Source organism: Sorghum bicolor, chromosome 1 (genome assembly GCF_000003195.3).
Source record: "Sorghum bicolor cultivar BTx623 chromosome 1, Sorghum_bicolor_NCBIv3, whole genome shotgun sequence".
Taxonomy (NCBI): domain Eukaryota; kingdom Viridiplantae; phylum Streptophyta; class Magnoliopsida; order Poales; family Poaceae; genus Sorghum; species Sorghum bicolor.
The window spans coordinates 68,531,174-68,671,191 of record NC_012870.2 but is presented as its reverse complement, the minus strand read 5'-3'; the positions used below and the strand labels follow the sequence as shown (position 1 = coordinate 68,671,191).

The 140,018-nt window shown below is 45.5% G+C and overlaps 12 protein-coding genes and 3 long non-coding RNA genes across 22 annotated transcripts; 8 read left to right on the top strand and 7 right to left on the bottom strand.

Annotated features, from left to right (window-relative positions):
- Positions 4,465 to 5,265, top strand: LOC110432461. The gene is made up of 2 exons (XM_021452935.1): positions 4,465 to 5,104; positions 5,225 to 5,265. Exons 1-2 carry the CDS (start codon positions 4,465 to 4,467, stop codon positions 5,263 to 5,265), a joined length of 681 nt encoding a protein of 226 aa, XP_021308610.1.
- LOC110432459 (paralemmin-3-like) lies at positions 7,133 to 9,633 on the bottom strand. The gene is made up of 6 exons (XM_021452931.1): positions 9,109 to 9,633; positions 8,324 to 8,940; positions 8,131 to 8,248; positions 7,780 to 7,866; positions 7,435 to 7,697; positions 7,133 to 7,199 (listed from the first exon to the last, which is right to left on the bottom strand). The coding sequence occupies exons 1-6, from the start codon at positions 9,631 to 9,633 to the stop codon at positions 7,133 to 7,135; spliced, it is 1,677 nt and encodes a 558-aa protein (XP_021308606.1).
- LOC110431710 (pathogenesis-related protein 1-like) lies at positions 25,870 to 26,761 on the top strand. The gene is made up of 2 exons (XM_021451108.1): positions 25,870 to 26,145; positions 26,245 to 26,761. The coding sequence occupies exons 1-2, from the start codon at positions 25,959 to 25,961 to the stop codon at positions 26,538 to 26,540; spliced, it is 483 nt and encodes a 160-aa protein (XP_021306783.1). The 5' UTR covers positions 25,870 to 25,958; the 3' UTR covers positions 26,541 to 26,761.
- LOC8084014 (pathogenesis-related protein 1) lies at positions 30,768 to 31,609 on the top strand. Its single transcript, XM_002467961.2, has 2 exons — positions 30,768 to 31,065; positions 31,165 to 31,609. Exons 1-2 carry the CDS (start codon positions 30,879 to 30,881, stop codon positions 31,458 to 31,460), a joined length of 483 nt encoding a protein of 160 aa, XP_002468006.1. The 5' UTR covers positions 30,768 to 30,878; the 3' UTR covers positions 31,461 to 31,609.
- On the bottom strand, positions 50,163 to 52,029 carry LOC110431713. Its single transcript, XR_002449157.1, has 3 exons — positions 51,614 to 52,029; positions 50,491 to 50,563; positions 50,163 to 50,381 (listed from the first exon to the last, which is right to left on the bottom strand). It is a non-coding gene; the product is annotated as an uncharacterized LOC110431713 (long non-coding RNA).
- Positions 54,533 to 55,449, top strand: LOC110431711 (pathogenesis-related protein 1-like). The gene is made up of 2 exons (XM_021451109.1): positions 54,533 to 54,828; positions 54,918 to 55,449. Exons 1-2 carry the CDS (start codon positions 54,645 to 54,647, stop codon positions 55,211 to 55,213), a joined length of 480 nt encoding a protein of 159 aa, XP_021306784.1. The 5' UTR covers positions 54,533 to 54,644; the 3' UTR covers positions 55,214 to 55,449.
- Positions 59,336 to 60,236, top strand: LOC110431712 (pathogenesis-related protein 1-like). Its single transcript, XM_021451110.1, has 2 exons — positions 59,336 to 59,615; positions 59,686 to 60,236. Exons 1-2 carry the CDS (start codon positions 59,432 to 59,434, stop codon positions 59,979 to 59,981), a joined length of 480 nt encoding a protein of 159 aa, XP_021306785.1. The 5' UTR covers positions 59,336 to 59,431; the 3' UTR covers positions 59,982 to 60,236.
- Positions 62,460 to 65,683, bottom strand: LOC110434171. Of its 4 annotated transcripts, none has more exons than XR_002451649.1 (5): positions 65,055 to 65,683; positions 64,880 to 64,963; positions 64,241 to 64,786; positions 63,338 to 63,731; positions 62,460 to 62,687 (listed from the first exon to the last, which is right to left on the bottom strand). It is a non-coding gene; the product is annotated as an uncharacterized LOC110434171 (long non-coding RNA). The 4 variants fall into 4 exon arrangements; XR_002451646.1 differs by having other exon boundaries at positions 62,460 to 62,678; XR_002451647.1 differs by lacking the exon at positions 62,460 to 62,687 and having other exon boundaries at positions 63,120 to 63,731; positions 65,055 to 65,119; positions 65,438 to 65,683.
- On the top strand, positions 71,450 to 92,000 carry LOC8084012 (calpain-type cysteine protease DEK1). 2 transcript variants are annotated; one of them, XM_002467960.2, is made up of 32 exons: positions 71,450 to 71,759; positions 72,918 to 73,091; positions 74,769 to 75,019; positions 76,035 to 76,217; positions 76,320 to 76,455; positions 76,878 to 77,008; positions 77,086 to 77,200; positions 77,296 to 78,325; positions 78,407 to 78,517; positions 78,892 to 78,950; positions 80,372 to 80,534; positions 80,910 to 81,183; positions 81,277 to 81,427; positions 81,508 to 81,619; positions 81,726 to 81,891; positions 82,003 to 82,073; positions 82,176 to 82,267; positions 82,411 to 82,573; positions 82,667 to 82,738; positions 83,091 to 83,468; positions 83,557 to 83,672; positions 83,772 to 84,069; positions 86,797 to 87,116; positions 87,564 to 87,915; positions 88,016 to 88,330; positions 88,408 to 88,512; positions 88,628 to 88,756; positions 89,820 to 90,200; positions 90,297 to 90,434; positions 90,615 to 90,851; positions 90,931 to 91,340; positions 91,548 to 92,000. In XM_002467960.2, the coding sequence occupies exons 2-31, from the start codon at positions 72,964 to 72,966 to the stop codon at positions 91,234 to 91,236; spliced, it is 6,483 nt and encodes a 2,160-aa protein (XP_002468005.1). In that variant the 5' UTR covers positions 71,450 to 71,759; positions 72,918 to 72,963; the 3' UTR covers positions 91,237 to 91,340; positions 91,548 to 92,000. The 2 variants fall into 2 exon arrangements, with proteins under 2 accessions (XP_002468005.1, XP_021306797.1); XM_021451122.1 differs by having other exon boundaries at positions 71,451 to 71,759; positions 90,931 to 91,346.
- LOC110431718 lies at positions 72,109 to 84,205 on the bottom strand. Its single transcript, XR_002449166.1, has 2 exons — positions 84,117 to 84,205; positions 72,109 to 72,328 (listed from the first exon to the last, which is right to left on the bottom strand). It is a non-coding gene; the product is annotated as an uncharacterized LOC110431718 (long non-coding RNA).
- LOC8084011 (probable pectinesterase/pectinesterase inhibitor 21) lies at positions 92,401 to 94,398 on the bottom strand. The gene has a single exon (XM_002465351.2). It carries the CDS (start codon positions 94,239 to 94,241, stop codon positions 92,535 to 92,537), a length of 1,707 nt encoding a protein of 568 aa, XP_002465396.1. The 5' UTR covers positions 94,242 to 94,398; the 3' UTR covers positions 92,401 to 92,534.
- LOC110430400 (chaperone protein DnaJ-like) lies at positions 97,965 to 99,609 on the bottom strand. 2 transcript variants are annotated; one of them, XM_021448141.1, is made up of 5 exons: positions 99,196 to 99,609; positions 98,963 to 99,050; positions 98,814 to 98,884; positions 98,551 to 98,607; positions 97,965 to 98,462 (listed from the first exon to the last, which is right to left on the bottom strand). In XM_021448141.1, the coding sequence occupies exons 1-5, from the start codon at positions 99,337 to 99,339 to the stop codon at positions 98,316 to 98,318; spliced, it is 507 nt and encodes a 168-aa protein (XP_021303816.1). In that variant the 5' UTR covers positions 99,340 to 99,609; the 3' UTR covers positions 97,965 to 98,315. The 2 variants fall into 2 exon arrangements, with proteins under 2 accessions (XP_021303816.1, XP_021303770.1); XM_021448095.1 differs by having other exon boundaries at positions 97,965 to 98,465; positions 99,196 to 99,604.
- On the bottom strand, positions 102,514 to 104,388 carry LOC8081104 (F-box protein CPR30). Its single transcript, XM_002465350.2, has one exon. It carries the CDS (start codon positions 104,143 to 104,145, stop codon positions 102,949 to 102,951), a length of 1,197 nt encoding a protein of 398 aa, XP_002465395.1. The 5' UTR covers positions 104,146 to 104,388; the 3' UTR covers positions 102,514 to 102,948.
- LOC8081103 (probable galacturonosyltransferase-like 7) lies at positions 114,403 to 116,766 on the top strand. Its single transcript, XM_002467959.2, has one exon. The coding sequence runs from the start codon at positions 115,308 to 115,310 to the stop codon at positions 116,421 to 116,423; it is 1,116 nt and encodes a 371-aa protein (XP_002468004.1). The 5' UTR covers positions 114,403 to 115,307; the 3' UTR covers positions 116,424 to 116,766.
- Positions 128,081 to 133,065, top strand: LOC8081102 (probable UDP-arabinose 4-epimerase 3). Of its 3 annotated transcripts, XM_021451507.1 has the most exons (13): positions 128,081 to 128,339; positions 128,427 to 128,482; positions 128,792 to 128,918; positions 129,450 to 129,553; positions 129,644 to 129,768; positions 130,413 to 130,526; positions 130,612 to 130,719; positions 130,814 to 130,905; positions 131,292 to 131,433; positions 131,655 to 131,755; positions 131,853 to 131,982; positions 132,137 to 132,281; positions 132,556 to 133,065. In XM_021451507.1, exons 4-13 carry the CDS (start codon positions 129,502 to 129,504, stop codon positions 132,780 to 132,782), a joined length of 1,236 nt encoding a protein of 411 aa, XP_021307182.1. In that variant the 5' UTR covers positions 128,081 to 128,339; positions 128,427 to 128,482; positions 128,792 to 128,918; positions 129,450 to 129,501; the 3' UTR covers positions 132,783 to 133,065. The 3 variants fall into 3 exon arrangements, with proteins under 3 accessions (XP_021307182.1, XP_021307186.1, XP_002468003.1); XM_021451511.1 differs by lacking the exon at positions 129,450 to 129,553 and having other exon boundaries at positions 128,083 to 128,339; XM_002467958.2 differs by lacking the exon at positions 129,450 to 129,553 and having other exon boundaries at positions 128,083 to 128,543.

Here is a 140,018-nt window from a genome sequence, read left to right as displayed (position 1 = left end):
TCGCCCGCTCCTCCGGCCCAACAGGCGCTAGAGGAAGGGCTCGCGGGGCGTCAAGCTCCGCTCCCAGGACCAACAAAGGGTTATCGCGGCCACCCGTCCCACCCCGTTCGAAGGGGAAGGCACGGCCCGCGCCCGTCCCCCGCCAGGGGGACAAAGGGGCCTCAATGTCCCGTCCTCCTCCACCTGCGGATGAAGTAGCAGCAGCGGCACCTCCCGAGTTACCTTTTGGGCTCAGGAATGCCGCCGCTACCTACGCCTCTTCCGTAAGCACTTCATTAAGTGCGTACGCGGAACTTCCCGGGCACCACTTGAGGTCTACACTGGACCTCGTCTCCACACCACCCGCCTCATCCTACCCAGAGGACCTTACCTCGGGCAACGACGGGTGGTCCGGCGCTGATTTCTCCGGATGTGGCGACCCGGAGACCTTAATGCGTTTCTTGGAAGCCAGTAACTATTGTCTCGGCTACTCCGACTCCGACAACGAAAGCTACGACCCGTCTCGAGAGTGCTTCAACTTAGAAGTCGGAGGCACGCCGCATAGCGCCCAGGGGGGCGCAGGGCCCTCAAGGCAAGAGGACGCAACTCCACCTCCCAATCCGACTCCCGGAACCAATCCCGGAGCCCGTGGGGTAGCATCTGCCCCCGCTGGGGGACACCATCCTGACCTCACACAGCTCGATGAGCTGGAGGCCAGGCTCGAAGAAGAGCGCACGCGCCTCCGCCAACTCCGCGAGGCCCTGGTCCGAGAGCCGTCCGGCCGCGGAGACGGGGGTGAAGCTAGGCGTCGCGCCCGTGACGTCAACCGTCGCATTGTTGCGGACCAAGGGGAAGACGCCCCAGTCTTCAGCACGGCCAGCCAGAATGTGATGGCTGCCGCACTCCTCCTCAGGGCAATGCCCGAGCCCTCGACTCCTGAGGGAAGGAGAGTGCGCCAGGGGCTACGTGGCCTCCTAGAGCAGGCTGTGGTGCAGAACGCGGAAAGTTCTGCTTCACAATCCCATAGCACGAGACGTCATGGGGAACGCCCCCTCCTAACAAGGCACCAACAATACAGGGCCTGCCACCCCCTAACCCACAAGGGGCAACAGGGCCCCGTCAGTCCACGAGCGCGTCGGAGCCGACGCGGACGTACGGGCCACCCTCGAGGCCAGGCGACGTGACAGGGACGAGGCCGAGTCCCGACGTTACCGACCACGCCGAGGCGGGAGGTACGACCCTGTTCACGACCGAAGCACATCACCAGAGCCTCCGGGTCCCCGCGTCTTCAGCGAGGCCATACGCAGGGCCAAGTTCCCGGCGCGGTTCCGACAGCCCGCCAACCTCGCCAAGTACTCAGGGGAAACGAACCCTGAGCTCTGGCTGGCGGATTACCGCCTGGCATGCCAGCTAGGCGGGGCGGATGACGACCTGCTTATCATCCGTAACCTCCCACTGCATCTGGCCGACACGGCCAGGGCGTGGCTTGAGCACCTCCCTGAGCGCATGATCCATGACTGGGCTGACCTGGTCAGAATCTTTGTCGGGAACTTCCAGGGCACGTACGTGCGCCCTGGGAACTCCTGGGACCTCAGGAGTTGCCGGCAGAAACCTGACGAGTCCCTCCGAGACTTCATCAGGCGATTCTCCAAACAATGCACCGAGCTCCCCAACATCACGGACTCCGACGTGATCGGAGCCTTCATTTCCGGTACCACCTGCAAGGAGTTGGTACACGAGCTCGGACGCAAGACCCCCACAAGCACGAGCCAGCTACTCGACATCGCCACCAACTTTGCCTCAGGCGAAGAAGCAGTTGGCGCCATTTTCTCCGACAGCACAGCCAAGGGGAAACAAAAAGCCGAGGCTACCGAGGCCTCGAGCTCGCGCGACCCAAAGAAGAAGAAGAAGGGTCGCAAGGGGAAGCAGGGACAGCCAGACGACAACCTGGTCGCTGCGGTAGATCGCAAGAACCCCAAGCGGGCTCCGGCTGGCCCCGGTCTCTTCGACGAAATGTTGAAGAAGCCATGCCCCTATCACAGGGGGCCAACCAAACACACCCTAGAGGAGTGCACCGTCCTCCGTCGGTACTACACCGACATCCTCACCAAAGAGAGTGCCGAAGAGCCTCCTAGGGACGACGACCTCCAGGGGGAGGATTTCCCAAAGGTCAAGAACTGCCTTCTGATCTTTGGGGGACGAGCGGCTCGCCTCACTGCGAGTCAGAGGAAGCGCGAACTCCGAGAAGTTTGCGCAATCAGCACGGCCGCGCCCTCGTACCTCAAATGGTCCGAAAGCGCGATCACGTTCGACAGACAGGATCACCCGGATCGGATCCCCAATCCCGGGAGCTACCCTCTGATCGTCGACCCCATCATCGCCGAGACCCGTCTCACTAAGGTGCTGATGGACGGAGGCAGCGGCCTCAACATTCTCTACGCCGAGACTTTGGCCCTCATGGGGGTCAGCAGGTCTCGGCTGAGGAACGACACTGCACCATTCCACGGAGTGGTGCCCGGGCATCGTGCCCACCCCCTCGGACAGATCGACCTGTCCGTCTGCTTCGGGACCCCTGACAATTTCAGACGAGAGTTCCTCACTTTCGATGTGGTCGGGTTCCCAGGAACCTACCATGCGATCCTGGGACGACCATGCTACGCCAAGTTCATGGCCGTCCTCAACTACACTTACCTCAAGCTCAAGATGCCAGGGCCAAAGGGCATCATCACCATCAGCACGACCAGCCAGCACGCCTACCAGTGCGACGTCGAGTGCGTCGAGCAGGCCGAGGCCTTGGCAGAATCTCTAGCCATCCTTACTGGCCTCGGCGACTGCGACCAAGACGTCCCCGACCCCAAACGTCACGCCGGAAGCTTCGAGCCGGCGGAGCAGACCAAGCAAGTTTTCCTCGACCCCGGGACCTCTGAAGGCAAGGCGTTGAGGATCAGCTCCAGCCTCGACCCCAAATAGGAGGTGGTGCTCGTCGACTTTCTCCGCGCGAACGCTGACATATTTGCGTGGGGTCCCTCGGACATGCCTGGCATACCGAGGGAGGTCGCCGAGCACTCCTTGGACATCCGAGCCGGTTCCAAACCCGTGAAGCAACGCCTACGCCGATTCGATGAGGAGAAGCGCCGGGCCATCGGGGAGGAGATCCACAAGCTGCTGGCGGCCGGATTCATCAAGGAAGTATTCCATCCCGAGTGGTTAGCCAACCCCGTGCTAGTTAAAAAGAAAAATGGGAAGTGGAGGATGTGTGTAGACTACACTAGTTTAAATAAAGCATGTCCAAAGAATCCCTTTCCATTGCCCCGTATTGATCAGATAGTTGACTCCACCGCGGGATGTGAAATTTTATCTTTCCTTGATGCTTACTCCGGCTACCACCAAATCAAGATGAAAGAGTCCGACCAGCTCGCGACTTCATTCATCACCCCTTTCGGAATGTATTGCTACGTGACCATGCCTTTTGGCCTCAAGAACGCGGGGGCTACATATCAACGATGTATGCTCCAGGTTTTTGGGAACCTTATAGGCAAAATGGTAGAGGCATACGTAGACGACATCGTCGTCAAGTCCAGGAAAGCGAGCGGCCTGGTTGTCGACCTGGAAGAAACGTTCTGATGCCTCAGGGCAAAAGGGATCAGACTCAACCCCAAAAAGTGTGTTTTCGGGGTCCCCCGAGGCATGCTCCTTGGGTTTATCGTGTCTGAGCGAGGGATCGAGGCCAATCCAGAAAAGGTCTCGGCCGTCGCGAATATGGGTCCCATCCGTAACCTAAAGGGAGTACAGAGGGTAATGGGATGTCTCGCCTCCCTAAGCCGTTTCATTTCTCGCCTCGGAGAAAAAGGGCTGCCTCTGTATAGGTTACTAAGGAAATCTGAGCAATTTTCCTGGACCCTCGAGGCCCAGGAAGCCCTCGACAAGCTCAAGTCTCTGCTCACCAACCCTCCCATCCTGGTGCCCCCCGCCGAGGGGGAACCACTTCTTCTTTACGTCACAGCCACTGATCAGGTGGCCAGCGCAGCTATCGTGGTCGAAAGGAAGGAAGAAGGACACGCCCTGCCGGTCCAAAGGCCGGTATACTTCGTCAGTGAAGTACTCTCCGACACAAAGACCCGATACCCCCAGATTCAAAAATTACTCTACGCTGTGGTGTTGGCCCGGCGCAAGCTCCGACATTACTTCGAATCTCACCCAGTCTCAGTGGTCTCATCTTTCCCTCTGGGAGAAGTGATTCAGAACCGAGAGGCCAACGGGAGGATTGCCAAATGGGCCATAGAGCTCATGGGCGATGGGATCGCCTATGAGCCTCGCAAGGCCATAAAGTCCCAGGTCCTGGCAGACTTTGTGGCAGAATGGACGGGGACTCAGCTCCCACCCCCACAAATCCAGCACGAATGCTGGACCATGTACTTCGACGGGTCTCTGATGAAAACTGGGGCCGGCGCAGGCCTTGTCTTCATCTCACCCCTCGGGGTAAGGATGCGATACGCGATCCGGCTCCACTTCCCTGCTTCAAACAATACAGCAGAGTATGAGGCCCTTGTGAACGGTCTTCACATCGCGATCGAACTTGGGATCAAGCGGCTCGACATCCGAGGCGATTCCAGACTCGTCATCGATCAAGTCATGAAAGAATCTAGCTGCCATGACCCCAAGATGGACGCATACTGCAAGGCGGTTCGACGCCTGGAAGAGAAATTCGACGGCCTCGAACTTAACCACGTGTTAAGAAAGTATAATGAAGCCGCCGACGCGCTCGCCAAGATGGCATCCGAGCGGGCCACCGTCCCCCAGGATGTTTTCGTCAGCGACATCTACAAACCTTCCGTCGACTACAAGGACGACGGGGGGTCGGATGAGCCCCAAAACAAACAGAGTGCCGACCCCAAAGACGCTGTCGCCCAAGAACAGGAGGCCATGGACATCGAGCCAGAGCCACCTGCGACTGACGACTCGCCTGACTGGCGCTACCCTTTGCTTCAACGCCTGGTCGATGGCACTCAGCCCCTGGACCAGGCTGAAGCGAGACGCGTGGCTCGTTGTGCCAAGACCTTCGTCCTCCTCGACGGGGAAATGTACAAACGCAGCCCCTCGGGCATCCTTATGCGTTGCATCCCACGTCAGGAAGGAGTCAAGCTCCTACAGGACATACACTCGGGGGCTTGTGGCCATCACGCCGCGCCTCGGACGCTGGTAGGAAATGCCTTCCGACAAGGTTTCTACTGGCCCACCGCTGTAGCCGACGCCACAGAGATCGTCAGGTCCTACAAGGGATGCTAGTTCTACGCTCGGCAGACGCATCTCCCTGCTCAGGCCCTGCAAACGATCCCCATAACTTGGCCTTTCGCTGTCTGGGGCCTTGACCTGGTCGGGCCTCTGCAGAAAGCGCCTGGGGGCTTCACCCACTTGCTTGTCGCAATCGACAAGTTCTCTAAGTGGATCGAAGTCCGACCTATTACAAGGATCAAGGCCTAGCAAGCCGTTTTATTCTTCACAGACATCATCCATCGATTTGGAGTACCGAACTCCATAATCACCGACAACGGCACACAGTTCACCGGGCGAAAGTTCTTGCAGTTCTGCGACAGACACCACATACGTGTGGACTGGGCGGCGGTGGCTCACCCCAAGACCAATGGTCAAGTGGAACGTGCCAACGGCATGATCCTCCAGGGTTTGAAGCCCAGGATTTTCAACCGACTGAACAAGTTTGGGAAAAGGTGGCTCAAGGAACTACCAGCCGTGCTCTGGAGCCTGAGAACCTCCCGAAGCCGAGCCACAGGCTTCACCCCGTTCTTCATGATCTACGGGTCGGAAGCTGTCCTCCCCACTGACTTGGAGTACGGGTCCCCAAGGGTACAAGCCTACGACGAAAATAGCGGCAAGACGTTCCAAGAAGACGCGCTGGACCAGCTGGATGAAGCCAGGGACGTAGCCCTCTTACACTTTGCCAAATACCAGCAGGCCCTCCGCCGATACCACGCACGACGAATCCGAGGCCGAGCCTTTCAAGTCGGCGACTTGGTGCTGAGGCTCAGACAGAGCAACAAGGGTCGTCACAAGCTCACACCCCCCTGGGAAGGACCTTTCGTCATCGCCGAGGTTCTCCGAGCAGGCACCTACAAGCTCGCCAATGAAGCAGGGGAGGTCTTCAAAAACGCATGGAACATAGAACAGCTACGTCGTTTTTTCCCTTAGAGCTTTGTAAAAATTTCTTTGTTCGTCCATCGCCTCCAAGGAATAAATCAAAGTTTAAGTTATCAGAGAGTCTCGGACCTGCCGAGCAGAGTCCGAACCTCCCTCGGGGGCTACATGGGGGGAACCCCCTATGTCGACTCCGAATCTTTTTCTTCTTTCACACAAGTTAAAAGAACCCAGACCCAAGGTCTTCCTCCTCCTTCCTAAAAAGATTCAAGAAACCGAGAATCCGACCCCTAAATCTTAAGGCATGAGCTCGAGGAAGGATCTGCGCTCACGGGCAAAGACCACCTCAACTCACCTTAGATTCGGGAACGAATTCGGACTTCCAAGAATCACTAAGGAAAAAGGAAAAGCACTTAGGCCTAGGAACTCCGACCTGCGCGATAACTTTAAGTAGCTCACCCGACCCCGCGCTGCCGAGGTCGGATCGGTATAAAGAGAAAGGAAACAAGATACTTAGGGAAAATACTCAAAAAGAGCAGTTATATTTACATTCGACATTAACGTTATATATATATGTTACAAGGCCCACCGGCCTCAACACCCACAAAAAGAAAAGAAAAACTAAGAATCCTATTGACCTATCTACTCAGGTCCTTGAGCCCCGAGGGGGGGAAGCTCCGCCTCATCGTCAAAAAAGGCGGCCAAGGCGTCTCCAGGGACAGCCGCGGCATCATCAAGCCTCTGCACCTCCTCCTGGGCTTCTGTTTCGTCATCAGAGAGGACGTAGCCCTCACAAACCGCCGGCAAATCAATGCCGGCATAGTGAGAGCTCACCACCACCAGGGCCTTCTTCACCCCGGTGTGGAGCGCCTCCCTCATCCTCTCCCCAGCCCGGGAGTAAAGGGCCTCGACCCGACTGCGCAGCGACGACCCCGACACCGATACCCCGAGCCCCTCACACGCCGAGGTGACCACGGCTTCAAGAGCCGAGCGGTCCGAAGCCTCAGCGTCGAGGGACTTTTTCAGGGCCTCGGCAGTAGAGGTCGCCTCGACCACCTTCACCTCCAATTCTGATCAAAAAACAGAGCAAGAAACGAGAAGTCAGGAAAAGCCAACTCAAAAGTACAAAGGCGTCTAAGGAAAAGGGCGCAAGTCCTACCCTTGGCGCGCTTCTCGTACTCGGCCGAGCTCTGATGCCAGCGGGACACCTGGCTCAGAGCCCCGGCCAGGTCGGTCTGAGCTTGGTTCAAGGCGAGGTCTTTTTCGGCGAGCAAAGCTTCAAGCCGAGCGACCTCACCCTTGTACCCCTCAGCCGCCGCCTTCTGCGCCCCGGACTCTTGCGTGAGGGCCCCGACCCTCTCCTCCAGGGGGGCGACCCTGTCTCGGGCCTCCCGAGCCTCAGTAGCCAGTGCTGAGCACTTCTGCCGAAGATCGGCGGAAATCTCGCACTCCTTCGCGAGCTCCCCCTCGGCCGCCTCCCTGGCAGCCCTCTCCTTCTCAAAGGACACCCAAGCATCCTTCTCCCGACGGAGAAACACCGATTTCTCCTGGGAGGTGGCCTTGAGCGCCTGCAAGATCAGAGGTCCCACAGGGGGTTAGTAACACAAAGGTAAGCACAAAACTACTCCATAACACGGATAAAAATCTCACCTGAGCCAAATTAAACATGTCACGACCCACGAGCTGGGTAGCTCGGTTGAGGGCCTCGACACCGGCACGCCCACACGCGTCCAGACCCTGCTAGAGGTAATTCTCTGACGGGTCATCCAGGACAAATCTGGCTCCTCCCTCGGCATCGCCGAGGTTGGGCCAGATCACGGGGCTCTTGCCCCACCCGGCTTCCTCCTCCCTTCCCGCCGCGGGGGCCTCAGGCGCCGCGCTGGACACCACGATGGCTCGCCCCTCCTCAGCGCACGTAGGACGGGCTGCGCCTCCGAGGTCAGCGTCCTCCTATCCTTGGGGTTTCGGCGCCCCCGTGTCTTGCCCCGGGTGGTGCCCTGCCTCCTCGTAGCCTGGAGGCGGCGGAGACACGGGCCTAGCTGACCCGGGAGTCGACTGAGCCCCCCTCTTTACGGCCTTCAGGGGGGCCAGCGCCACTGAGGGCGCCTTCTGCTTACGGCTGGGAGAACGACATCAAGTTAGAAGAAAGAGAAAAACAAAAAATCGGCAAAAGGATCAGGAATGCTATCTTTACCTCGCCCGGGGAGCAGATTTCTTATACGAGCCCTGGGCTCCTTGGGGGTCTCCCGCGGCGCCTGAGGCCGATGGCCGGACCCCTGCCTCGCTCGCCGACGGCGCAGGGGGCGCCATGAGGGCCTCAGCCTGCAACACCTCCACGGAGGCTCCAGCTCCCGTCCTAGACATTGGGATGGGCTCGGTCGGACCCTCCGGCGCTACCAACTGAGGGGTCTCCTCGGGCTCGGCCTCCGACGCCTTCTCCCCCTCTTGGAGGCCCACGGGGGCCGAATCTTCACGAGGGGCGCCGTCCTCGTCGTCCACAACGATGTGGGGGACGGGCTGCCCGCCCCCCGGTGTCTGGGTCCCCTCGGGGGTCCCCGACCCACCTCGGGCCTTGGACCCCTCCGGGGTCTCGATCCCTCCGGTAGGAGGGACTGTGTCGTCCTCCTCCATCAGCTCGTCGAGCCAGTCGACGTCGCCGCCCCCGCCCTCGATCTCCGAGACTGAAGTCTCAGGAGACGGAGGCGGGGCGACCCCTGCCTTCTCGGCTTCATGGCGGTTCTTGGAGGCGACCTCCCGTCTCTCCGCCCTTCGCGCCGCCTTAGCCTTCTTCCCTTCCTTGATCTTCTTTTGCTCCTCGTTCCGGGCCCGATTCTTGGCCCGGATCTCTTTGTCCTCCGGGACGGGGGGGCAGGGAGTCCTTGACGGCCCCGATCCCCTGTGGAGCAAGCAGATCAACAAGGAAATCAGGTGAAAGAAAAAACGGGAGCAGGTGATCGAAATGAAAGGACACCTTCTTACCAAGGAAATGTAGCCCTTTTCAGGGCGCATCGGCACCACCCGGGAGTTCTTCATCTCCGGGTGTGTGGTCTTCTTGACCCGGGCGGCGATGTCCGAAGCCGATATCGGCTCGGCTAACATCCTCGTCCCTGCCCAAGGGACGTCCCATGTCATTTCGAACATTGGCACCCGGCGCTGCGCTAGCGGAAGCAGGCTCCTCTTGTGGAACGCCGTTGCCACCGTGGCCGCAGTAACTCGGGCCTCTCGCAGCTTCTGAAGCCCCGCAAGAAGCGGGGCGAGCCTTTTCTGCTCCTTGGCCGGAGCGCCCCACGCCCACTTCTGGGGGGCCTCTGTCACCATCTTTCCAGAGTACTTCGGCAGAAGACCACCGTCATTCCGGAGGTAGAACCACGTGCTCTGCCACCCCCGGTTTGACGATGGCATCGTGGTCCAAATGTACAGTCCGGACCGTTGCTGGCGAAGCTGCAGCGTGCAACCGCCGGCCCGCAGGGGGATCTTCTCCTTCCCCACATAGCGGGCCGACATGTCCGCCTTGAAGAGGTGAAGCCAGAGGTTCCAATTGACAGGAACCCCCAGGAACCCCTCGCAAATCGTGGTGAAGACGGCGGCCTGCATCACCGAGTTTGGGTTCAGGTTGTGCAACTCCACCTCGTAGTAGTGGAGGATGGCCCTGATCAGGCGGCCGGCCGGAACCCCGAACCCCCGGTCTAGGAACGACAGGAAGCACACCACATAGCCCGGAGGCGGGTTTGGCTCCCTGTCGTTCGCCGAGGGAACGATCCATTCCGGGAACCCGACGTCCTTGAGAGGACGAAGAATCCCGGCCCTCACGCGCGCCTCCAGCGCGGACTTGGTCACGTTGCTAGGCGGCCACGCCTCGACGCCGGCCATGGCTCTAGGAGGAAGAAGGAGGCCTGTGCGATGGAGGTGGAAGAGACGGCGGCAGAAGAAGGGGCAGGAGGCAAAGGTTTTGTGGCGCAAGAGCGAGAGGAAAGAAACCAAAACCCCAGCGGCCGCTTTTATAGAAGGGAGCGAGCCACGACCACGCCCCTGCGAGGAAGGCCAAGAGAGAGAGAAAGAGCGCAACCGTCGCCCGCTCAGGTGAAAAACTCGAAGCGCCAACTCCCTCCGATTCCCGCGCCCGCCGCACGCACGCATTAAATTCGCAGGCGAAACGTCCCGTCCAAACCGGGGCGAGACGGCACAGCCGTTTCGAGTCCCCACGCGCCACGCCTCAAAAGGAGCGCCCTGAAAAGTTATGACAGGGCGGTTCCTTCCAAGAGACGCGGCGCCCGACCCCCCGCTGGCTAAGCATCGCATGGAGGTCTCCGTCGGGCGTCAGACTCCGTCTCGCCCGACCCCAACACGAAAGAACGGGTCTAAAGAAAACCTTTTAAGGCCCAAAATCCCCAGGCCATGGCCACCTACGTTCCAGAGGTTTCGAGACTGACCTGCGACACAGGTTCGAACAGTCGCCTCAGGATAACTGAGTGAGGGATGACTGGAGATGAGCACGATAGAGGCCAAGGTCCGAACCCTACAGGGAGTCGGCGCATCTTTGCAAGTCATATCCGAGACCCATGCGGGTGTCAGGAGAGTGGGATCCCATCGAGGGAGGCATCGAGCCCTCGGGCCCTAACGAACGGTTCCGACATCCACCGTGACTGCCCTCGGGTACCTTTTGAGATGTGCCCATAAGGCCACTAGCCGACCCCTATCGAACGGGACTCAGACATCCACTCGGATCTACCCGCCTGCAGCTCCCGGGAAGTGTCGTCACTCGCCCACCAAGGGTAGGACGGCACGACCCACCCCTCCTCCGAGCAAAAGGAAGAATGAGGGACGGAATTACAAGACGAGAAAGAACCTGATCGACCCTCCCGGGGAAAGGGCTCGGGGGCTTCCTCGCACCATGGGAACAGACACTACGTGTAAAGAACACGCAAACTATCCCATAAAACACTCCAGACTAAAGATCTCAAGGGGTAAAAGCCTTTGAAGGAATAACACCATTCCTCCAAAAGGCTCGGGGGCTACACCCGGCGGGTGCGCTCGCGCGCACCCCCCCGGCAACAGTAAAAGGCTCCGAGTCGACTACGGTCCACGGGGAAAGAACCCCTAAAGAGGTGACCTCACCTCTTCAGAGGCTCGGGGGCTACTGTTGGGTACCATAATAAGGGATACCCAAATCAGAGCAACAAAAAACGCCAGTTCCGACTCGCCCGACCCCTCAGGGCCTCGGACGCAAGTTCCGACTCGCCCGACCCCTCAGGGCCTCGGACGCAAGTTCCGACTCGCCCGACCCCTCAGGGCCTCGGACGCAAGTTCCGACTCGCCCGACCCCTCAGGGCCTCGGACGCCAGTTCCGACTCGCCCGACCCCGTCCAGGCTCGGACGCCGGACCCCACTCCACCTGGGCAACTAGACTTCCCCCAACATGACGGATGCGACGGCCCCCATAACGCAGCAGGGCAAGGCGACAACTGTTTCAACCACCCCAGTCACTGCAGCCTTACCTCTGTCACTATACATCCTTACCCCTGTTCACTGTAGCACATCACCGCACAGTAGAAAGGGAATGGGTAACGTAAATCAGCACCACTATTTGTGGTCATTTCCACTGTTGACAGGATATGCAGCAGTGCCGGCGATCCGACCCCCGCGACCCCTACAGGGTTCGGTAACCCTCTACAGGAACAGCCATGCCGTCAACCATCCCACAAGGACGAGATGGACCAGCCTCAACAGGGTCGGGCCTGTGTTTTCACCCCTCAATAAAAGAAATCTACTCATGTAAATACCTGGCCTTCCCTTGAGACTATAAAAGGGGAGCCAGGGTTCATAACTGGAGAGACAGGCCCAGAACACGCACACAACACTCTTTCACAGAGCAGCAGCCCGCACTCTGTCCACACCAAGCCGAGACCTGGGACTTAGCCCTCTCTCGCAACCAGCTTGTACCCCCTACTGCAAGCACCTTTGGGTGCAAGGTTATACAGAATCCACCACTACACTGGACGTAGGGCATTCTTAGCCCGAACCAGTATAAACCCTCTGTGTCTCACTTGCATCACCATCCAAGCTTGGTAAGTCACGCAGATTTATACTTGTTAGTGCCTAGACCTCGAGTCTAGACGCCGACAGACGCATATTTGTGTTTCTTCTCGCGTCGTACCTAAAATGGGTCTCTAAATTGGGTCCTTTGTTGGAGCATGATTTCAGTATGCAAAACACTATGTAGGACATATATTTGTATTTGGGTCTCCTTGTTGAAGACAGTCTTACCCAGTGAAATTCCTATGTTCTTTTGTTTCTCTATTTTGTCATTGGTCCTGTTTGGATCCATGGGTTAGAGTTAGATTTAGTTATTTGAGGCTCAAATTGCCGTAAAGTATCCAAACATGAGGGTTAGATTGGGGTTATTTGCATCTAACCCACCCAAAAAACTATCCCCCCAAAGAGGTGCTTATTTGCGCTATTTGGGGCTATTTGAGGTTGGGCCCATAGAGAAAGCGATCGGCTGTGTCGCACGCGATCCCCACTCGCGATGCGTCCCAGCCACGACCCCTCCCGGTTACCAACACCGTCGCCTCCCAACTCGCCTCGCCACCGCCTCTCAACCGCGCCGCCACCTCCAAGCCGTGTCGCCGCCTCCCAACCGTGTTGCCGCCTCCCAATAATTACAAAATAGCCCGCAAGGTACCATGTGGAGCAATGGCAAAATGGCCCACTGCCAGTAATGGCAAAACGGCACGCAAGGTACTATGTGACGCAATGTCATTTGTGAGCGGGAGGAGGCCACACAACAGCCGGCCACAACAAATCTGGCTGGGAAGAAGCCAAATGAATGGAAGAGTATATTTATTGTCAATCTAACTGTTGACACCGTTTTTGTGCACGTGTCTAGGATGGCAGGATAAGATGGCAGTACGATGTTTACAGGGTGAGTTGCCGATGAGGATGGTTGCCGATGAAGGAGAAGTTGAACGTGACTAAGTCTACAGGCAGTGATATGATTGTGCCGATGACTGGATAAGAAAGTCTGCCGATAACTATGGCAAAAGATCTGCCGATGATGCAAAGAGGGAGTCCGGAAGCTGCCGGTCGTTGTATGGAGGAGTTTCAGTTTGTTACGGGGGATAGTTTTGTTATTTCCTTAATTATTTACATCGTTTTGTATACGGATTCCGTGTAGTTTGGAATTCGAATTCTAATCGTGTCTGGTTGTAGCTCTTTGAGCAGAGTATAAATATAGACCCTAGGGCCTTGTAATGAGCTATCTATCAATCAATCAAACACACGTTTTTACTCATATTCCAGCATCTACTTTTTCGACGACTTCGTCATACTTTTTCCTTTTTACTACGAGTTCTTAGGAATTCGTCGACTTAAGCTCGACGTGTTCTCAAGTTCCGTGTGAGTACCTCTTAGCCGTGACATCCGGGCGCATCGCTGTTGTCAGGACTAAAGTATTCGAGTTATCACCTTTGCCGATAGTAAGGTTAAATCGGCTGGCACGCCTTAACGTTTGAATCGGGTATTAGCCCTTTGTGTTTGCAGATCAGTTTTGCATCAACACATCTTTTGGCACGCTCGGTGGGACAGGATTCAAGATCAAGATCAACATGTCGATCTCTGACCTCGATCAGGAGAACGTCATCCCCGTGACGGAGGCCAATCTCAAGGATGAGCAGAAGCAAGCTATTGCCCAAGCCATGGAAGAGTTCAAGCAGCAATGCCTGAGGTTTTTCAGCATAAACAGGAGCGGCGAAGTGGTCCAGAAAGATGCACTGCCGGCACCACGGCAGGTTACCTTCGACGCCAATCCTGGCAAGCTTCAAGATATGGTTGACAATGCTATCAACTGAGCTTTGATCAACCAAGCTGGTGTACTGTCTAATACGGTTTTCAATGCCGTGGCAAGAACTTTCAAGGAAGGACAAATCCCACCAGATTATGTGGGCCCCTCTCATCACCAGCCCACGGCACCAGAAGTCACGGCTCCATCGGCTGCTTTGACGGCTGCAAGTGCACAATCTGCCGTCCCTCCAAGTACATCGGGAGCTTCTGGTGCTCTATCTGTGCCGATGACAACTAACCCGCAGACTTCAGGTGGGCAGAATAAGCTGACTACAGATATGTTGGCATCGGCAATGTCAGGGTTGACTCTTCCTCCCAACTGGTGGGGTTATGGTATGCCTCCAGAATTGACGCCAGGTACATCGCAGATAACCGACATGAGGGGCAAGACTCCTATGACATCGGCGCCTCCCAATGTGCCATTGAACCAGAGTCCCCGGTATACCACAACCACTACTGCAAGGCCTCACACTGGAAATCCTCAAGATTCAACGTTCCAGATGCCTAATGCATCGGCAGAATCAATGCTGATGCAACAGAGGTCTATGGCACAGTCGGGGTATGTCAATTCAATGATGATACCCAATTACCAGTCATCGGCAGCGCCTATGCCGATGAACGCTAATAATGGATGGCTTGGACAACAAGTCTTTCCGCAATCGCCCCAGCAGAGTTATCAGACTACAGGGTTCCAGCAAGGACAGGTCTATCCCGGGTTCCAAGGTCAGGGGATTCCCAACCAGCCAATGAATTTCGGACAGCAACTCGGGGGACAGCAACTCGGGGGACAGCAAATCGGTGGACAGCAGTTTGGTGGTCCGCAGATTGGAGGGCAGGTGATCAATCCAATGTTCCGTGCAGATCACGTCCCGAATAGACACGTGGAGGTTCGTCACCAAGTGCCAGATCCACAGCCACACCATCGGCAGGATGCCGATGCATATTGGGCCGATAAGATTGCTGAAGTAATGAGGGAACAATTTGGGATAAAACCCAAAGTCAACACTTACTCTTATCGGACACCGTATCCTCCCGCGTATGATTTGATCCCGCTTCCACATCGGTACAAGGTACCGGATTTTACCAAGTTTTCCGGGCAGGACGATACGTCAACCATGGAGCATGTCAACAGGTTCATCATTCAATGTGGAGAGGCTGGTAACAAGGACGAATTGAGGGTTTGTCTATTTTCGTCACCATTGTCTGGATCGGCCTTTACTTGGTTCATATCATTACCTCCTAATTCAGTAATTACTTGGGCCGATCTGGAGAAACAATTCCACAAATACTTCTTTTCGGGGGTTCATGAGAAGAAGATCACCGACTTGGTCAAGTTGAGGCAACGTAATGATGAGTCAGTTGAGGGTTTTGTGCAGAGGATACGAGAGGTCAAGAATAAATGCTATAGCTTGGTTCTGGATGATCGGCAGCTAGCCGATTTGGCTTTCCAGGGTTTGTTGCCACATATCAGGGATAAGTATGCCTCTCAGGAGTTCGAAAGTTTGAGTCATTTGGTGCAGAGGATTTCTGATCAAGACATCAAGCCTTTCGAGCCCAAAAGAGCATGGATTAAGAAAGTGTCATTTGTCGATGAAGCAACAAGCTCAGATTCTGATGAAGAGCCAGTAATCGGCTTGGCAGAGTGGGTAAAAAACAAGAAGCCGATGTCTTGTCCTTTTGGGCATAAGGAACCAGAGAAGTTTGCTTTTGACACCGCTAAGGCCGATAGGATATTTGACTTTCTACTTCAGGAAGGTCAGATCAAACTGTCACCTAATCATGTGATCCCATCGGCAGAAGAGTTAAAGAGGATGAGATATTGCAAGTGGCATAATGCAACTTCCCATGATACCAACGAGTGCAAAGTATTCAGACAGCAGCTGCAATCGGCTATAGAGTCTGGGAGAATCAAGTTTGACAGTTCCAAGGCCCAGAAGCCGATGAAGATAGACCAACATCCTTTCCCGACAAACATGTTGGATGCTAAGGGGAAGGCTAAGGTCTTAACATCAGAAACAGCTGAGAAGAGTGCATCGGTAGATCCTCAGCATCAAGTTACTACTGCCGATGCAAGAAGTAAAGGCTTGGTTCAGGAAGGAACTAGCTCAGGAAGGCCTCCTCGGTCCGGTATCGTTATAACTCATAGAAGGCCTCGAGAAAATTGGCAACAACGAGAGGATCGGTATCGGCGCCAGCAAGAAGATTATCGACGGGAAGAAGAAAGACGCCGACAGGAGTGGAATCGGCACAGAGATCATTGGAATTGTCCGTTCTTCATCCATTGTTGGGAGGAATATATCAAGCTACCTACTGTCAGAGACTGCCCTGAGTGCAACGGTTATGATCGGTACGATAGGACCGATCGGCGTTATCATGATGATGATCGACGATTTGATGGGCCAATCAGAGGAAGGGCGTCAGTTCGTGATCGGCTGGGGGGCAGGCTTAGCGTGCACGATAGGCTTGGTGAACGTGTCCAGTATTTTCCCAGGAACCAGGAAGAGCTCGAAGAGATGGCTAATGCGCGGGTTCCCGATGAGTTCATATTTTGCAGAGATGCTAACACGCATCGTATGGAGTCAAGGGAGAACCGACGCCCGGCAGCAAGGCAAAAGCCGCTTCCTCCATGGTGTCCTGAAGGATTAACCAAGACACAGAAAAGGAGATTGCAACGTGAAAGGCAAGAGGAGCTAAGCAAGGGCGAGAACTCTGGAAGTCAGCAGCCATCAGACACTAAGAGGGAAGGATCATCGGCAGGAGTCAATATGGTCTTTATGTTGCCGATGGAGTTTCTTGCACCATCCGGTGATGATGAGTTGGAATTCTCTGATCAGATAGCTCAGCTGGCTCTGGATCCGATGACGGCTGACTTTGAGAAACCTGCCGATGACGAGAGACAGCATCTCAAAGCTCTGTTTGTCAAAGGAAGGGTTGATGGGCAGCCAATGACCAAGATCCTAGTTGATGGTGGAGCTGCTATTAATATTATGCCGTATGCAGTATATCGGAAGCTTGGGAAAGGGGATCATGATTTGACCAAGACCGATATGATGCTCAAAGACTTTGAAGGAAACGTGTCTCCAGTCAAGGGGGCAATATGTGTGGAGTTCACCATCGGCAGCAAAACCTTGCCAACAACTTTCTTCGTGATCAGTGGAAAAGGTGCTTACAACTTATTGTTGGGAAGAGATTGGATTCATGCCAATTGTTGTATCCCATCTACAATGCACCAATGCTTGGTTCAGTGGGTAGGTGACAAGATTGAGATTGTCCCAGGAGATTCTTCTTATGTTATCGCATCGGCAGAGGCGGATACTTACGAAAGGACCAGGTGCATTTCAGGGGAAGTTTGGGAGAAAGATTTTCTCAAAGTTGCCGATTACGAGATTCCACCGATCCAAGCAGTTGGTTCTGACGACGGTTTTTAATGGATAGATTCGCCGATGATGGAAAATTAGGCCAGGGATTCACATCGGCCGATGATTTGGTAGAAGTAGATATAGGTAGTGGTGATAAGCCTAGGCCTACTTTTATTAGTGCCAAATTAGATCCTGAGTGTAAGCAACAATTGACTAGTTTGTTAAAGGAATATAAAGATTGCTTTGCTTGGGATTATACTGGGATGCCTGGTTTAGACCGGTCAATTGTTGAGCATCGGTTACCCATCAAGTCTGGATTTCGGCCACATCAGCAACCAGCTCGCCGGTGTAATCCTAACATTCTACCTGATATTAAGGCCGAAATCACCAAACTTATTGAAGCTAAGTTTATTCGGCAGTGTTGGTATGCCGAGTGGATTTCCAATGTTGTTCCGGTTTACAAGAAGAACGGGAAGCTTCGAGTGTGCATTGATTTCAGGAATCTCAACAAAGCTACGCCGATGGATGGATACCCAATGCCTGTCGCCGATCTGCTGGTTGATGCTGCAGCTGGTCATCGGGTCATCAGCTTTATGGATGGTAATGCAGGATACAATTAAATATTCATGGCAGAGGAGGATATTCCAAAAACCGCATTCAGGTGTCCTGGTCATGTTGGGTTATTTGAATGGATAGTCATGACCTTTGGGTTGAAGAATGCTGGTGCTACTTATCAAAGGGCTATGAATTTTATATTTCATGAGTTCATCGGCAAGCTCGTGGAGATTTATATTGACGATGTGGTGGTCAAGTCTGGAGATTTCTCAAAGCATCTTGCCGATTTACAGAAAGTGTTAGAGTGCACAAGGAAGCATGGATTGAAGATGAATCCCAACAAGTGTGCATTTGGTGTATCGGCAGGGCAGTTTCTTGGTTTCATGGTACATCAAAGGGGTATTGAAATTAGTCGAAGATCCATTGATGCCATCAATAAAATAGTGGCCCCTACCAACAAGACCGAACTCCAGTCCTTGATCGGCAAGGTAAACTTTATCAGGAGATTTATATCTAATCTGTCTGGTCAGATTCGTGCTTTCAGTCCTCTTCTTAAATTGAAAGCCGATCAAGAATTTATTTGGGGAAAAGAACAGCAGTTGGCTCTGGGTGAAATAAAGAAATATCTAGTAAATCCTCCAGTTCTGGTTCCACCTCAACAAGGAAAGCCCTTCAGATTGTATTTGTCTGCCGATGGATCGGTTATCGGTTCAGCTTTAGTTCAAGAATTTGAAGGGAAAGAAAGGGTAATTTACTACTTGAGTAGGAGGTTGATTGATGCTGAAACCAGGTATTCGGCCATTGAGAAACTATGCCTATGCTTATATTTTTCATGTATCAAGCTGAGACATTACCTGTTATCGGCCGAATGCACTGTTGTTTGCAAAGATGACGTGGTCCGGTACATGCTATCTATGCCGATTATGAGTGGTAGGATCGGTAAATGGATTTTAGCGCTGTCGGAGTTCGATTTGCGTTACGAATCGGCCAAGGCAGTCAAAGGGCAGATTATGGCCGATTTTGTGACTCAGCATTGCGGTATGGTGGAAACCTTGGAAATTGTACCCTGGACACTCTTCTTTGATGGATCTACCTGTGACCGGGGGGCAGGAATCGACATTGTATTAGTTTCCCCTAAGGGGAGGAAGTATGAGTTTTCCTTGCCGATTGTTGCCACATCAACAAATAACCAGGCTGAGTATCAGGCTCTGATCAAGGGATTGGAGTTGTTAAGAGAAGTTCGTGCTGATGCTGTTGAGATCTTCGGGGATTCTATGTTGGTTATAAATCAATTGGCCGGGAGCTATGAATGCCGAAGTGAAGTTCTCATAACTTATTTCGAGAGAAGTATGCAACTGTTAAAGGAATTCAAGGATTTCCGATTAGAGCATGTTCCTCGATTGCATAATGAAGACGCCAATCGGTTAGCTCAACATGCTTCGGGATATCAGCCAATGATTAATGCAATATCGGCAATCGGTGCCGATGATTGGAGGAAAGAAATTATTGATTATCTAAAAGATCCATCCAAAAAAGTTGAAAGACAGGTTCGATTTCAAGCAAGCAAGTATGTGCTTCTTGAAGATGAATTGTATTATCGAACTATCGACGGAATTCTTCTCCAATGCTTGGGTGATGATGAAGCTAGAAGTTTGATGGGGGAAATCCATGAAGGAGTGTGTGGAGCGCATCAGTCAGCTTTTAAGATGAAGTGGATGATTCGAAGGAATGGATATTTTTGGCCGACCATACTTGAGGATTGTTTTGAATATTTCAAGGGATGTCAAGGTTGTCAAAAGTTTGGTAATATCCAGAGAGCACCCGCATCGGCTATGAATCCTATAATAAAGCCTTGGCCGTTCCGGGGATGGGCCATCGATCTGATCGGCCAGATTTATCCACCATCTAGCAAAGGGCATAAGTTTATTCTAGTTGCCACTGATTATTTCACTAAGTGGGTTGAAGCTATTCCTTTGAAGAAAGTCACATCGGCCAATATGATTGATTTTGTGAAGGAGCATATTATTTACCGATTTGGGATTCCCCAAACGATTACTACCGATCAGGGCACCATGTTCACATCGGGGGAGTTCGATGAATTCGCAGTCGGTATGGGGATTAAAGTGTTGAATTCTTCTCCTTATTATGCTCAAGCCAATGGGCAGGCCGAAGCGTCTAACAAAGGAATTATCAAGCTTATTAAACGAAAGATTGAAGAAAATCCTAAGCGGTGGCATACATTATTAAATGAAGCATTGTGGTCTTATCGGATGGCTTGTCATGGATCAACCAAGGTGTCACCCTATCAATTGGTGTATGGACATGATGCGGTGTTGCCTTGGGAAATTAAGGCTGGATCTAGGCGATTATCTTTTCAAGATCAATTAACTGCCGATGATTATGCCACTTTAATGACCGATGAATTGGATGATCTAGCAGGGCATCGGTTAAAAGCTTTAATGAGTATAGAAGAAAATAAGAAGAGAGTTGCTAGATGGTATGATAAGAAAGTGAAGGCTAAAGAGTTTGCCGATGGGGATTTGGTGTGGAAATTAATTCTACCAATTGGGACTAAAGGTTCGAAGTTTGGAAAGTGGTCTCCTAATTGGGAGGGTCCTTATCGGATAAGTCGATCGGCTCCTGGTAATGCCTACATTCTAGAAACCCTCGAAGGAGTTGAATTTCCCAGAGCATTAAACGGCAAATATTTAAAGAAGTACTACCCCAGTATATGGGTCGATGCATAGAAGTTTAAGTGCCGATAACACTCCTATCGACTGGATCCAAATGTTTGGGGACAAGACTTGGTGTTTCAAAAGTTTAGGTGCCGATAACAGTCCTATCGGCTAGACTAAAAGCTGAGGAAGCAGGAAAGCACGGATATAAATCCAATGGAAACTCTATGTATTAAGCAACGCCTGGATTGCCGATATAGCGCGTAGCCGAATTTGGTTGGCTGCTTCTATTTTCTTGATGTCATCATCGGCAGAACCTTCTATCGGCTTCAGCTTCTTCTTCAGTTGAAGTGCCTTGCGACCATGAGCGTTTCGCTCGTGCTCAAGAAGCCTGATGGTCTCTGACAATTGGCTCTCTTCCTGTTGGGCTTGGGATAGGGCGTTCTCCACTTCCTTGAGCTCCGCCAACAGGGATTCTCTTCTTGCCGACAGATCGGATATTTTCTTCTTCAGCGCGTCTCCAGAAGATCTCAGGATACCGATGTTCTTGTGCTTCTCATCGGTCAAGAGCTTCTCCTTCCTCATTTCATCGGAGAGTTGAGTCTGAGCGGCTCTATCGGCAAGACGCCGAGAAGCTCTCTGGTACTGTAGCTGGCGACTCTCCAGATGAGCGGCTTGGAATAGGATTTCTTCGACATCGGCTGGGATTTGGCCTCTGAGAGTTCTGAACAGGGTCTTGGTAGGATCGGAGTCATCAACCAATTGTGCTGTGTCCTGATGAAGGAGAGCTGACAATTCTTCCAGCCTGACCCTGATCTCTGCCGATGTAATGCCGACTGCCTGAGAAGAGCTTGCTTCTTCACCTTCTTCTTCAGAGAGATCGATGGCGAAGGAGAACAGGCTGTCGGGAGAATCTTGTTCCTGGGAGGGAAAGCAAAGTTAGCTCATATTCAGAGAATCGGCAAATAATGCTAACGGTAAACGGTGACTTACTTGCTTCAAGGCGATCTCTTGTCTTTGACTGAGAAGTGCTGACGGAGCTGCAGGCTGATCGGCCAAAGATGCCGATGGAACTACAGGTTGATCGGCTGAGGTTGCCGATGGAACGATATCAGCTGAAAGAAGATAAGAGGAGTTATGAGACTAAATGGGAATAAGTTCATCGGTAGCGGTATTGTTAAAGTATGTTACCTGGAGGTGGAACAACGGTTGTCTGAATCGGGAGAACCGCCGATGGTGTAATTGGACCCTCCGGGCCAGTTGTTTGTCCACCCACATCAGCTGATGTACCTTCTGTTTGGGATCCTTCCTGCTGGGGTTCTTCTATCTGTGGTGCTTCCTGCATAGGTTGGGGAGACGGTGCTTGCTGTGGCTGGGCTTCTGGAGAAGAAGGAGAAGACTCCACCGGAATTGGAGACACCGGAGGAGGAGGGGGAGTTGCTACCTTCTGGCGCTTTGTTCCAGTCTTAGCACCTGTGGTGCCTTTTCTCTTTGGTTGGCTAGACTGGGGGGCATCGGCACTTTCACGCCTGGCTTTCGCCGATGCGCCGGTTTGCTGCAATAACGAACAAGAGTTTATAAGCATAAATATAGCCGATATAAAGATAGTCAGCATAAAGGAAAAGATTTGACAAATTTCCTTGAAAGCCCGCGCCAGAGTGGGAGCAGCTACCGTTGGTGATGTCTGGGTTCTCCTGGTGGTGACTTTCCTGAGACGCACACCCCGATGCACGATGGAAGCCAGGATAGGAGCATTGTGGCCGATGGAGGAAATCGGGCCTGATGGAAACAAGTCGATCGGCTTGCCGCTCCTGCTAACCGATGGGGGGATGTTGTCAACCTGCGAAAGGAATACAAGGGTAAGCTATCGATGGAAATAGTATTGAGAAAATGGAACATCGGTTTGAGTTACTTACAGTGTCATCGGGAACTTCGTATTCGGAGTCGATCATGCCGCGGTATGAAAGGGCCGATCTGCAGAATAGATGCTCTTTCCACTCTGCCCACCATAACTTGTATGCCTGAGTGATAAAAGCAGCCGGAACCCATTCTGACAGATCTACATCTGTATCGGCGTTTGGTGGTAGTTGGGCTACTCGAATCCACTCAAGGAGGTTGTTGATGGTTTCTCTGGGTTTTATCACATCGGCATAAGGAAGTGCAATCGGCAACTGGCCGAAAGCTAACTGGCGAGCTAATGCCGATGGATTGTAAAATTCATAAGTCTGAGGAGAGGTTTTTGTGCTACCAAAAAAAATTCACTGGAATGATTCTGGGAGTCACAATTGCCATCATCGTCTCATTGTCCCTGTCGAGAGCTTCATCAAATGGATTGAAGGACAGAGGGAGCATGCTATCTGGGTCATCATAAGCCAACCATGGTCGTTCGTCTCTGGCCAAACCCTCATACAGAACCTGGAAGAATCGGCCGATCTGATCCGGATTACTCCCTGAACCAGGTAGAACGATGACAGCTTCGCCAAAGTTCAAGGGGGCACGCGTTGCCGATTCCTCTTCACCCAACACATGGTTTTCGGCTATATCTCTTGGGAAGTGCTGTGTGAACAAGTTGAAATCAAGGCGCTTATGCAGGTGCAGATTGAGCCACATATTAATAAACCACCAGGGGCCTCCCAGGTTGCCGATGGACTGGCCGAGCAGGAGTTTCTGGGCTACCTGATGGAGAAGGTGGTAAACAGCGCCAAGCAAGTATCGGCCGAGAGGAAATTGGCCACCGTTAGCCAGTCTCTCCGCTGCCGATAGATAAACGGAAGTTGGTCCTGCCGATCGACCACAGAATACAAACTTGTCCAGCCACATGTTCAGAAAGGTGGTTTGTTCCTTTATGGTGACGGATCCTTTCCCACGGTACTTCTGAATGTACCCTGACCAACCGCCGATAGCGCGAGTCTCCACTTTGGCACTAGGGGCAGTATCAAAAAAGTAGGTGCTATCGGCAGAAGATATATCTAGACCAGTAAGCATGGCCACATCGGCAAGGGTAGGAGAAGCAGGGCCGTGGCCAAAGGCGAAAGCATTGAGGGTGTCTGACCAAAAGTAGGATGCAGCTATCAGCATGACTCGTTCCTATGCATATCGGCAATGGACAATCTAATGCATTGGGCTAGCTTCCTTTCGCCCCACTGGACTTCATAAGAATTGCTGACTCTCAAGAACCAGTCTTTCCACCCTACGGTAGGGCTAGGCCAAGAACGGAAGGTATCTTTCCACAGATCTAAAGAAAAATTTTCAGTTCTAAAGGGGATCCTGTTGGTTTCTGCATTAATAAGGTCGGTTGGATCTGGATCTCCTAGAGGACCGAGACATTGGAGGTGTGGTTGATCAGTGGGGATGACAATTTTATTGGACAATTCCTAGTGATTTTTGGGATAAAAAGAAATACAAAGAGAAAAGAAAAGGGAGATATTCAGTAAAATGAATTGCGAGTGAACAGGGATATGAAGAAAAATACAGGAGACGGGGTGGAGATTTGACCTCAGGAACGACGAAGCCGACGGCCATCTTGCTGCGAAGGAAGTGTTTGAAGACACCGGGGTTGATGAGGAAGAATGCTTGTTGGAGGTCTTGGGAGCTTCGGATGGCGCCGCCGCTGGAAAAGTAAACTTGGGTGGTGGAATGATGTGATAGGGAAGGAGTACCCGAGAAGGAACTATTTATAGGACGAAATGGGCAAGGGCAAATCTGACTTTTCTCTTTGCCGCTTCCGAGAGATCCGAGGGTACTCAGGAAGATATGGTAACTGTTCGCACGATAATCCAGGGATTGTGCAGGTGATTTGACGGGAAGCGGTCATTATCTGAAGATATTTTACTGTGCTAGATCTCCTGGTCGGTCCATCGGCAGCATTCTATAACGGTCATATTGCCGATGGGCGGATCGAGGGGAAGTAACCATTTGTGCGAATATCCTGGTCAGAACATCGGCAAATCTTTGTAACGGTATTATTGCCGACGTACGACTGAGAAGAAATGCCCGTTTAGGAAGTTGGGGATTTCGAGGAATCTGCGGAGGAATAGGATCAGAGTTGTTCAGATTGAGGTTGTCGGTTACCAGATTAGGAGCATTAATTGCGGGAAAAGGCATCATTACTGCAGAGAATTTCGGAGCATTAATAGTTTTATACTCCGAAACTGGGGGGCATGTGTTGACACCGTTTTTGTGCACGTGTCTAGGATGGCAGGATAAGATGGCAGTACGATGTTTACAGGGTGAGTTGCCGATGAGGATGGTTGCCGATGAAGGAGAAGTTGAACGTGACTAAGTCTACAGGCAGTGATATGATTGTGCCGATGACTGGATAAGAAAGTCTGCCGATGACTATGGCAAAAGATCTGCCGATGATGCAAAGAGGGAGTCCGGAAGCTGCCGGTCGTTGTATGGAGGAGTTTCAGTTTGTCACGGGGGATAGTTTTGTTATTTCTTTAATTATTTACATCGTTTTGTATACGGATTCCGTGTAGTTTGGAATTCGAATTCTAATCGTGTCTGGTTGTAGCTCTTTGAGCAGGGTATAAATATAGACCCTAGGGCCTTGTAATGAGCTATCTATCAATCAATCAAACACACGTTTTTACTCATATTCCAGCATCTACTTTTTCGACGACTTCGTCGTACTTTTTCCTTTTTACTACGAGTTCTTAGGAATTCGTCGACTTAAGCTCGGCGTGTTCTCAAGTTCCGCGTGAGTACCTCTTAGCCGTGACATCCGGGCGCATCGCTGTTGTCAGGACTAAAGTATTCGAGTTATCACCTTTGCCGATAGTAAGGTTAAATCGGCTGGCACGCCTTAACGTTTGGATCGGGTATTAGCCCTTTGTGTTTGCAGATCAGTTTTGCATCAACACTAACCCTTGCATACAAACATCTCTTTGGCTAGAGTTACTTGAGGGCTAGTCATAAACTAGAGAATAACTCTAACCTCTAACTTAAACAGGACCATTGTATTCCTTATCTATTTCCTGTATTTTCTCTCACTTTCGTTCCAAACAGACCCGACGGTGTGCCATTCGACGACATATTCCACACCTTCTAGATGTTGAACGTTGACGGAATGGCAGCCCGTTTGGTGACGTGTGTCCGGCTGTCCGCAGCCCGGCAACATACATATTGATATCGATAAAATAATGGACTAATGGACCGATGAGTCACGCGGTGCCGTGCCAAGCCAACCCAAGTGGGAAGAGCCGACGACGACTCCGTCCCGGGCGTCTCATACACATCCTCACGGGACGCCACCAACCCCCGCCATAACGGCCTATTATTTAAAGCCCTCAGTCCGCCAGTGTCATGGCAACACAAGCAGTAGCTGCCACCCATAGAGCTGAGCACCTAACCAGCTTCAGCTAGCACAAGTTTAGTCGATCGGCCGATCACTGAAGTAATGGCCTCCGCCAGCAGCTGGACCCTGGAGATTCCATCGCCGGTGGCCGCGCCGCGCCTGTTCCGCGCCGCCGTGATGGACTGGCACACCCTGGCGCCCAAGGTCGCCTCCCACGTCGTCGCCAGCGCCCACCCCGTGGAGGGCGACGGCGGCGTTGGCAGCGTCAGGCAGTTCAACTTCACCTCATGTAAGTGTCCGCAGCATGCCCAGTCGCCCAGACCAACATGTTGTCGCCCGATCGATCGATCAAATAGCTAGCGAATGACGTGCGCGATCGTTCTTGCAGTCATGCCGTTCAGCTTCATGAAGGAGAGGCTCGATTTCCTGGACGTGGACAAGTGCGAGTGCAAGAACACGCTCGTCGAGGGCGGCGGCATCGGTGTTGCCATCGAGACCGCGGCGTCGCACATCAAGGTGGAGCCCGCGGCCGGCGGCGGCAGCGTGGTGAAGGTGGAGTCGACCTACAAGCTGCTGCCTGGCGTAGACGAGAAGGACGAGGAAGTCAAGGCCAAGGAGGCAGTCACCGCCATTTTCAAGGGTGCCGAGGCCTACCTCGTCGCCAACCCCGACGCCTACAACTAAATCAGTCGATTGGGATGCGATTCCCCTTCCTGAAGTTTGGGTTTAATTTTCTTTTTTCTTTCCTGGAGTTTTCCTCTTTTTTCATACAAAACAAAATAAAGTTGCTCTATGCAGTGTGTGGTGTACCGTGTATGGACTTGAGATTATAAGTGGTTTGTGATGCTTTGTTTGTGAGATTACTTACACCCTCATGGTTATACGAGGTCTTCTGTTTTGAAATCCTTTGCAAGTTTGACTGAATAAGGAATGTTTGCTCTTTTTTAATAGAAATTTGGAGACTTTTTATTCTGCTGAATGTGTCATTGTTGAAATTTGAATTTATTTTTCGAATAATATGAAGACTCCAGGAGTTATAGTGTTCACTAAAAAGGCGAGAGAAGTAGGCATTTGTCATAAGAGCAAGTATTATAGTGGGCTGTAAGCTGGCTAAATACTGAGGTGGAGGAGAGAGAAGAGAAGCATGTTGTAAGCTGAAAACTTTGTAAGAGAGATAAGTGAGTCATGTATTAATAATGAATAACTAACTATTGTATGGGTGGGGCTGAAAGAAGGCTGTAAGGAACCTTACAGTCAGCAAGTGGACTGTATTAATTAAACTTGCTCTAACTCCATGGGATATGTGTAGACGACGATGGAAGTTGGTCTAGAAGCAGAGGTGTTTGGGATCCAATAAAAAAGAGGAACATAATAGCTAACTAACGGGCACGCAAGTACAAGGGAATGATAGGTGGACCGATGGAACATTCATATTCTTATACATCTCCAGTTGGTCCGATGCCCAAATCATATTTCCCCAAATTTGATGGTGACAATTTATGGTTGTGGAAGGATCACTGTAAGATCTATTTTGAGATGTACTCTATCAGCGAGACATTGAAGCCTAGCTCTGTTGCATTGAGTTCTGGAGGACCGCTGCCACTTGGTTACAATTTAAAGAGTTGTGTGGTTGTTTCACATCTTGGCCTGCTCTTGTGATGCGGTTTGTAATTATTTTAATCGTGACCAATATGAGTTATGTATGAAACAATCATCTTCAGTAGACTAGTTCGGTCACAGTAATTTGAGTAGCTTGAACAGCCTGCGCATCAAATTCTATTGTACAATAGCTCCTACGATTATGTTTACTTTGTGACTAGTTTCTTGGGAGGTTTGAAAGAAGAGATTCACTCTCCAATATCTTTGCATCACACCCCCACCCCATTTCTTTGTATCTTAACTTTAGTGGCGAAGTGGGCATTTTTTTAAGAAAACATCTAATTATGTTATAAAGGGTTTATGTTTGCACCCAATCTATAGTTTGCACTGAATATTTTCTCATGTATTTGGCCACCACTATGATAGTTTTCGTATTAGCTCTTTCCATACTCATTGCCACTAGATATATTTGCGGGATGAATAAAAAGAGGTGTATTTATTTGATTATATTATAATATAATAATTATATGATGGTAAATTGAGAAAGCATTCAAATCTTTGCTTAATTCTAGAGATTAGAGAGGAAAGGAGTTAATGATAAGGCTAACAACGATAGTGCAACATCAAAAGAGTGATGCAAGTAGTTGTCAGGACACTCGCCTTGTATACGAAAGGAGGAGATCAGGACTAAGCTTTCTCACATGTTTAAGACAAAAACGCCGGGGCCAGATGGTTTTCCTGCTCATTTTTTTTAGCGGCACTAGGACTTATGTGGCGAGGATGATCCTTCTGTGATAAATAGCACATGAATAGTATTGATCACAAAAGTGGAGAAGTTGGTCGAGCGGGCTGTTTTGGCCTATCATCAGTCTATGTAACATGATATATAAGATTGCTTCTAAGACGGTGGCAAACAGACTGTGGATTATTTTTTCCCAAAGGTGATTTCGGAAGAACAGTCGGTGTTTGTGCTAGAGAGACTCATTACATACAACATACTAATGATGTATGAATGCTTGCATTCCATGAAAGAGGAAGGGTGAGAGAAAGTAGATGTTGTGTCACTACATGAAAGTTCTAGTTTAGTTTCGGATAATTGATGAGATCTAAGTCTACTAACCATTGCTTTAGGTGTATATAAGATAGGAAATAGGATTGGTACACACCAGCTAGATTATGGCATCTATAGATGATGGAGGTGGTCAAGTGTGAAGATCAAGTGCTCCAACTTGGAAAAAAAGAAAGAGAAAAATAAAAATGAGCTTAAGGCAAAGGTATGTGATAGGGCCATTCTTGTTTCGCCAATCAAGATACCATAGAGGATATAATTGGGTTTGGACTAGTCGACTAGATAGCTGTACTATAAAGAGAGGAAAATTATGGTTAAAAGCGGTTTATCAAGTGTCACTAGCTGTTGTTGATAATGCATATGCATTAGAATCTAGTGTGTTAACACCTTTGAAAATGTAGTGAGAAAATGCTAACACATAGTGTCATTTATTGGATATAGTGATATATCTTAGGTATTTTTATAGATTACATATCTCAAAGACAAATATGCCAAACTTTTCAGAAAAAAATACAAAATATTTCTTTAGATAGTAGATATTAGAGAAATACATGGCAAATTATTCACCAATTATGGTGGGACCCACCCTCACCAACTTTATCCCTTCCCTTCTGTGAGCTACCCCCGCCACGGTAGAGGCCCGACATGAAGTTGGCCACACAGAGGCGGCGGCTCCTCACCCTCGGCTAGCGGCGGGCTCTTTCCCCATGGATCTCAGGAAGCAGGTGGCTATGGTAGATGCGGCGGCCATTCCCCACCTTAAAGATGTCAATTTTTACTCGAAATCCGATGGTTAATTACTTCATTAGGGTAAAGGTATGACTATTTTTTTTATCCATAGGTAAGATAATGGGAAAAAGCTTTAGCCAGCGGGTAAAGCGAGTAAGGGTATGGGATTGGACCCGATTCAATAAGTTAGAATTATGGACCAAAATCACCATACACAGGCCAAGTCCAATAAAAATCATATATAATGCTGTCAAACTCTAGGCCCTCACCTTAGTACCTCACACATCCGCTCTCTCACCTTTCCCCTATCTCCTTGCGGCGGCCGCACAACACGGAAACTTGTAAATTTTGTCACTTGTTGTCTAGTAATGATGGATTTATCTATTAGATTACTTGATTAGGTATTCATGGAGCTTGTATATTTGATGATTTTATTAATGACTTATGATACTTTGGCTGAAATTGGGAGTCTAGAATATTTAAATATGTATTTATTTTTTACAAGTATTCTTAGAATCATGGGTAAGAAAACTCATGGATTACCCGTTACCCACGTGGGTAAGGGTATGGGAAAAAACTCTTACCCATACATGGATATGTAAATTAACGGGTAAAATATTTTCTCATCGGTAAAGGTATGGGTAGCATATACCCAGCGGGTAATTATCCATTGCCATCTTTACCCCACCCCGACCTCGACAACGGACGTGATAGCCCTCTACAACCCTGACTCTGACTCTGACGACGGCCTCTCCTTGGTGCTAATGGCGACATCAGTGGACCCCTGGTGGCTCCTTCGGTCCTTCCTCACGCTCTGCTTCCGCAGCGTTGTTGGTCTTTCTTTCATCCCACGTGATAAGAATCAAACGGCCAGGAAATCAGTTATTCACGGAGGCTAAAACAATCAACTGTGACATAGCAATTGTCTTTATATTTGCACTTAATTAATAGTTTACACTGAGTACTTTTGCACCCAATTGATAGTCTGCAATCAATATTTTCCCATACAGCTTTGGCCACCACTATGTTATTTTCCGTATGAGCTTTGTCCATGCTGTCGCCAGTAGAGGTATTTATAGGATGATTAAAAAGAGGTGGATTTACAGGATTATGTTTATTATTAGTAGTTAATAGCGACAGTGCGACACCAAAAGAGTGATGCAAGTAGTCAGGACGCTCACGTACGGTATAATTCTCGTTTCTAATGACACCAACCCACGCTTACAGTACATGCTTTTTGATCTGGAAGCTGATTTGGCTCGCCAATTCGACGATATATATTCTACACCTTCAGGGGTTGAACGCTGACGGAATGGCAGCACGTTTCCAGACGTTTGTCCGCAACCCCGGCAACATGTAGTATATTATAATGAACTACATGGACCGACGAGCGACGGTGCCGTGCCAAGCCAAAGTGGGAAGAGCCGCCGACGACGACTCCCGAGCGTCTCATCCTCACGGGACGCCACCAACCCCGCCATAACCGCCTATTTAAAGTCCTCCGTCCGCCACTCTAATGGCAACGCAAGCAAAAGCGCAATCCTAAAACCACCTGCAGCAGCACAAGCACCTAAGCAGCTTCGGCTCGCACCTAGTTTAGTTTATCTCGGCCGATCACTGAAGTAATGGCCTCCGCCAGCAGCTGGACCCTGGAGATTCCGTCGCCGGTGGCCGCGCCGCGCCTGTTCCGCGCCGCCGTGATGGACTGGCACACCCTGGCGCCCAAGGTCGCCTCCCACGTCGTCGCCAGCGCCCACCCCGTGGAGGGCGACGGCGGCGTTGGCAGCGTCAGGCAGTTCAACTTCACCTCATGTAAGTGTCCGCAGCATGCCCAGTCGCCCAGACCAACATGTTGTCGCCCGATCGATCGATCAAATAGCTAGCGAATGACGTGCGCGATCGTTCTTGCAGTCATGCCGTTCAGCTTCATGAAGGAGAGGCTCGATTTCCTGGACGTGGACAAGTGCGAGTGCAAGAACACGCTCGTCGAGGGCGGCGGCATCGGTGTTGCCATCGAGACCGCGGCGTCACACATCAAGGTGGAGCCCACGGCCGACGGCGGCAGCGTGGTGAAGGTGGAGTCGACCTACAAGTTGCTGCCGGGCATGGACGAGAAGGACGAGGAAGCCAAGGCCAAGGAGGCACTCACCGCCATTTTCAAGGGTGCCGAGGCCTACCTCGTCGCCAACCCCGACGCCTACAACTAAATCTGTGGATGGGGATGCGATTCTACTTCACGGGCAGCCTTATACATGTTTTGATATATTCGGAGAATGGTTTTCTTTCATGTCCCTTTTTCATACAAAATAAATAAAGGTTCTCTAAGCAGTGTGCCGTGTATGGACTTGAGATGTTATATATGACTATATATATGAGTGGTATGTACGATGCTGTATACTAACCGTGTACCCGTAAATCAGCCCACAGTCAACCGTGTTGGGAGAAACCGCGCAGATTCGTTTACGACGGTTCCACACCGCTCAACCTGGTCATCTTCTTCCTCCCGCGCCGATGGAGGGGGCACCAGCGCTGTTTGACAGTGTACCCCATAGGCACCAATGGAAGGCAGAATGGCAGATGCACAGCTTCAAGGTCATCTCCAACAACGGCCACTGTATCTTTAGACGCATGCCAAGCCGCGCTCGTGTGGTCAGCCACGGCACCGTGGCGACGCACGGGGAGGAGCCCCAGCACGAGAACTCCACAGCGCGGCAGGTGGAGATTTCTGGTCGAAGACGTTTTTTTTCCTTAAGGACACATGCCCTCACTCTTCTACTCATTAGATTCGTCATTAGCTTGAGGCGGGCGCGACGAGCGGATAAGTCCGTGGAGGGCAGGAAGTTAACGATGAGCGGCGTGGCGGCGTGGTGGTGTGAGCGGGCGATTGGGGAGGATCAAGAGGGAAACCGTTGGCACCCGTGGGACCCATGGGTTAGAAACTGTTGGCAGATAAACATGGTTTTCTGTTTGGGAAGGAAAAGGACTTTCTATTTTGGAATGGGTTTTTTTGAACGGTGCCATTACAATTTCAAAGTATTTGAAATATGCCATTATAATTCAGGTATCCTGAAGCGGACCATTACAATTCTTGCAAAATTTGAAATATGCCATTGGATACGGTAGAAGGACGCTTGGGCCTGCTTGCAAGCCGACGTGGCATACGGTCGACCGTATGCGCCCGTCGCCGTGAGCCATCTAAACGGCGCGGCAAAAAACGCCGTCTCCACCCCGCCCCTGACTCATTCTCGCTCTCCACCTCTCTGTCTCTCTCGAGCGTAACCCTAGGCGCGGCGGCGGCGATTCCGGTGCCACGATCCCGACGGCGGCGCTGCAGATGAAGATGGCCTCGAGCTCTTCCGCTGCTGGCAGTAGAAGGGTGCAGTGCCCCCTACTGAACTGCCCAGTGTGCAATGTTCCTTTGATCCGAATCGTGAGCAAGCAAGAGCACTCAAAGGATGTCGCATTCATCAAGTGCCCAAACAACGTAAAGGTAACTATTTGCATTGTTTATGCCCTTGAATGTGCTTCCTTTGTTTTCAATTTGACTGGTGTTGCTTGCACAGGGTGATCCAACAACTTGTGGCTGGATTCGTTCGGAGGAGCAGTACGAGGCATGGTTTATGAAGCAAAAGGAGAAAGAGATTCAGCTGCAGTTGCCCCTTCATTCAGCAGTTGGGGATCCTAATGATGATTTGAATCAACGGGACAAGGAGATGAAGCAAACTCTAGATAGAGTTGTCACTGAACTTGAGAAAATGAAGGTGCAACTTGGAGACAGAGATGTTGTTGCTGTTCCTAGTCAAGTTAGTAATCAGAGTCCAGCACTGGACTTGGGCAGGAAGGGGAAAATGCAAATTGTGTTGGATGTATCTGTTGTTGTAGGTGTCCTTGTGGGTGTACTGCTAGGTGTAGGTTTTTCTCAGATGATGAAGTGACTGTAATTATGTGTATTTGCAATGAAAGAACAAGCATTTTGTCACTGAGTTTCTTCGATGAGTATGATCAGCATTGTCCTATGCCTTTTGTCACTGAAAATAGATTAGAATTTCAGCTTCAAAATATATTAGAATTTCTGCAGCACTTTGTCTTGTTTTCTTAACATTTTAAGTAGAGTTCACATGATAATTGACACAATACAGGAGAGTACAAACTAACATAAGTAGAGTTCACATGACTGAAAATAGTTGGCAAGTTCTAATGCCTCATTACATAGTAGCAGCATCAGCCATACAAGTTCCAAGTTGGCATTCTAATGCCTCATTACATAGTAAGGTTCAGAACAAAGCCATATAAGTGGAGCATCATAGATCAGCATCCTGTGGAGAATCATAGATCAGCATCCTGTGGAGCATCATAGATCAGGTGCCTGATGCTGCTGATAACAGCCTTCCCAGGTGCAGCTGCTTCCCTCTGCAGCTTTGTTTTCTTTGGTGTCTTCTTCTTCTTCTTAGTTGTAACCTTCTTCAGAGGCTTGGTCTTCTTCACCTGGGAAGGTCCAGCATCATCCTGTGTTGGTACTTCCTGCGTTGGAGCTTCCTGTGATGACACTTGCTGAGTCGGCCTCTTTCTGCGTTGAGATGACAATAGCCGGTTAGATCTTAGTACATAGGAAAAAATAATAAAATGGTTAGACAATAGTTTTAATACCTTTTTGAAGACCCTTGTCCTCTTTCTCCATCTTCACCTAGTTCTGGCAACTTGCAGGTCTTGGAAAAATGTCCAAAGTCACCACATCTCTTGCACCTAACTTTCTTCTTCGTGGCCCTCTGCTCAAAAGTCCCTCTAATTCTTACAACCCTTGGCCTTCCTGGACCTCTGCCTAGCAATGAAGGATACACTTTAAAACCAAGGTTGACAACAGGCCATTCATCCTTGTCTGGGATAGGCTCAATCCTATCAGCATAAGCTGCCTTAAATCTAGCAACTGAATAGTACTCATGTACATAATCCTCAATTCTCATCCCTGGGATTGACAGTATCCAAGCCAAAGCATGCTTACATGGCTTTCCAGTCACTTGCCACTGCCTGCAGGAACAATTGTGGTTTCCTAGGTCCACAGTGTGCCTCCTTTGCTTCTCCCACTCCAGGATTGTAACTTCAGCAGTGTTATCATCACTGACTTTGACCTTGACTACATTGAGTTGAGTACTGATCAGGTTGAGATCCTTGTTGATGGTCCTTAAGTATCAAATTTAATTATCAAATAAATAAAGAAAAGGATCCAAATGAAATCAAGATCTAGACTTAGGGTTTTATCTGACAGAATTCCACGAGTTTTGGTGTTTGTCTATTTCTGTAGGGGGTTATCAGGAAATACGGAAGAAAGGCCCACACGTCGGGATTACATAGAGATATTAACGTGTCGCGCAATTATCTTACATCTAGAAGACTCCAGAAGCCACGAAACCGAAGCGGAGGCGAAACGGGGCGTGACCCTGGGCGCCCGCCCAGGTGATCAGGGCGCCCGCCCACCTCCTGAGTCCAATCAGGACTCTGCTTCGTGGGAGATTTCCACCGACCTAAAGGATGAATCTAAACCATACAATCTATGTCGGTTTGATCCAACGGCCCATATTCACTTGAAGGGACTATAAAACCAGACCCCCTGGCCCCTAGAGGGGGGAGCCTCTCAACCCTAATTCATTGTTCTTCAAGGGAGAAGAAGCCTCTGATCAAGATTAGAGCCACCACATCAATTAGATATCTAGATTAGCATAGCTACATAGGATTAGAACTAGAAGGAGTCAATCTTCGATTGGTTTCCGGATCTGTCAAGAGGATTCTTGGTAATTCTCTAATTGTGCTTCTAATTACTTTCTAATTATCTTTGTTCTTCAATATTATAAATATGACTTTGTTCTACTTCAATATATTGCTTATGACTTTGCTCTACTTGCTTATATTCAAGATTATATTGTTCTTAGTTTATCATAGTTATGTACTTGGCTTAGTTAGATTCGATCTATATACATGCTTAGGATCGTATAGCGTTTATCCATCGGATCCATGGGTAAATGATAGATATTGTGTAGGCGTGGTGCTTATACCATATTTATCTGCGATTGTACCCAATATGCCAGATCGTGGGGTGGTTCGTGATAGTGACAGCTTCATTGATTCTTATATAGTCCCCCTCTCGTGTATTGGGCTGGCAGAGCAACATTATTATAGGGGAGTGATTGCTATGTTTCTCATATTCCTTGCTAATATCACTATGCATGGGCGTAGTCTTGTCTCACAATGATTGCTAAGTATGCTTGCACTAACTATGATAATGCTAAACTATATAGTTGAGAATAACTTAGGGAATATTCTTATAGTTCGTTCTAATACCATGCTAATGACTTTCTAGAGTATCTAATTGAGGTGCTTATCATATTTATTATGTGGCTAGATCAGATTAGTTATCCTTGTCACTATTATTATTTCATATATCTTTTATGTGACACTTATCCCTGTATGAAGAGTTAGATAAATGTTCTCAATTATACATGCAATGATAGATGCTCAATCTCATATTCTATTCTGTAATCAATAGTGATGATTGCTAATCCCTTCCCAGTGGTAAAAATATAAATAACGATACCTAGAATACTTCCCGGTTAAAATGCTACATCGGTATTAATCTGTGCGCTTGCAGATCTCATTCATTATTTATTTAGAAGAGCAATTGCATATTTCAATACCGCGTCTCTCATGTCATGCTGGGGATGACAACTTGGCTTAAGTGGTGTGAGGGATAGGTTTGGCATTTTTGGCACCGTTACTAGATTTAGAGAACTTAGTCTACTTTTGGTAATGATGTTAAGAATACCCAACAATCCTTCATCACATTTGGGAGGATTCCATCTTCCCACTGCCTAGCAACTTTCTTCCTCAAATATCTCTTCTCCATTATAAGCTCTCTAATTCTGTCTACTGTTGACGGTCCTTAAGTATCAAATTTAATTATCAAATAAACAAAGAAAAGGATCCAAATGAAATCAACATCTAGACTTAGGGTTTTATCTGACAGAATTCCATGAGTTTTGGTGTTTGTCTATTTCTGCAGGGGGTTATCAAAAAATACGGAAGAAAGGCCCACATGTCGGGATTACATAGAGATATCAACGCACCGCGTAATTTTCTACCATCTAGAAGACTCCAGAAGCCACGGGAAGAAAGCAGAGGCCGAAAGGGGCCAGGCCCAGGGCGCCCGCCCTCTTTCCCTGGGCGCCCGCCGTGTCCTAGACTCCGTTCGGGACTCTCTTCGCACACGATGTTCCACCGACCTAATGGATCAAGGATAATGTAGTACCACATCGCCTACCGACCCAAAAACGCATAGAGGAGGAGGACTATATAAGGAGACCCCCCTGGCCCCTGGAGAAGACAAGAAGTTATCATAGAGATTGAGGGGTGCCCTCGAAGGAAAACCTCTTCTCTAAATAATATTTTTTTAGGCTTAGCAACCAATGTAAGTAGAAATAGATCTTCTAGTTTCTACTAGATTGAGAGAGATAGAGTGGAGGTGTAGATCGGAGGAAGGCCGACCTGTCGGTGTCTACTCCGAGTTGTACCTGCGGGATCAAGTCTTCTAACCCGAGGCTTGCTTCTAAGATTCTTCAGTAATTCGACTTCTAATTCTAGTAAGTTCTTGTTTTATTGTTCTTTGGTTTATGAGTTTAATTTAATCCTCTTCCGGTTGAGTATTAGAGTAATTATTGCTAGCGTAAACGTGGTGTTTAGGCTAGGTGAAAGCCCTAGTTTGGTTTTGGATAATTGATGAAACCCTAGTACTAACCTCTATACTAAGTGTGTGTAGACTTAATGAGGTTGGTACATGCCAAGTGATGGAGCAAGTGATGATCATGATGATCATGGTGATGACCACAAGATGATTAAGTGCTCAACTTGGAAAAGAAGAAAGAGAAAAACAAAACCCTATGGAGATCAAGGCAAAGGTATTGCTTAGGGTTTTGGTTTTGGTGATCAAGACACCATAGAGGGTGTGATCACATTTAGGATAGATAGCCGTACTATAAAGAGGGGAATTCTTTGGCTAAGCGGTTATCAAGTGCCACTAGGTGTCATTGTTCATGTGTATGCATTTAGAACCTAGTGAGCTAACTTAACTCCTTCTAAGAAAATGATTGTGAAAATGCTAACACACGTGCACACTTGTTGGTTTACACTTGTGGTGTTGGCACACTTTGAGAAGGAGGTGGAGTTTGAAGAGTACGTAGAGAGAGGATGGGTTCCTCTCTCCCTCCCGCCGAGCTTGCGAGGTGGGATTCGGCGCTTTTCGAGAAAATAAAATGCATATTTTCTATTGCGTCGGTAGGAAATTTGGAGTAGTCGTGGGAGTGTTTCTCGCTGAGAAAACACTCACCGGACGCTGGCTTCTGGAGCACCGGACGCTGCGTCTGAGCGTCCGGTGCAGACAGTGCCTGGCCCAGCTAGGGTAAGGCACCGGACGATAGGCACCGGACGCTGGCTTGAGCGTCCGGTGGTGCGCGTCCGGTGTGTGGGCGTTTTGCGACCCTCTCTGCGCATGGGTCCGGTGAGCACCGGACGCTTCCGGTGGTTAGCGTCCGGTGTGAGGGCGTTTTGCAACCCTCTCTGCGCATGAGTTCGGTGAGCACCGGATGCTCAGGGTGCGTCCGGTGGCTTGCGTCCGGTGACCGTGCGAGTTTGCGGAGCTCTCTGCGCATGAGTCCGGTGTGCACCGGACGCGTCCGGTGCTAACTTGCTTAGCGTCCGGTGCACTGCAGGTGACCGTTAGACTCTGACACGAGTTTTTCAAAAGGCGACACATGGCTGACGTTGGAGCACCGGACGCTGGTGTTGAGCGTCCGGTGCCCCTTTGAGAGCGTCCGGTGACCCCGCAGTTTGCCCAGTGAAAGTGCCAACGGCTCTATTTGCTTGAGGGGCTTATAAATACGTGTTTGGCCGGCTTGGGGCTCACTCTCTTGGCATTCTAACATACATAACATCCTTGTGAGCCTAAGCAAACACCTCCCACTCATCTCCTTCATAGATTAAACATCTTTGTGAGATTGGGAGTGATTCCAAGTGAATTTGCTTGAGTGATTGCATCTAGTGGCACTTGGGGATCGTTCTAGCTGCGGTTTTCTTGTTACTCTTGGTGGTTGCCGCCACCTAGACGGCTTGGAGCAACGGAGGAGGATTAGCACGAGTTGGTGATTGTTCGTGGCCATCTCCCGGTGATTGTGAGGGGTCTTGTACCTTCCCCGGCGGAGAGCCGAAAGGTAACTCTAGTGGATTGCTCGTGTCATTGAGCTACCTCACTTGTGGGTAGGTTCTTGTGGTGTCCTAGTGAGGACGAGGTTCGTGCTACACCTCTTAGCCACCGAACCACCAAGTGTTGGTCGACACAACGGGGACGTAGCGTGCCGGCAAGCACGTGAACCTCGGGAGTAAAATTGTGTGTATCCATTGTGATTGTTCATTGGATTTCTCCCGGTGATTGGACTTCATATTAGTGATTGGTTCATCCCCTCTATGCGGCGGTATAAAGTTAAAACCATCTCTTTTACATTCCCGCAAACTAGAGTAGCTTACTTACTTGTATAGAAACTTTAGGTAGCTTTCTAGTGTAAGTAGTGACATAGCTCTTGTGTGTCTAGTGATTATATCAACTAGAATTGTTGGACAGGTGGCTTGCAAACACCCCATTAGAGCTAGAGCAAAAGGCTTCGCTTTGTTATTTACTAACCTCTCGCTCTAGTGAGTTTGTAGAATTTTTAAATAGGCTATTCACCCCCCTCTAGCCATATTAGGACCTTTCACTAGGGTACTCATAGATATCCCCTGACTAGCTGGACCGTGGTAGTAGCGAGGAACGTGACATTTCCGAGTTACCTTTGTATCCCATATCTTGTTAGCAGGACGGGTAGGTTTATAGGTGCGGGTCAAACATCCTTTGTGGTGTCTAGATTCCGTAAGCTTCCCCAATAGAACAGTAGATCATCCTTACCAAGGTTAGAACGAGACTACGGTTGCAGTCTTCTCTATATATCACTCACATTGAGAAACATTCTTTGTAGCCTAAAGGGATAGTAGCAATAGATTTGGTTAGTCAGATGCACCCTTTCTCCCAGTGGTAAAAATATAAATACGATACTCTGGAAAACCTCCCGGGTGAAATGCTCACCGATATCCGTGCGCTTGCGGATTATTTCCTTATTGCGTTACCAAATATCAACATCTACCAGTTCATGTAATAATAAACCTTTGAGGTGCTTCACCTGTGCATTGAAGCTTTCTGACACATTGTTGGTCAAATAATCACACTTGCTACTTTCTGAGAACCCACACCTGTACCATATCCTGCTGTGGTAATTCTCAATATATTCTATAGCTTGAGGAGCATACTCATGTATCTGATTCATGTGCCACTGGAATTTTTCTTGAGTGTAACTTCTAGCTGTAGGATAAGGTGGTCTGTGAATACATCACTAGAATAGTGCTTCATAAAAGTTTTGGTACATATGTCTCATGCATTCCCTATTCTCAGCTGTTGGAAAAGTTTTACCCACTGCATTCTCCACGCCTTTGCATGCATCTGTACAAACTACAAGATTTGGGACAGGCCCAATTGCTCTACTAAGAAGTTGCAAGAACCATGTCCAGTTGTCTTCATTTTCTATGTCAAAAATGCCATAAGCTACATGATACAACCAATTATGTCCATCTACACTGGTTGCTGAAGCTAGCTGACCTCTATACTTTCCATTCAAACAAGATGCATCTATACCCAAAAAAGGCCTACAACCAGCCAAGAATCCATCTACATAAGGCTTTAGAGCAACAAACATTCTTTTGAATCTGTTCTTCTTACCAATTTTGTCAACCTCTACCACTACAGTGCTACCAAGAGATACCTTTTCAATTTGAGCACCCCAATTGAATAGCAGTTGAAAACTTTCCTCATATTTACCATGGATTTGATCCAATGCGCACTGCATACCTGACCAAGCCTTTGAATACTTCAGCTTGATGCCATAATCATCTTCCAACTTCTCCCTGCACTCTTTTGCACGTTTTGTTGGATGTTTTTTTATCCAATCTGCCAGCCTATCTGCACACCAAGACTGTGATGCCATCTTCTGCAGGCAGTACTTTGATCTGTGCATACGAAACATGTCAGGTAAAGAAAAAATAAAACTTGCACAAAGGAACTAGTGAATAGACAGTTACCTGTATTGTCTTTCTACCCTGCAGCCTAGATGCATGTATGCGCCAAGGACATCCCTCGGATTTGCACTTTGCAATAAATCTTGATGGGTCTGTTTTGATACCAGCTAACACATAGCCTTTAGTAACAGAGAAATGCCTGATAGCTTTCCTGAATGAAACAATATCAGGAAATAACTCCCCCTTTACAATCTTGGGATGTTCTGGGTCATGAATGATATTGATCTCTTCAGGGTCTGCATCAGTGACCTCTGCCTCAACAGGAAAAGCATCAGCATCAGCATCAGCATTTTCAGCATCATGAGAAGCATGTGGAGGTGAATTACTAGGAGGCTGTGTTGGTGGTGTTGGCATGTACATGCCCTCATCATCACAACCCACATACTCCTCATCGTTATCAAACATATCAGGTTCCCTATCAGGCTCAAGTTGAGTCTCAACTTCAGCCTCTGGTGCAACATCTGCCTCAAATGTGGGCTGGTTAACATAACTGTCAGTACTGGCTGGGTTGCCAGTGCTAGTGTCAGGAGGAAGATCTAGTTCATCAAATTGATCAATAGTGGGAACAGACTGATCAAATACCCCTACGACAATGTGGCAATGCATCTCCTCCTTATACATCTCAAACATATCATTAATCTGGAATTGATTTTCTAGCATGACATCTTGAGACAACCTTTTATCATAGAACCAAGCAACTGGACACTGAGTAGTAGAGCAATTGACAGCATTGCGCAAGCTGGCCATCAGTACATCAAATGAAAACGAGCCAATCTCCACATCCCACTTAATTACAGAGCCCTTTGTGTAAGCTTTCCTACCCAAAGAGTCTCTCCAACAGAATGCTTCCACTTTAATTTCTAAAGAAAATAGCGGAACCCTAGCATCAACCAAATCACATCAATATCTAATGCCAATCAACAGATCAAGACCTAATGCACTCGTATTCGTGCTCTGGAAGGACAAAACATTACCTTTCGTTGCTATCCCCCATCCGCGGCGCCCTGCGCTGCGCCGTGCACGGGGGCACGTCTGCCATGGACATGCGCCCCTATTCCATTGCCTCCCCCTGCGCCGCCGCCGCCACGCCGCCGCCGCCGCGCCTAGGGTTACGCTCGAGAGAGACAGAGAGATGGAGAGCGAGAATGAGTCAGGGGCGGGGTGGAGACGGCGTTTTTTGCCGCGCCGTTTAGATGGCTCACGGCGACGGGCGCATACGGTCGACCGTATGCCACGTCGGCTTGCAAGCAGGCCCAAGCGTCCTTCTACCGTATCCAATGGCATATTTCAAATTTTGCAAGAATTGTAATGGTCCGCTTCAGGATACCTGAATTATAATGGCATATTTCAAATACTTTGAAATTGTAATGGCACCGTTCAAAAAAACCCTTTTGGAATCCTACGCAAGTTTGACCAAATAAGGAATTTTGCTCATTTGGAATATATATTTACTTTTTCGTGTGAATACATTTTGAATAGATATTGGGAGGCTGTTCCAGTGAATATGTCTTGAAAACTGAAATTATTTTGGAAAATATGAAAGCTTCAAGAGGTAGAATGAATGAACGTCCGTAGAATTGGATTTGTGCTTCAAGAGCTATACCGTTCACTAGAGAGGTGGAAGAAAAGATAGCATCTCCAAGAGATCTTTTATATTATATTCCCCAAAATATCATGTTTATGAACTCCTAGATTAACATGAGGAGTAAAAAAAGAAATCATCTTCAAAAGTTTTCTATATTTTTATTCTAAAAGTTTTTCTCTCGGCACTTTTTTCTACGACCCGATCTCATATTTTGTATCAGTAACCCTGAATTTGTTTTAGTACGCGTTTAAAATTGAAATTATTTTGGAAAATATAAAAACTTCAAGAGCTATCGCGTTCACTAGAGAGGTGGGAGACACAAAGCCAAAGCCACGCGCCTAAGCTGCCATGGATGAATGGACACACATGGTGCGCTGGTGACCACGAGCCAGTTTTGATCAAGCTACAAAATAAGTTATTCGATAGCCAGCCATAAGGTAACGTGACTTTATTAGAGCTACACATTTAATTTAGTGATTAAACTTTGATCTGTATTTGATTGTGTTAAAGCTGTGTACTAATTAATGAGATGTTGATGTGTATTTATGTCGTTTCATTGAGGTATTTAGTACAGAGATATGCCGATGGTACTGTTACAATTTAATTCATACTGTAGACGCGTCTCTGGATAATGCGTCTGTGGCTTAATCCTTACTACAGACCCCTATTCCTGAAGAAGCGTCTGCAGTTAGAATTTTGTACTGACGAGCTGGACCTTAATGACGTGTGTTCTAGATAGGCGTCGCTGAAAAAGCTTTACTACTGACGTGTCTATGTGTTACTTACATACGGATGTTAGAAGTGCGTCAGTATTAAGGTCTTATTAAATATTTATCAGACTTTATATCACTGACGCACTCAGGAGCATCTGTGATATCAGTAAAGGCGCGTCTGTAATGCCATTTTTTCACACAGTGAGAAGAAGACATCTAGAGACTGTTTGGTTCGTTGCTCGGTAGAGCCTAGCTCGCACAGAGCTAGTCAGGCCAACTTTGACCAGGCTCTATGTATGCGATAGCATCTTGTTTGGTTACTTGGATCACTACAGCTAGGCCAACAGCAGCATCTGTTTGGTTCACCGTGTTCACGTATCTCTATCTCACACGTCATGCATCGTTCAGTGCTTGCTCGCATGAGGTGAGCCAGGCCCAACAAAAACGGCCGATTTCTGCGTTTCAGCAGAGCCTGGCTGCGAGAGGCTTTTTGCACGCGTGTAGCCTCGCTCGGCACATATGCCAACCAAACAAATGTCTGTTCTCGCACGCGGAGAGCCTGGCTCAGGAGGACTGGTGTAGGCAACCAAACGCCCCCCTAAGGGCTAGTTTGTTTGAGCGGTACCTTTTGTACTTCTGACATAAAAGCTGATTTTGTAGCTGTATTTTTATTATTAAATTTATTTAATATTTATTTAGCTTCCAGAACAAATCAAAAGCCACGAAATCACTTCACAGCAGCTTTTAGTTTATTTTCTGAGTTTACACAAACGTGATGCTCAACGGAAGCCTCAAACGGCAAAACCCTTATCAACCGAGCTTGCATTTTTTTAAGAAATGGCAGGAGCTTTGCTCAATCACGTAAGGAGAAGCCTGACTGTACTATATAAAAGGTAGCTCGTGTCTGTCATTTTTTTTAAAAAAAAGGGAGAAATGTAGAGTTTTGCAAATTTATGTTACGAATATAACAATGACACACAGACTTATCAGCTATGATACAATATTTTTCTCACACAATAGATTAGTGAACATTACTTTATTTTCAACTTATTTTTTTAACCGAACAAACAGCCTCGGCATAAGCCATGTTTTTCACATCCTCTTTTCGTGCAAAGCCCTTCTATATTTTATTATTTCAAGACATCTCAAGAATAGTACACTAGGATTACCATCGTCCTCTTTTACAATTCTACTCTATTTAGATACACATGGCTAGTTACTTGTCGACGAAAGCTAGTCGGCAGTCTACCTTGGGGTATACCCACGGTAGTAGTTTATCGGTAGACGGTGCGCAAACTACGAACTCGATGGTGACGCAAGACACGGACAAGCTTTTTATCCAGGTTCGGCCGCCGAGTTGGCGTAATACCTACGTCCTGCGTCTGGTTGTATTGATTTGTGTTGAGAGAATATGATGTCCTAGGGGGGTCCCTTGCCTCTCCTTATATAGTCTGGAGGGCAGGGTTACAGATCCGGAAACTAACCCTAGTCGGTTACAATTGTCATGGATAATTCGATATCAATTTCTATTCTAACCGACTAGAATCCTGCTTGATCTCCACATCTTGTTTCCTTGTGCGAAACTCCAGGCTGTAAGGACAGGTGGTGAAGTGAGGAAGGTCTTAAGCTGGTTGAATGCGGTGTCGGCTTCTTCTGTCCAAAAAAATTTTTCCGACGCTTTTAACAGTTTAAAGAAAGGGAGGCCTTTTTCTCCTAGCCTTGAGATGAAGCGACTGAGGGCGGCCATACATCCTGTTAGCTTTTGGATATCCTTTACGTTCTTCGGTGGTCGCATGTCGAGTACCGCCTTTACTTTTGAAGGGTTTGGTCGTATGCCGTCGCAACTGACAACGTTGCCGAGCAGTAGACCGGAAGGAACGCCGAAAATGCATTTCTTGGGGTTGAGCTTCCACTTGTACCTATTAAGTGCCTTGAAGGTTCGGTCTAAGTTGTCGATTAGGGTGCTCGCGTCCCTTGTTTTTACGACCACGTCGTCCACATAGGCCTCGACGAGGTCATCACGAATCTCGTCGTGGAGGCATTGCTGGATGGCCCTTTGATAAGTGGCTCCGGCGTTTTTGAGTCCGAAAGACATGGTCGTGTAGCAGTATGCGCCGAAGGGTGTGATAAAGGATGTTTTGATCTGATCTTCTTCCTTTAGCGAGATCTGGTGATAACCAGAGTAGCAGTCTAGAAAGGAGAGGAGTTCGCATCCGGCCGTTGAGTCGACCACCTCGTCGATGCGAGGGAGACCAAAAGGATCTTTAGGACAGTGTTTGTTGAGATCAGTGTAATCAACGCACATTCTCCATTCATTATTCTTTTTGCGTACAAGAACCGGATTGGCGAGCCAATCGGGGTGATACACTTCTTTTATGAATCCGGCTGCTAGAAGCCGTGTTATTTCTGTCCTAATAGCCTCCTTTTTGTCACGAGCGAACCGTCGCAGTTTTTGCTTGATTGGTCTTGCGGTCTTCGAGACATTTAAGGAGTGCTCGATCAGGTTTCGTGGGACACCGGGCATGTCTGCGGGTTTCCATGCGAAAACGCTCACGTTGTCCCTTAGAAACCTGACGAGCGCGTCTTCCTATTTTGGATCCAGGTTGGCCCCGATGAGGGCTGTCTTCTCGGGGTTGCCTTCGACCAGCTGCACTTCTTTGTACTCCTTGGATTTTGAGTTCTTCCTGGCTGTCGCCTGTTCGGGTAATCGGAGCTGGTCGGGAGGCAGCTGTGCGGCTTGGTTTGCTGTTTCCGCCATGCGGATTGAGAGGTCAATTGCCTCGGTGATCTTGAAGCTTTCTTCTTCGCAGGTGTACGCAGTGTAGACGTTGCCTCTGATGGTTAGGACACCCTTCTCCGTGGGCATCTTAAGGACTAGGTATGAGTAGTGCGGGACTGCCATGAACTTTGTCAGCGATGGGCGGCCCAGTATGGCGTGATAGGTCCCGTCGAAATCCGCGACTACGAAGTTGATGAACTCTGTCCGGAAGTGGTCGGGTGTGCCGAATTGGACAGGCAATGTTATCTGTCCGAGAGGCACGGAACTTTGACCTGGCAAAACCCCCCAGAATTGGGCGTCGTAAGGTTTTAGTTGTGCCGGGGATATCTTGAGGGCGGGCAGGCTGTTGCGGAAGAGGATGTCGATGGAGCTTCCCCCGTCCACGAGCACGCGCTCGAATCTGATGCTGTTGATGCAGGGGTCAAGAATCAGGGGGAAACGACCCGGCTCTGGGATAGCGGCCCACTGGTCCTTCCTGCTGAACGAGATCTCCCTGTGGGACCACGTGGGAAATTTCGGGTCTGCGATCAGCCCGTCCGTGCTGTCTATGTTGAGGCAGGCTCTCTTTAACAGCTTTCTTTCTCGCTTGGACTCAGTGGAGACCTTGCCCCCGAAAATGGAGTGGACCACGTCAGTGGGGCTGACGTATTGGTGTCGGGGGTCCCTATCTTGGTCCTCATCCTCATCTTCGTGGTCGTGCGCGTCGCGCTTGTTGTTTTTCTTGGCGGAGTCGTCTTGGGCGGCCCGCCGTGTATAGATACTTTTGAGGACGCGGCACTCTTCCATGGTATGATTGGACTTTGGGTGTAGTTGGCATGGTCCCCTCAACGTTTTGTTGTAGTCTTCTTGGTAGTCCCGTCGTCCATTGGGTCGTTTGACCGTATTTACTTCGTGGTCGTAGTCGCGAGGGCGCTTTCCTCTGAAGTCATCGCGGCTGTCGCGCCGCCGATCCCAACCCTCTCGATGATCGCGGTTGTCGGAGCGGCGGTGATTTCTGCTGTCGTTGCGACCACGACCATCATCTCGTCGGGGAGGCTGGTCGGGACCCCTCGCATCGTCTCGGATTAGTTTTTCTGCGTCATCGGCATCGGCGTAATTTTTGGCCGTGGCGAGGAGCTCTGCTACCGTTGTTGGACGCTTACGCAACAGCTTGTTCCTCAGCGCTTCGTGGAAACGCAGGCCCTTGATGAAGGCTGAGATGGCCTCGTCATGAGAAATCTTCGGGATTTTGAGGCGCATATCCGAGAATCGTCGGATGTAATCGCGCAGAGGTTCGTTCTTCCTGTCCCTTATCCTTTCAAGGTCATACTTGTTTCCAGGCTGCTCGCATGTGGCGATGAAGTTGTCGATGAAAGCCTGGCGTAGCTCTTCCCAAGAGTCGAAGGAGTCCTCGGGCAAGCCGAGAAGCCACTGATGACCAGCCTGGTCGAGGACTACGGGGAAGTAGTTAGCCATGACGTGCTCGTCCCCTGCCGCTGATCGGACGGCGATGTCATAGAGGGTGATCCAGTTCTCTGGATTTTCCTTGCCGTCGTACTTTTTGAGTTTTTCGAGCTTGAAATTGCGGGGCCACACGACCTGGCGGAGGTGCGAGGAGAACTGTCTTAGGCCCGGGGGACCGTGTGTTGCATCGTACTCGATGCGGCGCAGGTTTTCGTGGACTGCTCTCTCTGCAGCGCGCCTGTTGATGTGGTCCCGGGCATCTTTGGAAGGGATGTTGTGGCGGAGATCCCTGTGTTGATCTTCCTCTTGGCCGCGTACGCGGTTCTGCTTGCGGCGGCCATCGGCGTCCCGACCACCATCGTCGCGCCGTGAGTCCCCTCGACGGTTGTCGGGGGAGCGGCTGCGGTGACGCCTGCTGGGTGAGGCCCGGCTATGATTAGTCTGGTCGGAGACGGCTTCCGTATAAGAGACGTCCTAGACTCTCTTGAGCAGAGTGGCCGTCTGTCCCATTGCGGCGATCAGGTGTGCTCGGATGCTGGTCCGGACTCCCTGGCATTCGGGGGTGTCGGGAAGCCGATCCAGGTTAGCCATGGCGACAGCCACGTTGGCGCTTGGCGTTTTGTAGACTGGCTGGTCCCCGACCATGTCAAAGGCATCGTTGAGATTATTTGGTGGCATTTGTTGTTGCTCGTCCGCGCGTCGTCGGGCGCGATCGGCGTTACGCCGTTCGCGGAGTTGCCTCTGGTCATCTGTTTCTCCATCAACGACCGGTTCGTCGGCGCTGACATTGAACACAATATCCCCTCGCCGGGGGGGGAATATCGGGAATCGGTCGAAACCCGGAGGGTATGAAGGGAAATCCAGGTCATAGTCCTCGTCTTCGGTGTTTATAACCTCGGTGGGGACGGAGCCGGTGCTTGAGTTGGTGCTGGAAGCCTGGCCGTCCCGTAGTTCTCGGATTGTCACCATGTTGACGTGGTGACGATTGTTCGTTGTCGGCGACCAACCCGCCTTGCTGAAAACGGATTGGGTGTGCCGTGAGTAAACAGAGGTCGAGTTGTTCAGGCCGCAAGGATAGTCTTCCTTCTTGAGCTGGACGGATCGTCCTGAGGGGGTTGAGGTTATCGTCAGAGACGTTCCCAGCCGTTCGTGTGTGGCGACACGAGTTGGCCGGCGGGATTTGAAAAAATCCGCTGGAGCAGCTTGGTCGGGCCGACGCAGAACTCCATCTATTAGTTGGGAAACTTCGAGTAGCTTGGAGTCAGCGCGATCAAGCGCTTGGAGAAGGTCCGAGCAGTCGATCTCCTTTCCCTTGTAGAGTGGGAACGGTGGTCGGGCGCTTGGTGCCGTCATGCGTGTGGTCGGAGACGGCGTGAACTCAGATTGGATCTGGATCTCTTCCGAAACCGTGGTCGTGAAGCCGCCGCTGCACGCCGTCCACGTGATCTGGCCGACGGTGAACGTGAGGCCTTCGGGCACGGTCGCGGAAGCTGGGATCGTGACCATCTTGTTCGCCGGAAAAGTTGCACGCACACCCCCTACCTGGCGCGCCACTGTCGACGAAAGCTAGTCGGCAGTCTACCTTGGGGTATACCCACGGTAGTAGTTTATCGGTAGACGGTGCGCAAACTACGAACTCGATGGTGACGCAAGACACGGACAAGCTTTTTATCCAGGTTCGGCCGCCGAGTTGGCGTAATACCTACGTCCTGCGTCTGGTTGTATTGATTTGTGTTGAGAGAATATGATGTCCTAGGGGGGTCCCTTGCCTCTCCTTATATAGTCTGGAGGGCAGGGTTACAGATCCGGAAACTAACCCTAGTCGGTTACAATTGTCATGGATAATTCGATATCAATTTCTATTCTAACCGACTAGAATCCTGCTTGATCTCCACATCTTGTTTCCTTGCGCGAAACTCCAGGTTGTCGGATCAAGCCTTGGACTCGTCTCGTAATGGGCCAAGCCTCCTGGCCGAAGTCTAGCCGTAAGGGTATAGGGGTTTATACCCCCACATTACTGGTTGTTGACTAACGACTAGTCAAAAAAATGACTATAAAAGTAACTCACCTATTAACTCCCATGTTTAGATACACGAGCTAGTTCTTAGCTAACTAGCAGTTACGCCTTGTATCCAAAGTCCAAACAAACCTTTGATAAAGACCCCACCACTCCTTAATTGTCATAGTTGTGTCCTTATATCATAGCAACTAGTGTCTATAAGAAGCCATAGAAGTCATTTGTAAGGAGTTTTTTTATCGTTGGTAAGGTATCAAAACTATATACAACTTGAGTTTGGTACTGTAGCTATCAAAAGTATTAGTACCTAGGTACCATTTTTTTACCTCCCATGCATGTTGAGTGGTACATCATGTTACCATTTGAAGAACGGCAAAAGATCCTGCTAGAGCGAGAAGGGGTCACTCAACAAAAAGAGTTAAGCCATTTGTTTACAAGATGTTTCTTGTAAAAGATCTGTAAAAGGTGAGATAAGAAGAAAAGGGTGAAAACACCATCAGCAAGTGAGGCCTTATTTGGCACAGCTTCATCAACAACTTTATGAGTTGTTGTGAGTTTTTTTAGTAAAATCCATCACCTGTCGTATCATCTCGGTCCCTAAACTCATAAATTGATCATTTAGATCATTAAACTTGTTTGTCTATATCATTCCGGTCTCTAAACTTGTTCAGATGTGTCATCCTTGTTTGCTCAACCGAGCTTTGCTCAATCACGTAAGGAGAAGCCTGACTGTACTATATAAAAGGTAGCTCTCGTGTCTGTCCATTTTTTTCTAAAAAAAAGAGAAAATGTTAAATGTAGAGTTTTGCAAATTTATGTTACAAACGAATATAACAATGACACTACAGACTTATCAGCTATGATACAATATTTTTCTCACACAATAAATTAGTGAACATTACTTTCTTTTCAACTTATTTTTTTAACGGAACGAACAGCCTCGGCATAAGTTATGCCATGTTTTTCACAGTACATTCCTCTTTCCGTGCAAAGCCCTTCTATTTTGTTATTTCTAGACATCTCAAGAATAGTACACTAGAATTACCATTGTTCTCTTTTACAATTCTACTCTACTAGATAGCATGCCCGTGCGTTGCTACGGGATAGCTAACATTTTTTATTTAAAATACATAGATCGCATAACAAGATAATAATATTAGAATCTTCTACTTAAATAACAACTTGAAAATGACATTGTAGGATCGCAATGTTTGTGAAATCAAACACAGTCACGAAGAGCACGACGTTGTAGGCTCACAAACTCTACTTTATAGACCTTTCCGTGATACGGCTAAGATAATGTTTAATATCGACGGGAAGATATCTCGGATATCCATTTCTTTCATGTGCCAGTAAATCCACAAATAAATTCTGCCGCATCTTCGTACCATCCTGTCACACATTCGAGTATATATATGTAAATATTAGTGTGTGTCGCATGGGTAATACTATATTTTGTTAAAAAACTTTTACAAAAACTTAGACAAAGTGTTAGACTCACTGTATAAATATGTGTGGCTTTTGGTCTATTCCATGTAGACATATATTGTAGGATGAGAAATCCACTTAAGTACCTGTAGGAAGATTCATGATCAGCAATATATAGAAATAGTTAAATCATAGGTATTTGTTATTGCAAACGACAGTGATTTTGTGAGCCTACAACGTCGTCGCCCACCTACAGCATCCTTTGCTATATTCAAAAGGAAAGAGCCAAGGTGCTATTTGTTTCCACTTTTTTCGTGATCAATATTTCCACCCGTTGCGATATTCAAAAGAAACTCCAAGTGATTTCAGCCCCCTCCTAGAGGCAACTCCTCAAGCGTGTGGGATTAGCCAACCAAGCTAACAGCACCTAAAAGGAAACCTTCCTGTGATTCAGCCTTGATCACCCCCCTCCCCCACCCCGCGCCCGCCCAGAGCTGGCCATGACGCCGGCCGCGCCCACCCGTAGGTGCCCGCTCAGCCGCCCACAATGTCCACTTTCTAAAAAAAAACTGATGTCCACAATCTGTGCTATGTTGTTAGATTTGCCTTATAGATAACAGTGATAAGTGTCACTCTGCTAACTGAAACCAAGAATTTCGTCTCCTAATGTGCAGCAAGTGAGAATTTTAAAACCCGTAGCAACTCTAGAAGTGCTGCATTTTTTTGACAAGAAGTGTTGCAATAGCTTGATTCCTTATTACTACTGAACCAGGTTATTGTTTTGACTATATTTGACTATTCATACTGAAAGCAAGAGCAAAAAAACAATTAAACAACAGGAGGTGTTTCTCACCTGGAGTCAATGGATGGCATGAATTCAGAAGAGAGTTTAAACACCGACAGAAAAGAGAAAAGCATAAATTTACACACCTCAATGCCACAACCAATTATGATATCAATATAATAATCTGTGTCTTGTATCTAAAAAGGTCGAAGAGAACAAACATGAATAAGTTTTTTCTTAAATTACACTATTTAAGAACAAGGAGATCACACAAGATATTATCTACTGGACTCCAATAGCTATAATTTGCTTCATGGTGCCAGCTCGCATTTGCCAAGAACGTACCTTTGGCACAAACTGAATCAAAAAGCTTAATGAGAGCTTCGATAGCCTGGAATAGAAAGATGCTTACCAAACCGATCAGGTTGTTCGCTTTTTGAGAATCGAAATAAGTTTGCAACACCAGTACTGAATCAATCGTGGAAAGTGGAACAGATGATGGAACAAATAATAGGGGATAGAGATTGGTGAAGGGTCAGAAGCTGATCATCAATGACGAAGCAGCTGCGTTCATCGTTCAGGGGGAGGAGGCCGCCATGGCGATGATTGGGATGAAAACAAAAAGATCCAATCTTGCAAGGCCACACCGATGCCAAGGGCGCAGTTGCTGGCGACAATCAATGACGAAGAAGCAGTCAACTGTGTCCGTCTCAAGCCTTCAGGGGAAGCCGGTATGCTCGGCTCGATCTCTCCAAGCACCGAGAGCGAGGGCGTCGGGCAGGAAAGGAAGATGTTTCGTTGCGGCGGCGCATGATCGAGAGGAATTTCTGCTTTTGCCTAAGGAACGCGATGTCCGTGCATGATTGAGGAGAGATTGTGACCGCGCGAGGGGCTTCCGCCAGCTGTGCACGCGGGATCGGTGGGATGGTCTCCTGATTAGTTGCACGATGGTTGACCATTTTTCTCAAGAAAAGGGAGCGGAAGAGATGGAAAGTTGAGTATTTTTTAGACGATTTCTTTCATGCATGGCCACGTTGGTCACCCGTCCGTGAATTGGGGCAGATTTTATTATTATTTTTGTTTCACCGTGGTCGGACGGCTTTTGGCGGAAAGGCTTCATATGGCAATCGTATAAAAACTGGAACCTGACATATCGATTCTTGATTTGAATTGAATATCGCAAGGGATGTCATGCACGATGTAGAGTGGCCACGGGAACGCAGCAGGCAGGACTATGGGCCCACGTTAGAATGTCGCACCAAAAAGTATCCACGTTTTGTTCTTTTTAGTTGTAGGAGATTTAGATACACATGGCTAGTTACTGGTTGTTGACTAACGACTAGTAAAAAAAATGACTATAAAAGTAACTCACCTATTAACTCTCATATTTAGATACACGAGCTAGTTCTTAGCTAACTAGCAATTACGCCTTGTATCCAAAGTCCAAACAAACCTTTAATAAAGACCCCACCACTCCTTAATTGTCATAGTTGTGTCCTTATATCATATAGCAACTAGTGTCTATAAGAAGCCATAGAAGTCATTTGTAAGGAGTTTTTTTATCGTTGGTAAGGTATCAAAACTATATATAACTTGAGTTTGGTACTGTAGCTATCAAAAGTATTAGTACCTAGGTACCATTTTTTTTACCTCCCATGCATGTTGAGTGGTACATCATGTTACCATTTGAAGAACGGCAAAAGATCTTGCTAGAGCGAGAAGGGGTCACTCAACAAAAAAAAAAGGGTGACAACGATTTGTTTACAAGATGTTTCTTGTAAAAGATCTGTAAAGGGTGAGATAAGAAGAAAAGGGTGACAACACCGTCAGCAAGTGAGGCCTTATTTGGCACAGCTTCATCAACAACTTCATGAGTTGTTGTGAGTTTTTATAGTAAAATCCACCACCTGTTGTATCACCTCGATCGGTCCCTAAACTCATAAATTGATCATTTAGGTCATTAAACTTGTTTGTCTATATCATTCCGGTCTCTAAACTTGTTCAGATGTGTCATCCTGGTTTCTAAACTTAGAAATTACCCATTTAGGTCCTTAAATTTATTCAGTTGTGTCATCTCAGTCCCTAAACTTGGTCTTGAGTCTCACCTGGGTCAAAACAAAGCGATCTAAAAACTCTATATAGAAAAATAATTCATAACGTTTTCATATAAACTTGAATGAAAACAAACTTTATATTAAAGTTGTAGCCTTCAATGTGATCTATAACTTTGTAGTTGAAAAGTTTTTTATTTGAAGTCATTTAGTGTCACAAAATTTAATAAACTTACAAAAAAATGAGACCCTAAATTATTTTAGTTTAAAAACTTTTTAACTACAAAGTTGTAGATCACATTGTTGGCTATAATTTTAATATAAAGTTTATCTTTATTTGAGTTTATATGAAAAAGTTATGAGTTATTTATAGAGTTTTTAGATTCGTTCCGTTTTGAACCAGACGAGACTTAAAAACAAGTTTAGGGACTGGGATGACACAACTAAACAAGTTTGAAGGCCTATATATGAGATTTCCAAGTTTAGGGACCAGAGTGATATAGCCGAACAAGTTTAGGTACCTAAACGATCGTTTTGCGAGTTAGAGACCGGGATGATATACCTAAACAAGTTTAGAGACTGGTGATGGACTTTACTCTTTTCTTTTGTCAAACACCTTTTTTATGCTCCCACGGAAAAGTAGAACTAAAAAACAACTTTTCAAAAAGCTCTCTCATTTTCCCCTCTCAACCATGCATAAAGTTGTTAGTGAAACTATTTTACAAAATGATTTTCTAAAATAGCTCAGCCAAGAAAGTTACTCATAAAGCTATCTAAAGAAACAGCTTCGATAATAAAACTGAGTTGTGTCAAACGGAACTTAAGTCCTCTCATGTCTAAATTCAAAAGATGATGAATTCATGTTAGTCAAGGCATATCGTTCTAGAATGGAAGTTATCCAGCATGCAGACATCCATGCAGTCAAATATCTAGAACTCTGACAGTCATTACATACTACTTGTATATACCAACCAAATGTGACATACATGGCTTGTTTTTAAGACCTAGACCAATTTGTGCAAGCGGAAGGTGGCGGCAAGCCGCCAATTCGGTCAACATATTCCTCGAATATATCCTCGTGTTTTGACAAAGAGTGTGCGACAACGACGTGTGTTTTGGACGCCCGCCTTATTAATAAAGCTCACTCGACCGACGGAGAGCCATCCATTGTGGAAAAGCGCGACGACTCGCCCAGCAACTTTCAGGCCTCACCAGTCACCACCGGACACCAACGGGGCAAAGCGTCACCAACCCCGCGCTCATCGCACTCTATTTAAATCCCTTTTTGCCGCTCGTTCCAGCAACACAAGCAGCAGCTCCACCTACTTGCATCAGCTAATCAAACTAGACCTAGCTAGGCACCGAGCCAAAGCTCATCGCAGACCACCAGCCATGGCTTCCAACAGCTGGACCCTCGAGATCCCGTCGCCGGTGGCCGCGCCGCGCCTGTTCCGCGCCGCCGTGATGGACTGGCACAACCTGGCGCCCAAGGTCGCCTCTCACGTCGTCACAAGCGCCCATCCCGTGGAGGGCGACGGCGGTGTTGGCAGCGTCAGGCAGTTCAACTTCACCTCATGTAAGTGTTGCCCAGACCAACATGATGTTCTCTCGCTTGATCATCGATCAAACAGCTAGCGCCTGACGTGGGATCGATCGCTCTTGCAGTCATGCCATTCAGCTTCATGAAGGAGAAGCTCGAGTCCCTGGACATGGACAAGTGCGAGTGCAAGTCGACGCTCGTCGAGGGAGGCGGCATCGGCGTGGCCGTCGAGACCGCGGCGTCGCACATCAAGGTGGAGCCCGCGGCCGGCGGCGGCAGCGTGGTGAAGGTGGAGTCGACCTACAAGCTGCTGCCGGGTGTGGACGTGAAGGGCGAGGAAGTCAAGGCCAAGGAGGCAGTCACCGCCATCTTCAAGGGTGCCGAGGCCTACCTCGTCGCCAACCCCGACGCCTACAACTAAATCTGTGGATGGGGATGCGATTGCACTTCACGGGTGGTCTTATACATGTTTTGATATATTCAGAGACTGGATTTTTTTTCTTTCATGTTCCTTTTTTCGTACAAAATAAATAAAGCTGCTCTAAGCAGTGTGCGGTGTGTGGACTTGAGATGTTATGAGTGGTATGTAGCATGCTGTCGTTGTGCGATTATGGGTGTTTTCCCCTGCTATTCTAAAAAATTCTTGGTTTTGGTCCATTGTTCTGTATAATATAACTAAACAGCATGCAAAATTTTTAGCAAAAAAATAATTATTCTTTATTTTAGATTTTGACCTCAAGAGGCAAAAAAACACACCAAAAGAACCTCAAGAGGCCCTTATAAAGACAATAAATTCTGCATTACTAAACATAACCATGAAAAGTTTGACCTTTTACATTCCATCATTACAAAGTAATTGACATTTGCATTTTTTGAACCAAACACCCCCTATATATATGTATACTAACCGTGTACCCGTGAATCAGCCCACGGTAAACCGTGTCAGGAGAAACCACGCGTGTTGGTTTGCGACGTTTCCACACCACTCAACTCGTTAAACTTGGTCGTGTTCTTCCTCCCGTGCCGACGAAGGGGGCACCAGCGCCGCTCAACAGCGTACCCATGGGCACCAATGGAGGACAGAGGCACAACTTCGAGGTTGTCTTCAACGCCAGCCACAACATCTTCGGACGCACACCACGCCGCGCTCGTGTGGTCAATGGTGGCACCGTGGCCATGCACGGGGAGGCACGAGAATTCCACTGCACGACAGGTGGAGACCCCCATCTTCTTCCTTCTAATCGTCCTGCTTTAGGATTATATATGTCCAACGTCATGCAGTGTCGTGCTGCGGGTCGTGCCTCCATGGACTTCATGCATAGCCTTCGGCCTAAGGCACGGCCTATGGGCCGGTTTTCGTGTCGTGTCGGCCCGTCAAGCATGGCGTTTTTCTCGTATTGTGCCAGCCCACGACCCGTTTAGCCGAAAACAGTTCATTTTCATTAACATTTTCACTAAGTGCTAAAACACTTTATCATTTTCACCAATTGTTCATCATTTTCTCCAATATAACAATTAACGGCACATATATATATAAGTCACAACTACACAACAGTTTATTTTCACCGAGCCGCTACCGGGCCAACCGTTGGATAAAGCCATGCTTGGGCCATGTCGCGTGCATAGGTGGTGGCCTAGGCAGGGTCCCTCGGGCCGTGCCAAATCGTCAGGCCATGGGCCGGGCCACCGGGCCATGGGCTGCATGGCCATATATAAAGTTAGGATCTCCAGAGCGCACGGACGGCTCGAGGCGAGCGCGACGAGCGGACAGGTCCGTGGAGAGTAAGTTAACAATGAGCAACGTGGTGTTGCAAGTGGGCGATTGGGGAAGATCAGGAGGGAAACCGCTGGTACCTGTGGGTTAGAAACTGTTGTAGATAAATCCTACGGGCTAGGCTAGGTTTTACCAAAAACTGGATAAACTGGACTATAAATAGGGCGGATGGAAAACTATTTGGGTATACAATGACTTTCTTGAAAGAAGAAGGGACAGAAAATGGGTATACAATGGTTTTATGTGTGGGAAGAATAGGGGCATTTTGTTTTCGAATTCTATGCAAGTTTGACCGATAATTTTGCTCATTTCTAATAGATATTTTGATTTTTTCGATACATTTTCAGTAGATATTGGTAGAGTGTTTAAAATTATTATGGAAAATATGAAAGCTCCAAGAGCTATAGCGTTCACTAGAGAGCTGGGAGAAGAAGACATTTAAGGGCTTGTTTGTTTGAGCGGTATCTTTTGTACTTTTGACATAAAAGCTGATTTTGTGGCTTCTGACTGTTGTATTTTCATTATTGAATTTTGTAATATTTTTTTAGCTTCCAGAACAAATCATAAGCCACGAAATCTCTTCACAGCAGCTTTTAGTTCATTTTCTGAGTTTAGACAAAAGTGATGCTCAACGGCGGCCTCAAACGGCTAAACCCTTATCAACCGAGCTTGCATTTCTTTTTAAGAAATGACAGGTCACGTAAGGAGAAGCCTGACTGTACTATATAAAAGGTAGCTCTCTTGTCTGTCCATTTTCTTTTAAAAAAGAAAGAAAATGTAGATTTTTGCAAATTTAAGTTACAAAAGAATACAACAATGACATTAGATTTATCAGTCATGATACAGGATTTTTCTCTCACAACAAATCAGTGAACAGTACTTTTCAGTGTATTTTCAGCGAAATGAAAAGCCTAAACTAGGTTTGCCACAAGCCTTCTTTTTTAGAGTCAATTCATCTTTCCGTGCAAAGCCCTTCTATTTTGTTATTTGTAGACATCCTAAAAATAGTACACTAGAACTACCATCGTTCTCTTTTACAATTCTACTCTATTTGGATACACTAGTTATTAGTTGGGGCTAAAAATTAGTCTAAATTAGTTTATAGTTGGCTAGCTATTTGCCTAACGACTAGCTGAAAACTTGGCTAATTAAAAAATTAGCACATATATTCCTATTTAGATACACGGGAGCTAATTCTTAGCTAACTACCAATTACCCCTTGCATCCAAAGTCCAAATGGACCTTCAATAAGGATGCCCACCATTCCTTAATTGTCATAGTTGTGTCCTTATATCATAACAAGTGCCTATAAGAAGCCATAGAAGGCATTTGTAAGGAGTTTTTTTTTATTATCCTTGGTAAGTTATCAAAACTATATAACTTGAGTTTGGTACTGTAGGTGTCAAAACTATTAGTCCTAAAGGTACCGTGGTTTACCTCTCATGCATGTTGAGTGGTACATCATGTTACCATTTCGACAACGGTAAAAGATCTCGCTAGAGCAAGAAGGAGTCACTTAAAAAAAGGGTAGTTTTTTTATAAATTAAACAAGATGTTTCTCATAAAAGATCCATAAGGGATGAGATAAGAAGAAAAAGGTGGCATCACTGTCAGCAAGTGTGGGGGGATAGACCCCTATACCCTTATGGCTAGACTTGGGCCAGGAGGCTTGGCCCATTACGAGACGAGTTCAAGGCTTGATCCGACAGCATGGGGTTTCGCGCAAGGAAGCAAGATGTGGAGATCAAGCAGGATTCTAGTCGGTTAGAATAGGAATTGATATCGAACTATCTATGACAATTGTAACCGACTAGGATTAGTTTCCAGATCTGTAACCCTGCCCTCCAGACTATATAAGGAGGGGCAAGGGACCCCCCTAGGACAGGATATTCTCTCAACACAAATCAATACAACCAGACGCAGGACGTAGGTATTACGCCAACTCGGCGGCCGAACCTGGATAAAAAGCTTGTCCGAGTCTTGCGTCACCGTCGAGTTCGTAGTTTGCGCACCGTCTACCAATAAACTACTACCGTGGGTATACCCCAAGGTAGACTGCCGACCAGCTTTCGTCGACAGCAAGTGAGGCTCTATGTGACACGGTTTAACCAACAACTTCATGAGCTGTTGTGAGTTGTTGTTGTTTTTTGTCAAACACCTTTTTTATGCTCTCACAGAAAAATAGAGCTAAAAATAACTTTTCAAAGCGCTCTTTCATTTCTCTCTCTCAACCATACATAAAGTTGTTAGTGAAGCTATTTTATAAAATAACTTTTTAATACCGAGAAAGTTGCACGTAGAGCTATTTAAAAAAAGCAGTTTCAAAAATAAAGTTGAGTTATGTCAAACAAAATTTAAGTCTTCTCATGTCTAAATTCAAAAGATGATGTATTCATGTTAGTCAAGGGCCTCATATCGTTCTAGAATGGAAGTTATCCTAGCATGCAGACATGCAGTCAAATATCTAGAACTCTGACAGTCATTACATACTACTTTTATATACCAAAGACCAAATTGTGCAAGCGGAAGGTGGCGCCAATTCCGTCAACATACTCCTCGAATATATCCTCGTGTTTTGACAAAGACCGTGCAAGACGTGTGTTTCGACGCCCGCCTTACTAAAAGCTCACTCGACCGACAGAGCCATCCATTGTGGAAAAGCCCGACGACTCGCCCAGCAACTTGAGGCCCTCACCAGTCACCACCGGACACCAACCGGGCAAAGCGTCACCAACCCCGCGCTCACCGCACTCTATTTAAATACCTTGTTGCCGCTCGTTCCAGCAACACAAGCAGCAGCTCCAGCTACTAGTATCAAACTAGGCCTAGGCACCGAGCCAAAGCTCATCCCAGACCACCACCAGCATGGCTTCCAACAGCTGGACCCTAGAGATCCCGTCGCCGGTGGCCGCGCCGCGCCTGTTCCGCGCCGCCGTGATGGACTGGCACAACCTGGCGCCCAAGGTCGCCTCTCACGTCGTCACAAGCGCCCATCCCGTGGAGGGCGACGGCGGTGTTGGCAGCGTCAGGCAGTTCAACTTCACCTCATGTAAGTGTTGCCCAGACCAACATGATGATCAAACAGCAAGCGCCTGATGTGGGATCGATCGCTCTTGCAGTCATGCCGTTCAGCTTCATGAAGGAGAAGCTCGAGTCCCTGGACGTGGACAAATGCGAGTGCAAGTCGACGCTCGTCGAGGGTGGCGGCATCGGCGTGGCCGTCGAGACCGCGGCGTCGCACATCAAGGTGGAGCCCGCGGCCGGCGGCGGCAGCGTGGTGAAGGTGGAGTCGACCTACAAGCTGCTGCCGGGTGTGGACGTGAAGGGCGAGGAAGTCAAGGCCAAGGAGGCAGTCACCGCCATTTTCAAGGGTGCCGAGGCCTACCTCGTCGCCAACCCCGACGCCTACAACTAAATACTATGTGGATTGGGATGCGATTCCACTTCACGGGCGGCTTATACATGTTTTGATATATACCGAGATTGGGTTTTCTTTCATGTTCCTTTTTTTCATACAAAATAAATAAAGCTGCTCTAAACTGTGTGTCGTGTATGGACTTGATCGTTGTGTGTGTGACTATGTATACCCTCATGGTTTTGTGTGGGAAAAAAAGGGCATTCTGTTTTGGAATCTTATGCACTGAATAAAGAATTTTGCACATTTTGAATAGGATATTGGGAGACTGTTCTAGTGAATATGTCATTATTGAAAATTGAAATTATTTTTCCGAAAATATGAAAGCTCCAGGAGCTATAGCATTCCTAGAGAGGTGGGAGAAGCTGACATCTAAGGGCTTGTTTGTTTGAGTGGTACCTTTTGTGCTCTTGAAATAAAAGTTGGTTTTGTGGATCTTGATTGTTGGTTTTTTGCTATTGACTTATGTAATAAATTTTAGCTTCTGGACAAATCAAAAGCCGCGAAATCTCTTCTCTACAGCTTTTAGTTCAGTTTATGAGTTTAGGCCTTGTTTAGTTCACCGTGAAAACCAAAAAGTTTTCAAGATTTCCCGTCACATCGAATCTTGTGTCACATGCATAAAACATTAAATATAGACGAAAACAAAAACTAATTACACAGTTTAGCTGTAAATCATGAGACGAATCTTTTGATCCTAGTTAGTCTATAATTAGATAATATTTGTCACAAACAAACGAAAGTGCTACAGTACCGAAAACTTTTCACTTTTCCGAACTAAACAAGGCCTTAGACAAAAGTGATGCTCAACGGCAGCCTCAAACAGTCAAACCCTTATCTACCGAGCTTGCATTTTTTTAAGAAATGGCAGGAGCTTTGCTCAATCATGTAAGGAGAAGCCTGCCTATACTATATAATATAGGTACTCTCTCTCTCTCTCCCTAAATGTTTGTTGCCATGATTTATGTGCCAATAACTTTGACTCGATTTATAGAAAATATGTGCAATATTTTTATCTCTAAATAAATTTATTAAAAAACTAAATTTAAATATCTATCTAATGATACTAATATGTATCATAAATATTGATATTTTTAATATATATTTAGTTAAAGTTATTTTTCGAAAAACGAAAGCGGCAGACATTTAGAGACAGAGGGAGCCGTCCTCTTGTCCGAGTTGTGCGACACCAGAAAATGTGAAATTGGTTGTAAGTATACTGGGCTGTGTCCTACAACAAAGAAATGAATATTCCACAGCAAAGAGAAAATATTTCAGTGTCTCATAGCCAATCTCACAAAGTTATAGTATCCCACAGCAAAAATTTCATATAACAATGACACTAGACTAAGCTAGCTTCACCACAAGCCTTCTTCCTCAGGGCCATTTCCTCTTGCCGTACAAAGCCCCTCTGTTTTGTTATTTCTAGACATTCCAGGAATCGTACATGAGGATTACTATCATTGTTCCTTCTATAGTTCTACTCCTTGTTTTTTTAGTCATGTTCAGATACACATGGCTAATTACTAGTTGAGGTTGAGGTACAAAAAAGCATAAATTAGTTATAGTTGGCTAATAACTAGTTGAAGACTTAGCTAAAAAAATTTGTTCTCCTATTTAGAAACACTAGAGCTAATTTTTAGCTAACATATCCAAAGAGGATAAACTTCAAGCTTAGAGCGATGTGTGAGACAGCAAGCTAATAAGGCCGACCCGGTAGTAATAGAAAATAATAGGGCAGGATGGCTAATCCGAGAATGAAAAGAAAAGGCGTGACACCTGCTTTTTTCTATTGAAAAGTTAAAATGCGGTAACACTTTCGTTAAATAAAATGCAGTAATATTTAACTGTGTATGTTTGTTATTTTCTCCCTTTGTTACTATATACCAACCCAAAGTGCGAAACAAATGGCTTGCTTTTGCGACCTAGACCAATTTGTCAAAGGGGGCGCCAATTTCGTCAACACATTCATCGAATCCTCGTGAGCGTGCAACAACCCTTTCTGACGTGTGTTTGACTGTTTTCGACGCCGGCCTTATTTCTCACCCGACCGACAGAGCCATCTGTTGACCGTTGTGGAAAAGCCCGACGACTCGCCCAGCGACTTAGGCCTTGTTTTAGTTGGGGGAAATGAAAAATTTTCCGCTACCGTAGCACTTTCGTTTGTTTGTGGTAAATATTGTCCAATTATAGACTAATTAGACTCAAAAGATTCTCACAATTTTCAGACAGACTGTGTAATTAGTTTTTGTTTTTGACTATATTTAATGCTTTATGCATGTGCCGCAAGATTCGATGTGATGAGAAATCTTAAGGCCTTGTTTAGTTCACCCTGAAAACCAAAAAGTTTTCAAGATTCCCGTCACATCGAATCTTGTGGCATATGCATGAAACATTAAATATAGACGAAAACAAAAACTAATTACACAGTTTAGCTGTAAATCACAAGACGAATCTTTTGATCCTAGTTAGTCCATGATTGGATAATATTTGTCACAAACAAACGAAAGTGTTACAATACCGAAAAGTTTTCACTTTTCGGAACTAAACAAGGCCTAAAACAAGAGTTTTTAGTTTTGGGTTGAACTAAACAAGGCCTCGCCAGTCAGCAGGCACCACCGGCGCACACCAACGGGGAAGCGTCACCAATCCCGCCTTCCGCGTTCAGCATCCTTCCTCTGTCCGGGAAGCTTCACTCTTAAGAAGCTTAAAATTCAGGTCAGTCAATTTTTTTTAAAAAAAATAACTAACTTTATAAAAAAACATCAATATCTATAATATAAAATAAATATCTTATAAACATATATTCTATAATAAAATCTAATGGTATTAATTTGATACTATAAATCTTAGTGTTTTTTTCTAAAAATTCAAAAAAAATAAAAGTTTGACTTAAGATAACTCTAAAAATTGAAGCTTCCAGAAACAGAGAGAGTATTTATTGTTGACGCTCGTTCCAGCCAGCCAGCAACACAAGCTAGCAGCAGCTCCAGGTACTTGCAGTATCCTATTTGTTTATTAATACTACAATGTTTATAGGTCCTGCTACATTGTCCGTGCTAACGCTACGGTGATATTTAGAAAACAATTAATTATAAAACTAAAATAAACCATAAAACTAAATAATAAATCAAGTGATGAAAGAAACCAAAGATCACAAACAGATGACATTGACATTGTGGTATCTACAGTTTAGAAAAAATTCTGAAGGTCAGCACATGAATAATACAGGCACAATCATGTGTTGGTATCCATAGAGCTCATAATGGTAAAACCAGATGGTAAAGGCATAGCAATTAAGTTTATGCAACAGTTATATCTAACAACAATAGAAGAATGATGAGCCAGTAAGTCACCTGCAGTTCTAACAAGGGAGGTGGCATTCAGACCAACAATTGCAGCACCAGCACATGAACTAAACTTGCTTACATCCCAAATTTGGAAGGGTATCCGTCCAAAGGATACCTCATCTCCAGCGTCTTGCTCTTCAAACTTATCTTTCCACAAGCATGCTTTTACTCTTCGAATGTTTTCTTAAGAATGCTCCGTAAGCAACCAAGAAATTAGTTATTATCATTGAACTTGCAGTAAAGACCTGGCCACCACCGGTGACTGAGCATCAAGCTTTATGTTTGTTATATAGCGATAGAGGTGAGAGTTTCACACAATTCTGAAGGTCAGCACCATCAAAACGTGCGATAACACCAGGAAAGTTCATCTGAGCCAATCTTCCCAAGCGTTCTCCTTCCTCTATCGAAAGTTGAATATCAGTATCTTTGCAGGATATATACTCTAAAATAATCAAATTCAAGGACTACAACTATAACTATTGAGAAAAAAATTAAGGAAATACACATATTTGCTAACGATTAGAGATAGACAACATAGTCAATAAAAGTAGAAAGCATCCAAGCAGAGCATCTTCTGTTTGTGCTACACTGCATTAATGTAAGTGAGACCAATTTCTCAGGGAACAAAAAAAAAACTATCGTGGCATTTTACACCTGCCACCTAGAGACTGAAACTACAATCTGGAACGTACTAAAATCTCACATATTTACAAAACATCTTTGAAGTATTTAGCCACGTGAACAAATTATGAAAGTTTTTCACCCTGAGAATAATATAGCAAAACTAAAAAAACACCTGATTATTCTGAAAAGTAAGAATGTCATACCAAAAATAGCACCGATAATCATAAAATTTTCTCAGAAAGCTATATGTACGGAGGTCTAGATGTTTGGGATCATATGAGCGACCTGCTTGTGCAGTAGATCGCCAGCGAGTGAGTAGACCAGTAGCCACTTAGCGTCCGTGCTGACCGCTACTGACACCACCTCATCCCTCTCTGCATCGTCCTCCCCAGCATATATGTTGAAAAGATGACATCAGCAGCACAACACATACACGCATGGTCAGATTTTGTTGCCAGAACACGAACCCTTATGCGTGGAAAATCAACCCATACACACACAAAACAAAATCAAGGGGCAAATGAGATAAAGGGGATATTTTTAAGTGACCTACCAACACCAAGCAAGTTCAGGGAGAAAAAAATAGAGCAGAGCACAGAATCTGCCTTGGACGCATTATTCACACAATTGCTAAGTTCATGGTGAAACCCATGTCTATTCCTAGATCCAACTGTACTACCACACAGCTCATGGCTCAATCCATCCTTAGTCACGAGAATAAAGATCACAGACGAAGAACTTTACATAGATGGCCATTATTCTATTCCCAGATCCAACTGTACTACCACACAGCTCATGATTCAATCCATCTCGGTCATGAGAATCAGATGACTGGCGAAGAAATTTACACAAAAATGCAATTATGAGCTTAAAAGGATGTGATTATCAGGAGAAAGCATGGAATGCTGCAAAATGTCATAGTACCTCATTTGCAAGCTTCTCAAGACGTAGAGGGCTATTTAAACCATCTTCAGGAATATCATCAAAAGCGATAGTAATGGAAGACTCCTGTTGGTTAAGAAACAAAATTAATATTATTACTCCTACACACAGAGGAACACCTTTAAATTACCAGCAGCATTAGATCACATGAGTGTACCTTTTATATAAGCGATAAACTACATCTTGACCAAGCGAAGCAGATCCAGCGTCTACCTTATTTGGCTATCACACGTGTTCCAAATTGGATTAGAATGAAAAAAGAAAGCTAGAATTATCAGTCCCGGTGAGCATGAACATGTTTTCAATCAACATATTATGAATATAAAGGAACTTGCGAGTCTTTCCTATGTATATAATGTATGATTGAATGAAACGGGATTGCACATCAAATCCAAAGAAATCGAGCAGGAGAACTCCTTGGGCACCGAGGAGCTGTCGTCACTGTAGCTCCAGGAGAGCAGCCGCCGCCTGTTCCCCGCATACAGCCAAACACGCAACGGCTTTGTGTTGCCGGGGTCAAAAAGGGAGAAGAGGCAGTACCGGAGGGCGACGACGCCGCCGATGAGGGGGAGGTCGACTCCTCCTCTTGGCTCAGGATTTGCTCCCTCCAGTACTCGATTTCAAAGCGGCAAGAAGCGGTATCAGAGATGCCGATTTGGAGGAGGAGGGATCAGAGCGTGGAGGGATCCGGCGGCTGGCCGAGTTTGAAGTGGCGCAGGGCGGCGAGGAGGCCGCAGGCCTGTGTCTCCGTCCTGGCCCTACGCCCCTGCAGGCCTGCACAGAAGCGCCACCACCGCCTGGCTCGCCTGCTCAGTGCCGGTATACCTGGGCAACGGGCCGGCCCGGCCCGGCCCGGCACGTTGCCTAACGGGCCGAGGGGGCCCGTCGTGCCCTGCGGGCCGTGCCTTACCGGCCTGCGGGCCTGACCTCCGGTCCAGGCACGGGCCCGTGGGCCTTTTTGCGTACCGGGCGGGCCCGTCAGGCCGGACCAGACCATAGCCCGTTGAACAATAATATATCAATAAACACAGATTTAAAAGCATATTTCAAACACATTCATCAATTCATCACTTCATCAGTATAAAGAACACATTCAAATACATATGACAGACGTAGAGAATAAATTTAGATATCAAAATGAGTTATTTTATACAATGTTGTTATTTGGCGGGTCGGGCCGTGCCGGCCCGCGGGCCTAAAGTGCGGCCCAAGCACGGCCTGCAGCCCCGTGCCGTGCCAGTCCAGGCCCAATGACCTTCGGGCCGGGCCGGGCTAGGGCCGGGCCAAAATGACGGGCTTCGAGCCGTGCTCACGGGCTCGGGCTGCATGCCCAGGTATAAGTGCCGGTCCTAAAATTTTCAAGGGCCTCTGGCGAATCCAATCCTATATCTTAAGTCTTGTTTAGTTCCTAAAAAATTTTAAAATTTCTCGTCACATCGAATCTTACGACATATGCATGGAGTATTAAATTTAGACAAAAACAAAAACTAATTACACAATTTGTCTGTAAATCGCGAGATTAATCTTTTAACCTTAATTAGTCTATGATTGGATAATATTTGCCACAAACAAACGAAAGTGCTACAGTACCCAAAATCCAAAATTTTTGCCAACTAAACAAGGCCTTATAATAATATAAGTTAATTTTATTCATAAAGAGAAAGCAAATATAATCCTATATAGATAAATTGTTCTTCTTGTCTTTTTCATTTTCTATTCACAGTTATTAGGTAGCATTCAACTTCTAACACCTGATCTAAATTACAAGAAAAATATGACTATACGAGTACAAAGAACTAGACAAAAATTGAACAAGAACAAAACCTAGTGCCTAGACAATTAGGACATAAACTAATTCAGAATCAAAACCAAGATTCACAAATCACAGATAATAAAAGGTAGAAAGAAATAACCAAGATCACATGTTGTAGTCCTCGTCGAGCCCTGCCAACTAGCTAGTTGCCACTATCGTTTGGATTTTGAAAGACTAGAACTTGGGTGCATAGGTTTTGGTATTATCCACTCCAAGTGGTGATTGCGTGGTGAACTAGTGATCGTATCGCTGATACCGCTGCGTCTCTCCTCGTGGTCTCGTTGTCTCACCGAAAGTCCAAAAGTTACGACTCATGATCGCTATGTGTGGCAGCGTGTGTACGAGCATTAGTGGCTCGGCTCCTTAGCTCACAATATTTTTAGTGATAGGTCGCTGCACTATATATATATATGCATGTACTAATAAACAAAGACTATAGCTAAAGAGTATGTGATATTATATACTTAGGTTTGGGCCCTCATCCCGCGAGGGGCCTCGGCCATCGCACCTCCTTCCCTCCCCTTAGGGTCGGCACTGCGCCTGCCTGCCGCCACAGTCGCTGCCGCCTTACCATGTGGGCCCAGCGCGTGCATCGAGAGGGGGGAGGAGCGGTGCTACGTCGGGACCCAAGGAGGAGCGACGACGGCATGGGCGAGCGCTAGGCGTGCGGGAGGAGGAGAAGCCCCCGCAGCGGGACGTGTGGCCGGCGGGATGCACGCTGGTGGCGGCAATGCAAGCGCGAGTCGCGGCGCTGAACAACGACACGAAGAGGGAGGAGAGGTTTTTGGCTCGCTCGCTAGGGGTGCCAGCGGTCGGGCGTGAGTTAGGCCTTATTTAGTTAGTATTTCGTTTGGATTTGATAAATATTGTTCAATTATAAACTAATTAGACTTAAAAGATTCATCTAGAGAATTATAGGCAAACTGTGAAATTAGTTTTTGTTTTTGTCTATATTTAATGCTATATACATATGCTGTAAGATTCGACATGACGAAGAATTTTGAAAATTTTTAGGTATTTTTTGGGACTAGACAAGGCCTTACACTTATGTGCCTCACACAATGGGATGTCTGTCGTGTAGTTGTAGATATTATAGTTATGTATACATGTGTGAGTGTGGTGTTTATGTGGAGGTAGCGTGCTTTATAAGATATTACAGCTATATCTAGACCAGAAAAAAATCTTGACACGGAGGAAATCGAACCATGACTACGGGGCGCTAGCGTGGAATGCGGAAGGGTTGAGACCAGCTAGGCCTCGTTTAGTTCGTAAAAATTTTTAGGTTTTGTTAGTGTAGCATTTTTTTATTTGGTAATTATTCTTTAACTATAGACTAATTAGGTTTAAAAAATTGTCTCGTAAATTACAAACAAATTATGCAATTAGTTATTTTTTTATTTATATTTAATACTTCATTCATGCATCCAAAGATTTAATGTGACGAGAAATCTTAAAAAAAATTAAGAACTAAACAAGACCTTAGATTTGAGCAAGGAGAGTGAAAAGTTACAAAATGTGTATTTTTTATACTATATTTAGAAGAGAAGAGGCAAGAAATAAACTCGCTATCATCGAGCAAATCACCATACTCGTACGATTTCCCATTAAATCTGTGTTTGTCTCTCTCCTCTTTGCATGTTTATGTTCTCTTTTTTTACTCTATCTTTGTGTGCATGTCATTGGTGTTTTGATGCAATCCATTGCGGACGCTCTACGAAAATTCGAATAGCTTATTTTTAATGTATCATTTTCCTAGGTACAAATTCCTAGGTGGATGGATGGAGTGTTTCTTAGTAGAGGATGTTTTTGTGTGGATTTAGGTCTTGTTTAGTTCCACCCAAAAACCAAAATTTTTTCAAGATTCTCCGTCACATCGAATCTTTAGACGCATGTATGGAATATTAAATATAGACACAAATAAAAACTAATTACACAGTTTGATCGAAATTAACAAGACGAATCTTTTAAGCCTAGTTAGTCCATGGTTAGACAATAATTACCACAAACAAACGAAAATGCTACAGTATTGCGAAATTTTTCACTTCACCAACTAAACACGGCCTTAGAAAAAAAGTTAGTAAATTAATAGGATAGAATTTGGATAGCTCGTGGATGGAGTGTCTATACGTTTTTTTGTGTGAATCTAGGAAATAAAAAGTTGGTGAATTAGTATGATAGAGTAGATACCTATATCTATAACTAATATTTAATTAAGAGCCAAAATAATTTTGTCTCTCTCACTAACTCCTCACACGACCATCGGTCTTGTCTCTCAACCCCTTATCTCTCCTCTTAGGTTTATCGTGTCTCACTCTTACCATACCCCTTTTTCATATGTCCTGCACTCTATCCTCCTCATGTTGTTATCTTACACTTTTATCGTTCTCGTTTTAAGTTTAGAATTATAAAACTTTCATTAGTTCCACATCACTCGTGTCATACCCCTAGCCATGTCGAGTTAGTGCACGTAGTGGGGCCCATATTAACATGTTTATCTTCCACATTTCATAAACTCACAATAGGTGCATACCGCAGTAGCCACTCATTTAAGTTGAGTCAATCTACTATTAATTTTTATATATAGTTAATGCTTTATTGAACTAGTATTTATTATGGCCATGGCGTGCGAGCACAGTGGCATCATCATAAAAAGAGTTATGATGAGCAAAGTTGGAGAACCTAAGCAACCAACAATAATGACAATACCATTTTGTCGTATATTGTGTCTTTATGTCACCTTCTCCTTTACGAGTTAGAGCAACATTTTAGACATAGTGTGAAGTCTTATCCTAAACAAATCGAAATGCATGATATGATCCATAGGATACAATCCCACCAGTCTTATCTCTCAACCCCTCATCTCTATTCTTAGGTTTATCATGTCTCACTCCCACCATACCCCTCTTTCATATGTTCTGCACTCTCTCCTCTTCATATTGTTATCTCACACTTTTGTCGTTCTTGTTTTAAGTTTAGAACCGTAAAACTTTCATTAGCACCACACCACTCATGTCATACCCTAGCCATGTCGAGTTAGTGCACGTATCGGTGCCTATATTGACATGTTTATTTTCCGTATTTCGTAAACTCACAATAAATGCATACAACAGTAGCCACTCATTTAAGTTTAGTCAGCCTCTTATTAATTTTTATATATAGTTAATACTTTATTGAGTAGCATTTATTATAGCCATGCCGTGCGAGCACGGTGGCATCATCATAAAGAATCGTGGCGAGTGAAGTTGGAGAACCTAGGCAACCGACAATGGTGACTACACCATTTGTAGTATATTGTGTCTTCCTGTCACCTTCTTCTTTACGAGTTACAACAATATTTTAGACATGGTGCCAAGTCTTATCCTAAACAAATTGAAATGCATGATGCGATCTATAGACTACAGTCCCATCGGTCTTGTCTCTCAACATCTTATCTCTTCTCTTAGATTTATCGTGTCTCACTCTCACCATACCTTATATGTCCTACACTCTCTCCTCTTCATGTTGTTATCTCACACTTTTATCGTTCTCGTTTTAAGTTTAGAACCACAAAACTTTCATTAGCGCCACACCACTCATGTCATACCCTAGCCATGTCGAGTTAGTGCATGTAGCGGTGCCCATGTTGATATGTTTATCTTTCACATTTCGTAAACTCACAATAGGTGCATATCGCAGTAGCCACTCATTTAAGTTGAGTCAATCTCCTATTAATTTTCATATATAGTTAATGCTTTATTGAACTAGCATTTATCATGGCCATGTCGTGCGAGCACAGTGGCATCATCATAAAAAGCTGTAGTGAGCGAAGTTGGAGAACCTAAGCAACCGACATCAGTGACGACATCATTTGTCGTATATTGTGTCTTTCTATCACCTTCTCCTTTATGAGTTAGAGCAACATTTTAGACATGGTGTGAAGTCTTATCCAAAACAAATCGAAATACATGATGCGATCCATAGAACACAATCCCAAGACGAATTAGAACATCTGATGAAAAGATTAAAATCCATGTTTCTAATGTTTATTCGAGTTAGAACGATACACATCTAGCAACAACATGGGATCTGATTCAAGACGAGTTGGAACATATAAGTTTTTATTGAATAGATTTGCAAAATCTAAAATTAATGAGAAATCAAAGTGAACACAGTATAACAAATGAGAAAAAGAAAAAGATCAGGAAAAAGAAAGCACACAACAAAAAATGGGAACAATAGAAAAAGTTAGAACAGACACAATATAATGTTTGATTAAAGCTAAATTTGAACATATGATACAAGTTTAAACACAATTTAGAATCTGAGCTCAAAACAAATTGAAATACACAACTGATCATTAGATAATTGTCCAAAAAAACACCGAGGACCACACGCTCGTTGGATAGATTTTTGAGTTGCAAATCCTCTACATAAACTACACAGAGTTATATCTCTTGTTTGGGCGCACAAATATGTTTACTAGTTGTGGAGAAAATATTTTTTTCCTATTTGTAGGAAAATACTGTTACAATTTACGTGATTTTTTGGTATCTAAAATTGTTATATGTTCATGTCAAAATGGCTTCTAGTTTCAATATAAAATTTACTATATACTTAGAAATATTATTTTTTATTACTAAAACCTATGTTGTACAGTATTTCGTATCGCGAAGAGGATAGGTATGAAATTAAGAAGAACGAAAAATTTTCGTCGCAAAAAAAAGAAGAAACAAAAAATTTAAAGGGAGAGAAAGAATAATAATAATAATAATATTAAAAAAAAATAATTCTCCAAAGAAATGTGTGAAAAAACGGGCCAGAAGAAGCCCGTGCCGCCGTGCGGGTGCGCTCTGTCCGCGCCCAACAACCCCTTCCGCTGCGTTACCCCTTCCGTCCGCACTCCGCAGCCAGCTGCATTCCTCCGCGTGCTGTTCTGTCTGTCACTCTCGCCCCCCTCTCGCTCTCCGACGACTGGTGGGCCGCCGCCGTCGTCCCCGCGCCGCCGCCGCCGCCCTAAGCCAGGTGCTGAGGCTTTCTCCGGTCTCTTCACCGGCAACGAGCACCCACCAGGTACTCCCACCCCTTCTCTTCCTTTCAGGCTGTGCGAAGCTGAGCACAGAAACCCTTCTCTTCCCTTTAGTCTCCGCGCACCTCCCTCCCGCTCGCTCCGCGTGCCGGCGCAGCTCCGTCCGCTCGCTTCGCGTGGCGGCGCTGCTCCCTCCGTCCGCTCGCACGGCCTCCACTTCGTGCCCGCCGGTCAAGGTGGCCGCCCCCGACACCTCCCTCTCCTTCTTCCCTAGATCCGACAGGTCCCCGCGGGTCAAGGTTACCGACCCCGGCGCCTCCCTCTCCTTCTTCCCTTCGTCCCCAGGTCCTCTGTCGGGTGGTGCGGTGGAGAGGAGAAGATGGGTCAATTCTATGCACATCCAAACAATAGATTTGGTATTGTGAGTCATTTCCAATGCAAGGTTGATTTGGTATTGGTACAAATTCAATGTCAGCACCTTCAATATCTACATCCAAACTGACCATTAGCTACTTGACAACCTTCCTAACTTCGAAGTGTTTGCAAAAATTATTGGGTGTACATGTTTACGCCAATGTCCCTTTACTGGATCCGCCCCTGGGTAAAGTCTAAGCTGAAACCATGGGAACAATTCAGGAGTTTCGAGTTAAATCTAATAGCATTGGTGCAATTAACAGCAAGTTGATCAAAAGGAAGCTAATTTTTGCCTCCCCTGCACAAGCAACCCAACCCATCTTTGGGTAATTTCTAATTTGTATCAAACATTCGGACTATACCTATCCTGTAGATCCCTTTTGTTGTGTCTGGAACCAGATTTGAACTGGCATGGGACCAAGTTGTCTTCAATGAACTTGTAAGAAAATACAGTCTTGTGTGCATAAACCTACCATTTCTTACTGGAAATGAATGATCAAGTTATCTTCAATTCAACCAAATTCAAAACAGTTCAATGTGGTGGAGCCAACTTGTTGATTATTAAGCACCAAATCATAGAGGTGGAGATAAACTTTTGGGAGTTCTAACTAATGGCCTGTTTGGTACATGTCAATACTCTGTATATGGTAACACAACAAACATTTACTACTAGGATTAGCCAAAGCATTATCATATTGCTTGGGATCTGTGAATTGGTTAGTTAACACTGAACTGTATGCTCGAGTGTCATTTAGTGATCTTGCTCTATGTTCTACCTTTTCTTGCAGGCCATCCATGTTTTTTGCCTACAAAAGGTGATTGAAAAGGGGGAGGATGGAAGAGGAGGGACACCACGGAGTTGTTTTGGCATGCAGCATCTGTGGGTTCCTCTTCGCTGTCCTTAGCCCTCTCAGCTTTTGGGTTCTATGGGCTGTGAATTGGAGGCCATGGAGGTTATACAGGTATGCTGCAGAAGTTTTATATCTTTCTCTATCGGGCTCATCTATTTTACTATTTTTGTTGCCTGAGTTCTCGCTAAAATTGCATGTCTTTTCTTTGTACAATTGATTATCATAACCAAAGCAGGAAACCCATTTTTTGTTTTTGTATTTGCTTCCTATATTTGTTTGTTCACTTCTGCAAGGTCCATCCTTATAATCATATACCTTTATAGGCTCATAGTGAAATGGCTGTGGCATTTTCAGACAACCTATAAAATTTGTTTTTTTCTTATACAGTTATGTTGGAGATCTCTAAGTATCCATCTAGTTCATGGATGTGTTGTTTCACAATGCAAGTCAATTGGGGAAATTAACACTTCAACAGTTGTCTACCCCTGCTTTATTATACTTGATAGAGCCATGTGGTTTGAGTTGTCATAGTATGCCATCCTATAGGGACACAGGTGGTAGGATGGTCCGATTGTTGCGCCTCATAGTCCAACCAGCTCTAGTGAACTACACATTTCCACCAACCCACTTACGCCTCCATCCTCGCTTCATGTAAAAGGTTTAACATAGTGTTGGTGGTATGGACTCTAGAAGCCTTATATGATAGTCTAACCCACCCTTACAAAGCAACGTGGGACTAAACCCCCGAAATCTCACATCAACACACAACATGGGCCACCATGGGTTAAATTCGAGCTGGGTCAGTTGTCACACTGATGTTATCAGCTATTCCTTTGGTTTTGTGACTGCGTGGTTTATGTGCATCGTGGACTTATCCTATATTGTGAGCTGTGAAGTGGAGGGATTAGTAGGTTTGGTATGAGTAATGCAGTACACCATCATACTTTCTGGTTCTGTCAAACACTCTGTTTCATGTATAAAATTGTTACTAACCGAAGGAGACGTGCATGAAGAAGTCGACCCGCGCGTGAAGGAGATGCGCGTGAAGAAGACCACAGGTGACGGGCAGAGGTCACACGGTGACGGGCCACGTGAAGTGACGGCGCGACGACGGGCAGAGGAGCGCGGACGAAGGGGATCCTGACAAAGGATGATGGCGCCGGCGGCTGACTGGATCTGGATCTGATGAAACATGAGTTGCTGGCTTGCTGCTATGGACGGATTGCTGCTGCATGACGACGAACGCGACGAGAAAGAAAAAGAAAATCGACGATGAGGGCTGCCCCCAGGAGCAGGGACTGATCCTCTCGGGGGAAGCACAGCGAGGATGAAGGGTGGCGGCTGGATCTAAACCTAGAGCTTTGGTACCATGTTGCGAATAAAGGGAGACTGAACAGGGTAATTGTATTGGGGCCTAAAGGGGACTATATAGAGAGTACATGACTACATGAGGGACACAGGAAGAAAACCCTAGACTGGGAAATTACACTAATACCCTTTGACTATTATACCTTAACAGTGATCAGCGAGGATGATCTCTCCATTAGAGGAGATAGTAATATATAGAGCACCTCATGAGCTGTATGAACCACTTAACAAAAATATGGCTTTGAATTTCTCCCTTGTTACGTGTTTATCAGAAAAACTTACCATATAAATACTGATGTTAAAGTTAACTATTGTTTTTATGCATATTTATTTATTTTTATTGTGGTCACATTGCCCTGACTGGGTTGTCTTATTTCTGTCTCAGTCTGCTAACTTTTTTCCTTCTGTTTTGTGACTCAGTTGGATATATGCAAGGAAATGGCCAACATATGTGCAAGGACCTCAACTAAGCACACTTTGCAGCCTTTTGACTCTTTTTGCATGGCTTGTTGTCATTTCCCCCATAGCAGTTCTCCTCGTGTGGGGAAGCATCCTTATTGCTCTTCTGGAAAGGAACATAATTGGTTTAGCTGTTATAATGGCGGGTGTTGCTTTGCTTCTGTCATTCTACTCTATAATGCTCTGGTGGAGAACACAATGGCAAAGCTCAAGTATGCTATCTTTGCTTTGTCTTGATAAGTTAACATTTATTTAGAATCCATGTAACAATATTTATATGTCCACACTTAGTTGCTGGTCATGGGTTCATGAATTCAAAATTTCGACCAACAGAGGAGGAACTAGGTTCATGAATTAAAAATTTCGACCAACACAGGAGGATTTAAGTGGCATTTTAAATAAGAAGAAATAGGCAACCGACTTGAATCTGGGTGGTGGGCTTGTACACCGAGACCTCCCATCAACTAAGCTAGGCTCAATTCTTATGGGTTCATGGTCTGATATTTTGAAAAGTGGTGTTCACCTATAATTATTTCACCAAGAAATTTGTTACCTCATTTGATTTATAAAGAATACTGTTACAAAACATGTTTTTTTCCTTGAACACACATGAAAGCTGCATGCCATTATATTAAGAAGAAGTGGAGATTTAGAAACCTTATACAGATCACCACCCCTAAGAACAGACACATCTGACAAACAAAACGCACCGATCTAACAAAAAAACTAAGCTCCTGGGGGCGCAAGGGTGGGGAGGTAAGGAACACTTCAAGCACCAGCCAAACTCCAAAATCTCATCTCTTCTAAAGCAAGAGACACGTTCGACTGGAAGGGAGAGATGCCGTCGAAGACACAGTGATTGCGGTGACTCCGGAGAGCCCAAGCTCCCCAAATGACTGAATTCAAACCTCTCAGGACGTGCTCATCAACTGTCATTGGTTTGAGCCCACCAGTCATCAAAGGAAGTTGCAAAACATGTTCATTGTCATCAAAGATTGCTCTATAAGATATTTGCAACCAAAATAATGAATGACACACTAAGCTTGGAGTCCTTGGGGGTTTACCTGTTATCAGCACATCATTCAAAACGTTTCTAAAATGCGATTTGAAGTGTTTTCAGTAGTTTCTCCAGGCTTCTAGCTGTTTATTCAATATGTGTTTTGGGCCCCTCTGTTGTCTCTGTCATTATTGATCTTGTTGTATTAACTAATGACATGTTTGTTGCAGAGGCTGTTGCTTACCTTCTCCTCCTGGCAGTATTCCTACTATGTGCCTACGACTTTTGTGCTATTTATGTGACAGCTAGTGCTAGTGCTTCCGAGCTTAATTCTCCATCAGGGTTCTTCTTCGGGGTGTCTGCAATATCATTGGCCATCAATATGCTTTTTATATGTAAAATACTGTTTAATGGTAAAGCTTCTATTGTTCTGTTTTTCACTTGTATGTGAATATGTTTAACTCATTAACATGGAAACATTGTTAACTTTGCCTTCTTGCACATTTTATGCACAGTAAGTGGATTTGATGTTGATGAATATGTGCGGAGGTCATACAAGTTTGCCTATTCTGACTGTGTTGAAGTGGCTCCTGTTTCATGCTCTCCTGAGCCACCAGATCCTAGTGAGTTATACATGACAAAATCCAGCAGGTACCACTTTTTTTCCCCTTAATCATACAGTCCTGTATATTTTATATACCTATTGATACTGTTTTACTTGTAAGTTTATTTTTTGAGGAATGGGTTCTCCACAATATATGTCCACAGGCAAAATCAGGAGTGTAGCTTTAACAAAGTTCCAGCTACCCTCACTGGATAGGATTTAGTGACCAAAATTTAAGAACAAATAGAGAAGGTTCAAAGCTTTTTATTTTTTTCACTATTGTGTTTTTGGTCTGTGTGCATGATGTGCTTGGACTTATGGTTATATTGTGAAATGGTGGGAGTCCTAAATTGTAAATTCTATCCATACTTGTGCTTTCGACTCAACTGATTCACATGTTTCTTTGTATTATCTTTTTCTTCTTTGTCATTTTGATAAAATGTTCACAACTTGTAACCTGGAAATGCAGGGTCTTGCATTTAGGGCTTCTCTACATTAGCTCGCTGCTTGTGCTTGTTGCCTATTCCATCTTGTATGGTCTTACGTCAAAAGAAGCTCGTTGGCTGGGTGCTTTAACTTCAGTTGCAGTGGTGATCCTTGGTAATGTTTTTCTTCCTTGCATCATTGAGTTTTCGCTCTGTATCTGTTTCTTGACTCCTTATTTTTCCTTTCTACAGACTGGAATTTGGGCTTGTGTTCATTTAGATTTGAGCTTCTTAAAAGTCGGATGATAGTGTTATTTGTGGCTGGAACATCAAGGGCTTTCCTTATATCCTTCGGAGTTCATTACTGGTTTGTATTCAATATTCATCTCTTTCTTTGTATTGATAAACATTTGAGACCTAGTATTCTTCTGCCTCTTTGCTAACTAGAAGGTGTTACATTAGGTACCTTGGCCATTGCATCAGTTATGCTTTTGTAGCATCTGTGCTTTTATCTGCTGCTGTCTCTTCCTGGCTTTCTATTTCAAACCCCTCAGTTGCAAGGATAGACGCTCTAAGAAGTACAGTTATAAAGCTACGAGAGGGATTTCGAAGAAAAGGACAAAATAGTTCTTCAAATTCATCAGAAGGCTGCGGCTCTAGTGTGAAGCGTAGTAGCGGTAGTGTTGAAGCTGTTCAAAATGGTAATGCAACGGATTCTATGTACAGAAGCAACTCACAAAGCGATGGTGTCAATTGGAACAGTATTCCTTTTGATCGATCAAACAGTTGTCAAGAAGGCCGGAGCTCTGACAAGAACATAGATAGTGCACGTGCAAGCTTAGCTCATAGGAGTAATTCATGCCTATCTGCTGTCCAAGACTCTGAAACTGCTGTTGTTTCAATAGATAGGCATGGAGATCCCACTACTTCACTTGTTTGTTCTAGCAGTGGTTTGGAAAGTCATGGCTGTGAGCCTAGTGGATCAGCCACCACCTCAGGTAATCAACAGTTATTGGATTTGAACCTGGCAGCGATATTTCAGGACAGACTAAATGACCCAAGGATTTCATCTATGCTAAAAAAGAACGGTGGACTTGGAGATGTAGAACTAGCTAATCTTCTTCAGGATAAAGGACTGGATCCAAATTTTTCCTACATGCTGAAAGACAAAGTCATGGATCCACGGATTTTAGCTTTGCTACAGAGGAGCAGCTTGGATGCAGATAGAGAGCATCAAGATGATGTAGATGTCACAGCTACTGATTCAGATAGATTGGATACCACTATTGCAAACCAGATCTCTTTGTCAGAAGAACTAAGGAGAAGCGGTCTAGAAAAATGGTTGAACATTTCAAGGCTAATATTCCATCATTTAGCTGGATCTCCAATACGTGCTTTTATTGTTTTCACAGTAATGTTCATAATAGAGACTACTACTGTGGCTATATATCGACCAGAGACCATCAAAGTGATAAATGCAACACATGAACAGGTAATTTTGTTGCAGTGCACTGTAATTCCTTTGAAAGTTTGGCTATTAGTTTGACCAATAGAAGTTCTCTTAATTTGGCAGTTTGAATTTGGTTTCTCGATACTGCTTCTGTCACCAGTTGTCTGCTCCATTATGGCATTCATTTGGTCTCTGCGTGCTGAAGAAATGATGATGACATCCAAGCCCCGGAAGGTGATATGCACTAAAATAAAAATAGTTTCACTATTTGGCATACCTGGATATGATTGTTTATTAATATGACAACTTTTTACCATATCAGAACCAGCGCCTCATACTGTTTCTGGTTGAACATTTACTATGACTAGTGTAACATGAATATATGTGAATGAGAGAATTCATGTATCGAGTGTAGTAGAAAAATAATTACTTTTACCTGGGAGCTAGTTGTACCGAAACATCTAATCCTGTCTATAATTTTTTCTCAGCTGTAAAATGTATTTATGACATGTGCTTTATCTTCCTTTAGAGTTTAGATATAATGTTGTATTAGTTGCTATTATTTTAATATTACTAGTCTCAACTATAACAATTTGCCTTTCTTTCAGTATGGTTTCATCGCATGGCTACTGAGCACATGTGTTGGTTTGTTTCTCTCTTTCTTAAGGTACACATACTTCTCTTGCATCTGAGACATATTTACTGTTATATAGTTTTAGTTGATATAAATACTAATTAGCTTTTTGTGCCTTAGTTAATTATCTATTTACACAAGGACATCAAGTTTTATATGCATAGCAATACATTGTTCCATTATACTCCCTCCAGTTTGCAAATAGCTGATGTTTGTTTACGACGACACAGTCTCCAAAACATAGATTTAACCACTATTTTTAGTCCCTCTGTTCCAAATTATAAGACATTTACATAGCAAAAACTATGTATCAAGAAAAACCGAAATGTCTTAGAATTTGGAATGGAGGGAGTATTAGAGTATAAATGAACATCTTAACAAGGGGTGAGTGTGTGTGCCTACGTGGTTGTGCACGTGCATGTGTTGTAAGGGCTCTTAACTCCTGCATGTTCAAGAAGTACTTTTCAAAAAAAATGTATGTATATGAGCTTCAATCTTCTAAACTAAATACTTTTGAAAAGTTATTTGTAATGAAAGTTTTAAAAGTTTGACTCAAACCTTGTCCAAAATGGTAGGTATTTGCAAACCGGAGGGGTTAATCATTTTTTTTGCCTTTTATGTTATAACTTATTGTCATTTTAGTACCGTACTGTCTAGCTGATTTATGCAATGGTGTGTCTTAGTTTTTGCACGGCAGAATTGTGTGACTTATCATGTTGTTTATAATGGGCTGATGTGTTTTTAGAGCATAAAAGTAAGCTGTGCCAGAACTAGACATCAAAAGTGCCATTAAGGCAAGAAAATTGAATGGTTGTACCAATTTAGATTTTTTAGCCCATACAAGTAAGCTATACTCTTACTCAGCACCAGAAAAAGAGAATATTAAGATATACCATTCTTTAGTTGGGAATGGAAGGGACCTATATGTTTGGATTGTTCAGTTAATTCTGGTCATTGTGATGTTCCTTAGCTTTTAGATGCTCAATTCACTTAAGGTATCACATGACTTGGCCAAAACAAGCTCTTTGTTTTTCCGGACAGTAGGTTCTCTATATATTCTGATAGGAGGTTCCTTCAGGTGCTCCCACATAAATCCAAATTCTACAAAAGGCTAGGCATTCACACATTGAACAGAGTTTTTTTAAGCATATTTTCCTTGTATGTTTCAGCACCAGTATTGCCCCTTACCAAATATCCCTCCTTCCCAGTCATGAAAGTCATGAATAACCTAGCACACTAGGTTTATTTGTTAAACATAAAGGTCTAGTTTTATCACTCTTCTTTTGTTGAAAAATTGAAATATTTTCCTCTCTGAATTATGAAAACTTTACTCTTTGTATATCTAGAGTACATATTTATGAGTTCCAAAGCTTTATGTCTGCAAACAATTAATGCATTTTTATTGGTGTACCATATCTGCATTTGGTCTAAAAGTCATCTGTTTTACTCTGCAGCAAGTCATCAGTTATATTGGGCTTGTCTCTCACAGTACCACTTATGGTGGCTTGCCTCTCATTTGCTGTTCCCATATGGATGCGTAATGGTTACCGTTTCTGGATTCCTGGAAGGGAGTTTGATAATCGTGAAAATGTTAGTCAAGCTCCAGGAAAGAAAGAGGTTTGTTGTCCAGTTCTTTATCAGTTTTGCAACTAGGGGTTTTCTTGTCACATGCATAAGTAAGTGTGACATTGATCTATTCAATCTCTTTGTTTAGTCAGAAGGGGATACTGGATTGCGAGTTTGCGATGGTCTAATGTTGAAAACTGGATTTACCTGAATATGTCTATTTCAACTTTCAAGTCAATCTTTTCCTTACGTGCATGTCATATTTGCATGGCCATGTCATGCTAATATAAAAATTGCTGCCTAATTTGTAGCACAGATTTTACTAAGATTATTGTAGATAGTCTAGAATGCATTTCAACCATCCAACATTGGCAATTAAGAAAAAAATATATTAGTGTTGTTTATCATTTCTTTTTCTGGTTTCAGCGGGCTCTCTTTGTTATCAGCATAGCTGTTTTCACTGCATCAGTTATTGGCCTTGGCGCGATAGTGTCAGCAAAGCCTTTAGACGCTTTAGGCTATAAAGGGTGGGATGCTGATAAGAACAGCTTCTATTCTCCCTATGCAACATCGATGTATCTTGGATGGGCGTTGTCTTCAACAATTGCTGTGATTACCACGGGGTTGATACCTATTGTTGCTTGGTTTGCAACGTACCGGTTTTCACCTTCATCAGCTATATGTGTTGGCCTCTTTGCAAGTACGTTCATTTTGATCCTTTTCTTTTCAAAAAAATTACTTTGAATATTGGATAGAACAGATTGCAGCTGTTCTAAGTCATGCTTTTCTGCAGCTGTTCTTGTGTCCTTCTGCGGTGCATCCTACTGGGGAGTGGTTAATTCACGAGAGGATGGTGTGCCTCTAAAGGCTGATTTCCTGGCAGCATTACTTCCCTTGCTTTGCATTCCTGCATTTTTCTCGCTGTTCACCGGGCTGTACAAATGGTATAAAAAAGACTGTCTTTAGCATTTTATTCCCCTCCGTATTTCTGATCCACTGAGATCAAAATTACAAATGATTTCAGGAAGGATGATGATTGGAAGATTTCTCGTGGCGTTTACCTTTTTGTTGGCATGGGAATGTTGCTGTTGTTTGGTGCAGTTGCAGCTGTTATTGTCACAATCAGGCCCTGGACTGTAAGTAAAGTTTATGTGACCTGTGACATTAGTTTTCAATTACAATAAGTTATTTTTCTCGAACAAATTACAATAGGTTATAATTTCGTGTGTCATTTTTATACAGGTTGGAGTTGCTTGCCTCGTAGCCATTCTGTTCCTTGTATTTGTTATTGGGGTCATCCACTACTGGACATCTAACAACTTCTATCTAACGAGGACTCAGATGCTGCTTGTTTGTTCCATTGCTTTTCTCCTAGCCTTGGCTGCCTTCCTGATGGGTTTATTTCACGGTGACTGATGATCTTCTTTCTATGTCATCTGTCCTATATTCCAGTTTTTTTATTGGTTTGAGTTACTGCTATCATTTAATCTTGTATTTACTTAGCTTATGAATTTTGCAGGAAAGCCTTTTGTTGGAGCATCTATAGGTTATTTCTCATTTATATTTCTTCTCACTGGAAGGGCTTTGACTGTAAGTTTTGGCATACACTAAGATAACTGTTGGCGACCGCTTGCTAGTTCTCAGTATATTGTAGCATTTTCTTCTAGTGCTGAATGGGTGTGCCCTTCTCAGGTCCTTCTATCACCGCCAATCGTAGTGTATTCGCCAAGAGTATTGCCTGTATACGTTTATGATGCTCATGCAGACTCTGCTAAAAATGTTAGGTACAAATATATCCTTTCTCGTGCTACCTGTTTGTCTTTTTTTAGTTCAGGGTTGGTCATAATGTATTCTTATTTCTGTTCTGTCACATCCTAAAAGTTGAAGTGTCAGTTGAGAACATGCTCTAACATTATTGTTTTTACAGCTATGCCTTTCTTATTCTGTACGGGATTGCATTAGCAACTGAAGTTTGGGGTGTTATTGCTAGTCTAATAATGAATCCACCATTTGTTGGGGCTGGCGTTTCTGCTACTACTCTTGTAATTGCTTTCAGTTTTGCTGTTTCTCGACCATGCCTGACTCTTAAGGTTGGTATTCGCTGCAGCTAGAACTAGTAAGATATCATGCTCCCTTTTTATATGATTAATAAATGTGTTATTTTTTTTTAAAAAATCAATCAGATGATGGAGGATGCAGTTCATTTTCTAAGCAAGGATACAGTTGTGCAAGCGATGTCACGGTCTGCTAATAAAGTATGTTTTATATTTTTATTATTAACATATTCAACATAAGTTATTTGTGTGCATGCTTTTATACATTTCTCCATTTTAATTAGAAACATTTCAACCAGTCTCTAGTTTGCTTGCTTGTTAGCATCTCATGCTGAGATCTTGTTCAACACTGTTCATGCTTACATCTAGCGCATCCATGTTCTGTCATAGTCCTGTCATTGTGTACATTGGGATCTGTGTAAATTACTATTGACAAAATATTTTAAATCTATCTCAGAAGCTCGTCACTTGTAGGATTACCATTGCAATCAGAATCTTTTTAAATAACTCTCCATGTCCGGATCTGTACATAACAGTATGTTTTTTTTTCCAGACTAGAAATGCTATATCTGGGACTTACTCAGCGCCTCAGAGGTCTGCAAGCTCTGCTGCTCTTTTGGTTGGAGATCCTGCTCTTACATTGGACAGGGCTGGGAACTTTGTGCTTCCTAGGGCTGATGTTATGAAGCTGAGAGATCGTTTGAGAAATGAAGAAATTGCTGCAGGATCTTTCTTATGTGGAGTAAAAGATTGTTTAGTATTTTGCCCCCAGTCCCTGTCAAACGTAGATTATCGGAGGAATATGTGTGCCCATGCACGTATTTTGGCTTTGGAAGAAGCAATTGATACGGAATGGGTGTATATGTGGGACAAATTTGGTGGTTATTTACTTCTGTTGCTTGGATTGACTGCCAAAGCTGAACAAATACAGGTACATATTTGGTATGTACTATAGTAATTCTTTTTAAACCCCTATTTGTTAGCAATTAATGGTGTGAAGCATTTCTGTATTGTTTCAGGATGAAGTACGTCTAAGACTCTTTTTGGATAGCATAGGCCTTTCCGATTTGAGTGCCAAAGAAATTAAGAAATGGATGCCCGAAGATCGGAGGCAATTTGAGCTTATTCAAGAAAGGTTTTTTTTACTGTTACTATTAATTATACCATTATTGTATGACGCATATAACAAACATCATAATGCATCAATTGCTATTCTTTTGTTATTTGTCTACAGTTACATAAGGGAAAAAGAAATGGAAGAGGAGGCTTTGATGCAAAGGCGAGAGGAAGAAGGAAAGGGAAGAGAAAGGAGGAGGGCATTACTGGAGAGAGAGGAACGAAAATGGAAGGAGCTCGAAATATCATTGCTTTCTTCCATTCCTAATACTGGAAGCAGGGATGCTGCAGCTATGGCAGCAGCTGTCCGAGCTGTTGGAGGTGAATCTGCTCTGGAAGATTCTTTTGCAAGAGATAGGGTCTCTTCAATAGCCAATCACATACGAAAGGCACAATTGGCTCGGCGAGCAGAACAGGTTCTAAACCCTGATTACCCTTAATTTCATCAAGTTATGGAACACACCTGCCATCATTCGAGTGCTGTAGAACTGTAATTTATCTTGGAGTGCATGTCAGGCATAAACATCCCTTGGTATTTTGGCTGTTTTGTGGCTCGCCTGTATCTGGTAATCTGACAACAAATAAGTACTCCCTCCAGTCATAACACATGAATACATATCTCTGAGGGGAAATAAGCAGCAAAATAGCCCTTCTTGGCCCCTAATTAATTAAAGTTGGCATGCACATGCAACAGCAAAGGTCAGGCCCAGGCAGCGTGAATACTAATTGAATGGAGTTTCCTGGAATTGTGTTAGTGATGCTGTTAGGGAGGTCATCCATACCTGTGCCCGCATCCATCCCCAAATTATCCAATCCAAACATTGAGGGTAATACCCAATGGATATGGATAAACCAATGAGTAACAGATGGAGCTAATCCCCGTTGCCTGCATGCCACAAAGTGTATGCCACCCTCGTGGACCCCGACAGGCATGATGCCAACCGTTTGTGGCCGTGCACATCTGCATGCCTTAGACTGTCTCCAACAAGGAACGCAAAAGGCTACGCATACCTAAAATGCCTAGTGTACAGTGAAAAAATGCCCTCCAACAGAGAACGTAATGCAAGCACCCATTTTGCGTCGGAGGTGAGAGGGAACCCAAAATTGCGTCGCTCTCTCTCCTTGACCCAAATTTGCGCCATCGACAATGGTGGGCCCGCGACGGGGAGCCGCCGGCGCGACCACGACGGACCCGAGACAGGGAGTTCTGCGCAGAGGCAGCTGCAAGCGCACCTGGAAGCTCCGCTGGGGGAGGTTGCGTCCGCACCACCGCTTGTCGGTCCGTGCCACCGCTCGCCGGTCGGATCCGCCCCACCGAGGTTGGCCTGGATCTCACCGATCGGCGAGGGGGCGTAGCCATGGCGTCCCCAGTCCCCGCCGGTGGCCACACCGCCACCCAGAAGGGATCCACGAGGGGGGGTGGAGGGGAAGGCCGCCGTGGATCTGCTCCAGAGGAAGGCCGCGATAGGAAGGGAAGAGGAGGCGGCGGCGGCGGCAGCGGAGTCCGAGCTCAGCGCTCGCGAGAGGAGGTCTCGTACCCTTTCACTGCGTCTATTGTTGGAGAGGGAAAGTTATGAGTCTCGTACCCTTTCACTGTGCTTGACCCAAATTGATGAATGCGTTGTTGGTATGGGTTCAGACTGTTGGAGACAGTCTTAGCCACTGACCGCACACTCGTCAGAGTTCTTGAGAAAGGACATTGGTGGATTTTTTTATTATCTCCAGGAGGTCGGTGAATTGGTCAAAAGCAGTTGTCGATATATTGATTGTTTGTGGGTAGGTGGTTAACCGGGTAATTTCCATTATATCCACCCATACCCATGATTAGATGGGTAACTGACATCCTCCCTAAACTCTATGGGTATTGGTTTGTGTATGTGTATTGGATACTTAGTGGCATCATCAAATTACATATTTCATTCTACCTCCATCCCACAAAGTGTGTCATTCTAGTTTTGTCCTAAGTCAAACAATCTTAAGTCTAATTTTATTGACAAAAGTACCAATATTTATGAATTATGATAAATAAGTATCATTAGATTCATCATGAAATATATTTTCATAGTAAATTTATTTAGTGTCACAAACATTGATAATCATCTTTACAAATTTATTCAAACATAGGATAATTTGACTTGGGACAAAACTAGGATGTCACTTTGTGCATGGTTCAAAAAGGCGGCGCCTAGGCTCCGCCTAGGCCTGATTAGTCGCAAGTCGGAGGGTGTCCGCCTTGCCTAGGGGGGGTAAGCAGGACCCCTAGGCGGCGCCAGCTCGTCGGCAGTGTGTGTGGAGCGCCTTGCCTAGGGGGGGTAAGCAGGACCCCTAGGCGGCGCCAGCTCGTCGGCAGTGCCGGTGGGGGAGGTGGAGGGGGTACTGCGGCGCCCCGGTGTCCCCATGTGCAGATCCAGTGACCTGGGGATGAGATGCAGCATAGAGAGCCGGCAGCGGAGGACTAGGCACAGCAAAGAGCGCCGGCGGCGGAGGAGGCAGGGAATTGGGCGGCGGAGGAGGAGGAGAAGGAGGAGGCGACAGGGAGGAGGCCGACGGTGGTGGATCTGGCGGCGGGAGGAAGAGGCGAGCAGCTCGCAGCTGCAAGAAACGCGTCGAGCGGTTGCGAGACTCGGGAGGAAGAGAAAAGGAAGAAAACGAAACAGAGCAGGGGAGAGGATAAGGCTTCGGTGGGGGCTGTGGAGGGAGAGTTGGGCCATTAAATGGGCCTTTTCTTCTTTCCTCCCATTCTGTCCACAGATTTTCAATTTTTTTCTTTTCTTTTACGTATATTTAAGTATATATACATGTATTAGCTACCGCCTAGGAAAACGCCTTGAAACGCCTATGCTCTAGGCTATGGGTCAGCGCCTAGAAACCGCCTAGCACCTTCTTAAACTTTGACTTTGTGGGACGGAGGTAGTACTAAATAAGAGCGTAAGAGTAAAAATATCCCTACTTTGACATCTCAAAACCTGCTGGAATCGACTTAATGACCAGAGGGAGTATCATGGAAAACCTTAATGACCGGAGGTAGTACTAAATAAGAAGCCTTCTTGTTTTGCTTTGTTAGCAATGCATTGTACATGCATTCTGTTTTTAGTGTTTTTCTCCAATGCTTGTATCTCTAATTTGGTATGAATGTGGAACAGACTGGTATTCCAGGCACTGTATGCATACTTGATGATGAACCAAGGAGTACTGGTCGTCATTGTGGAGAACTTGACTTGTGCCTCTGTCAAAGTCAAAAGGTTACTTTGTCTATTGCTGTCATGGTTCAACCTGTATCTGGTCCAGTGTGTCTTTTTGGAAGTGAATTCCAAAAGAAGGTTTGCTGGGAAATCTTAGTGGCAGGATCAGAACAGGGAATGGAAGCTGGACAGGTTGGTCTTCGATTAGTGACTAAGGGTGAAAGGATGACTACTGTTGCTAAAGAGTGGAACATTGGTGCGTCTAGTATTGCAGATGGCAGGTACCCCCCCTATTCACAACTATTGCATTATGCATAGCAAATGAAATCAAAGGCAGCGCCACCATGGGGTTGGTTGTTTTTGTTGTTTTGGTACTGGCATGTGTTGGAACTGAGAGTGAGAGGCAGTTAGGGCATATATCGTAACACTAAGCTGTCCTGCTTGTGCAGAAAAAAAAAACTAATTTTTATTTTACTTGTTATGGCAATACCTGATGCAGGTTTGGTGTCTTATACCTGTTGCGAGTATGTACAGTTTGGATTTTTTTTTTGTGTGTGTGGGGGGGGTGGGGGGGGTGATGAACATTTCTTCAATACTCGTTTTTGAATTATTACTTGTTGGGTTCAGTCCTGTTCAATGCTTCTGCATCATAAACTATGGTATTACTTTAGTTAAACTCTGATGCAATCATATCTAGAAGCAATTATAGCTGCCATGTAAACTTGCAGGTGGCATCTTGTCACTGTAACTTTAGATGCCGACCTAGGTGAAGCAACTTCTTTCATTGATGGAGTTTATGATGGATATCAGAATGGGTTGCCGTTGCCAACAGAGAACGGTATTTGGGAACCTGGGACTGATATTTGGGTTGGTGCTAGGCCACCCACCGACTTAGATGCCTTTGGTAGGTCAGATAGTGAAGGTTCTGACTCAAAGATGCAGATCATGGATGCTTTTCTATGGGGAAGATGTCTCAGTGAAGATGAGGTTACTGTGTTACATACTGCCATGTCTCCTGCTGAGTATGGATTTTTTGACCTTGCACCCGGCGATGCTTGGCATGGAAGTTATTCTGCAAGGGTACTGCTTTTACCTATAAATTCTGCACTTCAGTTTTTTGGCATGTCTTGAATTGGTAGGGAATATGAAACTGAATGTGTTTTCCTTATGTTTCATTCAGGTGGATGACTGGGAAAGTGAAGATGCTTATGAGGTTTATGATCAAGGGGATGTCGAATGGGATGGACAGTACTCAAGTGGTAGGAAACGTCCAGTACATGATTCTGTAGCTATTGACATTGACTCCTTCGCTAGGAGACCAAGAAAACCAAGGTTTGAGACACGTGATGAAGTCAACCAGCGTATGCTTTCTGTTGAAAGGGCTGTCAGGGATGCTCTTGTTGCGAAAGGAGAGAGAAACTTCACTGATCAAGAGTTCCCTCCAGAGGATCGTTCTTTATTTGTAGATCCAATGAATCCACCCCTGAAACTGCAGGTATCGCATGCACATCTCTTGCTCTTGTGAAAATTATTGGTTAAGTTCCTGACATATGTTTTAATTTGTGAGTTTAGGTTGTTTCTGAGTGGATGAGGCCTTCTGACATAGCAAAGGAGATATCCATCAGTTCTCAGCCTTGCTTGTTTTCGGGTTCTGTGAATTCCTCAGATGTGTGTCAGGTATAATCTTTTTGTTTTCTACTTTTGTGCAGCCAGAATTGTGGTAAAGTGGAATTTGGGGCATTGTCATTTATTACCAGAATTGAGATTCAGTTTACCCAATTGTTGATTTCAGGGTCGGTTGGGAGACTGTTGGTTCCTAAGTGCAGTCGCAGTTTTAACTGAGATGTCTCGTATATCAGAAGTTATAATCACTCCTGAGTACAACGATGAAGGGATTTACACTGTCAGATTCTGCATTCAGGTATCCAATGTTTAAATCATTTGACCGATAAGTATCTGCTCACTTGGGTTGCTCCTTTTCCATTAATATATTAGCCTTGGGTCATTTGTTTATTATGTTAGGCCTTGTTTAGATGCAAAAAGTTTTGGGATTTTGATACTGTAGCATTTTCGTTTTTATTTGACAAACATTGTCTAATTATGGAGTAACTAGGCTTAAAAGATTTGTCTCGTGATTTACAGGTAAACTGTGCAATTAGTTATTCTTTTTATCTATATTTAATACTTCATACATGTGCCGCAAGATTCGATGTGACGGGGAATCTTGTAAAGTTTTGGGTTTTTGGGTGTATCTAAACAAGGCCTTATCTAGGAAGGTTCAGTTGATTCATTCTGCAAAGTTTATAATACAGTTATCTTAAAATGTTAGACCACAAAATGATGTGTGAAGTTTACCATTTGACGATCGTATGTCCAGTTTAACATCAAGGTTCTATTTCTGAAGCAAATGTGTACATCAGGCTACATGCATTGATAACATATTTAGCTGTGTTGGAAAAGAAACAAAATATTTTATTAGAAGTAGTTCATCGGTCTGCAATATTTACTGGAGCAATGCTGGTGTTACACTGCTCAATGGAGATATGTAGTGTATATTACTTAAAATAATAGCTTAGTTATACTTCACCCCTGCAATGTAAGTACTTGCCTCCCTCATACTTTTTATGGCCTTTCCCTGGGAAGTCTCTCAGTGACACCTATTTAGACCTTTCTATTACTAATCCCATGTAGTTTCCACGTGTTGTTGATATGGATTTCTGGAGTGAAATCTTTATATCACAATACAAATTTCTTAATAAAACTTGGCTGTAGTTGGTGTAACCTTTTTTCAGAAGGGAAGTGCACAAGAAGAGCACTTGTATTATGTTTTTATTAGGGTTATCACTAATGCATTGTTTTCCCCTGACTCAATATTCAGCTTCATTGTGGAGAGGTTTTATGAATTATCTTACAGTAATTTGAATTTTTTCTGTATTTTTAAAACTCTTTTCTGAGTCATAATTTTTATGTTATATTTTACGTAGGGTGAGTGGGTAGCCGTGGTTGTTGATGATTGGATCCCGTGCGAGTCTCCGGGGAAACCAGCATTCGCTACTAGTAGAAAGCAAAATGAGCTTTGGGTATCCATTCTTGAGAAGGCTTATGCGAAACTTCATGGCTCTTATGAGGCATTGGAAGGTGGGCTTGTTCAAGATGCTCTAGTGGATCTCACAGGTGGGGCTGGTGAAGAGATTGATATGCGAAGTCCTCAAGCACAACTTGATCTGGCTAGTGGAAGATTGTGGTCCCAGTTGTTGCATTTCAAACAAGAAGGTTTTCTTCTTGGTGCTGGAAGTCCTTCTGGATCTGATGCTCACATCTCATCAAGTGGCATTGTTCAGGGACATGCATACTCAATTTTGCAGGTTTGCTCTAGTTTTTAAATTATATCTGAGATTTCTGGGTAATTGTCAGCTCTTCACTACTACAGGATAAGTTTACACAATTGTATTATATTTCAGGTAAGAGAAGTTGATGGCCACAAACTCATCCAAATCAGAAATCCATGGGCAAATGAAGTTGAATGGAATGGACCATGGTCAGACTCTTCACCAGAGTGGACCGAACGAATGAAGCATAAGCTCATGCATGTTCCACAGGTACTTGTCTCTTGATATAAATTTATTTGCATAAGTCATATCACACTAGTTGGTGGCAAACCACAGCTTATTGATAAGTGAGATAATTCATTGCACCCCTAGTAAACAAAGTGTATCTTGTAAGTTTGATTTCATCTACAGATCTTGACTCCAATCCCCTTTGTCTCTCCATCCTTGCAGTCGAAGAATGGGGTATTCTGGATGTCTTGGCAAGATTTTCAGATTCACTTTCGGTCAATATATGTTTGTCGTGTTTATCCACCAGAGATGCGTTATTCTGTCCATGGGCAATGGCGTGGCTACAATGCAGGTGGTTGCCAAGATTACGACTCATGGCATCAAAATCCACAGTATCGACTTAGAGTAACAGGACGTGATGCACTATACCCTGTTCATGTTTTTATTACCCTTACTCAGGTATGTCTGAAGCTGCTTATCAATGTAACACTAGGAGAAGCACAATCATGTTTATCTACATAAATTTCATGCTTTCCAGGGTGTTGGTTTCTCTAGAAAGACGAATGGTTTCCGTAACTACCAATCTAGTCATGATTCTTCAATGTTTTACATTGGAATGAGGATACTCAAGACACAGGGCTGCCGTGCTGCTTACAATATCTACATGCATGAATCAGCTGGTGGAACAGATTATGTTAACTCGAGAGAGATATCATGTGAACTGGTCTTGGATCCTTACCCCAAAGGGTACACGATTGTGCCAACTACCATCCATCCTGGGGAGGAAGCACCTTTTGTCTTGTCAGTTTTTTCAAAAGCATCAATCAAACTAGAGGCTGTTTAATTCAAGATTGAGATCCCATGTGTTTGGCGGTAGCTGCGTCTGCTGGGCAGGGCTTCTTGTCACCCATGTAACGTAGGATCCAGCTGTGGGTTCTCGGGAATTAGGTAATGGTAAGTGTCTGATTTGACATCCATTGTATTGAGTTACCTGTTCCAGAAGTATGAAGTGCTAGTTAACCTAGTATTGTAGGCTCTATCGCCAGGATGCCCCAAACTACAACCATCCTATATTTCATGTGTTGGCTATATTCTCATCATTCATTCAGATTCAAAATGAAGAAGTTGGACTAATTGGCCTTATAACCGTTTCAGGGTATAGGAATTGCCTCATGGACAACTTCAATCAATCTTGCTGCATGCAAAGTACATAAGTTCGGTTGCTTGCTGCAGAACTGACAAAAGGCAATGCTTCTTGTGCTGAAGGGAAGGAGAGAAGGCAGGATTCATGGTTCTTTGATAGCTGCGCAAAGCGCAGGGTGAGAAGCGTTGTTCAATGTTTGTAGATAGGTGGTAACTGACATTTAGACCTGGTAGCCCATCCTCTGTATAGGGGTCCCGTTTACCCTGTAAATGCTATAGAGTTAGGTTAGGTAGCCTGTTGTTCGTGTTAACGCATAGGGCTCTTATGCAGCTGGGAAATGTCTTGTTAGCAAGCTGCAGTTTTGCTGATTTGAGCGTGTAGTAGTCGGCCATAGTTGTTTCCATTGGTTGCCCTGTATGTAATCGGAATCTGATCTCATTCAATGAACCTATTTTTGGGTGCCATGGGAAGCTGTCTAAACTGTCTTTGGTTTGAGTCTCTTTATGATGACATTATAGCATTATATGCTGCTTAGAACCATAAATAGGTTATGAATCGTGGTAGTAAACTTTAAGGGGATACTGGGATATATGGGTTGGGATAGGGAAATAAGGGGTAGGATGGATTTGAACCCCATGTTTCTTTTTCATTTAAAATGAATTGGTTATAATTTTTTTAGAGATTTAATCATATCTTAATTTTTACTAAAAAAACATATACAGGGAAAGCCATCTTTAAAATCATCCTTATGATGATCAAAGTTGTCAGGTTTGATAGTTCGATTGCCAAGATATCTGGAAAAATGACTTCTTTGATTTTTTTTTATTAATAACTTATTACCAGTTTATTTCGGGGCAACCCAAGTTCCAAACACTATGCACATTAGTTAATTCTGCACGGCATTTCTTTTTCAAATATATATAAACAGCAGTCACAATAGTCTCCAACCCAACAAACTAAACCCATGGTACGTACATGTCAGTGCCACATGTCGCTCGTCAGTGTATCCTGCCAGACTGGTTCTGCGGCAGCAGCCCCGGGATGAATGGCACGCCGAGCTGTGGGAGCCAGTGCTGGCCCTGGATGAAGCTCTCCACGGTGTACTTCTGCAGCGCGTGCTGGTAGGTGATGTTCTTGACGCCCCTCCACTTGACACGCTTGCTCGTGTCGGCGCCGGCCCCGCGGTTCTCCACCTCGGCGTAGTAGCAGGTGCTGAGGCCGAAGTCGCCGAGCCACGGCAGCCACCCCTTGGGGTCGATGAAGCCCCCGATCTCCGACTGGATGTAGAGCGTGCGCGAGTGCTCCTTCCACGGCCGCCCCAGGAAGGTCCTGAGCTTGCCGTCGCCGGCGCTCTTCTCGAACTCCGGGTGCGGCTCGATGGTGCAGTTGTGGATGACGGTGCCGCCCGCCGACCTCCTCTCCTTGCGGCCCTGCGCCGTCACGATGTTCTGCTGGTTGTCCATGCACTTGCGCACCTGGATGAGGCAGTTCTGGAACACCACCTGCGCGTTGCCGAAGATGAAGTCGATGGTGCCCGTGATGACGCACTCGCGGTAGTACTGCCGGCTCGTGTGCGTGTACAGCGTGTCCTGGTACCCGTCGAACCGGCACTCGTAGAACGCCGACATGTCGCTCTGCACCCGCAGCGCCACCGCCTGGTGGTTCTTGGCGCCCGCCGTGTTCTCCACGCCGATCCCGCGCATCAGGAACCCGTTCCCGAGCGCCTCCATCGTCGCCGTGTCCTTGGTGGTGATGTTCATCATGAAGCTCTTGTCGCCCGTGATCACCGTCTTGGTGGCGCCGTCGCCGACCATCACCAGGTTCGTCACGTTCCGGGGCACGGACACGTACTCCCTGTACGTGCCGGCCTTCACGTACATGACGTACGTGGCGGCGCTCTTCACCGGCACCTTGGCCAGCGCCGCGTTGATGGTCCTGAAGTCGCCGCTGCCGTCCTTGGCCACCGTCACGTCCGGCTTGAAACCCTTGTCGCCGGGGGAGACCTTCCGCAGCCGGCGCTTGGCGTCGGGCATCCACGACGGCACGCCGCCGGCGTGGTCCGCCAGGAGCCGGCGGTGGAAGCTCGGGATGCCCAGGTTGGCGAGCGTCTCGGAGAACTCGTCCACGAGCGCCAGGATGTTCTCCGTCAGCTCCTGCGAGCTGTTGAGCGCCCTGCGCATCTTGCCCGCCGCCGCCGTCGTCGTGTTCTCGAACCCGTCCAGGCACGTCTCCTGGTACGTGAGCGCGGAGCTGAGCCACGTCCGGAGGTCGTCCACGGCGCTCTTGAAGTTGGTCATCTCGAAGCCGCCCAGCCTGTCGAAGGTCGTCTTGAGGTCGTCGATGGCGTAGTCCAGCAGCTCCCTGCAGTTGTCGAGCGCGCCCTTGGTGCGCGGGTCGTTCTTGAGCTCGTTCAGGACGGCGGACTCGCGCACCGCCTTCTCGATCCGGTCGGACGTCACCTTGAAGATGGCCTTGGCCAGGTCCGTCGGGCTGGTGGCGTTCCCGGCAGCCGCCCTGAGCGCCTTCTCGCACGTCTCCCTGTAGTCCACGGGCTGGCAGAAGGACTTGATGGACTTCACCGACGTCGACATCTCGCCCTCCTCCCTGCTGTCGCCATCGCCGCTGCCTCTCAAGGACACGACGCAGATGGTGGCGACCACCGCCACCACCAGGACGGTCGACGCGCCGATGACGGCGCCTTTCATGGTCGGAGACAAAGCACCTCACCCGTCTATATATATGTCCCTATCTGCGCGCGCGCGCACACGCGCACAAACACAGTATAATGGAATGCCTTTAGGTAGGTATTTGGTGCCCCCAATCACACCAATAGAAGGCTCGACACTGTGTGTTTTGGTGTGATTGGAGTACCTAGCAAAGAGCGTCGAGACGAGTTTTTATACTGCTACAGGCAGCGTCAAATTTGGGACAGGGGGCGAAGACGACGGTTGTGCATCGGTGTTGGAGCCGAAGTGAAGGGAGAGCCACACCAGCACAACGACGACGGACGGTGGTTATTGCTGCTGCGTTTGTTCAATTTTTTTTTTTTCGTTTGGGAATATTTTTTTCTTTGAGAGAAGACGATTCGGCCTTTTAGCGGAAATGATCTAAGAAGGCCTCGCATAGCCTGGCCCAGCCAGCAGCAAGCAACAGCGTTGCTGGGCTCCAAGACTGGAAAGGATGAGGCCCATAAACAAATTTTTTTATTGAAAACAAGACTCATAAATAAATTGTTTTACAATCTCAACATAGGCACTCATAGTGCACACACACTTACCTCTATTAATACAGGTATGCAAACCCTACCGTACGAGCACCTTTGAAGGACTGAGCCCATAAACAATTTTTTTATTGAAAATTAGACTCATTAAATTGTTTTACAATCTCAACATAGGCACTCACAGTGCACGAGCCAGCAGATCACGAGATTCACAAAGTTACCACTGAAAATATAGCACCGTTAAATTCTAAAATAAATCTAGGAAAATGTGAGCACCCGTGCTAAGTCGAGGACTTAAGGGGATGTTTGGTTGCAAGCCATAGTTTACCACAACTAACTTTAGGCAAGTGTGGCAAGCCACAAAAAGTGTGGCTAGTAAATTGGTTGCCACACTTTGCCATAACTTTGCCACACTTTTTAACTCTATGACATGTGGAGCCCAAAAGAATCATACCTAAACTTAGTTGTCAACCAACACTTGCCAACTTTGTCAAACTTGCCTAAGATAAAGTGTGGCAAACTGTGCCTAGCAACCAAACAGCCCTTCCATCCGTCAGGCCTGAGCCGCGTATCTGGATATCCACCATAAGAAATTCATCTAGCTAATCTATGATTAGTTTGCCATAAACAAATTGTTTATGGGCCACTGTGACAGTGTTACCACAATACAAAATCTGAAAAAAGAATATATGGTCCATACGAGGTACAACCACCAAGTCGCCAACTATCATGCGAAAAAAATTGTAGTTAAAAAACTATCAAGCAAAAAAATCAACATGATACAAAATGTCACGTGTAATGAAGCAAAATAAGACAAATATCGATGAACAGTAGCGTTGTATTGAGTAGCGACTTTACAGATTTTTTTTCTTCCACAAATCTCCATTTCTCGACCATTCCTTCCATCTCATGAAGAATGACGGGGCTCTGTTTCGCGACATGGACGGGGATAGTTAGCTCTGTCAGCACCGTCCAAAACTTGACTTTTCTGGACACATTATTATTTCTCGAAGTTCCTCTGACTTCACTTTGGTATGAGTTCGTTGCTGAACGGCGAAGCAGCTGCTATCTGAAATCTGATCCATGTAGCCCGTATCGACGTGAAACTGGACGGTAATGAGCAGCCGACATCCGTGGCGGAAACAGCAGGCGTAACTGGAGCAGTAAAATACTCGGAAGCACGCGAGATTGGTGTCCTCGTGCAAAGCTGGTTTTCCACGACAGAAGGGCCTTCATCACATGGATAGTGGATCGCATTCGGCTGCAAATCCGAACACGTCAGACCTTGTGTAGTTGTATTCAAAATCTAAAAACTTTTTAAGATTTCTCATCACATCAAACCTTGCAGTACATGAAACATTAAATATAAATAAAAAATAATTAATTATATAGTTTATCTGTAGTTTCCAAAACGAATTTTTAAGCTTAATTAGTCTATAGTTAAAAAATATTTACCAAATACAAATGAAAATGCTACACTAAACAAGGCCTCAGTTTTCCCAAAAAAGTAAGTGGCAGGCCTTGTTTAGTTCCTTCACGAAATTTTTTCGCGACACTGTAGCACATTCGTTTGTTTGTAGTAATTATTGTCCAATCATGGATTAATTAGGCTCAAAAGATTCGTCTCATAAATTTCGACTAAACTGTGCAATTAGTTTTTATTTTTGTTTATATTTAATACTCCATACATGCATCTAAAGATTCGATGTGACGGAAAATATTGAAAAGTTTTTGGATTTTGGGTGGGAGTAAACAAAGCCCAAATTGAATGTGTGGTAGAAATATAAAGGCGAGGTACGGTATACGCGCCCAAGTGTTGTGCTTGTGCGGCAGGTATCGCGTCAGCTGCTACGGGCCAAAGGGGTGTCGATCTCAACTCTCAAGTCAAGCGAAGCAGTGCCTGCCCCCCTGCAGATTCGTGAACCAGCAGACGGCGGGCATCGGCTATCGGCCATCGGCGTCAGGCGGCGGAACTTGCCTTGCGGCGGCAGCCGGCAGGCGGGGACGAAGCAAAAAGATAGGCCCGATTTACCAAATCCGGGCGTGACGCCGAAACAAAAGAGCGTCCACAAACGAAGAAATGGTCCAGTGGCGGAGCCCGGACTGTTCCAGCCTTACAGAGAGATATTTTTCTCTCACGCATGGATATGGATACTTCGGCAAGGAGGCATTGGTTTACTACGCTACGCCTCAATTAAATTAAAAGAAGGAAAAGAAACAAGCATGAGATCGCGTTCTCGTCATCGGTGACCATGTTGCAGCAGTGACAGTTGTAGGAGAGAGTCTGTTCTTTATCTGAAAAGTCATGATTTATTATAAAAGAAAAAAAATACTATTAACTATCAGAAAAAAATACGATTTATAAGAGCAGCGAACGGGTCTAGAATGAACAGACGGACGGGTGCCTGAACCATCTCGAGTCGAGTCAGGTGGCGCCGTGACCCTGCCTGTTTCTTCGCTTTCAGTTTCAGAAGCGAGCAGGGATCCGGGACCGATAACGCATTCCGCTGGTGAGAGGTGAGTCGTTTCCGTGGACCACGGAGACCCAGGGGCCCAAAAGGGCGGCCTTCACCACCACACCACAAGTAGAGAGAGCTACTCGACCGGCGACGCATGCATTCACGTCGCGTGATACGCTCCGGGTCCGGGCCTGCCGATGGATGTCACATTTGCACCCCGAACACTCGAGTCCTCCGCGGCCAACCACGGAGGAAAAAAAAAAAATCCTCTGGTCCAGACCAGACGGCGACACTGGCCTGGCCCCGGGCAACTTGGAGCGGGAAAAGGCACCGGGCTCGCAGCCAGGCGATTTTGCCAGCAGCCCAGCACCATGTTTTCGCTTTCGTTCGTACGCGATGCGGATCCGGGAGGAGTCCAGAGCGCGGCCCGTATCCATCACCGCCAATTTCGACGCGGACGCGCGCAAACACTGCATAAATCCCCAACCGTCATTATAATGCCAGGGTACAAGTGAGCTGTGAGCGTGAGCGTAAGCTTAGCTGCAACTAGAACCATCGTCGGCCCAGCTGCGGCACCATGCCTGCTGAGCCATGACTGACAAGGCCACGTCCGGCTGCTTTTCAAGTTTACCGGAAGACGCCAACGTGGCCACCAGGCCGGTCGGCGCCGGGGACTGCAACACACGACACGCATCAGTGAGCGAAAATGGCAAATGGAACAGTCAGGGTGCCAGGGACAAAAAAAAAAATTGGGGCACGAAATCGAAATGTCGACGAGATTTAATTAAAATAAAAAATCAGAGTCCCCGGCCCGGCCACGCGTCCGCCAGTTGTTGCGGCGGCGGCGCCGGTATCCAACACCACCCAACCCCCAGCTTACACAATCGACCACCGCTACACACAGGAGGCGTAAATCTACATCAGATCATCATCATCAGATTGGCCTAAAAAGGGTGAAATCTTTATTCTTCTTTTTCCAGAGGCAGAGCCTCCCTCGCGTTGCTTGCTGACCTTTCTCCGGTCCCTTTCACCAAAAGCGTACGAGTACTCCGCAGCTACTACGGCGGGGCGCGTGTACATCTCGTACACCGGCGCGCCGGTCACCTGCGCGCCTGCTGCGGCTGCGGGTACGGCGCGACGCGCGTCCGCCGGGCACCGTCGGCCGCCGGCGGCGGCACGCGCCCGCCCACGCCGTCGCCGTTCACGATGTCCTCTAGCATCTTCTGCAGGTCCTCCAGCGTGTCCGGCTTCTGCACGGAAGCTAAGGTTAATTACAATAAACAAATAATAAATCCGCGTGGTGGTGGTGGTGGTGGGTGGGTGCGTTGCGCCTACCTCGTTTTTCACGTTATCCATCATCACCAGCATCTCCTGCATGAAGTCGGAGAAATCCTGGCCGTCCGAGAGCAGAGCAGATAAATTAATTTCTTTTCTTTTCTTTTCTTTTCATTAGGATGCATGATGCACATATAATATTCGCGCACGAAATGGCAAAAGGATTTGATTGAATTCGACGAACAAATAAGCAGCAGGAACCAGGAAAAGAAAAGAAGAAAAAAAAGGACGAGAAACGAAACCGAGATGCTCTGCTGATTCACCTGGTCGTCGTCGTCGAGGGGATCGAAGAGCCCGGCGTCGTACATGGCCTTCTTCCCCTTGTCCGACAAAACTGCGCCAACCAACCAAACAAGCAATTCGATCAAATCTCGTGAAAGCCAAGCATAACCAAACAGGTACTAGGCCTTACCGGAGTACGCCTCCTGGATCCGCTGGAACCGCCGCTTGGCCTCGCCGGCCGCGCCTGGATCGCTGGCCCACCGGTCCGGGTGCCACTTCTGCGCGCCCACGGCAAGAGATCGGAACATATGAGCGGGTCTGTTCGGGAGGGGAGGGAGGAAACAGAAACACACAGAACCCAACCAATCAAACACCGGCCGGCGCGAGGCCGCCGCGCGCGCATGCACAGCAAGCGGAACTCACCATCGCGAGCCTCCGGTACGCGGTGCGTATGTCGGTGGCGGAGGCGTTCTTGCGGATGCCGAGGAGCGCGTAGTAGCAGCACGTCGACGCGCCGCCGCTGCCGCCGCCGCCGCCGCCGGAGGCATTGCCGGATCCTCCGTCCATGATGATGTTGGAAGCGCTGGCGCAGCAGCAGCAAGCGGAACCGGGGGGACCCCGCGGCGACGACGACGACGCGGCGCGACGCAGGGCGAGGCAGCAGCGCTACAAAGGCATCGAATTGGAAGGGAGAAGGCGAGAGATGGATGGATGGATGGATTCCAAGGGAGGGATGCGAGAGAAAAAAAAGTTTTTATTCCGCGGGGAGGGCGTGAGAAAAATATCTCTTTCTGTGAACGAAATACGAGTAGGCGTGTGTGCTTTGGTCGTCGGGGGTTGGGGCCAGTGAAGGTTCCAGAGCTCGTGGCCGCGGCGAGATATTTTCGAGCGACAGCTCCAGGATTCGCCACCGGGGTTCGCGGCTATTTACGAGATTGGGATCGGTTTCCGGACTGTGGAATTTTCTTGCCTTCTAGACGCGCTGCGTGGGCCTCGATGACTTGGGCTCTGACTATTTGTTAGTGCATTGTTAATGGGCCACGAAGATTGCTACTCCGTATTGACGACCCGTGCAACTTCTGAAAGGTTTTTGAAGAAAAGAAAAACATTTTTGCATTCTGAACTATGGTTATAGTATAGTCTAGGATCTATTCTCAAACTTCAAAACCAGATAAATCGTCTCCGTCACTTATTAAAATTATTTAAGTGTTTCTTCATCTTTTAATTAAGAAATCTGGAAAAAAAGACAATTGATAAGATTTTAAAACCACAAAAAAGATATCTCTAATTTTCAAAAGTCTAAGAAATATTTGAGATAGATTAGGAAATGAGATAGATTATAATATTTTGTGATTTTTCTAAACTTATTCAGTATTTTTCTCATTTTTCCTACGTCGAAGTCTAATTTCACGAAGCTTCTAATATAATTCAACAGGCTCTAAATATTTTTCTTGAAAATTTAGAAATCATAGATAAGATTTTCAGGGTTTTGAAACATTTTCAAGTGTTGATAAAAATCAATTAAAAGGGATAAGCCATCTTAAAAGCCACTTCTCACCAAGACATGTGGAACTCTTGTATAATCACCGAGCAGTTGTGTCAATTCGAGATGTCTGTCCACTATAATTAAAATACCAAAGATTAATCAATGAAAAACACAGTTCATATTCATTTCTTCTTTTGTTCTTGTTATTATCTTTACATTCAAACGGATTACTTCTTTTGTTCTTGTTATTATCTTTAAATTCTCAAACGGATAAACGGGGAAGCTCGCTAAATAGCACGCGAGCGACTCTTGCTCACCTTCCGTCGTCGATCGGTTCCTTGCCATCGCTCGTCTCCGACCCTACTGCTGTGCATTGCTCCCGCCGCGGAAGAAAAGACGGAGATGAAAGCTCACCTCACTGTGGAAGTCACCATTCATCTTCCTCTAAGGCCCTGTTTAGTTCCCCACCCAAAATTTTTTCATCCATCCCATCGAATCTTTGGACACATGTATGGAACATTAAATGTAGATAAAAAAATAAACTAATTACACAGTTTAGTTAAGAATCGCGAGACGAATCTTTTAAGCCTAGTTACTCCATGATTAGCCTTAAGTGCTACAGTAACCCACATATGCTAATAACAGATTAATTATGCTTAATAAATTTGTCTTGCAGTTTCTGACGAGCTATGTAATTTGTTTTTTTATTAGTTTCTAAAAACCCCTCCCGACATCCTTCCGACACATCCGATGTGACACCCCAAAAATTTTCGTTCCCAATCTAAACAGGCCATAACACGATCTGCTCGACTTCCTCAAGCGGCGGCGGCGGCGGCAGGCGGGCGATGAGAAACGCGAGCTTCTACCTTTTCCTTGTGTTGGTGAACAAATTAAGGCCCTATTTGGTTCCGCTAGCTGAAATTATTTTAGCTACTCTTAGATGACTAATAGAATTAAACTATTTTAGCTCCTTTTAGTCAATATGTTTAAAATTTTAGTTACTAAGACTATCTCCAACAATCATCACCCAAAATACAAGACCCATTTGTCCTTTGGGTAGCGCTACAGGTAAAAGGTTCCATACCTATTTTTAGTCTTATCTAACAACAAGACCTAAAAGACAACACTCTCTGCGAATGGGTCTCGAGGAGAGAGAGTATCCAAATTTGGGTTGTGCCTCTCCTGATACCCAAAATGGATCTTCTGTATGGGTACTCTGTTGGAGGCTATAGGTATTGTGTTAGAGACCTATTTTGAATTTGGGTTTCCAAATGGGTCTCCTGTTGGAGATAGCCTAAGTGTTTAAAGTTTAGCTAGCTAGCTCTAAGAGCGAAGCACCGCATGTGTCAGCGAAGCCTCTTCGCCCAGCAAAGTAATAAAGCCCAAAAAGCTCGGGTACTCTTGTTGGGCCTTATCCACACCCCAAAGCAAACACTGATAAGCGTCCAGGCTGACGATTTCATGGACCAATTCCTATGTACATACATGATTCTCCACGAAAGAAATTCGTTCGCAATAACGTTCATCAGTCTTCCGATTCAAAGAAGGCATCATCAGGATTCTGCAGCTTCGGTTCCACAATGCAAGGATCCAATTGAAATAATTACTAAGCAAAACTGGCAGTAAAACATGTGTAAATACAAAACTGCCCTAGTCTTCATTCCTGAATCTGCAATACCTAAATCTTCTCGCCATCAAAGCCATGTAACAGAAGACTCATATTCCATATCTATTTTGCATTTTGCATGGCTGTCATGCGGCCCAGTATTGATTTATTGACTGCCTCACATGCGACGGAGTAATAATCACAGTGAAATGGACAGTTTCACATGACAAAAACTAACCAAGGCGTCTCAGCGCTACAGCTTAAGCACTCTACAAAAAAGCACTGCAACAAGAAGAAACATTAGACATTAGCTAGAATGCCAAACGGGCTAGGAAACTCAGTGAGTGTGCGGCTCAGCACTTTGAAACGACACCAAATTCAGGCCGCAATTGAATAGTTCCATCTCAACATAACAGATACCAGAAGCATCAAAGCACCTTTCACTAATACGTACATTAAAACCAAATATAGGAATTCCATGCTGTACCAAAAACACTACAGACCTACTGACGTACAAAAACATTTTTCCTTCTATTACCCAAAATCGTTAAATGCACAGAATTGTATTCCTAAACTGTGGACAAGTAAACATAATGCTGTAGAACACCTAAGTATCAGTATCAAGTCAGTTTTCATAGAATCGTATCAGTTTTGACTGATGCACCGAAGTGTAAGTAATGCATAGAATTGGTTCAGTTTTCACTAATACACCGAAGTATCAGAGCTACTCGCCTAGGACTACACCAATTGTGGTGCAGGCAGATTGCCTTATCCCAATTATACAGTAAAACCTGAACATTTCCAGCACAAAGTGTGTTTACTAATAAAATGTCAAATCAGAAAATGCATGCAACTAAAAAGAAAAGTGAAGCCCTGATCATATCTTTCATGCTGCCAAGAGCAGCCAACAGTCTGAAACTCTGAACTCTGAAACATAAGGTTCATATCAGCTTTGCACAAGACGAGATATTAATGTGAGATGAAAATGTCTCTCTCTCTCTTTTTCCAAATCAAGAGAAACGATCCAATATCATGACCACACAACCAAAACCCTCACAGAAATCATATCCCAATCCAATAGTCATCAGACGAAATGTGGTTTGTTGGGACTATGGTTCTTCATCGGAAGCGATGCATGAGGAACAAGGCTCCGCTTAAGCATATGTGGACCAATCTCCAGCAAGCTGCAATCACACGGCAAATTTGCAACTGAATTGCCCTCCCTGTCATAGCCCAGCAGGCGATTCATGAGATCAACCAGCACATCTCCCTCATGGGACACAACAACAGCAGTCCACAAATCGAGCAATCCAAGGAAACGGCTGATATCTTCCACCGGCAACTCAATGCGGTACTTGCAGACCCAAACATTGGATTTGTAGTCCTCCAGAAACCACAGATCAACCCTCGAGGGCCCGTCATCCCCATAAGTCTCGCTCCAGCTACTTGACATGGCAAGAGCACCCTCCATGTCAAGCAGCTTCACATTCGAGACGAGCTGGTTGTTCACGTTGACGGCGGGAGAAGGCATCAACCGGAACACTTCGGCGACCGTGTCGAAGACGGCTATGGACTCGGGTCTTGACGAGACAGGGGGCCAGTGAAGGTTGCCATGGAGGAGGACGGGCGGTGTGTGCCGCGCAAACCAGGTGTGCCATGAGGAGTGTATTGGGGATACCTGACGACTGACCAGCCTCTGCTTCCTGGTCCCGGCCGCCATGACGTAGTAGTAGTAGTTTCCATCTCCATGGCGCCGGAAGTAGAGCACCCGGTAGTCGTCCGAGATCCTGTGCGAGTAGAGTCCTGCGATGGTGTGGTCGCGGTGAAGGGGTGGGAGGCGACCCCAGTGGCGCGTGGTCGGGTTGCAGAGGAATAGGTGGTAGTCGGAGGATAGGAGGAGGACCCCGTCGCAGGAGCCATGGAGAGCGAGCCTCCTCTCACGGTCACGGGCCATCCACCCATTGCCGTGGCCCGAGAATCTGACGACAGTCTGCAACTCGACGGCGCGGAGGTCGAAGACCGCGAGCCGGTACTCGCTGACCTCCGGGTCGCCGACGTCGTTGAGGATGAAGTAGACGAGGGGCAGGGAGGGCTGGCGGCGGTGGTGGGCGAGAAGGAAGCTGCGGTCGGAGGCGAGGCGGAGCCAGGAACTGCAGACGGCGCGGCAGCGGACGACGAACTTCGGGGGCAGGCGGAGGAGGATGTCGTGCATGATGTCTTCAGGTAGATCCAGCCAACCGCCCTGCTGCCGCGGCTGCGCTCTCGCTGCCTCGGCCATCATCGTCGCCGCCGCCCGTCAGTTGGCTGGTGCCGGCAGGACGTCGCGCCGCGCCCACGCTGCCCCAGCCAGGCCGAGGCAGTTCGGGAGCAGAAGGATTCGGGATTTGGGGAATTTGGGTAGGTTCGTTGCAATTGCAATGGCAAACTAGGCAACGCCTTTATACCAGAAGAACGAACGAGCCACGGCGCGTTCAATGTGGAGAGGCGCGGGCGCGCTGCAGAATGGCCGTCGTGGGCCGGGGGCAGGCCGGAACGCCGGAGTGTCCCTCCCCGGAGTAGAGTTCAGAGTTCAACTCTTTAATTCAAACAAGGGGCTGAGCAGCCAGCCATGCCACGATAGCAAAAAAAAATTCCACCCTTGGATCCAGTATTTACGATGTATATTTACTCTCAGCGATCTGATGTCTAGAGCTTTCTCGGCTTCTCCCGACCCAGTACACCGGTAAAAAAAAAGTCCGGCCTCTCCCCTTCTCTTTCATCGTCACTCCCTCCTCCCTCGACGCGGACACAGCGACGGTGGCAGCCGCCCTCCTCCTCCTCCTCCCCCTCTCACCCATCGGTCTCTCCCTCTCCCTCTCGATTGAAAATTGATTGCTTTTCTCTAAGACGATATTAGATCATTAAACTCTGCAAGGTCAGTTATGCCTACTATTTTTTGAAAAACATTGCAAAAACATACATGTTGGGCAAACTATGTGGACGCCAAAGATAAAGATTTTGGGTCGGTTTTTATATCGCCTAGCTGCACTGAGATATTGTCCTCCATATTCTTCTGGGGTAATTATCTAAAAAAAAAGTGTAATATCGTTGTTTGTTTTTTTCGTGAAATGCATTCCATTCTAATCACTGGATGACCAGTAATAAAAAGAAGAAAAAAACCTATGCAATGAAAACAAGGAGAATCTTAGGAATAACTTAGCTTTTGATAGACTTGCTGAACTGATTTAGTATTTATTAGCTTTGTGTAAAGGAAACAAACAAATCTCCTACCCTGACATAGTGATTGCATATGTGTTGCACATATATAAAAAATAAAGATCCTGATCAGTAGAGAAAAGGCAGCGCCCTGCAAACTTTGTTAGGCCAGTTAATGGTCCCAGGAATTTTCAAAAATGCTCACAGCCATCCTTGAATTTAATGGCTAATTGGTTGCTAGCTAATTGGTGCTTTCATTTTTGTTCTTTTTCTATGTGATACTGATGCTGATGCTTTAAATAAATTAAGAAAAAAGGATCTTCAACAAGCTTCTTAAGGATCAGCTCGATATTATGAATACACGTTTACTTCAGGTGACCCTTCTATGCCTATCCTATTGGCTCCAATTCCATTCCATGTAAAACCTTTCATTAGTGTCTTATTTGGGGTTGCTCATATGTGAGCAACAAATGCCACTTCTGGTCAATGGTGGGTTATTAGAGTAATGCATCAGGTACAATTTGCTAATAACCCATGAGTCTTTTTGAACTATTAATAATAAATAATAGTGAAATGTGGTCCGCCAAAATGCTTCTTCAATGAATGAAAATTTACTACACATTCTCTGTCTTAAAATAGCTGGTTTCTGTGCTTTACTATGGAAATTTAAAATTATTTTTTGCAGTGCTATACTAAATCAAATTATTAGGGGAGCTCACAAGATGAAACATAATCTCAGTGATCCAACCATCGTATTGTTTTCTAAAAATCTATGAAGTAGTCCATGTTCTGTAGAGTTTATGAACTACTACTGTTTTTGTTGTTTGATATAACTGAAACTTTTTACAAAGATTGGACACTGTTGCTACTTTGTTAAGTTTATTTGCTGCCGACTCCTGTTGTTGCTTAAGTTTATTCGCTGCCAATTTCCGTATCTTCTGTAACCTTGGCATGCTTACTCGCCCTCATGGGCGATGGGAGTCTGATCATAGCTGGAAGTTCAACTTATTGTTCCTGTATAAACACTGAACCTTATTGTCTAGCAAATTTGGCAGGTACTTTAGATCATATGTAATATTTTGTATATATAAATGTGCTTGCTACATTGTGCTTTAGCCTGTTATATATATAACCATCATCTACCATATTATACCATAACCCACCAGCATAGCCATTGTTTGTTTCAGACGTAGTTCTTCCACCAGGTTGTAATGTATATAGATAAAGACATCTTGGCTATACAAATAATCACAACCATGATATCTATTTCTTACATGAATGAATCTCAGCAGTTCCCCCACAAAATTTCAGACGCAAAAATGAAAGAGTATTTGGATAAAACTGAAGAACTTGGTGCAGTGCTTGCTACTTTCATTATCTTCTTTTCTTGCCGCTGTATAAAGTATGGCCTTTGATCTCCTCGAGGCCCCCACAAAATTAGAAATGCCATTTTTCATTGCTTTGCTTATCTGATGGACTACACATCCATATGAACAGGTGTTCATAGCGACGCTCATGCCTTACAATTATGAGTTTAGCATATTATATGTGTGCAAATCAACCACTAAATCTGTTAAATCTTACTCAAATTAATTGCTGGCATACCTTTTAAGTTCATGCTTAAATTGTTTGTACAATTTTATAATAATCTCTTTAATAGTGCATTGAAGGAAGTAATCAAGTTCAAGGTCCCATTCAACGCTGTCTCTCACTGAGACCATCTTCTCATCTAGCACCTCCTGTCCGCATTGCTTACCCTCTCTGCTCCTGTGCACAGGACCATGCCATTCTTGTCGTAGGGAGGTACAGGGTAGCTAGGTGCCTGCTATGTCTAAAGGTGTACCTTCTATTTTTTTAACTAGCCCTCTATTTTCCCTATTGATTAAATTGTTGCCTGCAAATCATTGCAAAATTGTTGTAAATCGTTCAAGCTCTCCGGAAAAATTTGACAGGCTCATTTAGATGACTTTGACACCTACTATCACTTCTCAAAAGTTTGCTCTGGCTCACAGATTTTAAATAGCTGTTGCATTTTAAGATTCGAGTTTCTACTTTTTTTATGTCTCTTACAACAGAGTGTTAGAAGCAAAGAGAATTAGGTGTGTTGCTTGTTTATCCCATTGTTGCTTGTTTAACTCACTTCTGTAGCAACTGTTGATTTAAGTAGCAGCTAAAACACTTCTTTGTCTAATTTATATGATTTTTATGCACCTAAGCTATTACATTTGTTGTCAGTTTTCCCAGTAATGGTTTAGTCCCTTTCCACAGAAGTTATTACTTCTCTGCCTAAAATGCATTGAAACATAAACAGGGAGCTCCATAACTCCTACATACTACAAGACCGCGAGAGCACTATGAAGAATATTGTAGAGGTGAGTAATCTTTATCACCACACATTACACAGCCGATGTCCGATCACCTTTACAATAACAAACTACTACTACTACTACACTTTGTCACACATGATGGAAGCACTTCTGATTTCCTATGCTGAGGTACGCTACACATACATTACGTCATGCTCTTTTTGCACCTCACACCACTGACCCACTTTCCCATTTGACTACTAACAAAATTCAGGTAAAACACAGTCATTACAGAATTCACTGCAATTTTCTAATACGATTTTTTTGGAATGCTTCTTACTGTACCAGGTGACCCCCTCTCTGATAATAACCTCCTATATTGATTCATGTGTCCTTTTTTTAGCCACCTATGACTTGGAATTGCTTCCTATGCTTGGCTCTACTAGCCAACGGACCAAGGTAATTTTATTTATTAGTTATTACTTCACTTTTGTAATTTTGGATGCCTATTGCAGTGTTGTTCATGGATATGAACAGGATTCCTTGTATTGTACGCCCATTCATTCATCTTGGGATAAAATATCTAATTTAATCACGCTACAGAAAATGCTCCCATGGTTTAGGGTTTAGGGGAATAAAATCAGAAGTAGTTTAGTTAAAATATAAACGTAGGGTTGCCTCATATCATAATTGAATATGCCTTAGTTAACTACTGCCGTAATTTTTAAAAAAATGTTGTCATACCCGGCCATAGTTTCCCTGTATTGTGTTTGTTTTTTGCTTTTGTTTTCCTATATGTTCTCTCTGCAAAAGAAGACTCATAGACATTCTCCATGACTCCATGTACATGTAGCTTATCTATATTTTTGTGAAGCTTGAACTATGTAGCATTTGCGTCATAGCTTGTATTTAGGTTACTTGGTGAGCCCTCTTCTCATGCGTGTAACTGAAGTTGCATCTGTTTGTATTTGGAGGATTGTTCTTTCTAAAGGGGTTGCAATGTCTATGAAATTTTATTCTGGCTTCCTATAATGCAGCTCAGCATTTCTACCATAATCTAATTAGCTCTAAATTGCTCCCCTATTTTTCTTTCAAGGTACTTTGTGATCAGCCTGCTGAATGGTGTTATTTTAGCAGGTGTCTATCTCATTCTGGACATCTTTCTGTTTTTGCGTTATTTGGCTTAAGAACTGTTTTGTCGACCACATGCATAGGCTCTTGGTGGCTGCTGTTGGTCTACTGTCTTTAACATCCATATATAACTCTCCAATGGTGGCTGCTGCCTTGTGTCACACGGCTTGTCTCTTTGCAGCTTATTATGGAGTTGGGTCATTTGCAGTAACGTCGTATCTAGACCAGAATCTAATTTTGTTACTTGCCGCAACTATATGCTGATCTAGGTTTGCACTATGTAGAGTTACAGTCTCTAACGCTACAAGATCAAACGGCAACATTCCCTACACTTACACTATATGCATCCTGTAAATATCGGTCATCCTATCTTCACTATGTAATCACCGGCACCTCCTATGGTACACCGTAAACTAACAATGTCTATTGATCAAATTACTTAACTATACAGATTACCAGCATCTATGAATAAATCTGATAATGCTCATTTACCCTCGAGCGCGCGAGGGCGCGCGCTTTCTACTAGTTGATAGCAATTTGACGAAATGGCGAGTGCATGTCAAGCCTACATCATCGACACCATGAAGATGACGCCATCGCCTTGTACGCGTTCGAGGCAAGGAAGCGTATTATCATTCTGTTAGCTATTTGAGTCTATGTCATGTGGACCGTTCGGCCACTGTCTCTGCCAAGTGGGCCTTGTGCCGTCAGTGTCTGTAATAAGTGAACCCTCAGCACATTGGGAGAACGATTATGAAGGCAGTTTTTTGGGGTCTATATGCTGAGCATTGCTTATCTACACCGTTGAATATGCATCGAGATGTGTGAAACAGTGGGGAGAAATGTGAACACAGTTGAGAGAAGTGCAGCAGCACGAATCTCAGAGCACCATTGGATGGTCCAGATAAGCAATGCTGAGTATGTACATGCTGCATTGTATTACCTTATTTCAGACAATACAGAGCCGAGAACAGGGGAACCTTTCCTCGTCTTGTTTTCGCCATAGATCACCGTGTTGGATCTCCTCACGTCCCGGCGATCGCCAGCGGCCACGGGGTATGACAGTGCAGCGGCTGCCTCGTGTAGCCTATAGCTTTTTTCTCCGCAACATGTGACAGCAAGAAACAAAATAGAACTGCAAGAGTTATCCGGTGCTTGTTTGAATGAATCTCCTAAAATAAGAAAGGATACAAGTTTTAACTAAACGTGTCTTATTAGGATTTTAAGGGAATGGAGTCATTAGTTTGTTTGGGTCTGAGTTAGCATATTAGTCTGTTACACTTTTTTGGATAGCGTAAATGAATATAAAGTTTTGTATGCTTAGAATGTTGATGGATAGGATCTATGTGGTAACGCTCTTAGGATCTAAGGGTGTGTGAGCCTTTTTTTTAGAATTACGTGTCGGAGCTATTTTGTTGAACCCTGCTTGCTTCGATAAATTTTTTGGCTTATGCGGTTGCTTATACTCATTTGTTATGAGAAAAATATTATTCGTTGGTTAAAAAATACTGCTGAAGTAGGTCTATAGAATAGGGTCGGCTTGTTATAACTTTTTCAAATAGTTTAGGGTAGAAAATTTCGCCATAAGTGTGGTGTTCGATTTCCTGACCACGGGTGCATGCATGGTGAAATAAGAGGGAACCAAGCATACACAAAGATGACTGCGTAGCACTTAAGTCATTAGTTTGACTCTCCGTATAAGCAAATATTCTAGAATTTTAACGGCACTTGTGTTTTAAAGTGATAGGCGGTGTTTATATCAATAGAGATATGTTTTTAGTGATTTCGTCAATGTCGAAGTTTACTCGTACAGTATTTAAAGATGCTCATAGAGGTAGATTTTGGGTGCACATTTATAGGGTTGAGTGTGTGTGCATTGTGTGAGTGTTTTGAGTTGCCCGTGTGATACACACAACTATCTCCTAAAGGAACATGACTTATGACCGACAACTATGTGTTGTTGCGAACCATTGATGATCCCCCATAGACTGCAGCCTACTGGTGTTGTGAGAGAGGATTTTGCTTATGTGTGGGGTGTAGTGTAGTGTGGGTAGAGGTAATAATGCATCCGGGTCCAAATCCATATAGATTGGCTGAAATTTTGAGGAAATTAACTGAGATGTCATGTTCATACCTTAAATATTTAGTAAAATTGATAGAATTTTTTTTTAAAAAAAAAATGGGTACCACAAGCCACTACTTTTTTTTTGCATAAGGAATGTGGGTCCCACTTCAAAAAAACGTTCTGTTCGTGGTTTGAGTTTTCACCCAAAAAAACTATAATTTATTAGAAATGATTCATTAATCATTATGTTAAACCCCGAGCCCCCAATGGCCCAATCTATGCGGGCCTCTGAACTCCGAAAGCTTCGGAGACAAACTGACAGCCGATGACCCAAGAGAGGTAATCGGACCAGGCCGCCATTAATAACAACTATGAGCCCATAAGCTGTGTCACGTATGCCCGTTTTTTCTCTCTCGACAACTCTATTGGAGATAAGACGCTCGTGACATTTTCGTGTCGCTAAAAATTCTAGCACTAGCAGGCTGGCCGATTTAATATTTAGGGCAGAATGGTAGAGAAAGTTCGTGTCTTCAGTCTATGCCTTACTTGCTCAAGCGATGTTTCGACCCACCCAACTGCTGTCGATAAAGGCTTTTCCTTCCCTTGAACCACACGAGAAAGCTGGACAGACGTAGCATTCACCACACAACTTGATCGGGATTCTGCGTCTTTACTTCCGCGACGCTAAGTTCCTACGCCATACTACAACACCTAGCGAGATGACCGATCTCAAGGACACCCCATATGACATGTCACATGTCATCGCCAAATTTTATCGGTCGTCGTTGCAGGCAGCAACACTAGGTAATCTAGCAAATGGGATATGTTTTGGCAGCTGGGCTCCGGCAAAGCCTCCGGGATTTGCAATCTAGTACTCCCTCCGTCCCTGAAAGAATCAATTCTTAGGATCCGTGCCAGTCAAACTTTTTAAAGTTTGACTAACTTTATAGAAAAGAGTAACAACATCTATAATATAAAATGCACATTATATGAAAATATATTCTATGATGAATCTAATAATACTAATTTGATACTATAAATCTTAGTATTTTTTTCTAGAAATTTGGTCAAAGTTTAAAAAGTTTGACTTAGGACAACTCTAGAAATTGACTCTTTCGTGGACGGAGGGAGTACTCAGAAGACGTGGGCAGCTTCCTACAAAGGATATATAATACCTGCCTTTGCCACTACGAACTCGCCATGTGCTAAAACCTCAACGCAAGGCAACCAACCTTTCCAGCCCAATCATCACGAGTTTTTCAAAAATAAAAGGAAGGAAAGCCCAATCATCAGGAGGAGGCCGCGCATGATTACATTCAGGCTTTGCAATTTGCCATGTTGCAGCAAAAGTCAAGTTCTTTGTTCAGAGCTGGACAGCGCGGCCATCACCAAGTAGGCGGAGTAAACGCGGCTGCTGCGAGCGAGGCATCACATGGAGCTCCGTACTCGTACTTCCAGTTGGTGGCAAGGAGAACTGGGTTTTTGTTCTTCTGATGAAATTGTGTAGTACGAAGCAACCAAGACAATTCACGGCCAATTTGTTATAGTCCTATCATACCAGCTCATTGGATAAGGCTGTTTTTTTCTCTCATAAATACTCCGTATGACAGCCATGGGTGTACCAAACCGTATTTTCTTCATGCAAGTTTTTGAAAAAAAAAAAGATCAAACCCATCCCCCGTCTTCCCTTGGAAAAGACAAGGCTCTATCAAACAGGACACCCCGCCAGTACGTGTCACGACTGCAACACGGGGCGCGACAGGTATACCGCTGTCGTGTCCAGCTGTTCTGCAGTGCCGCCCTTTTTGAGTATTCGAGAAAAACAACATGCGAAAATCGCGGCTGCATACATCAGCCCCGCGCGGCCAAAGACAACTCCCGTTCAGCACGTCGCGGCGACGGACAAGGACACGAGGACGAGGCCCCCCGGCCGCGGCGCGGGCCTCGCCGAGACGTGTCAGCGCTCAAGATCAAGAGTCACCTCGGCGGGCTGGGCACTGGGCAGTGCGCTAGCCGCCGCCCCATGGGCCCTCGAAGCCGCCTGTCCTGGCGCCGCCCGCGCGTGCGTGTGCGTCATCGCCGGCCGGCTGGCTGGCAGCGAAGGTGTCAGGAGCGGTGGGGCTCCTCTGGCAGCGACACGCGGGGGTGCCAACGGCTAAAACGTGGAGACCGAGGCAACGTGCACCGAAACAACTCGTTGCCCCCGTGCCCCGGTTGGCCTGGCCCAGTGGCAGCCAGCAGCCTCGCAGCTCGCACGCACGCCGCGCCCACGTAAACCCGACGCGATGACGGACAAATCTGAGCTCTGGCTTCTGTCAGCTCGGCCACAGGCGGAGCGCGGCGTTTTAAAAAAAAAAAGTCGAAACGCCAACGATAAACATCCCGTGCGTCCGGTCCGGGCGTGGGCGTTCGCCACGTGGGAAGTCAACGGTCCACGCGAAGATAGCTGGGATATCCTTTTCTTGGCTATATTTTTTTATGTGCATCTGCTTGTTCCAGTTGGTGCCAATACATTTCAGATCTTTGAAGCCTTCAAGACTCAACTTCGCTTGCCTTTCTTTACCGAGATTTTGATCACCGTGTGCCGGTCTATTTAGACAGCGAGAAATGATGTGATCCTTAGAGGAATGTTAGCTTTGGTGCGGCGCTGCAGGACCATCTTTAGAAAAAGAGTTTGCCTTAGTTATTTTAAGGACAAGAACAGCTCTGCATTCAGCTATTGATTTATGGCTACAAGCTAATTCTTTTTATTTTCTTCGTTTCATTCTTTATTTCTTGATCTCTGTACTTGTAACGATTTGTTTTCAATTTTAATTGCAAGAAAAGAAAGTAGTGGGTCAAACCTATCCTTTTTTAAAAAAAAAAAATAGCGAGAGAAATGAATGATTTGTGATTGCAATGTTGCTGTTTTTCTCTCTTTTTGGTCAAGAAAATGATTATGACGACCATACTTGCCGACTTGCGTCATCTGTCATCGCGATAATAAAGACTTCGTTTCCCACGGAGCGTTTTTGTTTATTGGCGAATCGAGACCAGCATGTGCCCAACTTGAACATATGACGAAGGTGGTAATTTTATTGTAAACACCTTTGCGCATTGTATTTACCTCCCCGTTTCAAGATGTGACCTTTTTCACTGTATGATGAGTAATGAGTTGATGACTGTGATCTTTTTAGCGACATTTTTTAAATGACTCTCGGGCACTCAGCACTGTTAATTATGGTGGGATCATGATCGTGCCCTCTGCCCTACACATTTCACATTTGAACACAAGCGTTGAAATTCCGTGCCAAAACGGATATTCTGAGTCATGTAGTTTTACATCCGTTAATTGTGTACGAAACAATGCAACTTTTCATATCTTGGAAATTCCGAGACTAACCGAAAATTCATGTCCTAAAATTTTAAGCCTAGCCAGAATGTTGAAGCTCAAATTGGGTCCATGCTAATTCTAATAGACCCACGATTAGTTTTAGCTTAGTATAAAAAACTCTATAAAATGATATGATAATAGTACCATATTGATTTTTAACAGCATAAGACCATCCCTACTCCCTATAAATAGGGGCTACATGGCCAATTGCATGTATTACAAATTTAAAAAATAATATATTCATGGAACAACACTTTTCTGATTTTAACTTTGTTTTGACACCTTTGCAGAGGTATAAAAAATACTCTAATAATTATTTTTGCAACAAAAAAACTTTAATAATGAAACTTGGTAGTCAGTCAAACTTTTACAAAACTTGCAGATGCATTTAACTATTTTTCATCTCAAGTATAGTACATCATGTACAACAGCCATCACAGAGAACCATAGAGAGTCTCTTCGCTTGTTATGGTTGAAAATACTATTCGTTTTATAAAAGAAAAATACTGTTGAACATAGCAGATTAGCTTAAACTAACAGCCTCAAAGTAGACGTTCTTTTGACTGATTCTTCTGTCTACACTCCTGCAGAATAGAAGTTCAAAAAAAACTCAAAATTATAAGCCGTTATGGTAAACAGGTAAACCGAATTTTTGGGAGGGACAGATTGGCAAAACTGGCCGATGAGTCGGCGGCCTCGTCCGCTGGCAGCTTACTAGCAGGCCAGGCCAGGCCAGCAGCGGCGCTTGCCTCCTCCCCCGCTCCCCCTCTCTCCCTCAAGACTCGAGAGAAAAAGAAAACGAGCACGAGAGGCGGAGAGAAATAAACTCCGATACCCGGAATCGCCGTGCAAAATCAAACAAAATCATAGCGGCAGATACAATAAGCAGCTGCAGCATCGCAGCAGACTCCACCGTCACGCCACCGCGCCGAGAGAGAAAAGCCGAGCGGTGGCAGGCGAGGCGAGGCGAGGGGACGGACGAAAGGGGGAAATCGCCTGCCTGCCTGCCGCGGTGGGTTGGTGGGTGCCGCCTCCGCATCCTGCTGCTGCTCTGTTCCGCAGTCCACCACCATTTACCTCGCCTGACCTCGCATGGATTCCCGCTCGCTTCTCCTCCACTCCACGCACCGATCCGCCAGCTGCCAGGAGAGCGCGACGCGATCCAATTGAGGTCCAAGAGCGCGGGGGCTGCCTTGCCCGCTGTCTGTGTGCTCCCCTCTGTTTCCGCCTCCAAAAGCCTGGCCGCGCCGCCGCTGGAGGCCATCGCGCGCCTGCACGGCGTCTTGGTGGGGTGGTCGAAGCAGCAGCAGCGGCCGCCGCCGCCGCGCGGGAGACCCGGCGCGAGGAAGCGGTGGCCGAGCCGGGGGAGCGCGATGCTGTGGGTGGCGCGCCTGTCCGGCTTCTTATCCGCCGCCATGGTGATGGTGGTGCTGTCGCCGTCGCTCCAGTCCTTCCCGCCCGCCGAGGCCATCCGGTCGTCGCAGTTCGACGGCAGCGTCCGCTTCCCGGGCCAGATCGCAGGGGGCGCCCGGGGGATCGCCTTCCGCCGCGCCCCGTCGTTCCGCAATGCCGCCGATTGCGGCGCCGGCGCGGGCAACGGCACCGCCGCCAATGTCTGCGACCCTTCGCTCGTCCACATCGCGATTACGCTCGATGAGGAGTACCTGAGGGGCTCCGTCGCCGCGGTCCACTCGGTGGTGCAGCACGCCAGGTGCCCCGAGAGCGTCTTCTTCCACTTCCTCGTCTCCGACCCGGGCCTCGGGGACCTCGTCCGCGCGGTCTTCCCGCAGCTCCGGTTCAAGGTCTACTACTTCGACCCCGAGCGCGTCCGCGGGCTCATCTCCACGTCGGTGCGGCAGGCGCTGGAGCAGCCGCTCAACTATGCGCGCAACTACCTGGCCGACCTCCTCGAGCCCTGCGTGCGCCGCGTCATCTACCTCGACTCCGACCTCGTCCTCGTCGACGACGTCGCCAAGCTCTGGCGCACCGACCTCGGCGGCCGCACCGTCGGCGCCCCCGAGTACTGCCACGCCAACTTTACCAAGTACTTCACCGGCCGGTTCTGGTCGGACCAGCGGTTCGCCGGGACGTTCGTGGGGCGGCGGCCGTGCTACTTCAACACGGGCGTCATGGTGCTTGACCTGGAGCGGTGGCGGCAAGCGGGCTACACGCAGCGCATCGAGCGCTGGATGGAGATACAGAAGTCGCCGCCGGGGCGCATCTACGAGCTGGGTTCGCTGCCGCCCTTCCTGCTCGTGTTCGCGGGGCACGTGGCGCCGATCGAGCACCGGTGGAACCAGCACGGCCTCGGCGGCGACAATGTCCTGGGCAGCTGCCGCGACCTACACCCGGGACCCGTGAGCCTGCTGCATTGGTCCGGGTCCGGCAAGCCATGGGCGCGGCTGGGCGCCGGGCGGCCGTGCCCGCTCGATGCGCTCTGGGCACCCTTCGACCTGTACGGCCCCGCCGGCGCCGGCGAGTCCCGGTAACCGCAACACTCGAAAAAGAAAGATTCTTTTCCTTCTTTGGCCAACCCCGTACAAATTCTGAGCTTCTAAAATTTCTTGGTCTCCCCATTACCTGTTCAAACCTACTCATATATGTTTTTTTCATCCCTTTTTTCCTTTTTTACCCCCTGGGCAGTTGGATTAAATGTTTTGTGTTAGATTGTTCATGTTTGTTCTTAGTGATCCCTTCCTCCATTCCTTTTTGATCGTTAAAATCATTTGTATCCTACACTACAGAGCTGCAGGCTTGCAGCCTCATCACCATAAATAAAAAGAAACAGAGAAATAGACTTTGCAGTTTGCAGCATTCACCCCTACATCTCAATGAAGAGTCATCAGTCAGTCCAATGCAGCACCTGCACAACCCTTAATGCTCTGCCCCTGGACTCGACGAATACTACTACCGCCTCTCCAGTCTCCAGTCTCCACCATGGACCGGTGGTTCCTTGTACCATCAACGGCCGAGTCACCGTCAATCGCTCACAAACATGAGTAACTTGGAATCCTCATCTTTTGTGGCCGTGCACGAGCTGACTGACACTAACAACCATTACGGCAGATAAACCAAGCTCGCGTGGATTAAAGCCGGCGGAAATGGCCGGTGTGGGGGCAAGGACTCGGTGGCTGCAAGCAACACGGGACTTGTGAGCTACCGCCCAAGACCGCCTCTCTTTTCGGGGGTCCTCCTCCCTCTTTCCTCCGGTGGGGTCTCTCGCCACTCCCGCTCGCCATCCTCGCCGCTTTATTCTTTTGCAAATCATTATTGTGCTGCTGCTCTCCTCTCATCGGCATATAAATAAAATTTTTTTCGTTCGAGGGATTTTTCTTTTCCATCTCTCTCTCTCTCTCCTTTTGTTTTCTCCAAGCCAGCAGCACCTCATCTTCTCCTACAAGAACCTTTTTGTTTTTCTGATCATCTCACTTTCCTTGCCAGCTCCCACTTAGCATCTACTTGTCGCCCTCCGTCCGCTCAATGCGTCCAGCAGCCAATATTTTGTGAACAATGTGGGTGGAATTGAAAAAAGAAAACATTTCGTGTCAATTGGTGCTTGGCATCACCCGTGCGGGTACTCTCGCTGCCAACAGGGCCCCGCCGGCGGTGAGGTGGTAAAGGGCGCCGGGCCCCGCTCGGTGCCCGCCACACGCGTCGGTTTCTGCCCTCGCCAGGGCGCCAGGCACACAGTTTCAGCTTCAGCTAGGCTTCCAGTCGATTTGATTTGGATGACGGTGACGGTCTAACCGACGCCGGCTCTAACCTTTCGCAAAATTAGCCCAGGCTAATCAGCTGCTTACATGTGAGATTCGTGCTGTTCGGACTTGGGAACTGCAGGTGCGCGCCGTGTGATTGAATTATTATTTCACTTTTACGCCCCAGTTCCAGCAGATACAAGGTTGATCTCACTCGTAACGCCCTGATGATTGCCTTTCTGTATGTAGCACCTCAGAATTCTGGTGCACCTAATGTCCTTATCGCCGGTTATCATCGATTTTTGTTTATTACTGATGGTTTGTCTGAAGCTAATTGTGAACTGTCCACAGTATAGTATCGATCGCTTGTGATGTTAGAAAGAAAAGGCACTCTTTACTCCTTCAGTCTTCTAGAGAAGTACTACTACCTCAAGCTATTGATGTCAGTATTGTTTAATTGGGTGGCTGGGTGGCTGCTGATGTTCCTGATGTTTGTCTTGTGTACGATTCAGGTTAGCAACGCCAAACCATGTTGTATTTTTATCGCCAAAAGCTTTACCTTTTATATAAATCTCCAGCTCCGGCAAAACCATGGTCGTTTCTCCTGCTGGTAGTATGTGGTATGGTAGAAAGGCATAACGATAGGACCTTTCCGGAACCCTGCAGCACCTGCAGGCCACCGTGCTTTGCGTTTGGAGCAGTGCCGTATCGCAATGCTCTATTCTTCAATTCCTCATGAGATGATCAGATCAGAGCAAAAGCCTTCAGGGGTGGTCCTCCACTCCTCGGTGATGACAGATGCGACGGCATCTCATGAGGTGCGCAGGGTTCTGGTGGGGGGCGATGATCACGCTCACGGCTCACGCGCGTCACTCCCTCTAGCGCCCTCGCGCTGCGTTTGCGTCGGTTAGGATGTCAGCGTCGCCGAGGCCGGAGCCGAGCACGGCCGGAACCGCCGCGAGGGGAAAGCTGACCGGCAAGGCCACCCGTGCCCGTGCGTGCGCCTGCTTAGGGCCCCTTTGGATGACAGGATAGGAAATATGTAGGAATAGGAAAACCTTAGGAATACATATGCCATACCCCTCCGTTCCTACGAAAATTCAAAACACAGGAAAGCTGAAATGAAGTCCTTTGGCAGTAGCACAGGTGAAACACAGGAATAAACCACAGAGACTAGATGCTTCCATTATTTTTTAAAATCTTAAACATCTACCAGTTATTCATTCAAAGTCACTCGCTTTGTTGTTTGCCTCTGGAATGACCCAGGCCAGCCCACGTAAGGCTCACCAGAAGCTGCCAACCAAAAAAAAAGAACATCCAGAAAAAATTCCATGAGGTCTGAGCTAATGTTTTGTTTCCTATGGAATAGAGTCATAGGATTCTAATCCTATGGAAAACTTCCTTTGTTTTTCATATCAACCAAAGGCTAGGAAAGGAAATATTCCTTAGGAAAGCTAATCCTACAAAAATCCTTTGCCCACCCTGTGAACCAAAGGGGCCCTTAGCCTTTTCGCAGCCGCTCCTGCAGCTTCTCCGGTGACACGTCGAGGCTTTTAAAGGACGGGCGTTTTTTCGGATGGCCGCTGGCCTCCCGTCCGGTCCGGTACGCACACAACGCACTGGTGGTAGTGGTAGGTGCTGAGACGAGAGGGACAAGGCCACTGTATGCTGCAAATCCTGCAACGAGAAACGAGCCGGATACGGCATGCATGCATGCATGCATGGATTTGAAGGTAGAAGAACCGTTGTTTCGCGAGGATTTCTCGTCTCGGTGCCACTGTGGCGTTGCGTCCTCGTTTTGGCTACTGCCGTGATGTGTGCCGCTGCGTACGACGGGTATGCTTAAACAGTGACGTACGGTGGGGCTGCCCTGCCACCCAGCCAGCCAGATGCCTGCATGAGAAAGACGGCGTATGGACCCCGAAAAGTATAGTCCTTGGATTGTTGACCTTATATCAAGCATGTTGCCCCAGGCAAGAGGGATTCCTAGGGTGGAGATAAGGTTTACACGATTGTGCCTTTTTGTATAGTTCTGTTTGGGTGCTTACCTACTTCCGTAAGCTAGCTGTTGACGCTGGCTAGACCGCCCAATAAGGTCGCAAACGGCCTAGCACTAGCAGCGACGCCGATCAGTAGATCGACGAGACCGATTGCCCACCTACAGACCCCTGCCGAGAATACTCATGGGGAAGACACACGGCAGGGGTGTTCGCTGTTCGGTATGGTGTTCTAGGATCCGTAAGGTCACCTAGAACGACCACAAATCTGACATGTAAGATAGCAAGGAGGTTTAATAATTAAAAGATAATTTGTGTAGTTGGATATTTCAATCAGTTATGTACATCATATTTTATATGGAGCAGAGATAATTTTATCGTATTGGAAAACAATACGGTACTATTTTTAGGTCATTTTATCAAGTTTTTCTTAGATTAGGTCAAAACTGCATGGGCCGATTCTAAAACCGGCCTAGGTCCACCTCAAGTGTCAACACTAGCTTGTATCATACGAATTCTGGCTGATTATTGCTTCTCGGCACAAACAAAACAAAAATATCTCGAGTTTCGTCAATTGTGTGTGTGCTATATACATGTCAAATGGCCCATCAGAATTGTTGGTTATGCACGGTGGGTCCATGTTTAGTGACTATCCCGGCTCCGCGTCATGTACCGTTAAGTAATCGAAGCGTCAATTACACGCTGAAATGTATGTGACGACACTAAAAGAAGAGTAGAGTGCATCAGCTACTGAGCTGTCCTTAAGATTTTGTTTAGATGTCATCCATGATCCTGAAATACTAATAGTTTGCAGTTTCATGTCCTTAAACTTGGTAAGTATGTCACCAGAGGCTTTTAATCTTGTATAAATTAGTGTGCAATTGGCAACGTGGCATGCTAGCAACACATATCTCGTCTCTCTCTCTCTCTCTCTCTCTCTCTCTCTCTCTCTCTCTCTCTCTCTCTCTCTCTCTCTCTCTCTCTCCTCTTCCATGAATTGAAGGATGCAAGCCGGGGAGGTCTGGCACCACTTCTACTACACACTAGTTAGCGCTTCAAAGAAACTGGAACTCTCTATCACACTAGCTCCTGCTCTAGATACTAAAATTTTAACATAAATATGGTCAAGCTCAAGATGATTGAACTCAGTGCGAACTCGGTTTTTAGCTGGAGCGAACTTCTTTAGTAAATTTATAGAAACGTAAAACTACAAAACAGAGGTCATTTGTACGATGTGCTCTAAAGGAATCTGGACCGTTGTGTTGTGCTAGTACTACCACTGAATCCAGCATAAGCGGATGACGTGGCAGCATATGTTCGGGCAATCAGGAGACAGCTAGTTCCCAATATGCCTAAGGGCCAATACAGAAACCACCATAGTTTTTATAGACATTAATTATGGTGTCACCTAAGTATTTTACTGATGTGGCAAGATAGTTATTGAAGAGAGAGAGCAAAAATCATAGAAACTGAGTCTAATTTAGAAACCATGTCTATGCGAAATACAAGACATGAAGTTATATAATTGGTTGAGAATGGAGAGAGAATGAGAATATAATTGGATAATAAATTATTGTATAAAAACTATCCATTGGAAGCATAATTTCTATATATAGTGAAATTAATAGGTATAGAAACTTTGTAGTTTTTTTAGTATTGGGAGTGCCCTAATAGTCGAGTAATCGTTCTCTGTTATCAGATTTTACCGCGCACAAGCCATGTGACTCTACTTGTAACCAAGAGTGGACGTTAGAGTTGTTTGTTTAAACTTATCTATCAAACCTGCTAGTTATTTAATAAATTACAATAAATCAGCAAACAGCCAAGTTGTCATTTCAAAGGATGAAGGAACATTGTACGGGGTAAACAAAAGCCATGATTGTGAATTGACACGGTGCAGTAGGCATCCTATCTTTAATTCTTGGTAATTGGTATAGTACTACTTGGTAGAGCCCTCGACACAGTAACGCTGCACTAGTCCTCTGTCCATGGGCCCCCGAATGTGTGATCCACGTACGTGTGCCGATGTGCGAGCTTTGCTGTCCTAGTCATCCATCCATCCATCCATTCTCTGCCCTAGAAAGATCGAGCCCACCGACACCAGCGTTGCCAGACCTTCATTGCTCCAATGATTCCAACCACGAGGTTTACATGAACACATGCATGAGAATCTACTACTAGGCCATATCGCATCTCTCGGTTCAGTACCCTTGCCATTCTCAGGTCACCGCATACCTGAACGGAACTCGACGATCAGACCGGTCATCGGAACATCTTGTGGTAGCTCTGTCCCCCACCCCACATGGCCAATGCTCGGCCGTTCATGACCTAATAATGGTGCGGATCGCGGAGCCGCAGACACATGGCCAAGCTACGGAGTCTCTGCTATCATGCACGATATACTATCTGCATTTACCTTTGCAATGCGCAAGATAACATGAGAGCTTGTTTAGTTCTTACCCAAAAAAAAAACCTTCTGTGTATCATATCAAATATTTAAACATATATATGAAACATTAAAAATAGAATAAACAATAACTAATTATTATATGTATTTTGAGAGATGAATCTTTTAATCTTAATTCATTTATAATTTAACATTAATTTCTATAGTTACAAATATGTTATCATCGTCGAACTAAATAACTAGTTGTAAATAATTAGTTGTAAGTACTTAATAAGTACTCTCTACAGCTGAAACCCGAACAGGACAGTCCTGTCCTGCTGTCTTCGCTAGTGACGAATGGGAAGGTCCGAGTCTTCTGCCTTGTTGCCTCGCTCGCCAGGCCGCCACAGCGTACAACAAGTCGGAGGAGGTAGTACAAAGCACCATGGCCACCAACCGTCAGTCGAGAGCGTCTTGCTCGGTTCGCGGATAGGAGGAGGCTGCAAGGACCGCCCTGCCTGCGTCGTCACTCCTTGTCCCTGGTGTGCGGGTGGGTGTGCCTCTGAAAAAGGGTGCTCGGAGTCGCTTCCGGCGGGCAGCGAGTACTACAGTACAGTACAGGCTACAGGGCGGACCAGGCTGTGATGAAGGCAGCAGCCAGCTTGTCCGAAGCTGGCTGGCGACTACGGTCTCCGGCGGCGAGCTGCGTCCACTTCCCGATCTCAGCTGTACTAGGCCATGTACCTGTACTGCACATGCACGGCCTCCCTATGCACGCTACAGTCTCCCTCCCTATGCAAACGCCTGTGCCTGTTGTACTTATAGCTAGCAAGAATCAAGCACATCCATCTCCGTGTTATAAATGGGGTTTTGGTTGATGCAGCATCTCGTTGGGCCCTTGTGTGCTGTGTTGTACGTGTTCAAAAGGGACAGGGCCAAGTATCCTTATCGTAGGGGGGGGGGGGGGGGGGGGGGGACCATACGTGCACTGTGTAGTATACGGCCTTGCCTTACTAGTTGGCGTTTTCTCAAGCTTGCAATTCCATTCACATAACATAAAAGAAGGTAATGTTTGATGCATGCGAGCTAGATATTTCTTCGTCGGAGCAAAATCGACCTTGCGTACCTACCTACGGTGGTACTACCTCCTCGAAAGGGAATCATTAAAATACAAGGCGATGGTATTCGGTATGCATGCCAACTCCAAGCTAGGGGCAGGTCGTTGCATTGCAAGGGTTATCTCTGATTTGATTTTTATGCTGCGGTCATGCATGGTTTGAGTGATCTAGGAGGAGAGCTGGACAGGATTGTTTGGCCCATCTCGTACGGCTTTCCTCCTTTTTTTCTGATTCTCTTTGAGCCGTCGATTCGGTGTTTAACGGCTCCGAGTTTGTTTCCTAAAAAATAAAATAAAAAAGGGATCCGTGTTCCTAGTGGCGCTGCCTGACTCATCGCACGAAAGTTTGTTCACTTATTTTATAAGTTATATTTTTTCTGCCAGTTAGAAGCATTTTTCTCTTAAATAAATTAGCGAATGGTGCTTTGAGTCATGACTTTTCAGACAAACGAACATAGCTCTTAAAGCTCCGCCAATTTGAGCTAAGGTGTAGTATTGTCATCTCACACTTTTTTTTTATTTCATTGTCATCTCGCACTTGCATATGAGGCAAACAAAACCCGCCTAGCTATTTTGGTTGCTCCATACCATGGTTTACAAAACTAAAGCACGTGGTTCATGAATCATGACGGCCCATTTCATGGCGTGCACCGCGCATGCAGTTCACAATTTGTGCGAATGAATCGTCGTCGTCGTTCAAGGTGGACGACGCCGACGTACGGGTACGGAGCCAGCTACCTACCTCTTTTTTTTTTTGTCTCAGCTAACCTAACACCAGGATGCTCATCATCAGTACATATGTCACGGTACGTACTGACAACACCAACCAGTTTCAAGATAGTTGCGACGTTCGTGTCACTAACTGACTCCTACTCTGCCGGCCTGAATCCAGATTCGTTCCTGTAATTAAGTGTCACGCACTGACCCCTCCTACTCGGCCGGCTTAGTTTCTGTTTGTCACATGGTGGCATCGCCGCAACGGCCCGGCATTGCCGCGACATACACACATACACAGGGCCATTGGTTGCGCGCGCGCAGGCGGGCAGGAGTAGTACGTAAGCGTACGTACGTACATCAACATCTCGTCGTCGTCGCAAGATGGCATACGCCTTGTTTAGTTCACTAGACGAAAATAAAAATTAATTACACAGTTTAGCTGTAAATCACGAGACGAATCTTTTGATCCTAGTTAGTCCATGATTGGATAATATTTGTCATAAACAAACGAAAGTGCTACAGCTTTTCGAAACAAACAAGGCCATAGTATAGTAGAGCAACAGCAAAGTAACGGGGCACGAACCACGAAGCATGGCATGAGAGCCGACGACTGCAGCGACGGATCAACGCACCAAAGGGCCTGACAGCGCCATCTCGGCTAATAGTAGCTGCAGGCACGCACAGGCCACAGCTGAAGCTAGCGATTGTTTATCGGTCTCGCAACAGCAACGGGGCAACCGACGACACGAGCGCTCGGGCCCGGTTGGGATTGGGACGACGAGCAGAACACGTACCCCGGCCGATCTGCGTCGCGGAATCTGCTCGTCGTGGATCTTACGAGCGCATGGCCTGCTAGCTCCTAGCTCCCTGCTCGTGGTCTATTCTAAGCGAGCGAGCGAGCCGGCCTTTGTCGGCGCCATGCCGCACCGACGGGCGACGGGCGTGGCGGATCCAATCAGGCGGGACAAAATGCCGGACGCCGACCGGTACGGCATGCCTCGACCTGCTGTGGAGCGAAGTGACCACCGCCCCGGCCCCGGCCCCGGCCCCGGCCCCGGCCGGCATCGCGGACTGGATTTTATATATGTGTGAGCGATTTGCTGCTACCTACTAGCCGTTGTCGCCATGAGATCGATCGAATGCGTAGGTTTGACTAGTCAAATACTCAAGTGAAAGCAAAAAAAAATGCACGTGCTCTTCAGACTTCCAGAGCCTTGCTGCTACCTCGCCGCACCTGCAGTTAGGAAAAGCTGCAGTTTGTTTAAGATTCTCAGACCAGCAAAACCAAATAAGCCCTGTTTATCAATCAAGCCCATAAAGCACAGCCTCTGGTCGGCCTCGTTTGGTTCCATAGGCCGGCCCACGGACTAGCATTCAGATTTGCCGAACTTTCGGCCCGCGAAACGACTCCCAACGCCCAACCTACTCCTGAACCCAACAGCCCGCTGCGCTCCCTGCCACCTCGATGCAGCTGTCTAAAGGTAGACGAAAAATTTGAACCTCGTTAGCTCACTCTGCTCAGTTTAGCTTGGCTTATTATTATAATAAATCAAATAAAGCCAAAGATTTTAGCTCGTTAGTTATGGCCTTGTTTAGTTCACCCTAAAAACTAAAAAGTTTTCAAGATTCCCCGTCATATAGAATCTTGCGGCACATGCATAAAGCACTAAATTTAGACGAAATCAAAAACTAATTGCACAGTTTACATATAAATCGCGAGACGAATCTTTTGATATTAGTTAGTCCATAATTGGACAATATTTACCACAAACAAACGAAAGTACTACAGTAGCGAAATCCAAAAATTTTTCACATCTAAACAAGGCCTATAACGAGTCAACTCAAACTAACTCGTGAGCCACTCGCGAACTAAATGAGCTACAATTTTAGAAAAAATTCATCATAACTTATATTAATTTGGTATTACTTCATGTCTTACATTTTACAAAAGGTTAATATGTTAGCTCATATGAATATTTTGTTTAATTTAAGACTATTAGATATATTAGTTTTATATTATTACTATTTTTATACTTTAGATAAATAACAATTTTATATTTTATGTATTTTTTTATACTTGGCTCGCGAGCTTAACGAGCCAGCTCGAGCTAATAACGTGCCGAGCCGAGCTAGCTCGTTATCCTAACCAAAATAAATAGGGACCTTGACTTAGGGGGCACGACTGGAGTTGAGACATGTTGTCATCGACCAAAATCTTTTTGATAGTTCCACCGATAAAATGATATGAAAGTGAAGCGTAGAGTGGTGTGGTTTCTGACTATTAGTCAGTGTGTTTTCTTCATTTAAGGGGAACACTATCTATAGTGCCAAAATTATACTCTGTTGACGGATATCGGGATATGCCTATACCCTAGAGCTAGGTTTTGAGCCTATTCAATGTATCCTAGAGCACTAAAGTCCTCTTGCTACAAACCCACGTAGAAATTCAAATCAGATTTGATTTCCTAGACTAATGGTAAGGCCTTGTTTAGTTCACCCCAAAAACCAAAAAATTTTCAAGATTTCCTATCACATCGAATCTTGCGGCACATGCATAAAGCATTAAATATAGATAAAAATAAAAACTAATTACACAGTTTGTCTGTAAAACGCGAGAAAAATCTTTTAAGCCTAGTTACTCCATGATTGGATAGTGTTTGTCAAATAAAAACAAAAGTGTTATAGTGTCGGTTTTCTAAAAATTTTTGAAACTAAACGAGGCCTAACTTTCTTGGTTTTGCAAGCCGTCCTAAGCGTTGATCCCTTGTGAACACAGTGGGGATCGGGCAACCCGCCCCTCCTCTCCTAGGAGTTGCGATATCAGACCATTCAAGGGTGTTTTTGCGTTCCCCTTTCCAAAGGTGGCAATAGTTTGTCCTCAGACCTTTTCAAATCACTACCGATGGTGACTTTACAATATCCTCAGCCACTGCCATACATCGTTCATGTCAGGAAATAACCCGTAAAAGTAGTTAGATGGCTAAACTACACGGTTACAATAGTTAGATAGTGAAAGGTTCATGGTTTTTGAGTTTCATAGCTAAAATAAAACTTTGATGATAGTTTGTTGCTAAAATAGTATTAAAAAAACATACGAAAGAAGATAAACATGGTTAATTTGATTCCACAAGTTTTTTGTGTGGTAAGCTATCTTTTCTATTGGGATAAAAGTTGGTGAGAAATCTTAGAGCTTTACTTCTCCCCCCTTACATACTCTCTCTCTATTTCAAAATAAATATATATCCCACACTTCGAGGAGTTAAATAATACTAGGTTTGACCAAGCATATAAAAAAATTCTAGGTTTTATATGATACAAAATGACCTATTTGAAAATGTAAATGTTAAAGTGCGAGTTATTTTGAGACAGGACCCATGTGTCAGTTATCAATTTATTTATTTTTATTTAAAAATCCCCCTCCAGCCCCTCCACCCTTACCTGCAACCTGCTCCTCCTCTTCCCTCCCCCGACCCTTTTCACGCGCGACGCGAGCTGCGTCTCCGCTAGGGATGAAAACGGATCGGATCGGTGCGGATAATGCTTTTTTCATATCCTAATCCGTTTTTCTTTGTCGGATTCGGTGCGGAGCGGATAATACACGGATGCGGACGTGGATATGGTTTTTTTCGGTAGTCGGAATTGGTACGGATATGGAGCGGAAACGGATCGGAGACGGATTTTAATAGTCGAGTAACATGTGCATACATAGAAAATTATATGCTTGTTAAGAATTTATTTAGCACAGAACAAGAATAGACAATAGATAATAATCTTGCATTGCATTCCATATTGTTGCTCTCACACTAATAATTAACACTTAACATGATATCTTCACTAAAAAATAATAAGTTATTAGCGAATAAATAATAGCATCTAGCAAATTTCTTAATTTAATAATTAGAACATTAAACAACCACATCATAAAATAAAATTCCTTAGCTAACAAACTTTTTAAAATCCTAAATTCTTTAGTCTTGGAAGAGAAACCTTCGGATATCCTATTTTAAACATCGGATAATCCACATAAAATTTGCGGATAATCCATATCCGTCGGATTTTACCTATTCCATATCCTACACCGTATCCGCAGACAATTGGATTCGGATTATCCGTATCCGCACAGATGTTAAAAGTTCTTATCCATATCCTCAAAATTCGGATTCGGATCGGATCGGTTCGGAGAATTATACGCACCACTTTCACAGCTAGTCTCCGCCGCCCCAGACTCGCCACCATCCCGCAGCGAGCCTCCTCCTCTCGCGCCCTGCGCCCCTCTCTTTTCCTCGCTGCATCTCTCACCCTCGTTGCAGGGCTGCATCTCCAGCCAGCGGCCCAGTGCCCCAGCCCGCCGAAGGACCGCCACTCCAGACGCCTTGGCGCCCCCCCGCGGTGCTCCGCCCCGCCCATCTCTCTCTTCTCCTCGCTGCAGCCACGGATCTTGGTGGCAGGGACGCCATCGCATTTCCCAGAATCCAAGCGGCCCGGAAGAGCACGTACGCTCGTTCCTTTTTCTTTCTCCCGTTCAGCCGTTCCTCCCCCCAATCTCTCTCTCATTTGTTTCCTTCGGCGGCGACGAATAGGCGAGTGCCGCCGGCCGCCCTTCGCCAGGTCTTCACCTGCGACGAGCATCCACCAGGTACGCCCGCCTCCTTCTGTCCCCATCCTGCTGTGCGAAGCCGAGCACTCCGAACTCTAATGTAAGCTATTTGTTTCGGATCTGACCCCAATATACGTATACACATGATACCTGCTAATTTCGAGTTTTTTGTGAACATTATCGGGTTGTCCGCCTGAGACAAATCCGGTATTGCTGTTTATGGTTTGAATTGTAATCTTTGTCTGTGACCTGTTTTGCCTGTCCCGTCGCTGATCCTCATTGCATTTCGTTGAGATGAGATGATTCTGTACCAGTACAATTGATGCATACCATGTGATGGTTCTGCAGTTGATCTTCTGGCTGGAAAATCAAGTTGACGGTGGCGAGTAGGGGTTCTACCGTCGGCAGCCTCATCTCAAGGAGCAAAATTCTTTCATGATCCCTTTAAACCGGAGGGCAAGCCTGCCCAGGGCTGGTAGATCTCGATGCCCCTTGTCTCGGTTATTACTGTTGCTTTAGATGTACTAGTGACTAGTGATATGCACTCTTAACCTCCACGGCCCCTTAAGCATGTATGCCCACCACCACTGGCTTTGTTTATGTTTAGTTGGACCATCTAATGCATGCCCCCATGAAGGAAACTGAATAGTTTTTTAGTGCTCCACTCGAAAAGCTATCCTTTTTTTGCCTTACAATGGGATTCACTTGGTGTACAAGCACATGCTAGCTTTCAAAGGTGCTATTTACCCGCATCATGAGTGGAACTGTGATTCTGTATGACAAGTAGTATATTTTCTGACAGTTTTTTCCTTTGTTGAATGTTTCTGAGCAAAAGTTCCTTTCTGCGATCCAAATGATGTGTTTCTTCTGCCTGAAGTAATGCTTGTTATGTGCACATTAAGATTTCAGTTGCTAGAAAGACTGGCAAGTTGAGCTAAAGCTATTAGGTGCAATATTCCAATCGAAGTCAGGTGGATGTGTATAACTCTTTATTTTGATTTTTTAGATACATCTCTAAGCAAAGAGCAGCCACTTTGCTAAGATCACATTCCAAGTCAATGCTAGAGTATCCTTATACTGCATATTATAAGCAACAGCAGGGTTATTTGGGTATCTATCTATCTATCTGATCATGGGTGTGCTTCATTTGTAATGATTGAATGTATGACTGGTCCCTTTGTATGTTTCTCTTGTTGACAGGGATGGAGTACTTTGATGCAAGGCGGAAGCCTCATAATGTTGGGAAAATCATTGCAGCCCTGGTCCTCACAACAGTCTGTATATTTGTTCTGAAGCAATCTCCTGGTTTTGGTGGCAATAGCGTGGTAAGACTTTTCCATCCTATCATATTCCTTTTCAATAAGCTTTTCCAACCCACCTTCTACTCATGTTTCATATCATAAATTACAAATCAATTAATGTTCCTGTAGGTAGTAACTTCATAACCTCTTCTGAGACTCCCCCTTTTGTTTTCTTGTAATGCACTTCGTCACCTAGATATGTTAGTTTGAAGAGGTTTTAGAATATGCAGCAAAGCTTGTCTGGTATCTTTTCATGGAATACGCACTTGGGTAATGAGAAAACAAAAGTGAAAAGTACTATCCTACTTGTTTCCCTCACATATCTCCATACCTTCTTGTGGTGGTGCTAGTGAGCAGATGATGAAAGATTGAAAGTGACATCTCTCCAGCCGATAGTCTTTGTTATTGCAGTTCCTTTTACCCTAGGCCATGTTCCAACTTGATCTTTCATGCATGTGTTTGTTGCCACTGCTTGGTTTTGGCAGTTAAGGCCTGAGTGAGATCATGACAATTTCAGCTATCTGCCTAGAGGTGGTGTTTTTTTTCATGGCACCCTAGCAATCTGGATAATTAATGCTGATTTGTACTTTGTATACACAACTTAGATGAATTTGGTGGTACTCCGATTCCCAACTTTAAAGCTGACTGTGATGTGTATATTCCTGCAGTTTTCTCGCCATGAACCTGGGGTTACCCATGTCTTAGTTACAGGAGGAGCTGGTTATATTGGTTCACATGCCGCTTTAAGGCTCTTAAAGGATAATTATCGAGTTACCATTGTGGTAATCAAGTTTTTCTTTGTACTGAATGTGTGAACTAATTGTTATTTAAGCGTTCTGCTGATGCATAGTTTGGTTCATCTTGTAGGATAATCTATCTAGAGGAAACATGGGAGCAGTAAAGGTTCTGCAGGGCTTATTTCCGCAGCCTGGGAGACTACAATTCATCTTTGCTGATCTTGGGGACCAGAAATCTGTATCCTCATTTATGCTTCTAAAGCTGCTTTGCTTGTGCCTTTTCTGCTTATGGAGTGCATCCAAAGTCTTCTTTTCACTTAACTGGCTCCCAGGTCAACAAGATATTTGCTGAAAATGCATTTGATGCTGTGATGCACTTTGCAGCTGTTGCTTATGTGGGAGAGAGCACATTGGAACCCCTTAGGTAAGTCTGCTGTTGTTACCTTGACACTTATATTGGTATCGAGGATCATCTCATTCTATTCCGCATAAAATGTGGGGATCATCCAGATTTTTACACCTTTTTATGCATTCTCATATAGAATGGCCTGAATATGCATGGCACAGCATTCAGTATATTACCTTGTGCTGGCCTTCCTGTTGATTTTTTACTTAGCACCTCTCTTTCTCTCTGACTAAACAATGTATTAAAACAAATTTTTGTCTTAATTGATGGAGCACTGTAATGTTAGTGTCGTGATCATGGACTTACTCCTATCAATATCTTTACATATTTCTTACAGATTTAAAAATCAGTTTAAAATATCTGAAACTTCTGTAATGTTTCTAACAGTCTCAGTAACTTAACAGGTACTATCACAATATTACATCGAACACTTTATTGATTTTGGAGGCTATGGCATCTCATGGAGTCAAAACCCTCATCTACTCTAGTACATGTGCTACCTATGGAGAACCAGAGAAGATGCCTATTACAGAAGCCACACCTCAGGTAGTTTTGTTGAGAATTTGAGATGTCCTCTAATAAAACCATGTTTTGTGTTAATATGTTATTTAGTCGGCTTGCTACTGAAACAAATAGTTTTTAGGTTGATATCTAAATGTTGCATTCTTTCCTTCATTCTTTTTATGGTTTTAGCCTTTTATTAGGTACCTGTGCAAACAGACATGTTGTCACCAGTACTAATTGGTTTATCTCTTACCTTGGCTTAGTTCCCTATCAATCCATATGGAAAAGCTAAGAAAATGGCAGAGGATATCATATTAGATTTCTCAAAGTCGAAGGGAGCTGACATGGCTGTCATGATTTTAAGGTAATATTTTTCTGCAGTTACATAGGTTAGGACCTTGAGCATCCGAACTCATCTGTTCAGAAATTGGTTTAATTCGACATCTTGGCTTCTGCACCAGATATTTCAATGTTATTGGCTCTGACCCTGAGGGAAGATTAGGTGAGGCTCCTAGGCCAGAACTCCGAGAGCATGGTCGGATATCTGGGGCATGCTTCGATGCAGCATTAGGAGTCATTCCAGGATTGAAGGTACCCTTCTTTTGTACTGTGTAGCAGTATCTGTGAAATAAAGCATAAGTTAATCTATTGCTTTGTGCCAAGGTGTGCATGATGTACTCATAGCACTTTATTGTGGAAGCCCTCTGTAAGATGGAGCTGATGGTTATGCATGATCTTTCTGTAGGTTAAAGGAACAGATTATCCCACAGCTGATGGAACCTGCATAAGAGATTATATTGATGTCACAGATTTAGTTGATGCTCATGTGAAAGCACTCAACAAGGCAGAGCCTAGAAAAGTCGGCATTTACAATGTTGGAACAGGAAGAGGTTTGACAACACGAGATTTATTTATTTATTTGAATAATTATTATTTACTCATATGGAGAGTTGTACCTTGCACAGGTTTTAATAAATACTTGGCTTAATTTACATGGTAACAAGACATATAGAGGCTTGCAAACAGTTAATCTGGGACAACACATCCTTGTAGTATAGACACAAATTTATGCACAGGGTCAATAGTTAATTGTGCATCAAGCTGGAAGTCTTTTCTTGTGCGTCAGTATCACTTTGCTCTGATATATGCATGTCTTCTGTTCAGGTCGCTCGGTTAATGAGTTTGTTGATGCCTGCAAGAAAGCAACTGGGGTTAACATCAAAATTGAATACCTCAGCAGAAGGCCAGGAGATTATGCAGAAGTATACAGCGATCCAACAAAGATCAACAAGGAGCTCAACTGGACAGCTCAATATACCGATCTCAAAGAGAGCCTGTCAGTCGCATGGAGGTGGCAAAAGTCGCATCCGCACGGCTACGGGCCAAACTAAATATAGCCTCACTGAATCGTCAATACATATTAATTCTTTAGTTAGCGATATAAGATCTTGGTGCGCTACTCTCAAAAAAACACTCCTTTATTCTTCTCTCTTTCTTTTTATTTCAAAGGTTTGTTGTTTTTTGGCTAGCAGAAACATGAACGGTGATTTGGATAAAAGAAAAGGGGACCTGTGACGACAATTTCATTGTTTCTGACAAAAAATGTTGATAAAAAAAATGTACATTTCTTCAGCCAATGAGCTGCAAGGTTTGATTGAATTGAGTTAAGAAAAACCTTATGTTGTGATCGTTTGAAATGCTGTGGATTTTGTGCTGCTGCTTGATATTTGTTTCGTACAAAAGTTCATAATGCTGTAAGGGAACATATGGATTGCATTGACAACCAAACTAATCGTCAACTATTTTTCCACCAACGATGGAAAATTTTGCCAAACATATGGACTGCGCATTGACAACCGATCTTAGGCCTTGTTTAGTTCGTGAAAAATTTTAGATTTCGCTACTGTAGCACTTTCGTTTTTATTTGACAATTATTGTCCAATTATAGATTAATTAGGCTTAAAAGATTTGTCTCGCAAATTTTAAGTAAACTGTGCAATTAGTTATTTTTTAATCTACACTTAATGCTTCATACATAAGCCGCAAGATTTGATGTGACGGAGCTTGAAAAATTTTGGGAAATAAACAAGGCCTAATAGTCAACTATTTTTCCACCAACGATGGAAAATTTTGCCACAAACCAACAACAACCTTAACTCCTGGCGTCATGGCAGAACTGCAGCAAACCAGTTGTTTCGTGGTTGAACTGAAGCAAACCAGTTGTTTCGTCATGGCAGAACTGCAGCAAACCAGTTGCATCATGCCTGATCTCCGACAGAGAAATCCTGCCGGTTGAGCTGACGTCCCTGTGTATACAGTTCGGTGAGCAGTGCTGAATCTTCGCTCCATTTTCTTGCCTTTTCGGTAGGAGTTAATACGACATGTTGAATCAGGTTTTGTTTCGTGATTGGTCATGTAGGAATTCAACAGGAACCGGTCACCTAACCAGATGCAAATGTAGTATCATGAACGCAATGTGGAAGCAACCGGCATATGGATCGGATTAATAATGTGTCTGCACACCCACCGCCTCTTTTGTACTTGTCAGGCCAAGTCTTCCCAGTCCCCATTGCCTACTTGGGAAACGGTACTACCAACCACCAAGCCTTGTTTAGTTCGTAAAAATTTTCAAGATTTCCCGTTACATCGAATCTTTGGTCGCATACATGGAGCATTAAATATAGACGAAAATAAAAACTAGCTGCACAGTTTACCTGTAATTTGTGAGATGAATCTTTTGAGCCTAGTTACTCTGTGATTGGACAATGTTTGTCAAATAAAAACGAAATGCTACAGTACCCAAAAATAAAAAATTTTGCGAACTAAACAAGGCCTCAAATCAGTGTGCCTTTTGTCTAAGTAACCCCTCTATTCTCTTTCCAGAACAACCACATAAGGCATACCACACCCTCTATTCCGGCCTACATCCAGTCGTAAAGAATGCATGTCACAAAAAAAAAAATCTGAAACTTTGTCTATCAATATGCACGATATTATAATTGATCGATTAAGAGTGATATTGGTATATTTTTTTTTCACAAGAATAACATTTCAACTCGTTAGTGCAATCTTAACCTAGACACTATAACTATATATCTAGACATAGTGTATATTTAAGTGCATAGAAAAAAATATGTATCTAAACAAGTAAAAACATTTTATATCTTAGATTTGAACTTTTGGTTGTGCTGCCCCAAGTTTTGTCATTGATTTCTTATTTTCTATCATGATTGTTGCTGTAATTTTTGTCACCATCATACAGTGTTGCTACAAAAAGTACAGGAGACAGAGATGACCACATCAGAGTAACTTTTGGTGCAGGATAAACAGACTAGGCCTTGTTTAGTTCCGAAAATATTTTGAATTTCGGCAATGTAGCATTTTCGTTTTTATATGACAAATATTATCCAATCATGGACTAACCAAACTCAAAAGATTCATCTCGTGATTTACAGGAAAACTGTGTAATTAGTTTTTGTTTTCGTATATATTTAATGCTCCATGCATATGCCGTAGATTTGATGTGACGGAAAATCTTGAAAAAATTTTGATTATTTGGGGTGAACTAAACAAGGCCTAGCTAGGGAGCAAGTGAAAGTCGTCTTCTGTTTGGTGACGGAGATGGCGTAAAGACCGAACCTGAAAATCACTACTCGTATGTTCAGTACTGAAGTGAATATGCTAACAAATGCACGGTGGTAGTACTTCAATTCATTGAGGATGCGAAGCTCTATGAATTATCATGAACAATCTGCAACAACCAAACTGAATGAAAGATGACTAGCAAGTTTAGTGGGTAAAGCTCAGGACTGAACTGTTTTGTGGATCACTCGAACAAGTTTGATTTGAATTCCTTATCCAAGCACTGAAGTACTGAACATTTGCAAGCAGCCAAGCACTGAAGCTTTCTACACTTGTGCGGCAGCCAAACGGTCTAGCGCCTGCACAGCTGGCCGCCAAAAATGCCCGAAACTAGTGCAAGCTTATCGCAGGCCTAATCTGGCCCATTTCAGGCACGAAGGCCACCATGCTCTCCTTTTCCTAGACCCTCTTGCAAGAACCATCATTCTGTACTGGGCCATCATCCATCCGTTGCAAAATTCCCAGTCATCTGCCCCATAAGGCCATAACCATCTCCCTCGTCCCGTTCTGATGAACATGAACATTGTTTCAAAGCAAGATATATTTCGTTTCGTAGATGATGCCTCCTCCATTTTCATGGTCATGTTCATGCTGTTCCGTTTTTCTTATCCTTTTTAAATGATTTCTCATGTCACACTAATTTTTTTTCTAGTTGCTATGATGAAAAATTGTTTTCTTCTCTCAAATACACAAAAGATTTGCGCATCATTGTAATTGATATAGAAGAGTTTAATCATGCAAACAATGTACTTTTTAACGAGTGTTCTAAGAGGTCTACGTTACAGTCGGAGGCTGGACCGTCCTAGCATATAGATTTAAGTTTTGTTGTTACTTTAATGATAAACAACCAAGACATGGACAACGATTGAAACGAAGAAAGCTTGTTTAATTTCCCCCATACCGTACGTACATAAGTACAGATTTTGGTTCCCCCTCCTATACCTATTGTCACTTAGGGCTAATTTGGCATGACTTCTTGCGGCTTCGGCTTCTCCTAGTGGCGGAGAGTAAAGAAAATTGAGGGGTGTTAATTTTTTTAAAGTCAACCACAGTTGATATAAAAATAAAAAATGAAATGGATTTTCGTGTCCCCCTTCTTTTACCCAACAGTCAAATAGAGAGTTTGTAGACGAACCATACTGCATAATTATGAATGTACTAGTCAATTTGATTGCTAATCTAGCATAATCATACCAAATTAATTAGCAACGGCTATGAAAAAAATTAGGATCCAAGAAACACAACCCGTAGCAGCAAGAGGTGGAGTCGCGGAGATCTGCAAGACGACGATGGGCACCACGATGATGTGCCGCAACCTTCGAATCGGTGAGTGTATTAGGCCTTGTTTAGATACACCCAAAAACCTAAAACTTTACAAGATTTCCTGTCACAACGAATCTTGCGGCACATGTATGAAACATTAAATATAGATAAAAAAGATAACTAATTGCAGTTTATCTGTAAATCACGAGACGAATTTTTTAAGCCTAATTATTTCATAATTGGATAATGTTTGTCAAATAAAAACGAAAATGCTACAGTATCAAAATCCAAAAAAATTTTGATCTAAGGCCCTGTTTAGTTCCTCACTCAAATTTTTTTTATCCATCCCATCGAATCTTTGGACACATGCATGGAACATTAAATGTAGATAAAAAAATAAACTAATTACATAGTTTAGTTGAAAATTGCGAGACGAATCTTTTAAGTCTAGTTACTTCATGATTAGCCTTAAGTGCTACAGTAACCCACATGTGCTAACGACAAATTAATTATGCTTAATAGATTTGTCTTGCAGTTTCCTGACGAGCTATGTAATTTGTTTTTTTATTAGTTTCTAAAAACCCCTCCCGACATCCTTCCGACACATCCGATGTGACATCCACAAAATTTTTATCTACAATCTAAACAGGGCCTAAACAAAACCTCAAGCGTAGCAAATTTGGGGCGGCGACTGTTGGCCACCTTTTTGCTGGCTCACTGCCCATGTGGCCACGCCCCACCAAACCTTTTGCGTGCGTGAGCGTTGGCTGATGGATGGCTTGTTCGCCTGTTTTAGAGTTCTACTAGGGCCTTGTTCAGTTCTTAAAATTTTTTGATTTTGACTACTGTAGTATTTTCATTGTATATGACAATTAATGTCCAATTACAGAGTAACTAGGCTCAAAAGATCCGTCTTGCAAATTACAGATAAACTACGCAATTAGTTTTTATTTTCGTCTATATTTAATGCTCTATGTATGCGTATAAAGATTTGGGGCCTTGTTTAGTTTCCAAAAAAATTTGTAAAATTTTTCAGATTCCCCGTCACATCGAATCTTTAGACACATGCATAAAGTATTAAATATAAACAAAAATAAAAACTAATTGCACAGTTTGGTCGGAATTGACGAGACGAATCTTTTGAGCCTAGTTAGTCCATGATTAGACAATATTTATCAAATACAAACGAAAAAGCTACAGTGTCGATTTTGCAAAATAATTTGGAACTAAACAAGGCTTTGATGTAATGGGGAATCTTGAAATTTTTGGTAACTAAACAAGGCCCTAGGATATGGAGGCCTGGATAAGTAGTAGGCCTTGAGAATTTCTAACAGGGCTTTGCCCGTGGCTCCTACAGTGATAATTGTAGCAACACCATTTATTATAAGAGCTCGTTTTCTCTTTCCTTGTGAAATGAAGGTGAATCCGAGAGAAGCCATGATTTATGGCTACTTCAGAAATGTAGAGGAAGTTGGAGCCCAAAAGAGCCAACCAAATGGGGTCTTAACTACTGACACAGACATAGAAATCAGGTCTAGGACAGTGAGACGATGATTGTCGAAGCCACAGGAGGTGGTAGGTTTTTGCCCTCCTTGCATATAGTGTGCACGTCTTCCACTTCTACATGAGCACTAGTAATGTTGTTTGTCATTAAGAGCCTGTCTTGACAATGAACTTAAGAAGTGTTGGCATGGCTCCTCTAGAGGAGTTGGAGCCGGAGCCGGGGAGGAATCCTATCAAATAGGCCCTTATTGTGCATATAGTTGTGCAGCCTTTTGGAATGAGGAGCCGAGTTTTCAATCCTTTGTAGTGTCTAGTAGATCAGTTAGATGGGTTAGACATTGAGGGAATCAGGGTCTATTTGGATATGAGCTGGCCAAACATGCCTGGGCTAGGCATCCATCCCAGACATTTGTTTTTGAACGTCTTAGGCCATAGTATGTGGATCTATGGAATCAATTTAATCTCTAGCTCCATGAATTTAAGACAAACTTATATCTAAACTGGGAAAGTTGTGGACATCTGTTAGGAGTTGGGCTGGGAGGGGGCGGCATAGTGCCCTAGGGCAGCATCTCTAGGGGCGGCGACACATGGTAGAGGGGGCGCGGCGACGTACGGCTACGACAGGACGAGGGGGTGGCGGCACACACGGAGGAAGAGGAAGAGGAGAGGAGGAGAAAGAGCTTTCGTCTGTCTATTACTTGATTGATGCGGTTACATGTCCCTTATTATTTATAGTCCTTATAGGACTTGGCTCACAAGCAAACTAGGAGATCCTTATCGAACACGAATTCTTCTTTTCATCAATCATCTCTTCTACTTTCGATCTTAATTAACAAACTATATCCAAAACCAATTAGAATATTATATGACATCCATAGATGGCATATATAAAAGTGACGACAACGGCAACGGTGGCTACGCCATCCTCATCCTCTTGGTGTGCGTCCTCCCCTAGGGTAGGCTGTGTGGCCCACCAAGGCTGGCAGCAGGGGTGGCGATGCCCCTTCCATGGGCCATGGCCAGCCGGTTCTCTTTGTCGGTGGGCACAACCCGTGTTGGGCGTGTGACAAATTAAATAGCATCTATAGTTCATAAGGCCAGTCTCAATGCATGTTTCATGAGAGTGTCATACACATTAAATAAGGTGCCACATAAGTAAAATTGCTGACTTGGGAGGGTTATTAAATGAAGGAGTTTCATCAGATGAGAGAGGAGTTTCATCCCCATGAAACTGTTGTGGCTCGGTTACCTAGTTTATAGTTTTGGTAACTGTGTCATGAAACTATGCATTGAGACTGGCCTAAAAGTTCAGTTCTTTCATCAAAATAAAAAGATGCAAACGAGTTCTAGTACTCTCTCCATTTTAAATTGTAAGTCATTCTAAGAATCTTGGAGAGTCAAACTTTTCAAAGTTTGAACAAATTTATATGATCAAATAATAATTATTATGATACCAACTAAATATCATTAGATTTTTCCTTATCATATTTTTATAGTATACTCACTTTACGTTAGAAATGTTAGTATTTCACTTTATAATTTTGGTCAAACGTAAAAATATTTTGACTCTTTAAGATTTTTGAAATGACACAATTTGGAAAAAAGGAAGTATTATTTAACAAACGCTACGTAGTGAGTTCAGGTTGACAAAACCTGAGCCTGACAAGTGCGCACGAGATTGCAGAGGATTCCAATTCCAATTATCTCCCCATGTTGCAACTGCGCCCCACCAGCGAAAATCGCGGAGCCATGAACGTGAACTCACGTCTACCGTATGCATGTGCCACGCTGACGACTAAAGCAAATAAAGAAAACTGTAAATCCTAGATAACATAATCGTTTTTTTTTCCAAAATTTCCTTGTAGAATCAACCAACTCGTGTATGTTAAGCCACCGGCATATCCCTTTGCGACCAGCAGCGCGGCATCGAGTGCATACACACGTCAGTCTACCACTCTACCCTGCACCCAACAAACACACGCACGGGACTGGGCACGGTCCTTTTTTTTCCGAAACATGGTAACTGACCGTGTGCAAAAGGCCTTCCGATCAAATTCTGATTTGTTTACGGGAAAATGGCTCGATTTCCTTACGAATTCCGCGTGCATCAAAGCGTGTTCGCTGGAAACATCGTGCCGCCACGCTTCCCGCTCTCTGCAAACATGCGCCGCGGCCCACACGGCCCGGGCGTCCTGAACCTCTCCTCGGCACATGCGCGG

Excerpts from the sequence above, each read along its gene's own strand:
- LOC110432461 (XM_021452935.1), top strand. The coding sequence starts at position 4,465 with ATGCGATACGCGATCCGGCTCCACTTCCCTGCTTCAAACAATACAGCA. Across the intron at positions 5,105-5,224 it reads CCTTATGCGTTGCATCCCAC|CCGACGCCACAGAGATCGTC; the intron begins GTCAGGAAGGAG and ends CCACCGCTGTAG.
- LOC110432459 (XM_021452931.1), bottom strand. The coding sequence starts at position 9,633 with ATGTCGGCCCGCTATGTGGGGAAGGAGAAGATCCCCCTGCGGGCCGGC. Across the intron at positions 8,941-9,108 it reads AAAAGGGCTACATTTCCTTG|CAAAAGAAGATCAAGGAAGG; the intron begins GTAAGAAGGTGT and ends CGGAACGAGGAG. Across the intron at positions 7,200-7,434 it reads CAGAAGGCGGCGGCTGAGGG|AATTGGAGGTGAAGGTGGTC; the intron begins GTACAAGGGTGA and ends TTTTTTGATCAG.
- LOC110431710 (XM_021451108.1), top strand. The coding sequence starts at position 25,959 with ATGGCCTCCGCCAGCAGCTGGACCCTGGAGATTCCATCGCCGGTGGCC. Across the intron at positions 26,146-26,244 it reads GCAGTTCAACTTCACCTCAT|TCATGCCGTTCAGCTTCATG; the intron begins GTAAGTGTCCGC and ends TCGTTCTTGCAG.
- LOC8084014 (XM_002467961.2), top strand. The coding sequence starts at position 30,879 with ATGGCCTCCGCCAGCAGCTGGACCCTGGAGATTCCGTCGCCGGTGGCC. Across the intron at positions 31,066-31,164 it reads GCAGTTCAACTTCACCTCAT|TCATGCCGTTCAGCTTCATG; the intron begins GTAAGTGTCCGC and ends TCGTTCTTGCAG.
- LOC110431711 (XM_021451109.1), top strand. The coding sequence starts at position 54,645 with ATGGCTTCCAACAGCTGGACCCTCGAGATCCCGTCGCCGGTGGCCGCG. Across the intron at positions 54,829-54,917 it reads GCAGTTCAACTTCACCTCAT|TCATGCCATTCAGCTTCATG; the intron begins GTAAGTGTTGCC and ends TCGCTCTTGCAG.
- LOC110431712 (XM_021451110.1), top strand. The coding sequence starts at position 59,432 with ATGGCTTCCAACAGCTGGACCCTAGAGATCCCGTCGCCGGTGGCCGCG. Across the intron at positions 59,616-59,685 it reads GCAGTTCAACTTCACCTCAT|TCATGCCGTTCAGCTTCATG; the intron begins GTAAGTGTTGCC and ends TCGCTCTTGCAG.
- LOC8084012 (XM_002467960.2), top strand. The coding sequence starts at position 72,964 with ATGGAAGAGGAGGGACACCACGGAGTTGTTTTGGCATGCAGCATCTGT. Across the intron at positions 73,092-74,768 it reads AGGCCATGGAGGTTATACAG|TTGGATATATGCAAGGAAAT; the intron begins GTATGCTGCAGA and ends TTTGTGACTCAG. Across the intron at positions 77,009-77,085 it reads AGTTGCAGTGGTGATCCTTG|ACTGGAATTTGGGCTTGTGT; the intron begins GTAATGTTTTTC and ends TCCTTTCTACAG.
- LOC8084011 (XM_002465351.2), bottom strand. The coding sequence starts at position 94,241 with ATGAAAGGCGCCGTCATCGGCGCGTCGACCGTCCTGGTGGTGGCGGTG.
- LOC110430400 (XM_021448095.1), bottom strand. The coding sequence starts at position 99,339 with ATGGACGGAGGATCCGGCAATGCCTCCGGCGGCGGCGGCGGCGGCAGC. Across the intron at positions 98,885-98,962 it reads GATCCAGGAGGCGTACTCCG|TTTTGTCGGACAAGGGGAAG; the intron begins GTAAGGCCTAGT and ends TGGTTGGCGCAG. Across the intron at positions 98,608-98,813 it reads CCCTCGACGACGACGACCAG|GATTTCTCCGACTTCATGCA; the intron begins GTGAATCAGCAG and ends TCGGACGGCCAG.
- LOC8081104 (XM_002465350.2), bottom strand. The coding sequence starts at position 104,145 with ATGATGGCCGAGGCAGCGAGAGCGCAGCCGCGGCAGCAGGGCGGTTGG.
- LOC8081103 (XM_002467959.2), top strand. The coding sequence starts at position 115,308 with ATGCTGTGGGTGGCGCGCCTGTCCGGCTTCTTATCCGCCGCCATGGTG.
- LOC8081102 (XM_021451507.1), top strand. The coding sequence starts at position 129,502 with ATGCTAGAGTATCCTTATACTGCATATTATAAGCAACAGCAGGGTTAT. Across the intron at positions 130,527-130,611 it reads ATTATCGAGTTACCATTGTG|GATAATCTATCTAGAGGAAA; the intron begins GTAATCAAGTTT and ends TTCATCTTGTAG. Across the intron at positions 131,756-131,852 it reads ATGGCTGTCATGATTTTAAG|ATATTTCAATGTTATTGGCT; the intron begins GTAATATTTTTC and ends CTTCTGCACCAG.